General features: G+C 61.6%; 3 protein-coding genes and 1 pseudogene across 31 annotated transcripts; 1 reads left to right on the forward strand and 3 right to left on the reverse strand.

Moving 5' to 3' along the window:
* Positions 1 to 18,947: 18,947 nt before the first annotated feature.
* LOC122496113 lies at positions 18,948 to 19,672 on the reverse strand (annotated as a pseudogene).
* Positions 19,673 to 35,926: 16,254 nt separating this feature from the next.
* On the reverse strand, positions 35,927 to 92,004 carry PLEC (plectin). 29 transcript variants are annotated; one of them, XM_043602022.1, is made up of 35 exons: positions 91,905 to 92,004; positions 90,555 to 90,753; positions 59,638 to 59,699; positions 59,345 to 59,359; positions 59,139 to 59,228; positions 58,794 to 58,829; positions 58,238 to 58,315; positions 58,059 to 58,151; positions 57,007 to 57,173; positions 56,191 to 56,306; positions 56,004 to 56,110; positions 55,805 to 55,924; positions 55,632 to 55,727; positions 55,346 to 55,473; positions 55,003 to 55,096; positions 54,396 to 54,550; positions 53,989 to 54,298; positions 53,820 to 53,897; positions 53,568 to 53,729; positions 53,332 to 53,436; positions 53,129 to 53,224; positions 52,806 to 52,931; positions 51,527 to 51,679; positions 51,274 to 51,428; positions 51,063 to 51,189; positions 50,788 to 50,971; positions 50,553 to 50,710; positions 50,264 to 50,442; positions 48,943 to 49,081; positions 48,480 to 48,836; positions 48,313 to 48,396; positions 48,036 to 48,140; positions 47,837 to 47,935; positions 43,476 to 46,856; positions 35,927 to 43,359 (listed from the first exon to the last, which is right to left on the reverse strand). In XM_043602022.1, the coding sequence occupies exons 2-35, from the start codon at positions 90,745 to 90,747 to the stop codon at positions 37,141 to 37,143; spliced, it is 13,767 nt and encodes a 4,588-aa protein (XP_043457957.1). In that variant the 5' UTR covers positions 90,748 to 90,753; positions 91,905 to 92,004; the 3' UTR covers positions 35,927 to 37,140. The 29 variants fall into 29 exon arrangements, with proteins under 29 accessions (XP_043457957.1, XP_043457958.1, XP_043457968.1 ...); XM_043602023.1 differs by lacking the exon at positions 59,345 to 59,359; XM_043602033.1 differs by lacking the exons at positions 90,555 to 90,753; positions 91,905 to 92,004 and adding an exon at positions 88,881 to 89,022.
* A 601-nt stretch (positions 92,005 to 92,605) lies between these two features.
* Positions 92,606 to 99,029, reverse strand: PARP10 (poly(ADP-ribose) polymerase family member 10). The gene is given in 18 exon segments (XM_043602195.1): positions 92,606 to 92,793; positions 92,796 to 92,864; positions 92,867 to 92,957; positions 94,691 to 94,712; positions 96,288 to 96,492; positions 96,495 to 96,697; positions 96,859 to 96,898; positions 96,901 to 96,921; positions 97,042 to 97,163; positions 97,165 to 97,289; positions 97,403 to 97,569; positions 97,572 to 97,703; positions 97,706 to 97,779; positions 97,781 to 98,018; positions 98,095 to 98,207; positions 98,209 to 98,346; positions 98,431 to 98,804; positions 98,991 to 99,029. Coding segments are annotated over 18 exon segments (2,361 nt in total).
* A 2,278-nt stretch (positions 99,030 to 101,307) lies between these two features.
* GRINA (glutamate ionotropic receptor NMDA type subunit associated protein 1) lies at positions 101,308 to 105,090 on the forward strand. Its single transcript, XM_043602049.1, has 7 exons — positions 101,308 to 101,899; positions 102,877 to 103,234; positions 103,328 to 103,440; positions 103,509 to 103,709; positions 103,829 to 103,957; positions 104,126 to 104,269; positions 104,369 to 105,090. The coding sequence occupies exons 2-7, from the start codon at positions 102,901 to 102,903 to the stop codon at positions 104,516 to 104,518; spliced, it is 1,071 nt and encodes a 356-aa protein (XP_043457984.1). The 5' UTR covers positions 101,308 to 101,899; positions 102,877 to 102,900; the 3' UTR covers positions 104,519 to 105,090.
* Positions 105,091 to 113,592: the final 8,502 nt, after the last annotated feature.

Genomic DNA, 113,592 nt, shown 5'->3' on the forward strand with positions numbered 1-113,592 from the left:
GGAGAGCGGGCTGAACTTGGCGTGGGGACCTGAGGCTGCACACGAGAGGAGAGTCTGGAAATCGCCACGAAAAGCTTCTGGTCACGGCGCCTGCCCCGGCTTTTCTTCCTCCTCGTCTCTCGAGGGGGCGGGTCTCTTCCGAGGGCAGGCAGGGCCCCAGCGCGGAGCCCCCGGGTCGTCCAGCTGCTCTGGGGTCACCTCTGTCCTCCCCGGGCACCCTGCAGTGGGCTGTTCCCCAACCCCCCACCCCCACCCCCAGACTTCTATGGTACCTGCAAGGCTGAGGCCCGGCTGTTCTCAGGCCATAGCCCCGCCAGGTCTGCTCAGCCGGCCCCGTGTGCCCTCCAGCCCCGCGTCCTGCTCCTGAGGCTCTGACCAGTGCCCCCCACCCCCACCCAGAGGCTTCACCTCTACCTGGAACACAGCTCAGGAGAGAGAGGACCACCTGAGAGCCCGGCCTGGCTCCCTGCACGCCTGCCCCCGCCCCCACCAGCCCACCTGCTGGGCCTGGCCATGTGCCGTCTCTACAGCAGCCCCTGCAGAGCCTGGGATACCCAGTAGGAGGTATGGTTCTTGAACAGACCCCGGGTGCCACTGCCCGGCCAGGGGCCTCTGCCTGCTGTACTAGCAGCTCCAGCCGGGCGGTCCTCTGGGGGAGGAGAGCAGCGTTATCCCAGGCAGCCCCCACGCAGCACAAAACCTCCGGGTCACCCCACCGTCCCTCCGCCATAGCCAGAGGGGATAGGGCAGGTAGAGACCACCCCTTCGGCCCTCCCGGCCCGCCGGGGGGCAGCCAACGAGGGCACCACGCCCGCTCTTGCGTCTTGAGCTCATGGAGTTTGGAGGCTGCCCCCTCCGGCTCCAGCTGGCCTGCCAGGCTTACAGGGGCGAGGCTTCACGCAGCGCCCTCCCCAGTCAGCCTGGTCCTCTGCGGCTCGCGCCGGAGGCGGTGACGGGGCCAGGGATGTGGGCACCCAGAAGGACCTTAGACTGGAGGTTAGGACGTCAGCATGAAGACAATTCCCGGAGGCAGTAGGAGGAGGAACTGGGGGAGGGGCTTTTCTGGGAGCACCCAGCGACGGAGCACCGAGGACGCCACGGCTGACGGGCCAGCTTGTGGGCCCAGCCCTGCCCGTTCCACTCGGCGCCCAGGCTCAAGCAGCACCTCCAGCCTCCGGCGGCCCCCTCGCACACTCCCCGTGAGCGCTCGCACACCGAGCTCTGGGCAGCCCCCAGCCCCTGCCCCGGGCCCTGGGCCGTACCTGTGGGCGCTGCACCGACCCTTGGGCCCTCAGGCCCCAGCTGTCCGGGAGCTGCTTGAGGAGGGGCAGCTGCGCCGGGCAGGCTCCACACAGCCAGGTCGAGCGGCTCCAGGAGCCCCCACCTGGGGACAAGACGGTGGTCGGCATGGCCTTCCTGTGTTTGCACTGTCCCCGCCCCTACGGCCTCGCTTGGCCTCTGCCCGCTGCGCCGGGCCATCCCATGGGGCCTGGCGCTGCCCTGGGCTCCCTCCTCTTGCAGCCTCACTCACCCGGCAGTGCCCCCTTTGCCCTCCCCACAGGTGCCAGTGCAGCTGCCGGGCCTGGGGGCTTGGGGCACAGGCTGGCCTTCCTCCTAGCCCTCCCGACACTGCCCCTCCCCAGGGGGCCTCCGAGCCTGAGCTGCCGGCACTCCCTGCCACCTGGGGGAGGGTGTGCCGACCATCACCAGGAGCTGGTGGCTCGGCCTGGGCTGAGTGGCCCCCACCTGGCCCTGCCCCCCACGCCCTGTATCTCCTGCCCCCCTGAAGCTGGGCGGCAGCCACCATGGTGTTGGGGGTCAGGGCTCCCTGCAAGGCCCGCAGCCCCTCCACACCATCCAGCCAGCTGCCGGGTTGTCCAGGGTCCCCGGGGGCACCTGCGAGCAGGACACATTTCGGCCCCACTGGGGGAGCCCCAACATGACCCCCCCGACGCTAAGACTGCCGCCCTCCTGGTCGGCAGGACTCCACCTTCATGGCCTCCGTCGCTACCGTCTCCATGACCTTGTCACTCTGTCACCTCCACGGCTCAGGGACATCCCTGGTGGGAGCAGCCCCTTGGGCTCCCTGGACAGGCCAGGACGTGGCTCCTCCCCTCCACCGGGTAGCCCAGCCTGGAGACCGGTGTCCCCTGGTGCACGGGGCCTGGGGCAGCCTACGGCACGAGGGACTGGCAGTGGGGTTGGGGGGAACCACGTGGCCTGCCCAGCACCCCCATCCCTCTGTGCCTAAGGCTGGGCTCACGCTGTGGGCTCGCCGTCTGGGCGTCCCCGCTGCTGGTCGCGGCCCAAGCAGACCCAGGCTGCGGCCCCTGCCCTTAGCGGCCTGCGTGGGAGGCCCTGGAACTTCGGCCACATTTGTCCACGTGGACCTGCCGGCCTTCTCGGCACAGCTCCACCAGGCCCTGGAGCCAGGCCCAGCCCTCCCTGCTGAGCCGCGTCTCCCTGTTGCCCAGAAAGCAGCCTCAGGGCCTCAGCCGTGAGGGTGGGGGACAAGCGGCCGAAAGGGGATGCAGGGCTGGAGCCTCTGACCCCAGCTCGGTTCCCTGTGTGGTGGCAGGGGCGGAGGGCTCTCACCCCCAACCAGGCCCCATCCAGGCCACCTGCACAGCTGTGGGGCTGAGCAGGAGCCACTGCCGACGGATACCAAGCCTGCCTTGTATGTGACCTGGGGGGGGGAGGGGGGCGGGAGTGGAAGTGTGGGCAAGGCCCACACTTCGAGGAAACCACCTCCTCCACGGCCACGGAGACCCCTCCTGAGCCCGATCCTGGGCCCTCGCCGGCCTCTCCCTCCTCCCCTAGCTGCCCCACCCTGGGGCCTGGTCACCCCCACCCGAGACTTCCCGACACTCCTGGACTGGCTCTCGCTTCCGGGAACCCCACACCTTGGCCACACCCTCCCCCATCCAGTTCGGGGGGAAACCGGCCCCTCCAACCTGGAAGTCCTTTCTCCCAGGCCTGTTGCAACAGGGGCGAATCCCCCCCCAGAGGGGACGCTCCCAGGTCCTTGCCAGCCCATGGTGTTCCAATGTGCTTTTCGGTCCGGCGGTCAGGTGGGCCACCCCATGGGCCATTCACTCATTCGAGTGTCGATTCCTCCATCCGATGGCCGCTCCCCAAGCGTAGACACTGTGTCCAGCAGACAAGCCAGGGAAGCTTCGTGTCCACCGCCGTGCTGGCCCCCTGCCCTCCCAGGAGCACGCCTTGCCTGGGGAGGGGTGCCCGTGAAGGAGGGGAACCCCAGCCTTTGGGGGAGCTGGGGGCATCGACGGGCCCCCTCAGCGGCCTGGCCCTCCCCCCACCCCCCCACCCGACCTCGCGTCGGTAAGCCCTCAGGCCTGCCCTTGCCCGGGTACACCCTCTTCGTGGAATCTGTGCTGCCGCTACCCTGGGAACTTTCCATCGGAAAATGTTGGGTGGGGTGGGCGGGCGGACAGGCCGGGGCAGGCCGCAGACGCACTGTGGGTGGAGGGGCTCGCCCGTCCCACACCGCAGCACGGCCTCCCTGCCCTTCACATTCTGATCTCATCCTCTACCCTCAGGCCCGGACAGTGCCTGCTGTGTGGCACCCCCCGCGCCCCCCCCCCCCCCAGCGGCCAGGCTGTCCTCTCAGCGCCCAAGGAGTTTCCAGACCGGTTGCCCCCTCTGGCCCCTGGGCCACTTCCCTTCCCCCCACTCCTTCTCAGACCTCCTGGGGGGCGGGGGGAGGGGCTCTGGGTCCTCACACCCTATTCACGCATCTGCCTCCTGCCCAAGAGAGGGTGCCTCCGCAGAGCTAGCCAAAGGCTCATGGCTGAGGATGGGGAGGCCAGGGGCCCGGAAAGGCCTTGGAGCCGACTCAGGGCAGCCTCTGGCCCTTCCCAGGGGCACTTGGGGCCAGGGTCTGGGGCTGAGCCCGGCTCCTCCTGGGCAGGGACAGTAACAGCCACCCGGTGGGACTCCGAGATGGCCTCACCCCCCTGGTGGCAGCCTGGGCTGGCCAGGTGGCCTTCCTCCCACACAGAGTCCAGCCCTGACCTCCAGGCTGCATCACATCCCAGTCTGCCAACACGGCAGAAATTCGTAGCAAACCACGGCTGTGGGCACCGTCATTCTCAGGACCTGTCCTCAAGGCTGCCACTGGGTTCTGGCACAGGCTACGTCCTCTTCCAAGATGTCCCTTCTCCTTCTGCAGTTGAGCTGGTGCTCCCCGGGCACCCCTTCCTGAGGCCCCACCTGCCCTAGTGCCCCCACCCCACCCAGGCCACAGACAGGTCCAGTCCTGCCAGTGCTGGCTTCTGCCCCTCCAGCCACAGGCACCAGGGCACAGGTGGTGGCGGGCTGAGCCAGAGGGTAAATGCCGACGGAGCCAGACCGGGGCCTTCCGGAAGGAACGCAGTCAGCATGAAGTCTGCAGACGCAGCCCAGACTGGCCCCTCCGAGCCCCACGGCAACGACTCCCCGGCCTTTGTCGGGGTGACTCTAACTGGTGAACACGCTGTACACGCTGGGGCACGTCTGACGGGGGCAGTGAGCCCCGTGGGGCCGCGGTAGTCGGAGCCCATGTGGAGGAGCTGCCGTCAACAGGGCTTGATGCGGCCCGGAGTCCGGAGCAGCTCCCGGGTTTGAGGGGGGGGGGCGGCAAGTCTGCTGGGGTGAGGAGGCTGAGATGGCCCGAGGGGGTCAGGAGGGAAGGAGGGAGCCCTCGGGAGGGGCCTCAGCTGCGGCTGGGAGACCAGGCCTCGCGCGGCGGGGGGGGGGGGGGGGGGACAGCAGCTCGAAGGCCTGAGGTTCCGCCTCCCGCCCCCGCGGGGCTCCAGGTGCCAGGAGGAAGGGGCTGCCATGGGACGGGTTCGTCTCCCGGGGGAGCCCAACCGGGCACAGCCCCACTTATCTCCTCTTTGATTGGCAGCAGGTGTGTGTTAAAATAAGGGGAGAAGATGTGACAAGAGTCACCCTTTGTGTCACCGGTGCGTGTGTCTCTGTGAGAGAAGAGCCCAGAGTCTGGGGGAACCTGAGATCCAGGGCCCCGCACCCCTGTCCCAGCTGCCCCCCCCCCCCCCACTGAGCTGGAGGAGAAGGTGGCAGGCCCAGGCAGAGGCCCCCGCGGTCCCCTGGAGGGACGGGCACACCCTAGGCTTTTGTCAGTCACCAAAAGCCCAACCCCAACTGCCTACAGAAGGGAGCACGTCTTTCCTGAGCTGGCCGGGCCAGGCCGAGGAGCAAACACACACGTTCTCCGTCCATCCCAGGCTGCCTGACGCCCACCCGCCTTCCTCCTCCCGAGCACATCGAAAGGCACACTGCCCACAAGTCACAGCATGTCGTGCTCAAGCACCCCCCCGCCCCCTGCTGCAGGGTGGCCATGTGGCGTTCCAGCCGCTCACACGACCCTGCTCCCGAAGCCGTGCTCCCCGCCATCGAGTGGCCTGCTCCTCCTGTCCGGCGAGCGGTGGCCCGGAGCCGGGCAGGCGGCACTGAAGTCTCGGCACGGGGCACGGGCCGCGGCACAGCCTACATCCTGTCCGACAGAAGCAGCCAGGGCTCGTGTGCCCGGGACAGCCGGTGCCTCACGGGGACCGTCGCCTTGACCTGACACCGTGAGCCGAAGACGCCCCTTCTGGCGGCCGCTCGCGAGCCGACAACTCCAGCACGTGGCTCGCCCGGTAGGTGAGCAGCTCCCAGAACCTCTTTGCCAGCCTCAGGCCTCACTTCCGGTACCGTCCCCCTGAGAGCTGGGTGGGGCCGGCCCAGTGCAGCCTGTCACTCCAGGGCCACCACCAGCCAGAACTTTTTCCGGCCGTCCAGGCAGCCCACCGCCTCGGCCCAACCTCAGACGACTTGAAAGAGACACGGGCGGGAGACACAGTCACTTGCCCGGGCCTGGGCCGAGTTTATCACACCTTTCCTGAGCAGGGGAGGCCTCTGCGTCCCCCGCCCGACTTCATCTGGGGCCACGACTAGCAAAGCCCGTTCCTTCAGGCTGCAGGTGACAGAATCTCTCAGAGAGGGCAGTTCGGGCAGAAAAGGAGGTTGGCAGCTCCCGTGCATGAGACGCCAGGCAAGTGAGCCTTCAGGACCGGCTCGATCCCGTCCACCGGAGAGGGCCACGCTGTTTCCTCCCGCTCTGGTGGCTATCATTTCTGCCATTTGGCTGCCTTCTCAGGCTCTGTGAGGCACGGGTGATGGCCCTCGGTGCACCTCGTCATGACGGGAAGAAAGGAACCTACCTGCCTCGACCACAAATTCTAGAAACGGTCACACTGACTGCCACTGGGACCCCTGCTGTTCAGGGCTGAATTGTGTCTCCAAGAAAGATGTGGAAATCCTAACCCGGCACCTGTCAATCTGACCTTACTTGGAAGTGGGGTGTTTGCAGGTGACGTGACCAAGATGAGGTCATTAGGGTCCCTAATCCCGTGCGACTGGTGCCTCACAAGAGAACATGTGAACAGGACACGTGAAGGCAGAGACACAGGCGGGGAGGATGCAGTGTGGTGACAGACGCGGAGGCGAAGCGATGCGTCCCCGGGCCAAGGGTTGGAGGCAAGGCGCCAGCACCCGGGGACGCGGGCAGAGCCCAGCACACAGGCCGCAGCACCTGCGTTTTGGGCTTCGGCCTCCAGAACCGGTAGGGGACATGTTCTAATCCCAAGGCTCCCGGTTTGTGGCCCTCCGTCACGGCCGCCCCGGGAGACGGACACACGTGCGCACCTGAGACGCGATCGTGGTGGCCTGGCCTCCGTGCCACGCTGGAGCCGGGATCAGGTCATGCAGCCCGAAGGCGGAGAGGGTGCGGCTCCGGGAGCAAAACCCGAGGTGTGCTGACCAGGGAGGGCGGGGAGGGTGCCGCCGGGGCTGGGGCACATGGCCGAGACTTGGGCCTCGTCGGGCGGGCCTGGGGCTGCAGGTGGGCTGTGACCTCCAGGGCTGGCCGCTGGGCAGGGGTGACCCCATCTCAGCCGAGGCCAAAAGAGGGCCACTGTGATGGCGGCTCAGACGCAGGATCCCTTTCTGGGCTCCTGCCCGCCTTAGACCGCGTCCTGGAGAAAGCGGGAGCTGGCGGCTGAGCCCGAGGCTGGGGAGGCGCAGGGTTGGGGCGGGCGGGGGGGGGGGGGGACACAGGAAGACATGAGAGGAGCAGTGGCCGCAGACTCCACACTTGTGCTCTGAGGCTCTACTGGCTGGAGGAGGCTCCATGCGGCTCCAGAGAGCAGAGGGCAGCACGAGGAAGACGCTCTGAGCCCCCGACCCGCGGCCGAGAAAATCTGTCAGCAAGGGAGCCGATGCGCTTCCTCGTTGCCCTGAACCAGGCCTTCGTGGGCCAGCAGGGCTCGGCACCCCCCACACGTGCTCACGGCCTTCGCACACGCCGTTCCGTTCTCCGTTGTCCGTCCATCTCCACCTTCTGGATTGGGGGTGTCTGAACAGAGCTTCCGCGCTATCACCTGGTCCAGAGGACCAGCATGGAGCTCCGTGGTCCCAGACCACAGGGGACCTGTGGGCCTCGCTGGGACCGAGGGCGGGAGCGTGCTGCCCCGAGGCAGGGTGTAATGTGCATTCCGACCCATCCCAGTGGACGCAGACCACTCGGGCTTCTCTTCCTCCAAGCGTTCCAGGGCTCAGAGGGAGACTCGCCCACGCAGGATTCTGCAGGAGACGACCTCAAACCAAGGAGCCACCTGATGGCAAAGGAGGCGACACAGCAGGTTGGAGACGTGGGACCCTGTTGTCCTCCACACGGACACGGCCCCAGGGTGCTTGGAACCGCCTCTAGAATCAGCTGGTGAGGCCGGTGCTGTTCTCCGAGGCGGCTGTAGGTCTCGAACCCATAACCACGCTGCGTACAGGCGGGCTGTGTGCGTCTGGGCGTGACGGGGTGGATGCGGGCATGGCCCACTCGTCACCACTCCCGTGGCCCCTGGGAGCCGTGACTCTGTGCCTCCCATCCTGCCCTGCAGGTCCAGAGGTGCTGGTTCAGGGGGGTTTGCTTCCTCCGGGGGGACAGCGGGGTCACACTGCTCCTAAACCGCCACCTGGTTCCTTTGGGCTCCGCGTGCCAGTAGGCCAGCAGGCGGAGAAAGGAGCTACCATTCTGGAGAGGGTGGTGGCTGCTGCTGGCCGGGGCCGGGGAGTGTGTCCTGGGTCCGGAGCACGGAGGGGCCCCCTGCGACGCTACTGGCGACACGGGCTGGTCTTACCTACACGTGGCAAGTACCGCCACCTTGACTCAGCACCGGGCCAGCGAGGGAACAGGAAGACGGGCCTCTAGGGCGGAGGGGCGGAGAGTCAGCTGTGGCTTTGGGACCAGACCAAATGTGGCGCAGGTGCGCCAGCTCACCCGCCCGGCGGTTCTGGGGAGGAACCTTCCCTCCGTGTGGCAGCATCTGGCTGAAGTCTGTTTCCCTTGCTTCAAAAGCTCCAACAGAGGGACCCCCGGTTCAATCAATCGGCGGAGCGTCTGACTGTTGATTTCGGCTCAGGTCATGATCCAAGGGTTATGGGATCGAGCCCTGTGTTGGACTCTGTGCTGAGCATGGAGCCTACTTGGGATTCTCTCTCTCTCTCTCTCTCTCTCTCTCTCTCTCTCTCTCTCTCCCCATCCCGCCCTCTCTCTTAAAACAAACAAATGCTCCATGAGAAACCGGTGCAAGTCCCCGTGACTTATCATGGCACCAGGCACACAGCAGGGGCACAATTAATGTTGAGTTCATCAGTGAATCCAATTGGGTGTGGAGGCACCTGGGTTCCCGCCGGGGTACTGGGCAGGCACGTGTCTAGGATCACGGCCTGTGCTTTGCCCCCTCGGCGCCTGCCCCTGCCCACGGCTCTCCCCGCGGTGGACGAGCTCCCGTCTCCCGGCCCGGACTCCACCGTCGGCCCACGTAGTTCGGGCTTGGGCTGTCAGCCACACTCTCAGACCCTGGATGTGCAGGACGTGGTTCAAGTTGAGCAGATACACCAGACTGTTGGTGGCTGCGGCTACCGTGGTGGGTCCGTGGAGATCACTGCCTCCGACGTCTTCGGGCCACATCTGGTCCCCTTCTTCCTAGGGCCCCCCGTTATCCTTCCAATGCAGAGTCCCGGATTGCTTCCAGAGGGAACACAGCAGACAGCGAGCCGTCCTAAACAGAGTGGTCTTGGGGCTGACATGGGGTGCAGGGCAGTGGGGGCCCCTCACTCTCTGGGGGGAGACATCGCCTGCCTCCCAGGACCCAGGACAAGCTGGCTGGCTGGGTCGACCGAGTGCTGGGGCTCCAGGTGATGGTGAACCACACTCATCTCCTAACTTGGAAGCTGGTTAAGAAATAAGACACCGGCACAGAGAGGCAGAGATAGAAAGGCCCATTGCTGGCCACTGAATTGAGGCCACAGCTCCCATCGGCTCATTTTGCTGCCCTGAGCCCCTTCCCCAGCTGGAGGTGGCATAGCATCCCGGTGCCGCCCTCTCCCCAGCTGCGCTGGAAGGGAGGACAGTGCGTGTCCCGCGGACTGGTCTCCCTCACCCCCCCCCCGGGATGCCCCCTCTTCCCCAAGGTGGGAGCCCCCCTCTCAGAGGGTTGAGTGGAGTCCGCGGTGGAGTTCAGAGGCTGTGGGCCGGAGCTGTCTCTACAGCCCTGGACAGACGTCGCCCCTCCCTGGCCGGAGGCGTGGACTCAGGCTGAGAAAGTCACTAGACCCTGTGGGCGGATGATCACAACATTGACAAACGTCCCCAGGGGAGGCCAGCCCTTCCCTGAGGCTTTTCGCCCTAAGCAGCCTGTCAACACTGCTGATGAGCACCCCCTGAGCCAGGAAGGTTCTTCCGAAGCCAGGTGCCCTTATGCCGTCCCCAACGTCCCTGGGACCTCACCCTGAGCGCTCAGAGCCGCGTCAGACCCGGGAGGCTGAGGCAGCACCCACACCCACGTGACTTTTGGAATGAACTTGAGCAGCACTGTGGATCGCACGGGGGATGGGCTGGGGCGCCTGGCCACGCTCGGGTGTGAGTGGGTCCTGCACTGGGGGTGCTCCCACCCCGCCAAGGTGGTCCCTGCCTCCTAGGCACCCTGCTGGGACTCTACAAGCTGCTGGCTCTGGGACCCAGGCCCCTGCGTGGGGGGCGTCCCCTCCCTGAGGCTGTCAGACGGGGGCTGCTTGCTCTGGGGTCTGTGCTGTGCCGGCCTCATTTGTGGTCCCTGCCAGGCTCAGATGGGCCTCTCCCAGTGGCCACAGCCTTGCAGGGCCTCCGTCCCGGCCATCATCACCTATGACATGCAGATGGCACACCTGTTCCCAGCTTCCCCCGGCCACGCGGCTCCTCCCTACCAGGACTCGGGAGCAGCCTTGGTCGGGTCCTCGGAGGGGGCGGGTCCTCGGAGGGGGCGGGTCCTCGGAGGGGGCGGGTCCTCGGAGGGGGCGGGTCCTCGGAGGGGGCGGGTCCTCGGAGGGGGCGGGTCCTCGGAGGGGGCGGGTCCTCGGACGGGGCCAGTCACTTACGAAGAGGACTCATCTGCTGGGACCTGCCTTGCCAAGGGCACCGGAGGCTGCACGCAGGTCTCTCCTTGCAGGGACAGCAGGCGCCGTCCAAGCGGCTGTGTCCTAAGGCAGAGCCGGGACAGCCTGCACAGCCTGCTCCGAGGGGTCGGTCTGAGGGACCCCCAGAGAATGGCGATGGCCTCCGAAGAAATTCACCAAGCTCGCGCCTCCCAGGTTTGTGTGCGAGTCACCGTGGTGTTTATCCTCTGCTCTAAGATGAGTTTGCCCTCTAAGATGAGGGCACGTGAGACTGGCTGGCACTCGCTCCTCGGAGTCCTGTGAGGCTGGTGCTGTCCGTGTGTCTCACCCACCTCGCCTCGCCCTGGCGTCAGTCCTCACGGGGCGGGGCTCTTGTACCCACACGCTAGGCAGGAAGAAGAAAGAGTCCAGGGGCTGAATGAGACCCCTCCTCCCCCCCGTCCCAGCTTTGTGTCTCCCAAGATGCAGAATGGAATAACCCCCCGAGCGGAGACACAGCAGGTTGACCAAAGTCACAGGTGCACTCAGCTGCGGTCCCGGATGATCCTGGGGGTGTCCCTGCACCCACCTCTGCGCTCTTAAGCAGAGACTTGATTGAGGGTCTCTCTGCACTGTCGGGCTGGCGAGGGTGGAGGTTAGAGAGGGTGCAGACGTCATCAGAGGCCAGTTCAGGAGCCACTGCCCCTCCCCAGCACCAGGCGGCGAGCGGCTGTGGGAAGGAGGGGACGCTGGGCGGCACGTCGTGGGACCATCTCCAGGCTGCAGGCCCTGCATGCAAAGCGGGACAGGACAGTCACAGAATGCGGCTTTTCGCCTCGTTTCCCGAGGCTGCCGTCACGATGACCACAAAGAGCAGAAGTCACCCTCCCACCATCTGGGGACCAGACTCTGGACCCAGGTGTCAGGGCCGCGGTCCCCCGGATCGCTCAGGGGTGGGGGGACGCTGCCCGCCCCCTCCAGCTTCTGGGGCCCCAGTGTCCCTGGCTTGTGGCTGCATCCCTCAGTCTCTGCCTTGGTCTCCACGTGGCCTCTTTTTACCTCTGTGTGTCTCTCACAGTGACACCTGTCGTTGGATTTAAGGCCCACCTGGATAATCCAGGACGGGGTCACCTCGAGAGCCTCTGTCCACTTGCACCCCTGCTAAGACCTTCCTCCTACATTCACAGATAAGGGATCAGGGTGGAGGTGCATCGGGACCTCGGCTCTGCCCGGCGACGAGTGTGAGTGGGACCGGTGCCCAACTCTCGCCCGAGGCCCGGGCACTCCCCGTTACAGCCCCTCTGGGGGGTGGGGGTGGCAAAGGACTGAGGGGGCGTCCGCGGGCACCTTCCGCAGGGACCGGGCCGCGGTGCGGCTGCTCCTGCCAGTCTGTGGTTCTGATGCAAATCAGGGGGGCCCTAAGGGTTGCCCATTTATTTTAGTTCTGGGGGTTTATGGTTGAGGGGACAACCCTGGGGACCCTGGTGGGCCCTGAGGCCCGAGTCCTTCTTTCCTCTGGCCGCTGGGGTCCCACCACCCACACAGCAGCCAGAGAGCGGGAGGGGGAGGGGGCAGGGCGTGACCAACCTCAGTTACACACTCCCCGCCACCCGCAGATCTGCGCGGGGGACAGCCTGTGCGCGCTTCCAGCCCTAAACCACCTTCCGTCTCCGTCACACGCGCGTCCCACGGGTCGGGCTGCTCACCTGTGTCAGCAAGCCCTGTCCGCAGGGGCCGTGCCCCCTCCCGCAGAACCGGAGGAGCTCCTGGCGCAGGGAGGGGACCGTGGACTCCAGGCGCCCGCGTGAGGAGCCCTGGGGACGCGGGGGGTGTGGGGACGCACGGGTGAGCCCGGGGACTGGCCCAAAGCCGTGGTGCAGGCAGCTGGGCAGGGAAAGGAGACACAAATGCAAAAGGAAACGCCAGTGCAGTGGACGGGGGACTCCGGAAGGCGGGATGAACGGACCTGACAGTGTTGGGAGGAAGATGGAGCTCAGCTTGCAGAGTCAGGGGGGAAGGACAGAATCACAGAAGAGACGAGGAGAAGTGGGCCCGACACGCAACGGTGGGACTCAACGGTATCCAAGACAAGAGGAAGCTTCTACAGCCATTGGGAGAGGAAGACGAGGCCTCCGTGTCCGCCAGGCTCATGCGGGACGCTGGATGCCAGACAACAGTGTGTTGTTGTCACGCACGAAGCGGGGCGGTGGGGGGGGGTCTTTGGGCCTTAGATTTGCCCAAATCTATCCAGCCACTCAACTGTGGTCACAATGACGACATTCTCAGATGGCCCAGTCCTCCCATGGAGAGAGCATTTGGAGCTGACAGGAAGAAGGAAAGAAGGAAAGAAACCAATGGACGGGGACGATGGACTGAAGATAAGAGCACGGCCAGAAGAAGCCAGAGACAAGGCTCCGTGATGTTGCCCTTGAAGGTGAACACGGGGCCGGGAGGAGGCCAGCCGCCCTGCCCCGTGGGAGGACACGCACCCACAGACAAGGGAAATGAACAGGAGTGTGAATCTTTGTTTTAATACAATTTATTTTACTTTATATTAGAGAGAGAGAGAGCGGGCAGGGGAGAAGGGTGGAGGGAGAGAGAGAATCCCAAACAGGCTCCACGTTCAGCCCAGATCCCTGACCCTGGGATCATGACCTGGGCCGAAATCAAGAGTCAGATGCTCAACCGACTGAGCCGCCCAGGCGCCCCCGATATATTTCTTTTAGAAATCAGTGACATTAGATTTATTCAATAGGAAGCAGAGAAGTAAATAGAACAGATGTAATAAGATGGCAGAAATCAATCCGAATGTGCCAGCAGGTACACGACGCGGAGTGCGTTAGACTCACCATTAAGGGATTCTTGGATTGGACTTGAGAAAAAGCACCAACGAGATCCAACATGTGGTCTGCAAGGACCAACCTTGAAAAGCCATTTGAGCCAAAGAAAGCTGTCCTGATCTGTGACCCAGGCAGGGCCTTCTGGAAAGGAACGGGGCTGCTGTGTGTGCTGATAAACGGAGCAGCAGAACAGGGGGCGTCCAGCAGCCCCTCGGGATCTGTAAGAAACGCAGGGGCACCCACCAACGGCACACGTCTCGAAGGAACTGCTTGTTCAGAAAGACGAAAACTGAAGGCACATACTGGAGCCTCAGCGAAACAACTAAATAAGACTCGTCAGACAGATACGTCCTGTAGACAGAGCACGCCTGCTTTTTGAGTCCGTAGGGAACGTTTCTGCCCAAATATCAGGCCACAAAGAAGTCTTAGAACATCCCAAACAGTCAATAACTAAAGATTTAAGCAAGATTTCTTTAAAAATCAAGCCATTTGAATACCTAGATATGATGGACACATTCCTAGAGATATGTATCAAAATTGGAAAGTAAGAGAGACTGTCAGGGGTGCTGGGGTAGCTCAGTCGGTTAAGCATCTGACTCTTTTATTTTTAAGTATATTTATTGACTTTGAGAGAGAGAGAGAGAGAGAGAGAGCGCACAAGTTGGGGAGGGACAGAGAGAGAGGGAGAGAGAGAATCTCAAGCAGGCTCCAAGCTGTCAGTGCAGAGCCTGATGTGGGGCTTGAACTCCTGTACCCTGAGACCATGACCCGAGCCAAAGTTGGATGCTTCACTGACTGAGCCACCCAGGCGCCCCAAGCATCCGGCTCTTGATTTCAGCTCCAGTCATGATCTCACACGCCCTCAGATCTCCGAAGCCTTGATACCTTTAGTGTCTTTATCTGGAGCCAATTTGTTACCCGAGAAGATTTACCAGGTGCTCGCCTAACCCATCAGGGATCAAGTGTGGGTGCGCTGTGCTCCCCTGACTTAACCCTTGACTTAAGGCTGAGGTGTACAATAGGCTTCTGTCACCCGAGGTGCTCCTGTCCACGGCCGAGAAGCAGTTGTCTCTTGCAACTTTCTAAGTCCCTGAAAGCAGGCACTGGCTTCCTTTCCCTTTATCTTGCTCGCAAACCAGCCCGTGCTTGTCTGGGCATCTTGCTGTCTCTCTCAAGGTAGAATTCACTGTCACGAAAGTCACCCCTTTAAAAGCGTACAGTTGTTTTTTATTGTTTTTTTTTTAGCATATCCCAAGGTTCAGCGACCATCAGGACCAGCCAATTCCACAACATTCCGTCATTCCTCAAGAAACCCCATACACTTTAGCAGGGACTGTCGCCTATTTTCTGTCTCTGTGGACTGGCCTCCCCCGGGGCGCTTCCTGCGAATGGGCTCGGACAATATATGGTTTGCGTCTGACTTCTTTCACCCTCCCATCACGTCGCGAAGGTCCATCCCCGCGGTAGCAGGTGTCAGCACCCCTTCCTTTTTAAGGCTGACTAATATTCCGTTGTGTGGATCCACGACATTTTCTTTGTCCCGTCGTCACTTGGTGGACGGATTGTTCGCCCTTTTTAGGTGTTACGAATAAAGCGGCCATGAACGTTAGTGAGTTTTTGTAGGGACGTATGCTTTCAATCCTCTTAAGATTACTCCTCGATTCCTAGGAGTGGGACTCCTGGGTCCTATCGTCAGACTGTTTCCCCAAGTGGCCGCACCATTTCGCATTCCCACCAGCAGCGTACGAGGGTTCCCGCGTCTCCACATCCTCTCTAGCGCTTGCTCACTTGCTACCCTCTGTTCGTTTTAAGTTACGGCTGTCCTCGTAAAGTGGCATCGCACTGTGGTTTTGATTTGCATTTCCCTAACGACTGATGACATTGACGTCTTTGCCGTGCTTCTTAGGCATTTGTGTGTCTCCTTTGGAAAAATGTCCACTCAAATCCTTTGCCTTAAAAATCTTTTTTTGTCGAGTTGTAAGTGTTCTTCATGGATTCTAAATACAAGACTCTTATCAGACAGGCGATTTCCAAATATTTTCTCCCATTATGTGGGTTATCTTTTTGCTTTCTAGATGGTGTCCTTCAAGGCACAGGAAGTTTTCATTTTGATGAAATCGAATGTCTTTTTCCTATGCATTTTGCTTATGCATTTGGTGTCTTTGTAAGAAACCATTCTTTTTTAATTTTTAATTTTTATTTATTTGTTTGGGGGGGGGCATGAGCTGGGGAGGGACACAGAGAGAGAGAGGGCGGGGGAGGGGGGAGAGAGAGAATCCCAAGTGCGGAGCCTGCCAGTGCGGAGCCTGATGTGGGGCTCGAACTCACAAGCCATGAGATCGTGACCTGAGCTAAAATCTAAGCTGGGCGTTGAACCGACGGAGCCACCCAGGCGCCCTTGTAAGGAACCACTGTTAATTCCAGGTAACAAAAATGTATGTCTCTGTTTCTTCTAAGAGATTAATAGTTTGGCTCTTACATTTTGGTCCATTTTGAGCCCATTTTTGTATGTGATGTGAAGCAGATGTCTAGCTTTGTTCTTTTGCATGCGGACGTCCAGTTGTCCCGGCACCATTTGTTAAAAGATTACTCTCTCAAGTCTTGATTATTTTCCAGTAACCAATATGTCTGTCCTTAGGCCAGGATCACACTGTTGATTTGTAGCAGGTTATTGAATCTTTGTGGTAAACTGTGGTATGGAATTTGTAGTAAACTTTTAAATCGAGAAATGTGAGTCCTCCAATTTTGTCGTTTTTGAAGATTGTTTGGCCATTCTGAGTCTCCTACAGCTTCACAGGAATTTTAGGATTAGCTTATCCGTTGTTTTTAAATGTTTATTTATTTAATAAAGAGAGATAGGGAGTGAGCACACGTGGGGGAGGGGCAGAGGGAGAGAGAGAATCCCAAGCAGGCCCCCCCCCCCCCCCCCCCCCCCCCCCCCCCCGCCATCAGCACAGAGCCCAGTGCGGGGCTCAAACCCATGAACCGGAGACCATGTCTGGAGCCGAAATCAAGAATCAGATGCTCAACCAACCGAGCCACCCAGGCGCCCTAGCCTGTCCATTTTTGCCGAAAAGCACAGCTGGAAGTGTTGGAGATTGCATTGACTCTGCAGATGAACTTGGGGATCGGTGCCATCTAATGATGGGAAATCTCTGATCCGTGAACACAAGATGACTTTCCATTTATTTAGATCTTTTCTAATTTCTTTCAACAATACTTTATAGTTTTCAGTACACAATCACTTCTTTGGTTAAACTTATTACTAAATAATTTATTGTTTTTAATGCTCTTAATGGGATTTTTCTCAGTTTCATTTTGGATTGTTCCTTGTTAGTATGAAACACAGCCGAGTTTTGTATGTCGATCTCACATCTCAAGTCTCGCCAAACTCGCTTATTACAGCTACCAGTTTTCTGGCGTGCTTTCTAGTGTTTTCTATATTTAAGATCATGTCATCTACAAAGAGAAATACCTTTACTTCTTCCTTCCCAATCAGGATGACTTTGGATTCTTTTCTCACCTAATTGCCTGGCTGGCATCTCCTGCACAGGTTGAACAGGAGAGGTGAAAGTTGGTGCCCTTGTCTGGCTCCTGATCTTGGAAGGAAAGCTGTCCTCCCTCCACCATCAAGTATGATGTTACCTGTGGGTTTTTCCTAGATGCCCTTTATCGGCTGGAGAAACTTCCCTACTCTTTCTGCTTTGTTAAGTGTTTTGGTCATGGATAGATGCTATGTTTTGTCAAATGCTCTTATTCTATCTGTTGATGATCATGTGGTTTCCTCCCTTTATTTATTTAATATGGCGTGTTTCATTGATTAACTTTCATTTGTTGAACGCAACTTGCAATCCTGGGATATTTTCCAGTTGGTACTGGGAATAATCCTTTTTAAATGCTGGTGGGTTTGGGTTGCTAGTATTTTGTGGAGAATTTTTGCATCCATGTTCATAAGGGATATTGGTCTGTAGTTTTCTTGTGATGTCTTTGTCTGGTTTTGTTATCATGGTAATGCTGGCCTCTTAGAATGAGTTAGTGAGTCTTCCCTTTTTGAAAGCTTATGACAAACTGATGTTGATTCTTCATTAAACTTCTGGTGGACTTTGGTAGTAAAGTCATCTGGGCTTTTAATGAGGGAGGATTTTTAGATTGCTATCTCTCTTTACCTGTTTCAGGTCCACTGTAAGAGTAGAAATTTTCTATTTCTGGGCCACCTGGGGGGCTCAGTCGGTTAAGCACCCGACTTCGGCTCAGGTCATGATCTCATGGTCAGCGGGTTCGAGCCCCGCGTCGGGCTGTGTGCTGCTGACAGGTCAGAGTCTGGAGCCTGCTTCCGATTCTGTGTCTCCCTCTCTCTCTGTCCCTCCCCTGCTCATGCTCTCTCTTTCTCTCTCAAAAATAAATTAAAACATTTTTTAAAAATTTTAAAACAAAATTTCTATTTCTTCTTGAGCTAGTTTATATCTTTCTAGGAATTATTTCATTTCATCCAGATCATCTAATTTGTTGGCATACGGTTGTTCATAGTATTCCCTTATAATCATTTTTATTTCTGTAAGGTCAGTAGTAATGTCCCCTTTTTCATACATGATTTTAGTGATTTCAGTCTTCTCTTTTCTTCTTGGTCTGTCTAGCTAAAGCTTTTCTATTTTATTTATCTTTTCATTTAATGTTTATTTATTTTTGAGAGAGTGAAAGCAGGAGAGGCTCAGAGAGAGGGGGACAGAGGATCTGAAGTGGGCTCTGTGCTGACAGGCTGACAGCAGTGAGCCTGATGTGGGGCTCGAACTCACCAACCATAAGGTCATGACCTGGGCTGAAGTCGGACTCTCAACTGACTGACCCACACAGACGCACCTGTTTATATCTTTTTAAAGAACCAACTTTTGGTTTCATTGATTTTTTTTTTCCTACTGTTTTTCTATTCTCTGTTTCTGTTCTAATCTTTACTATTCCCATCCTTCTGCCTGCTTTGAGTTTAGTTTACTCTTCTCTACCTTCTTAAGGTGAAAGATTAGTCTATTAATTTGAGGTGTTTGTTATTTTCAGTGTAGGTGTTGAAAGATATCAATTTCTCTGAGCACTGCTTTTGCTGTATCCCATAAGTTTTGGTACGTTGTGTTTTTGTTTTTAGTCTTTTCAAAGTACTTTCTAATTTCCCTTGGAATTTCCTCTTTGACCATTAGTAATTTAGGAGTGTGTTGTTTAATTTCCACAGAATGTGAATTTTCCAAATTTCTTTCTTTCTGATGATTTGTAATTTCATTCTATTTTGGTCAGAGAATATTCTTTGCATGATTTCAATCCTTTTAAATTTACTGAGACCTATTTTATGGCCTAACATACGGTCTGTCCTGGAGAATGTTTCACGTACACTTGAGAAGATTGTGTATCCTTTTGTTGTCGGGTGGAAAGTTCTATTATGCCTGTTAGGTCTAGTTGGCCTGTAGTGGTTTTCATGTCTTCTCTTTCTTTGCTGATCTTCTATCTAATTGTTCTATCCATTATGAAAGTTGGGTATTAAAGCTTCCAACTATTATTGTGTTTTTTTTTTTTCCAACCGAAAGGTCTCACATATTTATTACTGAACCAACTCACTGGAGCAGAAGCTTAGCAACAGAGGAAATCATTTCCCTGGTAAAACATGTCTGTTATTCAGGTAGTAGGGATGTTACAGAGCCATCGGACAGGAACATGTGACGTTCATGCAGCATAAGTGTGTGTGCCGTCTCATGTGCGATCCCTTAGAGACCCAGCTTGGTTCTTTTCCAATGCCCCCTCTTGGAGTTCTGCCTGATTTAATTGCCAGTTTTCATCCAAATCCACTGGGCAATGAGCCCATTCTGCTTTTGTTTCTTGGCCGGGAATCGCTTAATCCTGAAAGTCTTGTGAGAAAACATGGCGAGGAACAGTCAACCGCACACACCACGACGGTGGGAAAAAGGCGAGAGCTCCGACTATTATTGTTAAATTGTAAGTTTCTCCCTTTAAAGGTTTTGTCAGCTTTTGCTTCATGTATTTTGAGGCTTTGTCGTTGGGTGCATATATGTTTATAAATATCGTGTCTTCTGGATTGAGTGACACTTATATCATTATAAGATGTTATAAGACAATTTCCATATGTTTTGTGAGCATCAACTTAGATTTGCATTGCTTCTGTAGCTGTCCTATAAGTCAGGGAGGAAAAAAAGCAGTTGTAAACAAAAACTACTCATATGCTGTCTTTTGTATTTATCTTTGCACATAGCTGTACTGGTGTTCTGAATTCCTTCATGTGAATCTGAATTATTGTCTAGTGTCTTTTTATTTCAGCCCGAAGGACTTGCTTTAGTATTCCCTGTAGGTCAGATCCACTAACAACAAACTCTCCCCTCTTTGGTTTATTATTATTAAGAATGTTTTAAGCTTTTCTTCATTTTTTAAGAATGATTTTGCTGGATATAGAATTCTTGGTTGACTTGTTTTCTTTTGATTACATCATTCTACTTTGGGTACGTCAGGTCTCTGAGATGCTGTTCATTTCTTAATTTATTTTTCTTTCTAAGACTAGATAATCTCAATTGATATATCTTCAAATTCAATGATTCTTTTTTCGGCTTGCTCAAATTTGATTTCGAATCCCTAGAGTGAATTTTTTTTTAATGTTTCTTTATTTTTGAGAGAGATAGAGACAGCGTGAGAGAGGAAGGGCCAGAGAGAGAGGGAGACCCAGAATCTGAAGCAGGCTCCAGGTTCCGAGCTGTCAACACAGAGCCCAATGCAGGGCTGGAACTCATAGACTGTGAGATCATGACTTAAGCCAAAGTCCGACACTTAACCGACTGAGCCACCCAGGCGTCCCTCTATTTGATTCTTTTTTTTTAAATGTTTTTTTTTTTAACGTTTACTTATTTTTGAGACAGAGAGAGAGACAGGGCATGAACGGGGGAAGAGCAGAGAGAGAGGGAGACACAGAATCGGAAGCAGGCTCCAGGCTCTGAGCCATCAGCCCAGAGCCCGACGCGGGGCTCGAACTCACGGACCGTGAGATCGCGAGATCCTGACCTGAGCTGAAGTTGGACGTTCAATGACTGAGCCACCCAGGCGCGCCTCTATTTGATTCTTTTAAAAAAATATTAGGACTTCCTGCCTGACTCAGTGAGAAGAGCATGTGACTCTTGATGTTAGGGTCATGAATTTGAGCCCCACATTGGGTATGGATATTACTTACGTGGATAAAACTTTAAAAAATTATTTTTAAAAATAAATAAAAAAATAAAAATTTTTATATTGTGCTAAAATATGTAAAACAAAATTTCCCATTTTAACCATTGTAAAGCATACGGTTCAGTGGCGTTGAGAACCTTCACGATGTCACACAGCTGTCGCCACCATTCGTCTCCACTTTTTGATCATCCCTCAATGCAATTCCGCATCTATTAAATAATAACTCCCATGTACCCCCCAACCCTAGCCTCCGATAGTCACTGTTCCACCTCTGCCTCTATGAATTTAACTATCTAGGCCTCTCGTATAAGTGGAATCCTACAGTCTTGTGTCTGGATTATTCCACATAGTATCAGGACTTTAAGGTTCATCCAAATTGTAGCATTTACCAGAATTTCATTCTTTTTAAAGGCTGAATAATATTCCCTTGTATGTACATACCAAATTTTGCTTATCCATTTATCCATCGATGGATACTTAGGGTGTTTCCCACTTCCTTTCTGTGAATTTAGTCTCGCTCATAATAAGTGAGTTGGCTGAGACTTCGCTCTGCCGTCTTCATTTCAGGACCCAGGTTGATGAAATGACCATTTTCTGGAATATTTCTGGTCTTCCGGGCTGAGGGAAAGAGAACTCTGGCAATTAAATGCTCTGGCATGAGGATGCCGCATGGCACTCCCTCTCATACCTCATTAGCCAACACCAGTCATATGGTCCCACCAGACCGCAAGGGGACCGGGCAGTGCAAACCCTGCACCGTCCCCCCAACCCCACGTTCCCGGGAGGGTGGAGCAGTTGATGAGTATTCACTTCAGTGAAAATCATCATACTTCTACTTATCCCATCTACCGTAATTTTAATTACTCAGTTTTGTAGTTTATCCTCTAAATAACGAGTAACATTGTTTGGTATTAGTGATTGTTTTCTGCATAAATGATCTGGCATCATGTTACCGAATTTTGCTGATTTCTGCAAAATAAAAAATATTCGCCTTGCCCCAGGTGAACAGTGGTTCAGATGGTCTTCTGAATCTAGACGTTGCCTCATCAAAAGCGGCACCTGATACAGGCGCAGCCCACAGGACAGCTACAAGGCGACATTCCTGACGTTGAAGACTTCCGGGCCTTTAATGCTTACACTTTTAGAGAATGTGGGTCTCTCAAATTTCTTTCTAGCAATACTTATACAGGAACACTTTATATTTATGTCCTCCCGAATGAGTAAAAGACCTTTACGAGAATAACGTGTGGGACAATCTTGAGTTCCATCTCAGAAACAATGGGTAGATGATTGTAGTCGTGTGAACGTGTTTTGCTCGAGGATAAACAGATGGGTGTGTGTGCGCTTGGGACACGGCTGGGGACACGGCAGAAACCACGTTCCTGCTGATGGGTTCGTTAACATCCTTGACCATCACTGTGTTTAGGAAGTGAAGTGTTTATTTAGCGTTTTACATTCAGTTATACGTAAGTAAGTGTGTTACTTACACGGAAGTATTCTGCCGGTTCTTAGTTATATTATAAAGTTGATTCTCAACTGACATTTTTGTGGAGAATGTCTGATTTTTAGGAATAGGTTTTTGACATTACGTGGAAGAGGACTGTGTATGAGCAGTTGATAGCAAATCACCTAAATATTCCTTTTAATGTTTCTTTCTTTATTTATTGAGAGAGTGTGCTTGAGCAGGGGGAGGCGCAGAGAGAGAGAGAGAGAGAGAGAGAATCCCAAGCAGGCTCCACACGGCCAATGCAGAGCCCGACACGGGGCTCAGTCTCACAAACTGTCGAGCTCGTGACCTGAGCCCAAATCAAGACTCGGACACCCAACCGACTGAGCCCCTCACCTAAATATTTTTTAATACAGTGTCTATTCCACAGCATAGACTCTTATTTTTTTGTTTTTCAAACTTTCAAACAAACCTCTAGCGGTGCCTGGGTGGCTCAGTCCGTCGAATGTCTGGCCCTCGGTTTCGGCTCAGGTCGTGATCTCATGGCTCACGGGATGGAGCTCTGCGAGGGGCTCTGCTGGCAGCGTGGAGCCTGCGTGGGATTCTCTCTCCCCCTCTCTCAGCTCCTCCCCGACTTGTGCTCGCACACGCTCTCTCTCTCTCTCTCTCTCAAAACAAATAAGTAAACTTAAAAACAAAGCTCTAATGCTCAATATCACCACCAACGTGCACGTGTGTCTTCGCCACGGCCACTAAGATACACCGTGTCCCCACCCTCACTCAGCCCCTGGTGGTTTTCACGCCCGAAGCGGAGATGAAAACGAAGCACCATCTCTCGAATGTTACATATAAGATAACAAGGTTCTAGGTGGCCCCCGGTTTCACCATTTGGAAGAGAATGTGTTCAGTAAGTTTCCCCCAACTCCCTGGTGTGGTGGCTGTCTTGGAGATCTGAAGTCTGTGTCTGAGCAGGGTCAGGGCCAAGGCCACCGCCTCTGCTTGATGTCCTCTAGGGCTCGCGCTGCTCGGCGCCCCGTCACGTGAGCGCCCACGTGTCGAGAAGCGCAGGTCGTTTGTGATGGTTTCAGGCCACGAACACCCTCCGGTTCTGGACCGTTTCTTCCTCGGGAGCCGCGTGCTGGCAGCCTCACAGAGGGACTCAGGTCAGAAAGCCGGACGGAGGCTGACTCTTGTTAGGACAAGACACTTTGCTGCCATCTGCTGGGAGATTCTCAGAGTAGATCCGGACCTTTGCCACAGACGTGGTCGGAGACCATGAAACCGTAATTAGAACACAGTGTAATGAAAATCAACAGTTGTCTACATCAAGAAGGACGTCCGTGACATGACGCTACCCCCTTAGAGGTCATGCTCTCACAGCCACTGTCCTCCTCCTGGCCTGGCCAGGGCAGGTCACAAAGACAAAGGAGTGGGACAGAAGAGGACCCGGTGGAGTGAAGTCCCCACAATGTGAGCCTTAGCTCAACCCTGATGTAGATTTTATGTTGGCTTCATTGCCCTCGTTCTCAAAGATGTACAATCTCAGTTTCTTTTTTTATTTTATTTTATTTTTTTTATGTTTATTTAGTTTTGAGAGAGACAGAGCACGGGCAGGGGCGGAGAGAAAGAAAGGGAGACAAGGAATCCGAAGCAGCTCCAGGCTCCGAGCTGTCAGCACAGGGCCCTATGCGGGGCTTGAACCCACAAACCGCGAGATCGTGACCCGAGCTGAAGTCGGACACTTAACCGACTGAGCCACCCAGGTGCCCCCATCCATTACTTTAAAAAATATATATATTTTAATGTTTATCCATTTTTGAGAGACAGAGACGGTGTGAGTGGGGAGGGGCAGAGAGAGAGGGAGACACAGAATCCCAAGCAGGCTCCAGGCTCCGAGCTGTCGGCACAGAGCCCGACGCGGGGCTCGAACTCATGAACCGTGAGATCATGACCTGAGCCGAAGCCGGATGCTTAACGGACTGAGCCCCCAGGCGCCCCGAGAATCTCGGTTTCCTGAGGGGACGGGAGGGGTGCACGGGTGAGTGGGACCAGCAGCTCAGCGCACAGAGGTGAAGGGCAGGCCCACGCTTCCGCCGGCCCGCAGTCCAGACCCACCAGAGAAGCCCCCTCTCCTCGGCAGGGTAAGGAGAGGAGGCTTCCCCCCACAGCCCGGCTTTTGTCCTCTCTCTCCACTTGGCTTATGGTTCCTTAAGCTAGCGTCCCCCAGGGTGTGGCCGCCCCCTTGGGGGTGGCGCTCAAGGCCGGCCGCCCTGCTCTAGCACCCACCACTGCCGCTCTGTGGCCCCCCCCCCCCCGGGGGTCCTGGTGGCCGTGAGGGTGGGCGTGGCTCCCCAGAAGGCCCTGAAATGTCTCATAACGAGACTTGGGTGAAGCCGGCTGGGGGGTTGACAAGTCTGCTGGCGGTCTGTGTGTGCGTCAGGAGGTTCACCGGGTCGACCTCTGTTCATCAGCGAGAGTATTTCTCTGGAGAGAAGCCCCCTCTCCCGCTGCGGTTGCCCGGAGATCTGGTCTGGGTAGGAAAAACAGGATACGCGCTTGACTCTTTTTTTCCTTCCGATCGCACGATTCTCGATTCTTGGATGTTTATCTTATTTCCGATTTGTTATAATTTATTCCCTTTTCCTTTCTTTGCTATTGTGGTAAAATACACATCACATAAAACCTATCGGGGTGCCCGGTGGCTCAGTCGGTTAAGCATCGACTCTTGATTTCGGCTCAGGATTTCGGTCACGATCTCGGGATTCACGGGTTCGAGCGCCACGTCGGGCTCTGTGCTGACAGTGGAGAGCCGGCTTGGATCCTCTCTCTCTCCCTCTCTCTCCTTCTCTCTCTGCCCCTCCACACACTCTCTCTCTCAAAATAAACATTTAAAAAAACCCATAAGAGTTACCATCTTAAGCATTTTTAAGCGTACGTTTCTGTGGCGTCACCTCCATGCGTAACGTGCAGGCTTCGCCCTGTCCTTCTCCAGAACTCTTTTCATCTTGTCCGACTGAAACAATACCCATCAAGGCCTAACTCCGAACTGTCACCTCCCCCGGCCCCCGGCCACCCCCTTCTACTTCCTGTCTGCAATTCTGACTATGCCCCTCACACAAGTGGATTTCATACAGTCTTCGTCTTTCACGGCCGGCTTATTTCACTCAGCGTCGTGTTTTCCGAGTCCGCCCGCGCGGCACACGTGTCAGAATCCCCTTCCTTTTGAAGGCTGGATCACGTTCCAGTGTAAGGACGGCCGGCGTTTTGCTTGTCCGTTCGCCCACGCTTCCTTCCGTGTTTTAGCTACCGTGAATGTTGCCGCCGCGAACGTGGCTGCACAAAAAATCTACTCGAGTCCTTGCTTTCAATTCTTTGGGGGACGTGCCCACAAGTACACCTGCGGGGTCATGTGGTAGTTATCAGTATCTCGAGGAAATGCCACGCTGTTTGGCACCGCAGTTGCATCGTGTCACGTGCCCACCAACAGCGCCCGAGGGGGGGCTCCAGTCACCCCACGTCCTCGCCGATGCTTGTTATTTTGTCTTTATTTTTTGATAGTGATCCTCCTCACGAGTGTGAGGCGGCGTCTTATCCTAGCTTTGATTTGCGCGCCCCTGATGCTTAGTGACGTCGAGCACCTTTTCCTGTGCTTATTGGCCATTTGCGTGTCTTCGGAGCAACGTCTGTTCCGTGTCCTACCCCCGTCACTGAACCAGGTTGTTGTTGTGGAAGTAAGTGCTCTACATATTCTGGATGGTAATCCTTCATCAGAGCTATGCTTGCAAATACTTTCTCTCATTCTGTGGCTAATGCCTTTTCTTACTCTGTGGCTAATGCCTTTTGATGGACAAAAATTTTTTAATCTTCATGGAGTCCGATTTGTTTCCTTTTTCTTTTTTTTTAAACATGTTTGCACACTTTTTTAAATTTTTTTTTAACATTTATTCATATTTTGAGAGACAGAGCGTGAGTGGGGGAAGGGCAGAGAGAGAGGGAGACACAGAATCTGAAGAAGGCTCCAGGCTCTGAGCTGACAGCCCAGAGCCCGACACAGGGCTTGAACTCACAGATCGTGAGATCATGACCTGAGCTGAAGTCGGACGCTTAACCGACTGAGCTACCCCGGGCCCCTGTTTATTTTTTCTTCTGTTGCCTCTGCTTTTGCTGTCACAACCAAGAAATCACTCCCAAATCCAAAGTCATGCATCTTTTGTCCTATGTTTCATTCTAAAAGCTTTATTGTTTTCTGTCTTTTTCTTTTTTGAGAGAGAGAGAGAGAGAGAGAGCACGTGCACGTGTGGTAGGGGGGAGAGAATGAGAATCCCAAGCAGGCTCCGTGCCCAGTGCAAAGCCCAACACGGGGGCTCGATCCCACGACCCTGGATCATGACCTGAGATGAAATCAAGGTGGGACACTCAACTGACTGAGCCACCCAGGTGCCCCTGTTGTTTTCAGTCTTAAAATTAACTCTCTGATCCAATTTGGTTTAATTCTTGTACGTGATGTGAGCTAAGGCTCCAACACCATTCTCCAGCATGTGGACGTCCAGTTTTCCAGCACCGTATGTTGAAAAGACTGTCCTTTCCCCACTGAATAGTCTTAGCTTCCTTGTCAAAAATCGCTTGTTCATATATCCGAGGCTCCATTTCTGGGTTCTCTATTCTGTCCCTTTGGTCTGTATACCTGACTTTATGCCAATAGCATGTCATCTCGATCACAGTAGGTCGGTTAGTATGTGTCGAAATCAGGAAGTGTGATCCTTCCAGCTTTGGTCTTCTTTTTCAAGATGGTTTTGGCTATTTGGGTCCCCTTGAGGTTTCATCTAATTTTAGGATGAGTTTTGTGTTTCTGCAAAAGTTGTCCGAAGGATTTTGACAGGGATTGCACTGAATCTGTAGATCACTTGGGTAGTATCGACATTTTCACGATATTAAGTCTTCCAACCCGTGAACGTGAATGTGTTTCCATTTGTTTGCACTGTCTCTAATTCTTTTACAAAAATTTCTAGTTTGCCTTGCTTTTCACCTCCTTGGTTAATTTCTGATTATTTTATTCTTTTTGATGCTGTGTAAATGAGATTGTTCTGTAATTTCTTTTTCAGATCGTTCATTACTAGTCTATAGAAACACAACTAATGTGTGTGTGTTGACCTCGTGTTCTGCTACTTTACTGAACGCATTTACCAGTTCTAACGGGGGTTTCTGTGCAACCATTAGGCTTTTCCGCATATGAGATCCTATCATCTGCAAATGGAGATAAGTTGAGTTCTTCCTTTCTAATCTGGATGCCTTTTCTTTCTTTTTCTTGTCTAATTGCTTTGGCTAGATGAAGAGAAATGATAAGAGCAGATATCTTTGCCTCATTCTGGTCTTAGAGGAAAAGCTTTCAGTATTTCACCATTGAGTATGATGTTTGCTATGGGTTTTTCAACTACGCCTTTTATTATGTTGAGATAGTTTTCTTTTATTCCCAGTGTGTTGAGAGTTTTTATCATGAAAGGGTGTTGATTTTTGTCTGACGCTCTCTTCTCTGCATCGGTTGAGATGATCACGTGTGTGTGAGGGAGGGGGGTCCTTTATTGTGTTAATGTGTCCCACAGAACTCCCTGGAGCTTTCAGGGCAGGTCTAGTGGTAAAGAATCACCTCAGTTTTTGTGTATCTGGGAATGTCTTCATTTCTCCCTCACTCTTGAAGGACCCTTTTGGTAGAAATGGGATTCGTGATTGGCAGGTTGTTTTTCCTTTTTAGCACTTTAGATATATAGGCCCACGGCCTTCCGGCTTCCAAAGTTTCTGGTGAGAAATCAGCTTGTTATCTCACTGAGCATCCCTTGGGTGAGATGAACTGCTTCTCTCCTGCTGCTTTCAAGTTTCTTTTTGTGTTTGGCTCTTGGAGTTTTGATTATGCTGTGTCTCAGCATGGGTCTCTTTGAGTTTCTCTTAAGTTGGAGGTCATTGAGCCTCTTGGATGCTTATATTCACGTCTTTCATCAAATTTGGGAAATTTTTTTTATTAAAAAATTTTTTAATGTTTTTATTTATTTTTTAGAGAGAGAGAGACAGAGTGAGTGGGAGAGGGCAGAGAGAGAGAGTGGGAGACACAGAATTCGAAGCAGGCTCCAGGCTCTGAGCTGTCAGCACAGAGCCAGACGTGGGGCTCAAACTCATGAGCCATGAGATCATGACCTGAGCCGAAGTCAGACGCTCAACCGACTGAGCCACCCAGGCACCCCAAATTTGGGAGATTTTAAGCCACAATTTATTCTATCTCTTTCCGCCTCTCTCTTCCTCTGGGACTCCCATAATGTGTATGCTGGTCTGCTTGGAGATGTCCCACAGGTCCCTCGGGCTCTGCTCACTGCAACCTATGTTTCTTTTTCTGTTCTTTAGACCCGATAATTTCTATTGTCCTGTCTTCATGTTTGCCGGTTCTTTCTTCTGCCTGCTCAAATTTGCCTTTGAATCCCTCTTGTGAATTTTTCATCTCCATTATTGCCCTTTTCAGCTCCAGAATTTCTTTTTGGTTTCTCTTTAGGTTTTCCATCCCTTTGTTGATATTTCCATTTTATTCATGCGTCATTTTCTTGACATTCTCCACATCTTCCTTAAGTCCTTTGGGCATATTTTAGACAATTGTTTTAAAGTCTTTGTCTAGTAGTTCTGCCATCAGGTCTTTTCCAGGGACAGTTTCTGTTGACTTTTTTCCTTTAAATGGGCCTTATATGTTCTTGTTCCTTTGTGTGCTTTGAGATTTTTCTGTTGAAAACTTGACATTGAATCTAATAATGTGGTAACTCTGGAAATCAGATTCTCCTCCTTCCCCAGGATTTGCTCTTGACCATCATCATAAGCAGCAGCAGCAGCAGCAGCAGCAGCAGTCTCTGTGCTAAGGATCAGTGCCAGGGGTAAACCTAAGGTCTTACTTGGTCTTTTCTGAGCCCGTTCCTTTCAGTGGGCATGCATGGCCCCTTTCTATGTTTCCTCTTATATGCAGTTGCTTTTGGATGTCCTAGTCTTTCAGGTTTGACTCCCAAAGGGGCAGAAAGAAGCAAATAAAGTTGGAGGAAAGGGTGCTGGCTCTTTAAATCCCCCCCACCCGGAAGTCTCTTCAACCAGAGAGGGAGGGGCTTGCCACAGTGAGGGAGGTGCGGCAATGGCCTCCCACATCTTTGTGTGCAGCTCTGTGATTAGAAGCAGCAATCGGTGATCAGAGCACAGACCCTCACTATTTGGAGGACGGGGCGTGTGTTGTCTGCCCACGCTCCTGCAGGCTGTGTCCACGATGCCCAGGACCACACGTGCCGCTGCCTGCCATGAGAGGGGTGTGGGGCGGGTATCTGCTACTGCACTCAGAGCTCACATTGACCTAAATTAACCACAATTTACCATCTGTGTCTTCCCCCTGGGAGTTACAAGCCTTCAGTAGACTCCAGATTCCCATAGTGGTTCGATGAGACAGATTCTGCCAGTGCGACTCTAAGTGGAGGGACCTGGTGCTTTGGACACTGCATCTCCCAATGTGTGACTCTCTTCTGTGGTTTCTTTTTTATTTTATTTATTTATTTTGAGGGGGGAGGGGCATAGAGAGAACCACAAGCAGGCTCTGCATTGTCAACGTGGAGCCTGATGTGGGGCTCGAACTCGCAAACTGTGGGAGGGTGACTTGAGCCAAAACCAGGAGCCAGATGTGTAACTGACTGAGCCACCCAGGCGCCCTGATTCTCTTCCATTATTTATCAGTTGTTTTAATTAACATTTATTATTGAGAGACAGAGAGAGGCAGAGCATGAGCGGGGGAGGGGCAGAGAGAGAGGGAGACACGGAATCGGAAGCAGGCTCCAGGCTCCGAGCTGTCAGCACAGAGCCCGACGCGGGGCTCGAACTCACAAATCATGGGATCATGACCTGAGTCCAAGTTGGACGTTTAACCGACTGAGCCACGCAGGCACCCCAGTCAATTTTAAAATATATATAATAAGTTAGTTCCCAGTATCCTCTGAAGTTGAGCAATTCGGGGTTTTTTTCTAATTTATGGATTCAAGCCGCTATTTGCTTGGCTGATACATGCATCATCCCATCTTCCAGACCTATTTCTAATATTGTAAAGTCTCACATCCCGAGACTAGAGCAAGAAGCCCCTTCTCGGCAGGTCACAGAAGTCCCACCCCTTCTGGGGACAAGCTTTGTGGAAGCCACTAAGATCGGCTGCCCTCCTCCTGGACGTGGGTGCCCAACGTGGCCTGCCACCCTGCCTAGCTTGGGTGCCGCTCCCTTGATTCACGTTGGGTCTTTAACAGGTGCCTCCTAGACGTGCTGTTGAGACAGGAGCTGATGCCGCTGGGGCCTGGAGCCCAAGGACAGGCTTCCCCGGGGACTCTGCCCTCTGCCCCAGGCAACCGCACCTGACAAGCCAATGGGCTCCCCGCCTGGAAGGACAGCTGGCAGCTAACCCCCTTCCAACCCCGGTCCGGGCTCACGGCGCGGCCAGTTACAGGGTGGGGACTGCGGGAGAGAGGGGACAGGCAGAACACAGGGGTCAGCTGGGATCCGCTGAGGCCCCAGCAAACGAGGACGGCTCAGTCATGCTGAGCGTGGGCACGGTGCCGTCCCCGGACCCCGGAGGGCGAACGGGAAGGGGTGAGAGTTTAGGGGAGAGGACACCTGGGTCCTTCCCGCCTGTGCACAAGTAGGGCACGCCAGTGCTGCCACCGAGGCCCCACCCACGTGTGCTGGAGCTGCCCGGGGAGACGCTCAGCCGGACCCCGTGGGCTCAGGGCGTGTGGAGCCGCCCCCGCCCACGGGCCTCCCCCCTCCATGCCAGGCCCTGCGCTGTCAGCTAGCACGGTCCCCACAGGGCCTCCCCCCATGACTGATGGGCTCCGCTCAGGCCAGGGGGCGCCGCACTGCCTCATTCCCTCCACCGTGACACCCAGACGTCCCGGGGACTCTGGGCCCTGTCCGGGCCCGCCTCCACCGTCCCTAGCACGGGGGAGAGTTACCTGCTCCCGGAGCCCAGTGGCGTGGGACAGCCTGACTGCCTGCCCGACCAGGCCGTGCCCGCCGGCAGCCTGTGTGAGGATCACTGGGCTTCCAGAACTTCCAGGCGACTGCACGTTCCCTGACGGGGGTCAGCTGTTTTGACCATGAATTTGTCATAGCGTCACCTGGGGACTTGATAGAACCAGGCAAATAACCAGCAGGAAAAACACTCTAGGAAACAGGGAAAGGAGACACTCGGTCTACGGAAACTGGCTTGGCGGTTTTCAGCCTGAGACAGCAGCTGCAAGCGCCGGCTGGCGGGTCAGAGGGGCTCCCCTTCCGTCTCCCCCACCCCCCGGCCCGCCTCCCGCCTCCCCTGCCCACATCTTTATAAAGGATCCCTTTGTTAAGCTCTTCTCACCCCGTCTCCTGTCAGGACTCCATCCGGCAGGCGCACTGTTTTCATTCTCTAAATTTTTTTAGTGTTTATTTATTTATTTGTTTGGAGAGAGAGAGAGAGAGAGAGAGAGCAAGCCAGGGAGGGGCAGAGAGGGAGGCGAGAGAGATTCCAAGCAGGCTCAGCGCTTCCGGCCCAGCCCGATGTGGGGCTTGAACTCCACAACTGCGCGATCATGACCTGAGCCCAAACCAAGAGTTGGACGCTTCACCGACCGAGCCACCCGGGTGCCCCTTGTTCTCTAAAGTTTGGATTGTGAGATCACGTCTGAAGGCCTGGGCTTTTCCCCTGGGCGTCCTGTGAGGCCCTGGGGGACGAGACCTCCAGAGAAGATTGTGTCGGCTCGTGCCAGGTATCAGCTCGTAACCCATCTGGGACCACGTTGACTTTGTTTCTCTGCGTGCGGTTCCCCCAAGTGTGCCGGGGGAGACCTGAACTCTAAATGCCCAGCGGAAAGGTTTCCTGCAGGGTCCAGGCAGAGTCGGTGGGTTTCCTTTCTGGCGCCGTCTGCCGGTGCGCAGGACTTCTCCGGCCTACGTTTCCACTTCGCGTGGCCCCCTGCGGACCCAGATCTCACACAGAGCCTCTGCTCAGGCAGGTCCACATCCTCGTTTCCTGCGCCGCGGACCCGTCCGAGCCCGAGGCGTTGGGCCAGCAAATGGCTCAGGTGCGCGGCGGCGGCGGCCGCGGGTTTCCTTTGCTGGGTCGTGACCCCGGTACCCGAGCAGGCACGTGTTGGGTTTGGCCCAGGAAATCTGTGGCGGGAGGGTCTTTCGGGGTATCTGGGTCTTTCACGCTGCTGCTGCTGCAAAACCGTCATTGTTACAGCAGATGCCGTCGGCGAGCCGCTCGACCCCCCTCTCGGGGGCCGGCGTGCCCCCCTCCAGGGCTGCAGACTCGCACAAGCCCCCTGAGCCGGAGGGCCGCCCCGGGCTGGCCAAGCTGCCGGCGCAGAGATGCCCGGGACCACCCGCCCCTCCCCGAGGGCAGCCCGCGGCCAACGGCTGGTGTGGGGGCAGCGGCTCAGACCCCTGTCGCTGGAGAAGGCACCTCTCTGGTGAAATCCGGACTCCTGGGCACCCCTGGGTATCAGACTATGGCCCGACTCGAGCTGAGCGCACCGCTTCCCCGGCTGCCTTCACACCCTCTCCCGACAGCAGGCTTCCAGACGCACGTGAGTCACCGTCACAGGCTCTGCTTCTGGGGAAGCGACCAGAGACGTGGTGCCAGGTGTGGTCGCAGGAGGCACACTCCACGGGTAGAGTGCCCACTGGCCGGCGGGCCACAGGACTCACTCTGCGGGCTGCCGGGTGGGTGTTCCCAGCCCCGGCGTCTCCGCAGCGCAGCTGGTGCACGGGGAGTGGGAGCAGACGGAGCAGGGAAGGGCGCGACGCACGGTCACGTGCTGGGCTGAACCGTGTCCCCAGAGCCACCTGCTGAGTCCCACCCCCAGGGCCGCAGGGTGACTGTACTCGGAGGCGGGCCTTTGTGGAGGTGACTGAGGTAAAGGAGGGCCCTGGGGCCCCCGATCCAGGCTGACTGGTGTCCCCACAAGAAGGGGTGACCAGGGGCACAGACGGGCACTGGGAGGGAGACCACGTGAAGACACGGGGAGGGGACGCCCCCCACACGCCAGGGAGAAGGCTCAGGATGACCGGCCCTGCCGACGGTTTGAGATGCCCGTGTGAGATGAACAATATGTGCGCTTTGCTCTGGACCACGTCAGCTTTGTGGCTCTGTCCCAGTGTAGACTGACCAATGCCCAGAAAAACACAACCGTCCGCTCGCTGATAACCTCCGCAGGCCTAATAAGCAGGAAGTGGCAAGTATTCTGAATGCCCTGGTAAGACACGTGCACTCAGGAGCGTCTGATGCATGTCTGGGTGCATGCAGGGACATCCTCTCCTGGGGTATGCTAAGACATTCTCTCCAAGGAATCTGGGGCATGCTGGGACGTCCTCTCCAAGGAGCCTGGGGCACACTGGGAGTTCATCTCTAGAGTCTGGGACACACTGGGACATTCTATTCCAAGGAGTCTGGGGCATGCTGGGACACCCTTTCCTTGGGCACGTTGGGACACTCTAAGGAATCTGGGGCATGCTGGGACACCCTCTCCTCGGGCACGTTGGGATACTGTAAGGAGCCTAGGGCATGCTGGGACATCCTCTCCAAGGAGCCTGGGGCATGCTGGGACATCCTCTCCAAAGAGTCTGGGACATGCTGGGACACCCTCTCCTGGGGCATTCTGGGATACCATCTCCAAGAAGTATGGGGCATGCTGGGACATCCTCTCCAAAGAGCCTGAGGCATGCTGGGACGCCCTCTCCAAGGAGCCTGGGGCATGTTGGGACATCCTCTCCTCAGGCATGTTGGGATACCCTAAGGAGCCTAGGTCATGCTGGGACATCCTCTCCAAGGAGCCTGGGGCATGCTGGGACGTCCTCTCCAAGGAGTCTGGGGCATGCTGGGACGTCCTCTCCAAGGAGCCTGGGGCATGCTGGGACGTCCTCTCCTCAGGCATGCTGGGACGCCCTCTCCAAGGAGCCTGGGGCATGTTGGGACATCCTCTCCTCAGGCATGTTGGGATACCCTAAGGAGCCTGGGTCATGCTGGGACGTCCTCTCCAAGGAGCCTGGGGCATGCTGGGACGTCCTCTCCAAGGAGTCTGGGGCATGCTGGGACGTCCTCTCCAAGGAGCCTGGGGCATGCTGGGACGTCCTCTCCAAGGAGCCTGGGACATGCTGGGATATCCTCTCCTCAGGCATGCTGGGACGCCCTCTCCAAGGCAACGGACAAAGTCTGAGCCTCCCCTTTCTTGCCTCTAAGGAAAAAGCCCTACACCCGGTCGGCCTCTGTGAATTTGAGATACCAGCTGACACACCAGGAACGTGACCTCGGTCGGCTTGTTGGCCTCACGGAGGCTCCCACCGGCGAGATGATGGAGGACAAAGCCCGGTCCTGGTTCGCGACGGCCGGTGTGGCACGTTGGGACGGACAGACCCCCTCACAGTGGCGGGGGGCGGGGGTGGGGGCACGGGGGCTCTCGGCCGGCGGCAGGATGGTGTGGCTGGCTGCTCGGGGCCTGAGGGGCCCAGGACGGGGGCGGGGGTTGCGGAAAGGAGGCGCTGGGGGACAAGGAGCGTGGTCTCGTGCCGCATGCTGGCGCCCACCGAGCCACCGGTGGGCAGGACAGCTTGGCAGGTGCTCACCGGCCACCGGGGCTCACACAGGCTCGCGACCCGATGCCCAGATGTGGAGATGGGCCCGGCACGGGCCGACGACACAGCTCCCCTCCCCGGCCAGCCCCGCTGCTCTCCCGTGTGCCGTGTGACACTGCACGTCAGCCCGGCGGCAGAGACCCCAGAGCCGGCCGGCCGGTGGGGGATCCGTCGCTTCCGACTCACGTTCCAGGTGCCACGCTCAGGCCTGCGGGGTGGACTTCGGCGGGACATCGCCACGGCGCTCAGGCCCCCTTACGGCAAGGGTGTGCGGCAGGGCCCGGGGCCGCAGGGGACGGCATGCCCGGCAGAGGCTGCCGGCCTGGCGGAACTGGGGTGCCATCCCCCAGGACACGGGCCTTACCCGGAGTCCGTGGGCCCCGCGGGTGGAGACAGGAGTCTGGGATCAAGGAGTAGGAGCAGTGGCCAGCCCACCATACTCCAGAGACCCACCGGGAGCGAGCCTGCCACGTTAGGGTGAGGAGCCGCCAGTCCCGGTCCCCAGGAGGAAGACCCCGCCACCTGGCCACGGAGACTCCTTGTTCCGGATCCCATCCCGGTGGGGATCCTGGTTATTTCTGCCGTACGCGGCAGCGGGCAAAGGAGCGGAGCCCGGTAAGGACACGATGGCCAGGATTCAGGCCCCAAAGACGAGGCTCTCGGTCAGCCGCCCCCACCCTGGGCAGAGCAGGCAGGTGGGCCTCCGTCGTGGCCTCAGGGCGAGTGGCTCAGCAGGGCTGCGGCCGGCCCCGCGCAGCCTCCTCTCGTGAGTTTCCCCAGAGAGAACCCGGGAGGCTGGACGAGCCCGATGCAAGGAGCCGTGTGTGGACTTGGGGCGACGGGGGCGGGAGGACCGCAGCAGAGACCCTGATGCCTCGCTCACCGTCCAGCCGCCGAGGCTCGCGACCACGGCCTTCCCTGCGGTGTTAACCTTTGCTGCCCGAACCAGCTGACCCGGGCTCCCTCCGAAGGATGGGCCGTGAGGGGCCCAGGCAACGTTGGCTGACGGGAGAGCACGGACCCCCCTCAGCAGCGCCGCCCGCGAACTGGGTGTGTGGGCCCGGCAGAGTGACAGGCCATCGGCGGGACGAGCGGCAGGGGCTGAGGACCGTAGGCGAGCAAGCCTCCGCCCTGCCCTCTGCTCGGTACTGGAAACACAGGCCTCGGGCCAGTCACGGAGGCCCTGCTCCCCTGCCCTTGGCCCAGATGCCCGGCCAAGCTCAGAGCCTGGGGCTGCAGCGTTGATCCACCCCGCCCCCGGCACACACCCGACCCGGGGATGAGAAAACAACGCAGGACCCACAGGAAGGTTGGAATTGCTTTTATTGGGGTGAGCGCTGCAGGCTCACCCGTGGTCGGGTTAGTGTTCTGCCCTCACGGAGGCAGCCGAAGCCTGGCGCCTCCACCCGCCGCCTGCCTGGGTTAGTGGAACATGCAAAGCTTCATCAGAGAGTGGAGGCAGGGGTGGAAGCCACCGAGGCCAGGGGCCGGATGGAACAAGAGGGGAGGGAACTGGGCTGGGCTGCCTGTGCCCGGGCCTGACAAGGAGGTGAGGCTGTCGCGGACAGACAGGCAGGAAGCACCCAGGGGGGACCCACGGGGGAGCAGAGTCCTGCAGAAGCCCCGGCCATACCCAGCCTGGCCCCGGGGCTGGCACGCCCGGGAGCTGGGCCGGTGGGGAGTCTGTCACCGGGAGGGTCTGTCTCCCACCCCAGGTCTGGGTCCTCGGGGCCTGGGGTGGAGGGAGGACACTGAAGGCACTTACTAAGGGACTGAGGCTGGAAGGCTGAAGCCGGACGCCTGGGGTCTCGGGACAGTGTCAGGGGCTAGGGGCTGGGGACGGCGCCTGCAGCTGGGCAGGGGCCAGGCGCGGGCCGGGCACGGGAGAGGCTTGGCCCGGGCCAGCTGGTTCTGTAGACTGGACCCTCATCTTCCCACGGGCAGGCTGGAAAAGAGATGACTAACCCCGGACCCCCTCCCTCCCCAGCAAGGCCCACCGAGCAAGGAAATCAGTCCTGGAAACAGGAAGAGAAGCTGGTTCTGAGGGCCCTGCTAGCGACAGGGCCGACCCCGCTCCCCCGGGCGGCTAGGATCAGTGGTTGGGTGTCAGTGAGCCCAGCGAGCAGGGCTGGGGCGGGGTGGCGGGTGGGGGGGGGGGGGCGGGGAACCTTGCCCAGACGATACCCTCTAGAGAGACGGGAGGGCTAGGAGGGCCGGGCTTGGGGCCGGGCCCGGGACCCTCCAAGGCACCTGGCTGTGGTGAGTGGCAGGTAGACAGGAGCAGGGAGGCCTGGGGGATGAGCTGGTCAGCGGGTCTGCACCAGCTCCCTCCCTGACCGCCTCCCTGGGACGCAGGCTGTCTGGACAGCAGATAGATCATTAATATATTAGTCTGCTCTTTTTGGTTAGACTTTAGGCACCGCTTGGGAGGAAGACACCTTTGAAACGTTAAAGACCCCAACGCCTGGGCAGGGAACCTGGCCACATGCAGAGCGGGAGGGCAGGGGTGCAGGCAGCGGGTCAGGCCGCCGCGGACTCGGGGCCCCCCAGGGAGGACGCGGGCCCTGAGGCGTAGCGGCGGCCGTAGCCCGAGGAAGAGTAGGAGGAGGAGGAGAAGGTCATGGAGAAGCCGGAACCCGTGGCGTCAAAGCTGCCGCGGCGGGAGCCAGCCCGGGAACCGGTGCGCGAGCCGGAGCGCGAGCCGGCCGCGGAGCCGGAGCCGCTGACGCTGTAGGGGCTGTAGTAGCCCTTGCTGGACTGGGCGGCGGCCTCCAGCAGCCGGAGCCCCGTGCCCTCCTCCACCATGCTGCGGTCCAACGCGTCCTTGTACGAGATCTTGAGCTTGGTCTTGGGGCAGGTGAGGTACTTGGAATACGCGCCGACGTCTCGCAGCTTCTGGGCGGTTCGGGCGTCCACCATGCCACGCTGCAGGGCCTCGTCGAGGGGCACACGGCCCGGCGCGTCGGGCTCGATCAGGCCCCCCGTCAGGTACTGCACCTCCAGGAAGCGCTGGCCTGCCTCGTAGTAGAGCCAGCCCTTCTTCAGGGCCTGAGCGGCCGACATCTTGGTCTTGGTGCGCGGGTCCTCGAAGCCACAGAAGGCTTTCTGGGCCAGGTTGATGCGGTCCACCATGATCTTATCCACCAGGCCCTTGTTGACGGCGTCGGTGACGGGGAAGCGCTCCCCGGTGCTGGGGTCGATGATGCCCCCCGTGCAGGCCTGGGCCTCCAGCAGCCGCTGCCCGGTGATGTTGTCCACCAGGTTGCGGTGCATGGCCTCCGTGATGGACACCTTCTCCAGCGTCTCCGTGTCCAGGATGCCGGCCACGGGGCCTGTCTCCTCGGTGGGGTCTGACCAGGAGGCCGCCTGGGTCCTGGAGGCGGCGGGGCTGATGGGGTAGGAGGAGGAGGAGCCCACGGAAGAAGAGCGGGAGCGGAAGCCACCAGCGTTGCCCGAGAGCATGTCGGCGAACTCGGTGATGGAGAGCGTGCCGGCGCGGTACTGGTCCAGCGCCGAGCGGTCGATGAGGCTCCTGGAGATGGCCTCGTCGATGTCGTACTGGCGGCCCGAGCGGCGGTCGATGATCATGGACTTGACCACGCCGTCGGAGGAGGAGATGGTGATCTCCTCCCACTCGCACTCCTGCTCGGACAGCTCCAGGTACGTCTGGTGGTCGATGAGGCCCTTGCGGTAGGCCTCGTACACGGACATCTCCTTGCCCGTCTCGGGGTCCACGATCACGACACGCCGCTTGCGCACCGAGGACTTGGAGGACGTCTTCCGCTCCCGTTTCTTCTCCTTCAGGGGCAGCAGGCGCAGGCCCGTCTGGGGGTCCGTGACGCAGCGCTCCATGAGCTGCAGGTACGTGAGGTTCTCCTCCGTGTTGGGGTCGAAGAAGCCCTTGGTGTCGTCCGAGGGGTCGGTCAGGATCTCGTTCATCTCCTCGTCAAAGAGGCCGCGCTTGTAGGCCACGTCCACGGGCAGCCGGTGGCTCTCCTCGGGGTCGATGATGCCGCCCGTGGCGATCTGGGCCTCCAGCAGGCGGATGCCGTGGTCCTTCAGGATGAGGCCCTTCTTCATGGCCTGGAAGAGAGAGATGAGCTTCCCCGAGTACGGGTCCTTGTAGCCGGTGACGGCGCGCTCGGCCGACAGCAGCTTGTCCTTGAACTCGGGGCCCACGATGCCCATGCGGACGGCCTCCTCCACAGTAAGCTTGAGCCCCTTGATGGGGTCGATGACGTAGCCGGTGGCCGCCTGCGCCTCCAGGAGCTCGAAGGCCGTGCCGGGGCGGATGATGCCCTTCTTCATGGCCTGATACACGGACAGCCGCTCCTTGGTGGCATCGACGAAGACACCGGCGATGCAGCTGGTGCCCTCGAGGAACTTCTGCAGGTTCTTGGAGACCTCCTCCACGGAGGTCAGGCCCTCCCGCAGCTGCAGCGCCGTGGCCTCGTCCATGACCTGCGAGCGCACCAGCTCCTCCACCGTGATCTGCTTGCGCAGGCCGCGGAAGGTCAGCTTGCGGGCGTCCGAAAGCGGCAGGAGCAGCTGGCCGCTGGTCTCGTGGCGACGGCACCTCCTGAGCAGCTGCATGTAGCTGAGGCGCTCGTCCGTGGAGGGATCCGGGTAGCTGCGCACCTCGCTGGGCTCCGACAGCTGGTCGTGCGTGTCCTTGTTGAGGTAGCCGCGCTGGTAGGCCACCTCCAGGGGGAGGTGGAAGCCCAGGCGCGGGTCCACGATGCCGCCCGTGGCCAGCTGGGCGTCCAGCAGCCGCAGGGCCTCCTCGGCAGGGATCAGGTCCTTCTTCATGGCCTGGAAGAGCGAGATCGTCTGCTCCGTGTAGGGGTCCCGGTAGCCGGTCACGGCCCGCTCGGCCGAGAGCAGCCGGTCGTGCAGTTCGGGGCCTACCAGGCCCTTCCGCACGGCTTCGTCCACGGTCAGCCGCTCGCCCTTCACGGGATCCAGGAGGAAGCCCGTGGCCGCCTGTGCCTCCAGCAGAAACCGGGCCACCTCGGCACTCAGCAGCCCCTTCTTCAGCGCCTGGTAGATGGTGAGCGTCTGCCGGGAGCCCGGCAGGTAGACGCCAGCCACGCAGCCCGTGCCGTACAGGTAGCGTGAGACCGACTCCGCCTCCAGCACCTCTCGGAGGCTCTTGGCGCCCTCCCGGAGGAGGCCGTAGGTCTCGCGGGAGATGATCCGGGCTTCGTAGAGGTCCTCGGCCGTGAGGCGGCGGCGGATGTAGTCGTAGGAAGCCAGGTTCTGCTGGCGCACGATCTCGGTCTTCTCGATGATCTCGATGATGATGATGATCATACGCTCCTTGGTCACCCGGCCGGCCCGGAAGTCCGCCATGAGCCGGGCTCGCTGCTCTTCTGGGATCAGGTCCGACTGCATCACCTCCCACAGGGACATGGTGGAGCCGCCGCGGTCGCCGCCGCCAGGGATGTCGATCTGCGTCTCCTCGAACGCCCTGCGGGTCTCCTCCTCCGTGTACACCTGCGTGCTCTCCACCACCTCCGTCTTCTCGGCTCCTTTCAAGGGCAGCAGGCGCAGGCCCGTCTCGGGGTCCTCCACGCAGCGCTCCAGCAGCTGCAGGTAGGTGAGGTTCTCGTGCGTGTTGGGGTCGAAGAAGCCCTTAGTGTCGTCGCTCGGGTCCGCCAGGACGCGGTTCATCTCCTCGTCGAAGTAGCCGCGCCGGTAGGCCACGTCCACGGGCAGGCGGTGGCTGTGCACCGGGTCGATGATGCCGCCCGTGGCGATCTGGGCCTCCAGCAGGCGGATGCCGTGCTCCCTAAGGACCAGGCCCTTCTTCATGGCCTGGAAGAGGGAGATGGTGTCGCCGGAGTAGGGGTCCGTGTAGCCGGTGACGGCCTTCTCGGCAGACAGCAGCTTCTCGTGCAGCTCGGGGCCCACGACGCCCGCCTTCACGGCCTCGTGGACGTACAAGCGCTGATTCCTCACAGGGTCCACCAGAAAGCCGGTGGCCGCTTGGGCCTCGAGCAGCAGAGTGGCCGTGCTGGGCCTGAGCAGGCCCCGCCGCATGGCCTCATAGATGGTCACCTTCTCCTTGGAGTCCTCCAGGTAGATGCCGGCCAGGCAGCCGCTACCCCGGAGAAGCGTCCGCACAGAGTCCACCTCTGACAGGTCCTTCACAGACGTTTTGCCGTCCTTGAGCTGTTCGAACTGGGCCCTGCTGAGGACGCCGGCAGCCACGAGCTCACTGGCCGGCACCGGGGCGCGGAGGCCGCTGAAAGACAGCCTTTCCTGGCGCACGGTCTCCACCTCCTCCACGATGGTGATGACGATCTTGATGATCTTCTCCACGGTGACGGTGCCCGTGCGGAACTGCCGCACCAGCTCCTGTCTCTGCTCCGCCGTGAAGTACTCAGAACTGAGGAGCTCCCACACGGTCACCGTCTTGCCCTTAAAGCTGCCCACGGGGACCTCAACGGCAGTCTTCTGAAAGGTCTCGCGAGCCTGCAGCTCGGAGCAGAGTCCCTCCCGCCGGGCCCGGGCCTCCTTCTCTGAGAGCGGCAGCAGGCTCAGCCCTGTCAGCGGGTCGGGCCGGCACTGTCGCTGCAGCTGGCCGTAAGTGACCGGCTCCTGCGTGCCGGGGTCGCAGTAGGTCTTGGCTTCATCCTTGGGCGCCGACAGGGCTCGGCTGGTCTCCTCGTCCAGGTAGCCCCGGGCACAGGCAACGTCTACGGGCACACGGTGGCTCTTGCTCGGGTCCACGATGCCACCTGTGGACAACTGGGCATCCAGCAGGCGCCAGCCCTGCTCCCTGGGGATGAGGCCCTTCTTCAGGGCCTGGAACAGGGAGACGCTCTGCCCTGAGTAGGGGTCCTTGTAGCCGGTCACGGCCTTCTCAGCCGACAGCAGCTTCTCGTGCAGCTCAGGCCCCACTAGGCCGGCCCGCACCGCCTCGTCCACGGTGAGCCGGGCGCTCGTGGCGGGGTCGATGATGTGCCCGGTACCGGCCTGGGCCTCCAGGAGGGCCACCGCCGCCTCTGGCTGCAGTAGGTCCTTCTTCAGGGCCTCGTAGACGCTCAGCCTCTGTCCCGCCTCCTCCAGCCACACACCAGCAATGACGTTGCTGCCCCGCAGGGCCCGCCGCACGGCATCCACCTCGGCCACCTCTCGCACCGAACGCTCGCCCTGCTGCAGCTGGCGGTAGAGATCGCGGTCGATGACCCCGCTCTCGAACAGCTCGGCGGCAGGGACCAGGGCGCGCAGGCCCTCGAAGCAAAGCTGCCCTTTCTGCTCGTGCTCCTCGACCACCGTGATGACGATCTTGATGATCTTCTCCACGGTGACCTTGCCCGTGCGGAACTGCCGCACCAGGTCCCGCCGCTGCTCTGCCGTGAAGTACTCTGAGTTGATGAGCTCCCAGATGGTCACCGTCTTGCCCCGGAACTTACCAAATGGTGCGGACACGGTGGCTTTCTCGAACACGTCCCGGGCCTCCGAGTCAGTGTAGACCAGCTCCCTACCCTTGGCAGCCTGATCCGTGAGGGGCAGCAGGCGCAGGCCCGTCTCGGGGTCCTCCACGCAGCGCTCCAGCAGCTGCAGGTAGGTGAGGTTCTCGTGCGTGTTGGGGTCGAAGAAGCCCTTGGTGTCGTCGCTCGGGTCCGCCAGGACGCGGTTCATCTCCTCGTCGAAGTAGCCGCGCCGGTAGGCCACGTCCACGGGCAGGCGGTGGCTGTGCACCGGGTCGATGATGCCGCCCGTGGCGATCTGGGCCTCCAGCAGGCGGATGCCGTGCTCCCGCACGATGAGGTCCTTCTTCATGGCCTGGAAGAGGGAGATCTGCTCCCCGGTGTAGGGATCCTTGTAGCCGGTGACGGCGCGCTCGGCCGACAGCAGCTTGTGGTGCAGCTCTGGGCCCACGACGCCCTCCTTCACGGCCTCGTTGACGGTCAGCCGTCGGTTCCGCACAGGGTCCAGGAGGAAGCCCGAGGCAGCCTGGGCCTCCAGCAGGATGAGAGCCGTGCCCGGGCTCAGCAGCTGCCTCCGTAGGGCCGCGTACACACTCAGCTTCTCGTTGCTGGGCGTCAGCAGCAGCCCGGCAACGCCACTGCGGCCGTGCAGGTAGCCGCGCACGTCATCCCGCTGAGCGAGCTCGGCCACGGTTGTGCGGCCCTGGACCAGCCGCTGCAGCTCCTCGGCGCTCAGGACGCCGACCTCCTGCAGCCACTGGGCCGGCACCTTCCGCCGAAGGCCGTCGAAGGCGTGGTCGGGCTCCACCTCGGGCGCCGGGCCGTCGGGGGCGACCCGGCCGTTTGGCAGGGCTTTGGCAGCCGCGGCGTGCGAGGCGGCAACCTCCTCCGAGTGCGCCAGCGCGGCCCGGTGCTCCTCCTCCAGGCGCTGCAGCCGCTCGCGCAGCCGCTGGTTCTCCTCCTCCAGCAGCTTCTCCTGCTGCTGCCGCTGCCGTTCCAGCAGCTGCAGCTCCTCCTGCTTGCGCCGCACGCCCTCCTCGGCCTCACGCTGGCGCTGCCGGGCCTCCTCCATGCTGGCCACCAGCCGCTGCCTCTCCTCCTCCATCTGCCGCTGCTGCCGCTGCTGCTCCTCCCGTAGCTTCTGTGCCTTGGCCACCTCGTCCTGGAAGAGCTGCTCCAGCTTGGCCTTCTCCTGCTCGATGAAGTGCTCCCGCTGCAGCAGGCTGTCCTTCTCCGACAGGAAGGTCTGCTGGAGGGCCCGCGTCTCCTGCACCAGCTGCTCCTGCTGCACCGCCTGCATCTGCAAGGGGGGGGGAGGGGGAGGGGAGGGCACAGTCAGGGAGGCCGGCGAGCCGGCCGCAGAGCAGGCCCCCACCCGGGGCCCGCCCACGTGCGCCCGTGGGGCGGGGCCGGTACCTCCTCGGACTTCAGCTGTAGCAGCCTGGCCTCCTCCTTGAGCTTCTCCTTCTCGCGCTCCAGCTCTGCGATGGCGGCCCGCAGGCGCTCGGCGTCGCGGTCACTCTGCTGCCGCTGGATCTCCAGCGTCTGCACCAGCGTCACCTTCTCCTGTGTGGCGAGCTCGGTGCGGTGTAGCTTCTCCCCGATGTCCTCGGCCTGCCTGCGGAAGCGCTGGGCGTCCTCCTCGGCGCGGGCCTGGGCCCGGCTCATCTCGGCCACGCGCAGCTTGAGGCGCTCGGCCTCGGCGCTCATCTCCAGCTGCCGCTGCCGTTCCGCCTCCAGGGTCCGCTGGAAGCCCTGCGTCTCCTCGGCCAGCTGCTGGGCCATCTGCTCCTTGTCCTCCTGCAGCTGCCGGGCCTGCTCCTGCGCCAGCTCCTTCTGCCGCTGCAGCAGCTCGGCCTCGGCCTTGAGGCGGGTGGCCTCCTGCACCGCCTGCATCTTCTCCTTGAGCATCTTCTCGGCCAGGGCGCGCTGCTGCGCCAGGTCCTCCTCCGCCAGCTGCCGCAGCCGGGCCGCCTCCTGGGCCGCCACGCTCAGCCGGGCGGCCTCCTCCGCCACCTGCTTCATTTTCTCAGCCTCCTCCTGCAGGAAGCGCTGCGTGTTGTCCTTGTCACGCAGGATGAGCGCGCGGTTCTCCGCCTCGATGCGCGCCTTCAGCTTGCCGAGCTCCTCCATCTGCACGCGCACGGAGAAGAGCTCCTCCTCCACCTGGCTGCGCTGGCGGGCGGCCTCCGTCACCTCCGCCTTCAGCCGCTGCAGCTCCTCGTCCAGGATGCTTTTCTGGTGGTCCGTCTCCTCCAGCTGCAGCCGCAGCGCGGTCAGCTCCTGCTCCACCTGCGCCTTCTGCCGCAGAGTCTGCTCGGCGAACTTCTTGTGCTTCTCCATCTCGGCGTCGGCCACCTGCTTCTGCCGCAGGGCGGCCTGCTCCGCCTGCGCCCGCCGTGCCGCCTCCTGCTCCGCCTCCTTGCGCAGCTTCTCCGCGGCGGCCTGCGCCTGCGCGCGCGCCTGCGCCTGCTCCTCGGCCAACTGCTTCAGCCGCTCGGCCTCCTCCACCTGCCGCCGGGACTGCGCCGCCTCCCGCTCGGCCCGCTCCCGCGCCTCCTCCGCGTCCTCGGCCGCCCGCCGCGCCGCCTCCGCCTCGCCCCGCAGCCGCTCCAGCACACTCTGCTCTTGCTGGAGCGTCTGCTGCAGCTCCTGCTCCTTCTGCTGCACGGCAAAAGCGTGCGCCTTCTCCTCCGCCTGCAGCCGCTTCTGCGCGGCCTCCTGCGCCAGCTGCAGCTGCCGAGCCGACTCCTGCTCCGCGCGCTCGCGCAGGCGCCGCGCCTCCTCCACTTTGGCCTTGAGCCGCTCCACCTCCTCCAGGGCGGACTTGCGCTGCCGCGCAGCCTCCTCCTCCGCCGCGAGGCTCTTCTGCACACGCTCTTCCGCCTCGCGGCGCCGCTGTTCCTCCTCGGCCGCCAGCTGCCGCTGCCGCGTGGCCTCCTGCTCCGCCTGCTCCTTGCTGCGCAGCGTGTCCTCGGCACTGCTGCGGATGCGCCCCAGCTCCAGCTCGAGCTCCGCCTTGCCGGCGGCCGCCTTTTCAAAGCTCGCCTTGAGCGCCAGGATCTCCTCCTCCACCTGCCGCCGCTGCCGCAGTGTGTCCTCCACCAGCCCCTTCTGCCGCTCCAGCTCGCTCTCCGACGCCTTGCGCAGCTGCGCCAGCCGCTCTTCGATATCCGCCTTGTGCTGGGCGGCCTGCTCCTCCAGCCGCCGCCGCTGGAAGGCTTCGTCCTCGGCCAGCCGCCGCAGGCGCTCGTTCTCCGCCTCCTTCTCCTTGAGCGCAATCTCCGCCTCGGTCTTAAGCCGCGTGGCCTCGCCGATGGCGGCCAGCTTCTCGGCGAGCACCCTCTCCGCCTCCGCTCGCTGCTGCGCCGCATCCTCCTCTGCCAGCTGCCGTTGCCGCTTGGCCTCCTCGGCCAGGGCACGCAGGCGGGCGGCCTCCTCCGCCAGCTCCCGGAAGCGGCTGGCCTCGGCCTCCAGCCTCTGCTTGGACTTCTCGCTGGTGGAACGGGACTCCTCCTCGGCCCGCGCCTTGCTGGCCAGCAGCACCTCCATCTCGGCCCGCACCTTGGCCAGCTCCGCCTCCAGCTCCTGGCGCTTCTGGGTGGCCGCCCCCGCTTCCCGCTGCAACCGGGCCAGCTCCTCTTCCAGCAGCTGCCGCTGCTGCTCCCCCTGCTCCGTCTCAGCCCGCAGCCGGATCAGCTCCTGTTCCGCCACCAGGCGCTGCTGGGCAGTGCCCTCCGCCAGCTGCCGCTGCTTCTCCAGTTCCTGCTCGGCCAGCTCCCGCTGCCGCACGGCCTGCTCTTCTGCCTTGCCGCGGCGCCGAGCCTCGCGCTCGGCCTCCTCCTTCTGCTTCTCCGCCTCCGCCTGCGCCAGGCTCTTCTGCTGGGCCACCTCCTCCGCCTGCAGCCGCAGCCGCAGCGCCTCATTGGCTTTCAGCCGCCAGCGCTCCAGCTCCTGCTCCGCCTCCTCGCGGGCCCGCTCGGCCTCTGCCTGCTGCTGCGCCCGCCGCTCCGCCTCCTCCCGCAGCTGCGCGACGGCCACGTGCTCTTCCTGCAGCGTGCGCTCCAGCTGCGCCGTCTTCTCCGCGAAGGAGGCGCGCTTGCTCTGCAGCTCCGCCTCCGCGCTGCGCTGCGCCGTCTCCAGGGCCACCTGCACCTGGCGGGCCCGCTCGGCCTCGGCCTGCCGCAGGCGCCGCTCCGCCTCCTCGGCCTGGAGCCGCAGTTCCTCGAGCGCCTGCAGGGCCCGCTGCTTTTCTCGAGCCGCCTCGGCCTCCGCCTTCACGCGCAGGGCCAGCTCCGCCTCCGCCTGCCGCTTGCGCTGGCTCTCGTCCTGCACCTGCCGCCGCAAGCGCTCCGCCTCCTCCTGCGCCTGTCGCTTCTGCGCCTCGGCCTCCTCCGCGCGTGCGCGCAGCGCCTGCAGCTCGCCCTCGGCCCCACCCCGCTGGCGCTCGGTCGCCTCCAGCTGCAGGCGCACCACGCGAATCTCCTCCTCGATGCGCAGCCGGCTGCGTTCCGCGGCTTCCGCCTGCCGGGCCTTAGCCTGGATCTCCGCTTCCGAGCTCTGCCGCAAGTGCTGCAGCTCTTCCTGGATGCTTCGCTTCTGCTGCTGCGCGTCCACCGCCGCCTCTTCCCGCCGCGCCACCTCCTCCTGCATGCGCCGCTGCAGCTCCTGGGCCTCCTGCTCTGCCTGCGCCTTCGCCTGGGCGTGCGCCTCGGCCAGCTGCCGTTGCTTCTCCAGCGCGGCCTCCACCTCGGCTAGCCGCTCCCGCTCCTCTGCCCGCTGCTGCTCAGCCAGCCTCTGTGGCCGCGGCAGAGAGAGGGAGAGAACCAGAGAGAGCGGTGAGCACAGAGTGGGCCGCCAGGCACTCACATGACACGGCACCACCACAGTTCACTCCGACAGCGCGGTGCGGGGGTTGGGGGGGGGGGTCGAGGGAAGACAGAGATCACAGCCCGGCGGAGGGAGACAGCGTGCACCCGCCCAGGGCACTCAAGGCAGCGAGCGCAGCCTGGCCCCACCGTGCTCACCAGCCTGGGGAAGGAGGCCCAGGCGTCCTCCCCTCTTCCCGCAGACAGGCGATGGAGACAGATGGATAGGGGGGGAGAGAGAGAGAGAGAGAGAGAGAGCAAAGCAGGAAGTTCGCAGGGCGTGCGAGCCGCACCCACCACACAGCCCTGCCTGAGCCCCGCCGAACACCTGCCCGCCTGGCTCTGGCTGCAGGGTCCCTCTCTCTGGACCTGGGCCCGTTCCTGCCGCCCAGCGGGGTGGAACAGGATACAACGGCCAGTGTGAAACAGCAGAGCAGATCTGAGGGCCTTGCAAGCCAGACGGCGAGTCTACCCAGGAAGCAGGAGGAACAGGACAGGTAGCCACCCTGGCCCACCGAGACACGCCAGAACCCCCCCTCCCTAGCCCCGGTGATCTGACACGCCCCAGCTCTTCCGGAGCAAGTGGCCAAGTGCAGAGGCCACGTGGAATCCCAAGGAGGAACACACACATGAGCGCCGGTAGGACGCCTGGTCGGGGGCACGTGCCAACAGAGGAGAAAGAGGAGGCGCCAGCCACCACGGGGAGAGCAGTGCAGCGCCAGGCCAAGGTGGGGCAGGCCACGGGTGCAGGGAGCCTGGGGGCAGGCCGTGCTGCAAGGAGAGGGTGCTGGTGGCCCCAGGCAGGAGGGCGGGAGGGAGCTGTACCACGTGGTCTTATACAGGTTCCCAGGGGCAGCATCTGGGCGGGGCGGGTGGGAAGACGGCACCCCCACCCCCAGCAGGCCATACCTCCTCCTCCTCCATGCGCCGCAGGGTCTCACTGATGAACTTGATGTACTGGCTCGTGAGCGTGGTCAGCTCGCTGTACCTTGTCCGCAGGTCTACGTACTGGGGAGCAGGAGGAAGGATGCGGCCAGAGTCAGCCCTGCCATGAGCCACAGGGCCCATGCAGCCCACCCGGCCCCACCAGCCCCATCCTTGGCCCTACCTCCTGGATGACGCTCTCAGACCCAGACTGGACCTTGGGCTTCTTGGCTGGGGAGGCCACTGGCTCAAGCTGCGCCTTGTACGTGACCAGCTGGAGCTCATAGTCCTGTGAGGACACGCTGGTCAGCTGTTAGCTTCGCTTTCTCTCACCCTGCCCCTGAACCCGCCCGAGGCTTTCACCAGTGTGGCCTGGGTTCAGGGTGCCCCCTGAGGGCCCAGCGAGACTTCCTTGACATGCCGGGCCTCCGTGAGGGTCGCAGGAAGCCAGGGAGCCTCACCTTAATGGCGTTGATATACTGCTTCGCAAGCTCCTGGCACTCCTCCACCTTCTCCCCGTGCTGCTCGATTTCCTCCAGCAGCGCCTGGCGGGCGGGGGGCGGGGCGGTCAGCGGCCGCGGGGCGCGCGCTCCGGCCCCACCCCCGGCCACGCCCGACCCGCACCCACCTTCTCCTGCCGCAGCTGCTCCCGCACGGCCTGGCTGTCGGCCAGCGGCACGGCCTGGATCTTCTCCTGCCGCTGCTTGGCGTCCTGCAGCCAGGCGCCCAGCGGCTCTGCGCTCTCCCGGTAGTACCGGAGCTGGCGGCCCAGCTGTTCGAGCTCACGCTGCCTCACGTCCGTCTGGGCCAGCACGGCCTGCCAGCGCTCCAGCAGCGGGGCCACGCGCTCGCGCCAGCGCTCCACCTCCACGTCCCGCTCGCCGTGCTGCCGCTGCAGCCGCTCGCCCACCTCCTGCGCCCCCCGCAGCTCGTCCCGCAGGGCATCGAACACCGGCTGCTGCGCTTCGGCCTGGGCCCGCAGCTTCTGTTGGGGGCCAGAGAGGTGGGCGTGGTTTCAGCCCCAGGGCCCCGCCTCCCCCCGCCCCCTCCCCCCCCACCCCGGGGGCAAGGCCCAGGCCCAGCGGCCACACCTTCAGCGCGGCCTTAGTGGCCTCAAGCTCTGGGAGGGTGGCAGGCACAGCCTGGGCCTCCTTGAGCTGCTCCTCGTGTGCCCTGAGCACCTCCTCGGCCCCCTGCGTGCTGCGGATCACCAGGCTGATGGTCTTGAGCCTGCGGGCAGAACGAAGCTCAGCTCGGGGCTGGCGGGTGCAGGTGTATGGCAAATCTGACGCAGCAGAACCAGAGTCCTGGTGGTCAGCTGACCCCTGGGGTCACAGAGTTCGGAGAGAACAGGGGCCTCGGGGAGAGGGTGGTGGTTGGAGACCTCTGGGACACAGGGACACTTCAGCTGTGGACTGAGTCCCGAAGACAGGTTGTGCTGTCCAGGAGACAGAAAGCTCCAACATCTTGAAGCAGAAGAGACCCCCCCGGTCTGCTGCCCTGGGGCCTGGGAGAAGCTCTCAGCCTTCTGGCCCCAAGACTGGGTAAGGGGCAATACCACGTGCCGTTCGGGGACCTTCCTCTGAAACACCGTATTTGCCTTCACGGTGAAACAACAGCCAACGGTGAGAGATGTTGTTTACTCTCGTGGCGTTGTAAGACGTTACAGACACCGGGCCCTTTGAGCCCAGTCAGCGGTGAGACTGAGGGAGGGAGGTGGACGGCTGCACACCCAAAAGAGAGCCTGAGCTTTGTGAACACGTGTGCCGAAGTGAATAGCAAAGGAGGAAAGACGTGCCTTTGGGGGGGGGGGGGTGGGGGGGGTGGCGAGGGGCCAGTGGAGGAAGGTGCCTGATAAGGACTGCATCTCCCTGGGGGGCAGCCAGCACAGATCATGGGGAGGGGAGTGGGGAGACCAAGAGGGAAACACAGGCCCCTCACAAAGACCTTGGCATCTAGCCCACTCACCCACCAGCCCCCAATCCCCCGCTTGCCCTCTGCGGTTCCTCTCCCCACCCTCCGACTAGAAGTGCCCCCCCCACCCCTGGCTGAGCCCCTGTCTGAACCTAACTGGCCATGGGCCAGCCCCATTTCTCCACTTCCTCGCTCGGCTTCTCCTTGGTCTCCTCCCTGCGCCTGCACGCCCCTAGGCCCTGGTGTCCCACAGCCCCACGCCCCAGTGAGGCACAGCTGAGCCCTCTCCCCACGTTGGGTCCCCAGGAGTCCCATCTTCAGGGCACGTCCACAACCACCACCCTGGTCTGTGCCCACCCCCCTTTAACCAGATCTGTCAGTAGATCTTTCCTCCTTGACCCTGTCCCCTACCCACCAGCCAGGGCACAGCACTCAGGCACACTTAGGACCCTCCCCCCCCCCCCCCCCCCCCCCCCGGCCCCGCACAGGTGCACTCACTTCTCTAGGTAAATGGCGGACAGGCTGCGGACCTGCTCCAGCTTGCCCAGGGTCAGTTCCAGCTCTGAGCGCAAAGTGGGGGCAGCGGGTGACGGCTCGGGCAGGGCCAGGACCTTCTCGGCCTCGGCAGAGAGTCGGGCGACCCCCTTGCCCAGCCCCTCCACCTCAGCCTGGGCTTTCTGAGGAGAAAGCGGGCAGGAGACAAGCTGACTCTGGGAGCCCCGCACCCACAGCCCTAGGGAGGGGCGGGGAGGGGGGGCGGGGGGGGCAGGGACGGGCAGGTGCCTGCCTGCTGCTCGGCGATGCGCTGGGCACACTCCCGGGCCGGTTCTTTGTCCAGCGGCAGCCGCAGGCGGTGCACGGTGCGCGTCTCACAGGCCTCGAGCTGCAGCCGGATGTCCTTGAGCTCCGAGATGCAGCGCTGGCAGCGGGACTCCTCCTGCTCGCCTGGGGATGCATCGGGCTCAGGCGGCGGCCCGGCCCGCCGCCCACCACCCGCCCGCCGGGGCCTGCCCGCCGCCTACCCTGCTCCGCGCTCTGCAGGAGCTGCTGGTAATGGCGGCTGCAGGAGCCGTACTCGCGCTCGGCCTGCAGCCGGTCCTCAGGCCCGAAGCCGCCGGCGTCCTGACTGTCCCGCAGGAAGGCCTGGTAGTGAAGCTCCAGGCTGCGCAGGGCCTGCCGCTGCTCCTCCGGCTTCATTGTTCGGAACTGCGGGCGGCACTGGGGGCTGAGCGGGGGGGCCCCGGGAGAGGCCACCCCTCACCCCCCGTCCTGAGTGCGGCCCGTGGGGAAGTCCTACCGTGACCAGGGACCAGGAGCGGATGAGCTGCACGTCACGGCTGAGGTTCTGCCACGCCAGCAGGCTCTTCAAGTCCACGTGCAGCTGGTGCCACAGTGTCACTAGAGCCTGGAGCTGGGCGTCCAGCCTGGTGGGTCGGGAGCACGGTCAGAGGCCTCTGGGCCCCGGCCCGCGGCCGCCCACCGCACCTGCCAGGCCCCGGGCCACCCACCTGGTGACGGCTTCCTGGGCCTCCTGGTTGGGCGGGGGCACGAGGAAGCACACGGAGGGCACGGCGGCCTCACTGCCGGAGCTGCTGAGCACCTTCCAGTGGGACGGCTGAGCGGGACCCACCAGCTGGCACTCATCACCCTTGTGCACAGTCACCTGTGGGGAGCCAGAGCCGTCACAGCGTGACCAGGCCCCCCCCCCCCGCCCCCGGCAGGCCCCACCCAGTGCGCGAGTCCGCTCAGCCGGGCCCTCACCTCCACCTGCTTGTAGTCACACACGGCCAGAAGGGGCACACGACCCCGCACGGGGTGGGCTTGGCTTCGGGGCTTCAGCTGCACGATGGCCTTGGCCCGCTTGGCCAGGCCTGAGAGGTGTGCCCTGTACTCGCCAAGCTGGTCCTTCTCATCCTGCCAGGGAGGGGACACTCAGACACCACGGTCCAGCGCCCGGACACCACGTGCCTAGATGACGTTCCGTGAAGACCCACACGCCTGCCCCAGGCAACGAGCAAGCCCTTCTGGTACCCCACCGCTGTGCCCTGCTGCTGGTCCTGGGGTACAATGGGGCCGGGCACATGAGAGCAGGAGGCAGGGCCAGGGCGGCGACCCAGAGCTTGGCCCCCCACAGACCCCACAGCTCGTCCTTCCTTCCTGGCCAGAAGTAAGTGCCCCCTGCCCCCAGGTCACACACCGTGTCCTCCAGGAGAGCAGCCCCACTGCACTCTGGCCGCACTCGACCTCTCCCCCTCGCAATGTAGGTCATCCGCCTCCTCCCGTGCAGCCTCTCCAAGGGGCTAAACCCCACGAAGGACTGTTCGGGGGCTGCGGTCAGAGTCCACCTTGAAAGTGCCCGTGTCACTCCTGTCTGTCCCAGGATGATTTCCCAGCCTTCACTGACCCCGACTCCTGGCCACGGGAGTCCCCAGCCAGCAGGGCCTCCCCATCTCCTCTGCATCTGTCACTCCCCGCCAAGCTCCCCAGGGGGGCCCAGCACCCCTCCCCAGCCCCAGGGCACACGGGCACCATGCCCAGCTGCCCCTCCGCCCTACACAGCCCTTCAGACCTGGCCTGCCCAGACATCGGGCCCACGACGCTGGTGGGCTGTGTCCGCTGACCGCCAACACAGTGTGGCTGAGCCAGGCCTCTGCTGCTCTGGGCGCTCCAGGGGCTCAGGCAGTGGAGGACCTCACAGCGGCTCGGGCAGCCACCTGCCACTACTCCACGACCCTGCCACTAAGCCCTCCGGTTCCCCAACCCCCATCCCGCTGCGTTGACCAACCTCTGTCACGTCTTCCCCCCCCCCCCCCCACGCCCCTGCCCTTCTCGTCACCATGCCTCCACCTCTAGAGACCTTCACTGAGCGCCCATGCGGCTCAGATGCCAGCCTGTCCCCTCCGGCTCCCCCCGCCACCTGCCCCTGCCTGTGCCATTGCCCCCCCTGCTGACGGCTGCCTGCCCTCGTCCCTCGGGGCCTCAGCACCCACCTCTCTGCAGGAGAGCCCTGAGCCAGCAGGCGCCGAGGCCGTCAGCTCACCTGGGCATCCTGCAATAGGTCCTCCAGACGCGTGACGGTGACGGAGCGGCCACAGGCGTACTTCCTGCGCAGCGTCTCCTGTAGCTTCCGTAGCTGCTCCTCGGTGTCCCGCACGTCCGAGAAGAACTAGGATACAAGAAGGGGTCAGGCGGGGCCAGTGGGGCCACAGGCTGCTGAGTGTCTGACACAAGCTCCGCGGGGCGGCGCCGTGACCCGTTAACTGCATGCTAACGGATGCGGACAGGGGCCTGGAGTCCCCCGTAGTGGTCTGGGGCTCTGTGGGGATGCTGCCACTGAGGCAGGGGGGAGGGCCCGCTTCTCACCTGGAAATAGGCCGTGTTCTCCTTCAGGTGTGCCTCGATACAACAGCACAGCTGTAGCATCCAGCTCCACTGGGTCTGCAGGGCGGCCTGGAAGGACTGGCACCCGCCCAGGCACCGGGTCAGGCCCCCTGCCGGCCCATGGGGTCCCCACGGCCGGCCCCCGCCCCCAGCTGGCCCTGGGGGTCCCCACGGCCCGCCCCCACCTCCACTGTAGGCCGAGCAGGGTGCCCCTCCCGCAGCAGCCGGTCCCCGGTGCTCTGAATCTCCTTGACTTTCTTTTCCTTCAGCTCCAGCTCACGCATCAGGGCCTGACACACAGACAGCGGGTCTCAGGGAGGGTGCCAGGGCCACACCAGGGTCCACCGGTGGAACACCAGCCGGCATCCTGGGACCCAACTGGGGCAGGGCAGTCACGGAAGGCTCTAGAAAGCGACCTCACCGAGTAGCTCTCCTTCTTGGCAGCCATGTTGGAGTTGTGCTCCCCCCAGTCGAAGCCCACCTCTTCCTCTTCCTTCTCACTGAGCCACATCAGCTCTTTGGTGGCAGCCGCCACGAAGCCGTGCAGGCCCTCCAGGGCACGGAGCCGGGCCTTGGAGGAGTTCTGCAGGTAGACGAGAGCGGGGTCAGCAGGCCACAGCGCCCGCCCCCGTGCCCCCCGCCCCCCTCCTCTCCCCCCAGCCCCCCAACTCACCAGCAGCTTGGCGTACTGCAGGTCTAGCCGGCCCAGGCAGTCCCGGTAGGCGCTCCGGGGGCCTGGGGAAAGCTGCCCCTGCGGGAGGCACAAGTGGTGAACCTTCCGGCGGCCAGGGTCCGCCGCCGCGCCCCCCGCACTGCCCACCCCACCCCGGGGTCCTGCACACCTCGTCAGCTCGCGCCCGCTCAATCTTGGCCCGGAACTCCTCGATGGACTGGTGCAGGCCACGGTGGCTGCCCAGCTGCGCCTCCACACTGGGCAGGTCCCCACCCCACTCGGCACCGTCCACCCGACGCTGGTTCTCCTCCACCCAGGCCAGCAGGTCCTGTAGGTAGCGCAGGGAGGCGTCCTCGAGCTCGGGCCGCCTCTGCGTGCTCTGCACCGTCACCTGGGTCACGGGGGCAGCTACGCCTGCCTTCAGCCGGAGGTTGTACTCGGTACGGATGGCCACCAGGCGCTCGTGCAGGCGGTACACCCTGGGGACGGTGGGGACAGTTGGAGGGCTGAGCTGAGGCCAGGCTGCGCCGAGACCCCACCCCCCACCCCCCACCCCCAGCACGGGGCATGGCCCACCTGCGGTACATCTGCTCCCCCTGCGGGTGACGCCCATCCTTGAGGGTCTGCACGTCGTTGAACAGCAGCCGGATCATGCCGTCGGCCTTGTCCAGGTCTCGTTCTACCTCGGCGGCCCGCTGCGGGGCCTTGTTTGCGGCCAGCAGGCGGACATCCTGCAGGCGGCACCCACAGCTGCCTCCGGGGCCCTGACCCATCCTTTCCCCTCCACCACCCAGCCCTGCACTTGCCGCTAACAGGCACCTCTGGCCGGATTGCCAGCCCCTGGCTCCGCCGGGTCCGAGGGGCTGGACCTCCTCCTCCCGTGCCCCAGCCTCTCCCTCCACAAACTCCCGCCCGAGCTCCCAGCCCTGCCCCTGCTGGGCCCTGTGGGTCTGGAGCCCTCTCCACCACCTCCTCCCACCGGCACGCCTCTCAGGCCTGGAACGGAGGACGGCGGCCTCTTCTACATCAGCTCTGCCCAAAGCGAGCCGTCAGAGTTGGCGGCACAGCAGGAGACGAGCTGGGGCCTGCTCTCCGCCCACTGGCCACAGGGCGTGGCAGGCTCTGGGCCACCAGCCTCCCTCCGGCCTCCCCCCCCCCCGCCACAGCCGGCCCCTCCCCTCACCGACTGAAGCAGGATGTCGGCCTGCTTCAGCTGCTCCTCGCACAGCACGGCCTCCATCTGCAGTTTGCTCACGATGCGCTGAAGACACTCCAGCCTGCAGCCCACAGCACCCACGGGAGCCGGCGTGAGTGCGGTCCTCCCGCCCGGCTCCCGGCCACAGACCGCGCCCCTCCCGCTGCGGGCCTCCCTGCCAGCCCTGCGGCTCACAGCAGAGCCGGCCCCAGTGTGGGATTCCCAGCCTAGGGGGGTTGGTTTCCTCCTCAGGCAGTGACTCACCCTCGGGTGGCTTCCCGCCCCGCCACAGGGCCCCACCCGCCCGTGCCTCCCCCACCCCCACACCCACCTCTCATACTCTGCCCGGAGCTGCTTCTCTCGCTCCAGGATGGCCACGTGCAGCTTGCCCCATTCCTTCTCCACATCCAGCGGGTGGTACCCAGGGGGCACCTTAAGCTGTCCGGCTTGCACCGCACCCTGTGGGCAGGGGCCAAGCTCGGAGGGATGCCCGGCACCCCCCGGCCTGCCCCACCCGGCACAGCCCGGGTGCCAGAAGCCCAGCAATGAGGCCGTGCCCCGGGGTCCGGGCCTGTGGACGGCACCCCCCCACACCGCCCTCCAGGACCCCCACTCACCTCCAGGAACTGGTAGATGCCCTTGGACCGGTTCTTGTCGGCCTCCTTGGCCGGAAGCTCCGTCTCCTTAAACTTCAAGAACTGGCACCACAAAATCTGTGGGGAACAGGGTGTCAGCGGCCAAGCTGGGGCCCCGCAGGGGGCGCGGGAGCCGGTGCGGAGGACGGGCCCACCTCGATCTCCTCAAAGCTGGACGGGAACCTGCGCTCCTCGAAGGCAGCGGTGTGGTGTCGAACCCACTGCAGCAGCAGCAGCACGAGCTCCTGGTACTCCTGCCAGCGCAGCTGCAGCTCCTGGAGGCGAGGGGGAGGCCGTGAGGGGCCGCCCACCTGCCCCCCGCCCGCCCCGCCCCACCCCTCCCCTCCCACTCACGTTGGCCTTCACCCCGTCCTGCACATCGGGCACCCGGGGCATGGCATCGTACAGGGAAGACACGTAAGTGATGATGGACTTCTCGTCGGGCTGAGGGACGTCCACGTCTGTGGGAGAAGGGCAGGCGTCAGAGGGAGCGCGGCGAACGGGCACGCAGGGCCGAGGGAGAAGGGGCGGTGGCACGCACCCTCAGGGTCCAGGAGACGGGTCACTCCCAAGTCCCGCTCCGCCACGGAGAAGGCCTGGTCCAGATTCTCAAGATTGGTCTGACGATACACCTTGTTCATGTCGATGAGCATGGGCCTGGGGACACAGGGGCAGGTGTGACAGTGAGGGCCACGGGGCGGGTCGGCACATAGACAGGGATGCGGAGAACCAGCTTCCCCCGCCACGTCCCTGCAAGCACACAACCCCAACCCCACACTCACCCCAAAAAATACACCACCCGCCCCACTAGTGGCCCCATACTGTCCACCTGTGTGGCCCTGCATGCAGACACTGTGCACTTCAGGCCTCGCCCCCTGGAGCTCAAGGGGCCTCCGGTGGGCATAGGTGCAGGGTGGGATACCGAGTGAGGGTAAAGGTCAGCCTAGAATTCCTGCAGCTGCCCTGCCCACCAGGCCCCAGGTCCTACGGCGGCGGGGGGGGGGGGGGGGGGGGGGCAGGGGTCCACCGAGAACCGTTCCCACCGTGGTCTGGCTACCCTGGCCCCTTCTGGGGCATCCATGTGGGGCTGACACTGGGCCCCTGACCTCGAGGCAGTCAGCAGAGCCTCTGGAAAGGCCCTGGGAGGAGGAGGAAGGGGTGTGGGTGGGGGCGAGCCTGCCTGCACCCTTCCAGAGGGGTGGGCTGGCACTGGGACTCAGCCGCCCGAGGCTGCAGGTTCCTGTCGGTGGCAGGCACCCCTCCCGCCACCATCCCTGCCCCAACTTGTTTGAAGTTGCCCAGCTGAGGTGCTCCGGGGAGCTCCAGCCAACAGCCCCTGTGGCCCCAGGCCACCTACTTGTGCCGATGAATGATGGCATTGAAGAGGCGGCCGTCACGCCAGCTGGAAGTGAAGTTGTCACAGTGCAGGCCCTGGTAGCCCTCCACCATGCGCTGCGACCACAGCAGCAGCTTCTCTTTGGCCGTCATGTCCTCCGACTGCCCGCTCACCTGGATGTCCGAGATCTGCCCCACACAGCGGGCAGGAGGCAGGACCTCAGCCACATACCCCGCCTGGCACCCGTGACCTCTCGTCCGAACACATGGGAACCACCGGGCCAGCTGAGGCACAGCGAAGCCTCCGGGGGTCCCTCCCACATCAGGGGAGCCACTGGGACCCCCATACCTCAGTGCCACAGGCCTAGGCCGCTCCAGCCAGTGGCTGCCACAGAAGTGAGAGCACCCAGGCCCCACTGCCATCACATGGCGGGGACCTTGGGCACCTCCCTGGGTTGATGGAGGCTGGGCCCAAGGAGAGCCGCTGCCCAGGAGCCCCAGGCCTAGAAAAGGCTGTCACCGCCAGGGTGGGGGCTGGATCAGCCCCCTCTCCTGCTGCAGGCTCAGGGGAGGGTCCTGGGTCTCAGGGGGTATGGCTGGCCTCCAGGCCCACACTTAATCCAGCCCTTCCAGCCCTTCCAGCCCAGGTCTGCCAGCCTGTCTGTCTGTACACCCGCCTGCCTGTCCCCACTGTCTGTCTGTCTGTCTGTCTGTCGGCCTGCCAATCTATGTGACTCAGCTGCTGTGCCAGCCAGCCTGCTCAGCTCTCAGATTTGCGGCTTCCTGTGCGGCCGGGGCAGGCAGGGGTGAGTCAGCCAGCACAGCAGCGGATGCTTCTCCAAAACCCTCCCCGGGGCAGGGGCTGCATGCACAGAACGCATTCCTCTGCAGGGAGGCTCTGCGGGCCCTGCCCAGCTGGGGCCAGAGGGCACAGTACAGGCAGGCCTCGCAGAGAGGCCTGGCCCTCAGGCCATGGCGCAAGGACTGGGCCGGGGCGCGGTGCAAGGCTGGGAGGCTCGGGGGGCCAGGACACCAAGGGCCCAGGCCCCCAGGCCACAGCCCCAGAGACTCCACCTGGAAGTGCAGGATGATGGTCCAGATCAGGCCGAGGGTCAGCTTGGGGTTGCCGTCGGCGATGTCATCGTTCCTGATGTTCACCAACTTCACCTGCGAGCAAGCTGCCCTCAGTCACACCTACCTACGGGCCGCCGGGGAAGGAGGACGGCAGCCAGTGGCCGGGTGGGCAGCCTCACCTGGCGGTGTCGGAGGTAGTCCAGGGCGATCTGAACGTTCTGCAGCTTGTGGAAACGCATCCTCCCCTTCTCCCGGGGCTGTGGGAAGAGGCGTGGCCGGTCAGCGCCCACAGAGCCCGCCACGGCCCCCATCTGCCCACGGCACCCCCAGGCGTCCGTGGTAACTGCGCCGAGGTCTTCCCCAGTGGGGCAGCAGCCCTTCCCACGTCCCCGCGCACCCTCCCCAGCTGGAAAAGGGAGGCCAGGCCCAGGCTGTGGGAAGGAAGGAAGGGGTGGGAGGAGACAATAGCCAGGAAGCCGAGGGTGGAGGGCAGTGGCACACGGGGAGGCGTCCTCCCGGCCCCGGCCGGGGTGGCAGCCCGCCCCCCACCGTGGGCCCCAGGCCCGGCCCCGGGCAATGCAGCAGGCAGGACACGAGGCAGCTGGATGCACAGCCATCTGCCCCGCCAAGCGCCAGGCACAGGTCAGGCCAGATGGGCCACCAGCCCCAGGTGAGCTGGGCTCCCAGCTTTGGGGAGCCCACGCGCTGCCTTAGCCAGCAGGCACGACCACTCACCAGGCGTGAGCTCCTGATTACGTCCCGCTCTCTTGGCTGCCCGGCCAGAGCAGGGCATAGGGTAAAGGGCAGAGGCCAAAGTTCACAGTCCAAGCAGCAGAGAAACCGAAGCAGAGCAGAGCGTGAGGTTATGGGTCGGGGCTCCGACACGGAGACCAGCGGGGCCGTGAACCCGCAGCACAGGGATCGGGGCCTCTCCCAGGCTGGGAGACACAGCAGGGGCCGCGGCCGGGCTGGACACGGACTGGGTACGTGGGAAAGGCCCCAAGGAAGGAAGGCAGGCAGGGGTATCTGGGTGAAAGGCAGGCGGGGCTCCAGAGGGGGCAGGTGGGCGGGCGCACGCACCAGGCTGTCCCCCGAGAGGACCTCCAGCAGGGAGATGAGGTTGTGGCCATCACGGAGGTCTTCGTACAGGTCACTGATGTGTCTCTGGGCCTGTGGGGACAGAGGAACCGGGCTGGCTGCACCTTCCCCACAGCCACCAGCAAGGCCCCAGCGGGGGAGACAGGCAATGACCCCCACACATGCCCCGCCCCCACAGAGGCACCTACCTCTGCCCTCCAGTGCTACAGGGAGAGCAGGAGAGCCCGGAGAAGAAGGAGGAAGAGGAGAGGGAGAGAGACAGGAGGCAGGAGCAGCGTGGGGGAAGGCAGGGAGAGGACAGAAAATAACAGGTTTCAGAGATGAAAAGATGAGCTCCCAGGCCGACAGTGGGGGCAGCCCTTGTTCTGGCAGGAGGGCCAGGGGCACCCTCCGTCACCCCCACCCTCCATGTCCCCTGCCCCACGGCCACGTGTGCGCGCGCGCACACACATGCACAAGTGTGCACGCACATGCCACCAACCTTGATGAGGTGCTTGTTGACCCACTTGGTGAAGGTTTTCTTCTGCACCCGGTCCCGTTCATCTGGAAGAGACAAGACCAGGTCCCCTGAGGCTTGGGAGAAGCCACGGGAGCCCCCGGGAGGGGACCACCATGCAGACACAGTGGGTGGCACCCCAAGAGGGCCTCAGGATCATACGCGGAGACCCAACCCCACCCCCCACGTGGACTGGCAGACACTCAGGTGCCCAGGCCCCCCGCCCACCCTGCCCACGCAGTGGGGGGCTGGGGGTGCTAGGCACACGGAGAGCCTGCCGCTGCTCAATCCCCCTATTGTCTCCCTCTGGGGATGGGAGGGTCCAGAGCTGGCAGCCACACCCAAAGCCCACAGAGTAAGTCTGGCCGGCCCCACCCCCACATGCTGCCTCTGCAGACCTGAGCAGAAACTTCTCCCTGCTAGGACCTAGGACCGGTCAGGGGCGTGGTGAGGGGGAAGCCGTACCTTCCCAACAGGGCAGCGGACTTCACCAGGCCGCAGAGAGCCCCCACCCACCACGGCCCTATACTCCAGATCCAGAGGCCACTGCCCGCCCTGCCAGCACGGGCCGGCCCTCTCCCCGCACGGGTGGCTACCTGCCCCCCTCCCGGCCCCCGCAGCCCTGCACCTGCGCCAGGACTCGAGGCACACCCACAGCCCAGCCCAGCCCACACTCTGCCCGACCGTTCAGACCCTCTCGGAGAGGGGCCCCGCCCCCACCCGGTGCCAGGCTTCCTGCAGCAGGAAGTGGGCCCTTCCTGCCCAGTGGGGAGCGCCCACTACCTTTCTTGCCCTCTGAGGCCCTGAGCACGGCCAGGTAGAGGTTGTCCTCCGAGCTGGTTCTCTTGTGCCCCAGGCTCTCGGGCTCAGGCACACGGAGCCGGTGCTGAGACATGGTGGCGCCCGCCCCTTCGGCGCTCGGTCCCGAGGCCCCAGGTGCTGAGCTCCGGCTCTCGTGGCACACGGGCGGCCCTAGGCTGGCGCCCCACCGGACTCACAGGCTAGCGCAGCGCCAAGCAGAGTCGGTGTGGCCACTCCCTGCCCGCTGTACTCCCTCTCAGGGCTGGCCCCGCCCCGGGAGCCCCACCCCGCCCTGCCCACCCCCCGGGGAGGAGGGAAGGAGGAAGGTGGCCCCTCCCCCCCAGCCACACCCTTGGCCTCACAGACACAGGAAACCCAGGGGTTTCCTCACCCACCCGGCCAGCCACAGTCGGGGGGGGCGGGGGGGGGCACCCAGGGGTTCGAGGGGCACCCCCTGGTGCCAGGACCACACACCATGCCCTGGACCACCCCACCACAGGGAGCGGTGCCTGAGTGGGGCTTGGCCCCCGGTGCCCCACAGCCCACACCTCCCTTCTGAGCTTAAATCCAGGACCACCCCTCGGCCTGCCCACCTTGCTGGCTAGGACCCCAAACTGAGACACGGCGGGCTGCGGGGCCAGCTGCCCGTCCTTTTCTCGAGGCCCGTAAGTCATCCCTCCTCATAGACCTACGCACCCTGGGCCTGTGGCCCCTGCCCCCTGCTAGGCTCCACTACAGTCCCGTGCGGGGCCTGGCCCTTTCCGAGCTGCCCACCAGGCACATCCTGGAGCGGTGCCCCCGTTGGGAAGCAGAGCGCACGGCGGGGCAGGAGCGGGCACATAGCTGAGCGTTGACTCATCAGGCAGGACCGCCCAGCCCCAATCTGCAGGAACTCTGCCCCAAGTTGGGGGGAGGAGGGTATGCAGGGGGCTGTGGGGAGCATGAGGGAGGGGGGCCGCCAGTGAGTCAGGGCTGGGGAGGGGGCCCCAAGTTCGGTGACTCACGGGAAAGGAAGCCACACCTGGGGGCTGTTTGCAGTCGGGCGGGGTTCACAGATAGCAGCTATTAAGGATCGTAAAGGTGGGAGGCAGAGCAAAGGGTGCAGGGTGCTGCCTGGCTCCCTCCGCTCTCGGACAGATCCGCCTATGGCCGGCACCGGGGCTGCCCTGGGGCCGCCGAACCAGCCACAAGAATTTTCCAGTCGGAGCATCCGGCTTGATGTGATCCAGCTGTGAGCCGCTGCCCCCCTACCCTGAGCCTCCCAGCCAGTGTTCCGGGAAAAGCTCACCCCACCCCCGACCGTGCTGCCCCGCTGTGGCCACCGGAGGGCGCCCAAACACCAAGGGGCAAGGGGTACTCAATCACAAGGAGCTGGTTACAATCCTGCCCCTCCACATCTGTGACACAGCCAGACCCCCAGGGCTCTGTCCCGTCCCAGGTCTGGAGAGAGTCCCTCAGGCTTGGAGCCCGGATTTGGAACCTGGCTTGAGGTCCGGCACTACGCACCCCACACCCTCAACCGGGCAGGGCTTGGGGAGGTAAGGCCACCTGGGGAGGCTTGGCTCAGCTTGGCTCGGCAGCCCCCACAACCCCACCACACACCAGCTCTTGACCCTCCAAAATCCCAAATCTGATCCCCCCCACACCCTCCCGGCCCCTCCCCAGGTTTGGAGCCTGGAGAAAGGCCTCTTCAGAGGACCCCCCGGCCCTAGCAGGGAACCCGAGTTCAGGCCCCTCCTGAACACCCGCAATATGCAGTCTCTAGGCTGGTAACAGCGGAGCGGGGTCCCTTCTGGCAAGGGTGTCACTCTGGTGAGGGGCGGAGACACCTCAGGTCCCTGGTATGGGTCAGGAGATGGGAGCAGGGAATTCTAGGACAAGCAGGAACCAGGAGTCAGGGCTTAAAGTCCGAGACTTGTGTGAGCCCCCAGCCCAAGTCCCTTCTCCAGCTTTCTACCACTCGGGGTCTGCAAGGATGCTGGGAGTGGGGGCAGCTCCCACACCGGTTCTGCAGGAAGCTCTCCCGGTTCCGCTGCGTCCTTCCTCTAGACTCCTCCTCTCCCAACAGCTCCAAAGCCCTTTTCTCCCGCCTCCTCCCTTCTCCCTCCCCTCCACCCCTCCCACCCCCTTGACCCTGGCTGTGGTGAGAGGCTCCCTCCCCTGTCCTTTACATTCAGACCTTCAAACCAATAGGCACTCTCTTCCAGCCGGGCCACAGCGGCCTCCGACACTGCAGAGGACCTCAGTCTGCACTCCCCAGGAAAACACCCCCCCACCGCGGCACTGGTGCTCCCGTACAACCGCTTGACCCTAGTACTGTAGCGGGCCACAGATTTTCTGGCACCAGCCAAGGTCCCCTAGAGCTGCCCATGACCCTCTGCGAGGTATCGTCGCCCCCTTTTACAGATGTGGAGACTGAGGCTGGAGGTCCCACAGCTCGTGAAGACGCTCCTGGGTTGGAAAACCTACAGGCCGAAGAGAGCCCCGCCCTCCCTCCCTCCCTCCTCCTGCGTCCGGACAGTCTACGGCCTGGTGCCCGAGGCAAAAAGAAATCAGGGCCGGAGCCCAAGCCGGCCCCGCCCACCTTCCCATCCCCCTTCTCCAGAGGAGGAACAAATCAGGCCAAGGGGACCTCGCCGCCTTCCTTCCCAGGTGTTTCCGGAGCAGAGCGTGGGGGCGGGGCTGCACCTGGGCTGGGCTCCGCCCCTTCCCGGTCCGGGAGACGGTGCCCCCCCCCCGCACCTCCCACCCCTCGCAGCCTCACCCACCTACGCAGCACAGCTGCCCGTAGAGGTAGCCCCTGCGGGCCTGCTCGCAGCCCCCGTCCAGCCAGCACGGCCGTTCCAGCACCACCTCCTTCCGCAGGGCGAAGGCGCCGCCCGCCCGCCCGGTGCCGGCCGCAGCCATGAGCGCGGGCGCCCTGGGGTCGCCCACAGCGAAGCGAGGAGGACGGCGCGCAGCCTCTGCTTCACAGCCCACGCCGCGAGGAGGCCGGCAGCGGGCGCACCGCCCAGACCCGAAGAACCTGCCCCTAGCGGGGCGCCCCGCCCAGCGCGCCGGGAAGCCGCGCCCCTACTTGGAAGGAGAGGACCCCGCTAGGCCTGGGGGGCCGGGGGCAGAGGGAGGCTGCCCGATAGAACAAAGGGGCATGGGAACTCGAGGGCCGCCCAGGTTCCCGCGGAGGGGAGCCTCGGGGGACGCCCAGGCGCCGGGAAACTCCCCTAGGCTGACGCCCACGGGACTACGTTCCCGGAGGCGGGCGGTTGGGGACCGCGCAGGGAGCAGCGTCTGAGAACGGCCGCGAGCAGAACAGAGGCAGCAAAGCCCCGAGGGAGCACTGCAGGGCAGGATCCAGGGTGGCGACGGCAGAGAAGCCCCTTCCCCACGTGGGGGCAGGGAACAAAGTGGGCCGAGGGAGGGAGGAAAGGTCACTTCTAGGGAGGAGAAGCCCTGACCCGGCGCATTTTACTGGACGCCCCTGCAGCTGAGTCACCAGCCGCTCCCCAGTCCCCAAAGCCACGCCTAGAAGCCCCATCCTGACTCAGGCCTCCGGTCTAGCGGCTCTGGCACCCAGGCTGAGACTGGGCAGACCCTCCAGGGGCAGCTCTGGACGCCCTCACCGCAGGCCGAACCCCGCACCCTGTCCACCCAGCCACAGACCAGAACACAACTCCAAATCCCGGTTAGCACAGGCCCGAAGCCCAAGCCCCAGGGCCCCGCCCACCCGGCTCCATTCACTGGAGGCGGGCCCCACCCCATCCTGTGCCGGGCAGTCCTGGCTGCTGCTGCTGCTGCTGCGGGCTGTAGCCCAGGGCGGGTGACTTTGAGCAGGGGGAGGGCAGAGCGCAGCCTGGCTGCCTGCCCTTGGCAGTCCTGGACCCTGACCGAGGGCGCTCAGACACCTGCCTCACCTCGGAGGCTCTGCGCAGGCCCAGCCCCACCTCAGTGCTGGGCAGGAGCCTCTCCCAGGCCCTTGCCCTAGGACACTAGCCCTGCACCTGCCCTACACCTGCCAGCTGTGCAGAGGCCTCCCTGGCAGTGCGGGCGCTCCTCTCCTGCTCACGGCCCCAGTCTGGAGCCTCCCCAAACTCCTCCTCTCCCACCAGGACAGGGCTCCAGACTGACAGAGCCTCTGAACCCTGGCTCCACCCCAGGAAAGCAGGCAGGGTCTTCAAAGCAGCAGAAGAGATGGAGGGGAGGGGTGCGGGATGGGGCGGGGGGACTCCGCTCTCCCACCGTGTGCAGTGCTGGGGCGTAGCTCAGGGACAGGAAGGGGAGGGCACAGGGAAATACAGGGGTTGGAGGGAGGCGGCCCCTCACCCTGCCCCGCCTCCAGCCCCCAGGGCAGGGGCGGTGGCCGGAGCCCGCTGCCCAGGCGCGGCCCAGACGGTAGCTGCCAGAGGCGCTTACCTTGCACTTCCTGCCCCCGCCAACGCCCCCTGCGCCAGTGCCACACGGCGGCGAGGGTAACGACGTGGCCCACGACCACCAGTGACGGGAACAGGCTGCCCGAGGGCTCCATGGCTCTGGGGCTGCACGGCTGTGGGCAGAGCGGGCGGAGCCTCCCTTCTCTGCCTGGAAGACGGTGGGGGGGGGGGGGCGCCCGGGGCCTGTGACCGCCCTGCCTGCAAGACCGCCCTACTGTACCGTCTGCCTGGCGCCCCAGAGACGAGTGCCGTCCACAGCACCAACTGTGCTCCCGCCCGCCTCCTCTGCCTCCTCCCTCCCGGCCACTCGGAGGTCCCCACCCACCTCCCACAGCGCCCGGCTCAGCTGTCCCTACGCACAGCTATCACGCTCAAGGTTAGCTGGAGCCTTAACCCCTGCTTACCCACAGCCACACCCGCCCGGAGGAGGGGCCTGTAGTGACGCACAGCGCCCCCCCCCCCCCCAGCACAGCCCAGCCAGCCTCTGCACAACCCCCCAATTCCTCCCCAGGAGGGTGAGGGCAGTGTCTGAGCACCCCACTCTGCCTCCAAGGGTGCCCTCTGGTGACAGCTGCCAGGAGCCCACCAGGGGGACAGGCGCCCATCAGGGGGAGGCATGCCAGCACCCCAGGCCCCGCTGGCCCCCCAGGCTTGCAGCTGACCCAACCACCCTCAATGACAAACACCCCCACAGAGCCCCAACGCCCCCAGGTGGGCCTGCGAACAGGGTCTAAGGGAGGACCGGGGTGATGGCCTGGGAGGGCAGGTCGTGTGCGGGGGGGGGGGGGGGGGGGGGGGAGTAAGATCGGAGCCTCCCCCCAGTGCCCCCAGGGACTCCTGCTGGGCTCTCACAAAGCTTTCAAAGGCTGCCCACCTACCCGGCACGATCTTCATTAGGGACAGCGGCAGGAGCCCACGGGGCAGACCGGGAGTGGGAGCAGGCTGTGGAGAGGGTCACAGACCCCTCTGAGGCGGCCGCGAGCCCCGCGGTGGCGGTGGCGGTGGGAGGAGGGCACGGCTGGCCGAGCCGCTGTCAGCAGCACTGCCTGTGTCCATGGGGGGAGGGGAGGGGTGGGCAGGGGGCCGGAGGGGGGGTGTGGGGGGATATAAATATCTGAGGAGAGCAAGCGAGGCCGTCATTCGTCCAGACTTAGAACATGACGTCCGACGCTAGGGCACTGGGGCCCAGGCCTTCACCCGAGTCCAGTCTGGCCGGCGGCACCACCCCACACTCACCCCCCAGGCTCCTGCCCGTGATTCTAATAATAAGAAGCCACCTGGCGTCAGGATCTGCCTCAGAACAAGGCCTAGCACGGGCATTCAAAGCCTGAGGGGCTCATGTCGCCTGGGAGGAGACGCAGTCCCTGCCCTGCCCAACCCCGCCAGCCTTTTGGGGTGCCGGAAGTAGCGGGGTGCACTCGGGGAAGGCAGGGAGACACCGATCCCTTTCTCCCAGAGGGTCCCACCACACAACTCACTCCACACAACACCAGGTCCGGGAGAGACAGGACAGCCTCCCCAAGGTCACACCCCCGGCCAGACACCCAGCTGGCCCCAAACTAGGCTGGGCCACAGGAAGCTGGCCAGCCCCCTCCCCTCCCCAGGCTGCCCCTAATGCTGCCCTGGCCTTACCCCAGAACCCTCGGCAGCCTCCCGTGTGCAGAAGCCTGGGGCCGGAGGTCCCTGTCAGCAGGCATGCCCAAGCCACATCCTGGACTGACCGGGACCTCAGCGTCGGGGGGGGGGGGGAACAGGACATGGGGGTCACCCTCCTACCATTCCCCTCCCAGGTGCCCTTGGGCCCTGGCAGATGAAGGGTTAAGGGTCGGATGGAAGGGTTTGCATCCTATTTTGTAGCATTTCCTGTGTGTCAGGCACCATTCGATTTCAATTCTCAGAGAACCCCACAATGGAAGTCTCATGCCGTTACCGCATCGTACAAACGAGGAAACTGAGGCACAGAAAAGCGAAGAGCTTGCCCTTGGTCACACAAGGCTGTGCTTTGAGCCCAGGCAGTGTCTGCTATGTGTGGTCCCTCTGCAGCAAAGGGCAGCGAACCACCCTCGGCCTCCGACCGCTGGGGTACAGGCACTGTGGTCCATCTGGGGAGGACCAGGAGCTCTGAGGAATGGGCGCTGGGCCCCCAAGCCTCCTGGGGACCGAACCTGCATTTCAGAAGCTCAGCAGGCAGCTGAGGGAAGCCTCAGAGGAGCCCGGCGGGGGGGGGGGGGGGGGGGGGTCCACAGACATTGGGAGGACCGGCCCCTGAAGGCCGGAGTGGGCGGCCTCCTGCACCAGACACGCTCCCAGGCAGCTCTGAGAGGGAGGCTGGCTCATCCCTGAGCCTCCTAGCTCTGAGGTCCCAGGCAAGGCCAGCAGCCTCGAGCCCCCAGGGCCCCAGCCACAGGCTGCCTAGGAGATCCCCGTCCAGCCCTGCTGGAGCCCACGTGCCCATGGCCCCCCACCCGGGCCCTGCTCTACCTTGGCCGAGCTGAATCAGCTCCTCCATGCTGTACCTGTCCATGGCGGCCGAGCTCGGGCCAAGCCGCGGAGGCAGCAGAGAGGAAAGGCAGGGGTGGCAGGAAGGAGGGAAGGGTGGGAGGCGGAGGGAGGGCTCACTCCGGCCCCGGCCTCCCCACCCAGCTCTGGGAGCGGTGACTCCTCCTCACAGCCACCCCTTAGTCAGTGACTGGAGCAGAGCTGAAACCAGCAAGGCCCAAGCCCAGTGGACCAACGGGTCCAACCAGCCCAGGTGGGACAGTGGACGGGCCTGCCCGAAATCCCGGAGCCTCAGTGCAGCCGACAGGGCCCGCCAGTCTTGCCCGCTAATGCCCGCCTGGGCATCCCCCTGCCCCCCAGCCTCCACAGGCCCACTGGCCCTGCACTTCCCCACCCTCCTCAACACCCTCATTCTCCCAGGCCCCAAGGCTAGCCCCATCCTCCTCCGCAGGCCCCACAAGCAGCTCAGTCCCAGCCCCCCTGGTCTCCAGCCTAGGCAAATGCCACACGTGTCCCTGCCTCTCCATTCCCACGAGCTGAGCAAGACCCAGGGAAAAGCCCATCTAATCCTGCCATAACTCTGCTTTCAAAACCCACTGGAGTTCTACAGATGCCGCAGCAAACGTGCACAGACAGGGACCCAAAGCCAGCGGCTGCTGCAAAAACCTGTCCCACCACGTGGCGCCACACGGCCATGAAGAGAGCAAGTCAGTGGTGTGTAGAGTGCGGTCTCCCTCTGGGACAGGAGTGCCGCGGGGGAAAGCCAGGGTGCGCTGGGGGTGGGCAGAAGCAGTGCCGTCAAAGGCCGCTCGCTTCCACTGTCGGAAACGGCTCCAGAGCTGCGCTGAGCTGCTCGTGTGGAATTCTGAGCTGGGCCAAGCGTTACTATTTGAAATGTCAGTGAAATTCGGATACCAAAGCCCACGGCCCCCACTCTCCACCACACAAGGGAAGCTCAAACTCCTGCTCCCACCCCGCCCACCCTCCTGCGGGGACCACCTTCCTACGGGACTGCTCTTGCTTGGAGTAGGAGCTCCCCAGCAGTCAGGCGCAGCTCAGCACACCTCCTCAGGGGGATCTTCCCTGATTGCTCCTAGAGCTACCTCCCCCTGGCTCATTCCTCATCCAGTCCATCCCCAGATGCTGGGGGCTTGGTTTGGGTCTGGCCGATATGTGGCCGAACGAGCAGTGGATGCCTTCCCACGAGGATGAGCAGACCACCAGGGCTCCCAGGTGGGGACAGAGGTGCAGCAGGGCACATGTGACTGCCCGCGGCGTCCACGGCTCCTTGGCCAAGGCTGGGCAGGCAGAGGCGGCCCACTGGCCGAGGCCACTCTGGTGGTCGGTGCAGCGGGCCCCACACACCCCTGCCTTCCCCTCCTACCAGCTGACTGGAGAGGACAGAGCCAGCGAGGAAGGGGTCCGTGTGCTCGTTATTGTGAACTCTGAAAAGCTGGCAATTCCAGGTGCAGCCTGAGCGCGGAGCCGTCACAACCCCACAGACGAGGATGTACCCGCACCACGGCCAGCATGCAGCATGCCCGAGGTGCCCCCGGCCAAGGGTGGCCCTCAGGTCCGGTGCTCGGCCCTGGGGGAGCCCACACCCGCAGGCCTGACTCAGCCTGGAGCTGGAGTTCATTTCCTGTTGGAAACTCTGAGCTGCCGCCTGTGGCCGCGGCCGGGAGGCAACACTGAGTCACCTCCACCAGGGCTGGGGGTGCCCTCCTCTCTGCCCGCTGCAGCCACACCCAGTCCCCCATCCTGGCCCCGCTACCATCTGCCCGCCCAGCCTGGCCACAGACAAGGAAGGAAGGGGAGAAAGGAAGGAGGAGCCTATACTCAACACACCCACGACCCAAGACAGGGACAGCTCAGGGGCTCCGCGGCAGGGATGAAAGGACCCTGGGCTGGGACTTGGCCACTGAAGGCCAGTCAGTGCTGACCACGCACCCCGCCAAGCACTCGTCTCCTTGTGGGGGACGCTGTGACCCCACCGACAAGAGTTTGGAGAGGCCGCGCGACTTGTCCAAGGCCGTGGGGAAAGCCCAGAGACCATCCCTCTATCCCACCACCTCATGATCCTCCCGGATGAGCTCCCAAGGCACGGCTCTAGCAGGACCAACCCACACCAGAGCAGAACTGGGTCCCGCTCAGCACCTTGGACCTGCACCTCGATCCCTTGACCCCCATTCACCTGGCAAACTCTTGCCCACCCCGCTAGCCTCAGGCCAGGCCCCTTTCCCAGCCCCTTCCACACCAGGTTCCTCCCCAGGTGAGAAGACACAAAGAAGGAAGCAGGAGCCAAGCCTGCCTTCTGCTGGGGCACCAGGGCCACCCCAAATCAGCACCAAGGCCAGTGAGCTCTGAAAGTACCTGTGTGAGCCTCACGCTCCGTGGGACACTAGTCATCTGCCTACCTGGGTCCTGCCAACGCAGGTGCTTAGGGACAGAGGATGACACAGAGGAAGGACCCCTGGGGCCCTAAGACCTGTTCCGTCCTCTGTGACCCGGCTTCCACCGGAAAGGGTCTGGGCCCGGTGCCGCCACACCCTGGCCACTGGCTTGCCAGGCAGTGCGTCTGCCAGCTGTCTCCTCCTCTCCCCCAACCCAGAGCTGCCCCCTCGGCCCTCACCAACTCCAAGCCGGCCAGGCTCCCAGGAACAATACCGCATCACGAAACCATATGGGCCACAAAACCATGGGGGCAGATGTCACCCCCCCCAAGACAGACTCAAGGCTCAGAAAGGTCAGCCAGTTCACCTGGGCCACGCTGCTGGAGAGCAGTGCCCCCCGCATTATTCCGGCTCCTCCCTGCAAGCTACCACCTCCAGCAGAGAGGGCCTAGGGGCAGACAGGAGTGAGCGGGGCACAGGCACAGGGCAGTGCTGGGGAGAGAGGCTAGCTGGTGTGGGGCAGGGCTGTGCCAACAGCTGGTCCTGCCAGTCCAGGCTTTGCGAGCCCCACCCCTAGCCCGAAGGGGAGCCTGGGGCTGGGCTGGCAGTGGCCCACCCACCCCAAGGTCCTCAAGCCGGGAGGAGGAGCAACGTGGGTCCGGCACCCTCGGGCAGAGACAGCACCACCTGCTGGTGTGAGCGAAGCTCCCCCACGTGCACTGCCACCCCCAGCCCACCAGGGCTGCGCCCGGGCACCCCCTTCCCATCCCCCAGGGCTGGGGGCAGGACGCAGCTGACCTGTGGCTGGGGCAGGCTCCGGGCCAGGCCTCACCAGGTTCCCCGGGGCGGTGGCGGGCACCACGGGGGGCTCGGGTGCCCCCTCCTCAGGCTCCTTCCGACGGTAGACCCGCCGCTCCTCCCGGGCAGGGTCCTCAGCGGGCAGCGGCCCCCACTTTGGCGGGCAGCCCAGGGGCCCCTGCACAGACTGCACATGGGGGGCGCGTCGCGCAGGCATCACCATGGCGACAGGGCGGCGCACGCGCTGCAGAGAGGCGGGCACGATCTCCGGCGGCAGGTGCAGGTACTGGCGCAGGTGGGCGATGCCCTCATTGGTGAGGTACCAGTAAAAGTGGCGCCAGGCAAAGGTCTCCCGCACCAGGCCCCGGGCCCGCAGCGAGGCCATGGCGCACATGACCTGCAGATTGGTGACGCCGGGGACGTGAGGGTGCAGGCTGCGGGGCCTCCGATCCTTCTTGGCCACCATCACGCCTTCACGGAAGAGCACCTCGTAAATGGCCCGCAGCTGGTCCAGCGGCATGAGCATACCCGCCACCATGGCTGCCAGAGCCCCAGAGGCGAGGGTGACGGGCGGGGCACAGGGAGGAGGTCCACAAGGCACCTCGGGCCCGGGCGAGACGGAGGCTGGCAGGCGGGCTGGGCTCGAGGGCACGGGCTCCACGGCTTGTGGCTGTCGAGCCGGGCTCCCTGGCTCGCTGAGATTCCGGCCGGCACTGCCGCCTGCCCACCGCCTGCGCGAGCCTCCCGCCGGCCCGCCCTCCCTCCGGGACGCCCAGGCCGGCCCCCTCTGACTCAGCAGCATGGGCGGCCCCTCCCACCCACAGCCCCCGGGGCCCCTCTCAAAGCGGGGGGCCCCCTCGCAGAGTGGGGGGCACCTTGCCATGGCAGCCCCCCCCCCCGCAGGCCCCCCCTTTCCAGGCCCCACAGCACCGGCGTCAGAAATTACGTCAGTTTCTAAACACTTCCTTCAAGGTTTCTTAGACTAGGGGGAGGGGGTACCACAGTGGCTTCGGACCTGGAATCTACAATGGTGGCAGAATAGGCTGGGGGGGGGGGGGGGATAACAGGGGAGGGGGGGCTCAGGCTGGGGACCCAATTCAGGGTTGTGGTCTCAGGTTTCTCGGACTCAGGAGGATCTGAAGGCAGGATCTGAAGGCGGGTACCGGGCTGTCTGGGCCTGGCGGGGCACTAGAGGTCTGAGGGGAGAGCTGGGGTCTTGGGGGGCAGAAATCTGGATGGAAAGCTGGGGTCTTGGGGAGCAGAGGTCAGAGGGGGGACCGCAGTGGCATGTGGACAGGCGGGCTTTGGACCACTGGCCGCTGTCCATCACACAGGCAAAGGGACAGAGCCCCCACCTCCAAATGCCAGGCCCAAGACCGTAGCCACCCTCTTTAACACTTCCCATGCCAGGCCAGATCAAAGGGGACCCCGAAACACTCTGAGCAGGGCACAGGGTAGGGGTGTCTGAGCAGCCCCAGGCCAGCTGTTGGAAGCCAGAAACTTCTCAGCTGCCACAGGAAATCAAAGTCACCAAATCCCTGCCACCCCAGGCAGGCCTGGTGCCCCCTACTGCCACACAGACGCCCCGCCCTGGGTGGCCTGAGTGCCCCCGCCCGTGGACCAGCGGGGCAGGACCAGGGGGAGCAGCGCCACACCAGAAGCCGGTCAGGGGCCCAAGTCAAAGGGGGACCAACAGCAGGGTCCAGGAGCTGCCCGGTGGGGCCCTGGAGCCGGATCCGGCCACACCCATCAGTCACTTCCAGGCTCCCACAGCTGAGGACCCAGCCGTGGGTGTCCTGTGCCTCCCCCATTCCACCCAGTACCGCACTCTTCCACGCCTTGCTGCCCGGACCCGCACCCAGCCACGCTCTCCCCTTCCCCCAAGCCGACACACCCATTCCCACCAAGCGCAGCTAACCCGGGAACTGATTATAAATAGGGCCAACAGGGCGGGGGTGGGGGATCCCGAGGTGGGAGGCGCCCGTGGGCAGGCGGCCAACTGGCAACGGGTGGGGGCGGGTTTATGGGGCGGTTGCCATGGCACCGCAGAGCCGGGTCCAAACAGCACCGCCCCCCCCCCCGCACTCATGCACACATATACATTCACACATACATGCACACGCACACTCATTAGACACACACACGCGTGCGCCCAGTCCTGGCGGACGCGGCGGTGGAAACTGAAGACGCAGCCAACCGTCCGGTCCGCATGGCCCCGCCCGCCAGCTCACTGCGGCGCCCTCCCCCCTCCCCCCGCCATCCGCCAGTCCCCAGCAGCCAGCCGGGCAGGAAGCCGGCCAGCCCACACGGAGACCGGCTCCGGGAGGACGCACCGCTAGCGCGGCGGTGGACACGTCCACGCCCCTTCAGCCCAGGGGCGCCTGCGGGCCCTCGCGGCCACCCGGGCTGGGGCTTCGAGAACCAGCGGCAGCTGTGGTTCGGGACAGCAGTCCGCCAGCGCTCCCCCAGCCGTGTGTGCGAAGAGCTGGTCCACTCTCCTGGCCTGTCCCTCGGCCCTGCCCCACAGACCTCCTGCTCTCCCCTGCCCACGCATAGCTCCTCACTCACCTCCTGCTCTCCCCCCATGCCTACCCCCTGCCATCTTCCTGGTTTGATTTCCCGACATCATCCCCCCAAATCCCCAAGCCGTCCCCCAAGCCAACCCATGCCCCCCCCCCTCCCAAAATGACTCCAAGCCACCCCAAGGACTCCCAAGCACTTGGACCTAAGGTCTCTCCTCCTACACGGGCCTGCACGAGGTGGCAGCCACGTGGGGCTCCGCAGAAAGGGGGCGGGGCATGGTAGGGAATCCCCCTCCCTCCCAGCAGCCCGGGCGCCCCCAGCGGCCGAGGGGAGCAGCAGGTAGGAGCCTGGAGCAAGATGTTCGCGGCAGCTTCCGCTGCTCCGCCACACCGCACCCCCCCCCCCCGCTCGCCCCTCTCCGCGCCTGGGTGGGGGCGCCCCCCACAAAGTCCCAGAGCTGGAAGGATGCCCCCTTTCTGCCCCGCCCCCACCCTGCAGAACCGCAGCCGCAGCGGCTGATTCGGCGCCGGGAGGGCCAAGGCGGGTAGGCAGGGCGGCCTCCTCCCCTCGCACTCCGGGCCCTCCAGGTTTCCAGGGCAACCAGTCGGAGCCCTCCGGCAGCCCCCGGCCCCCCCACCCCGGAACAAAGAGCCGCAGTGTGGACTTGCCCGGGGCCAGCCCGCCTGGCGCCTCCCCGCAGTGATACCCACTGCCCTGGCCTGTCCCCTCGGACGCTGGGCTTGCAGGGCGGCAGCGGGGCGGGGGCTCCGCAGAGTCCGGGAGGAAAAGGGGCGGACCCGCAGCCCAAGCCAGAGCTCACCTCCGACCCGCCTCCGCCGCTGCAGCAGCCCGCCCCGCCCCCCGACGCTCGCTGCAGGGCCGCAGGGCTGCGGCAAGAGTAGCCCCCGGCCAACCCCCGGCGGACCCCGACCAGCTGGAGCCCCGGCGGTGCACGGGCCTGGGGGCTCCTGCGGCCCCAGCTCCCCATCCCCAAGGCTACTCCAGGGGCAGCAGACCTTGACCGCGGCCCTGCGCGGGGCTGCACGCAGCTGGAGGTCACTGCCTGGTCCTCGCCCCCTGGCTCGGGCCCCGGCCCCGGCCCGCACCTTTGAGGGAGCTGATCTCCTGCTGGATGGCTCTCGAGGGGTCCATGTCTCCGTCGGGACTGAGGGCGGCGCGGCTGCCGCCACGCAGAGTCCAGCCCCGCAACGCACTGCCCCGGCCAGAGCCGCAGCCTGGGGGAGGAGCCGAGAGGCCCGGGGCGGAGCTTGCCAGTCAGGGGCGGGGCTTGGGCTGATCGATGCGCTTGGCACGGCAGCCCTGGCGCGAGCCCCCGCGGCGCGCCGCCCCCACCCTCCAGCCCCCACCTCGTGCGGCCAGACCCCGCTAACTCCAGCCAGACTGCGGGGCCCTAGGTGCGCTCCGACGGCCCACCCCCGGCCACCGCACAGTCCCTCACAGTGCCCTCTGGCTCGTTCGTGCACGGCCACTCACTCCTTGCAGGAGATACCCACAGGTCTGAGCCGCCCCGCGACCTCCTGGACCAGCACCCTGGTTGCGGCGGGTAGGTGGATCCCACCAGGGCAGGAGCCGGAGGCCTGCCCGCAGTGGTACCCCAGGACCCTAAATCAGCCCCTTCACCACCTTTCACGCGGCAGCGGCTCTGCCTGTGCCCACCCACCCCCCTCTCCCCCGGAGGCCAAGCCCTCCACAGCCCCCCATTCTCCTCTGGGCCACCTCACTCAGTCCTATGACTCAAGATGTTCTCTCTACTCTGACTGCTAGGGTTTCATGTCCAGCAGGACTCCACACTGCACCCCAGCCTCTAGCTCTCCACTCAGCAGATCCCAATCAAGCTTGTCTTGGGATGCCCTCGTCCCCCCAGCTCCAGGTGCACCTCTATCCACCGTCCACAGTGCAGGCCACCCCCCTGGGGCTACTGTGCAAGCGCACATCCCTGCACGGCCAGCCCCACAGGTCCTGGGGCTCTACCTTCCAGCCTGTCCACCACTGCCACCATCAGTCCAGGCCCCGGCACATCTCCCGGCTCCCCCCACCCCTACTGTCGCTGTCACTGCCGAGGGGGTCAGTCTCCTAAGCCACAGCAGAAGACCGTCACTGCCAGCCTCTGGGGCAGAATGCGGGCATTGGCACTGGCAGGGCGGGGCCAGGGTGGAGTCTATATCATCGCACCTCACAAAGCCATAAAGCAGGAGCCGTGCCCACACCTAAGCTGTCAGCCCCAGGTGCACCCTGCCTTCCCACGCTGGTCGTGTCCTGTTGCCACAAGATGTGGCCAGCCTGCCTCAGTCTCCTTCCAGGCCGGGCCACCTCCTCCAAGCAGCCACCCTTATTGCCCGCAGGCCCGCTCGTCAGGTCAACCAGAGGAGTGTCCCAGACCTTTCACTGGTCCCCTCACATGGGGCTGCCCACCTGTAAGTGGTCACTGCAGTCCCCTGCGCTACGTGCAACCGGGGGCTTCCAGGAAAGTGGCGGCAGCCGGAAAATCCAGTGAAGAGGTGTCTTCAGCCTGCTGCTGCCGAACGTGCCCCAAACAGCAGCCGCAGTGTGGCCTCCGAAGTGGGGAGCAGCCACACGGACCCTGGAAAGGCTCCACAGGACACACTGGGCCTGTTCTTTGGTCCCTTCTCAGAGCAGGCTTCCCAGAGGAAGGGGCAGTGACGTCAGAGCCAAAAGACAGGCTGCCCCTAGCAAGCAAAGGAAGACAGACCACTCGTGCAAAGGCCCAGAGAAAGAGGAGAAGGGTCCGGTCAGCCCCAAAGACTAGAGACGGCCAGAGCAGGGAGAAAGGGGCTGGAAACAGCTGTCGGTGGGTTTCACCAAGCTAGGGAGGTCCCTCAAGCTACCTTGGACAAGGGCCCCGGGGGCAAGAGATATGGGCAGTGAGGAGGAAAGGGCGCAGGTTATCCAGGTCCCATGGGAGAGACGGGAAGGTTCTGTCCCCCCCCTACATCCTCAGCCTTTACCGACCTCGCTGCCCAGGAGGCCTCATCTCCAGGTCCTCAACAGGGCAGATGGCCTGACCCAGCAGCATGGCTCTCTCATGCCCAACTAGGGCCCTAGCAGGTCACCCGGGCCACGGACTCTCACCCCGAACGAGGCCAAACCCTCTTGAAGCTTTCTGCAAATTCCAGGAGGCAGCACACGCCCTCGGGATCCCTGGGACCTGAGCTGAGCCCTAACACCACAACCAGGTGCTCCCTCCTTCCCAGCACCCCCATCTGGAACAAAGCCCTCCTCACGAGTCGCGGAAGATGCCGACAGGCCGAGTCATGGGCCAGGGCCAAGGAAGCACCCCTGCCCCTGCCCCCACGCAACCTCATCTGCCATCTGGATAGTCCTACTGCTCCCAAGACCCCACCCGCCCTCAGCCTGGCACTCCTCCCTACGGTTCCCCAGCTTCAAACCTGCCCCCCACCGCCCCACGGCAGCCTGCCCTGCGGGGGGGGGGGGGGCCCAGCAGGGGATCCAGGCGGTCCCACACAGGTCGTGCCAGCAGAGACCTTCCACTTAGGGTCCCCGACAATCACCCGGCGAAGGCCTGGCCCAGTGAAACCCCACAGACTGTGCCCCGCAAGTGTGAGCACGGGGGCCGTCTCGCCCCACAGCCACGGCCCAGCGTCTGCCTACACCTCGGGAAGCTTCGGGCCGGGGCAGGAGCCAAACGTCCCGCCTGGGAAGCCGCCCCTTGCAGGATGATGACAGCAGGAAGCCAGCCAGGCCAGCCGCTCTGGGAGGCCCCGGGGAAGTCTAGGCCCACTGCAGCAGCAGGCTGGGTGCCCGCCAGGGCTCCCGGACACCCTGGCGAAGGCTTTCGCCTTGGGCCCCGTCCAGCTGTCTCCGTGCAGCCCCGCTCAAGAACAGCATGGTTACCAGGCATCTGCCAGAGACGGCTGTGGGATGCCGGCTCCCACCCCCACGTCCCCCGCTCCGTCATTCTGCCCTCGAATATCTTCCAACGCCGTCCTCGTTCCCACCCCCAGCGCCTCCACCGCTGCACGGGGCCAGGCGAGCACCTCTCTCACCTCTCGGTGGCCCACGCTGCCCCACTTCCAGGACTCTGCCATAGCAGCCAGGCCACTTCTGCACACGGGCCAGGTCCCTCCACAATCCTGCTGCCCACCCCCCCCCCCCACCACCACCTGGGCACCTGGGCGGCTCAGTTGGTTAAGCGTCTGACTTTGGCCCAGGTCATGACCTCACGGCTGGTGGGTTCGAGCCCCGGGTCGGGCTCTGCTGACAGCTCGGAGCCCGGAGCCTGCTTTGGATTCTGTGTCTCCCTCTCTCTCTCTCTATCCCTCCCCCGCTCTCACTCTGTCTCTGTCTCTCAAAAATGAATAAAAAACATTAAAAAAAATTTTTTTAATGTAATAGAAAAAAACCCTTCATTAGCAATGCTAGATATAAACCCCTCTAGAATGAGACAAAAATCAGAACTGAAGCGCAGAACGGCCCCCCAGGCATAAAAACTGGGGCCCACGAAGGGGGGACTCATGCTCCCCCAGCTCACCCCTGCATTCATGCTAACTCCAGATCTCATCACCCCTCCCGCTGGGACAGCCACCTCAGCCCCTCACTCACGGAGCATCAAGGTTCCGTGGTCTGCCTGAAGCCCTACCGTGGCTGCTGGGTGGGGGGAGGGAGGGGCTCTACCGTGGGTGCCGTGGGTGCCATGGGTGCCGTGGGTGACGGGCAGGGAGAGGAGGGAGTCCCCAGGGACTGCAGCAGACTCAAGTGCAGGACCCAGCAAACATCTCAGAAACCCCTTAAACGCTGTGTTAGAACAGAAAACGCCCACCTGCTGCTCCAGCAGGGCAAGCACGTGAGAAGTCTTCCTAGCTTGTCCCCTCCCACCCACACGCAGCCTGGGAGTCACCGTTGCTGGCTTCCTGTTTATTCCTCTCCAGTTTCTTTATGGAAAATCAAGCAAATACAAACACGATTCTTGATTTTTCTCCTTTTAACACAAAAAGTGACACCTCCCGTGTCCTGTCTGATCCTCGGTTTTCCATCAGTCCCCCACCCCACCCCCGGAGGCCTGTCACCCGGGAGGCCCCTCGGGAGCATGGTTCCCAGCGGTGCTCGATCTGATCAGATTGGATGGGATGTGCACCGTCACTGGCTTGGCTCCCACAGCTTTACCAATACAATCCAGAAATCCAAGTTTTTGGATTTTTTGCCAATCTGATAGGTAAAAACTTGTATCTTGGTGCAGACAAGGCTTACATTTTACACACCACTGACCCAGAAATTCTATTTCAAACGAATGTCATAGATACACCCGACAACCCAGCTCCAAAGCCACTTCTTGCAGCAAAAAGCAAAAAATTAAAACAACCGAAAAACCAAAAATAACCCGAATGTTCTCTTAGAGGGCATTAGTTTAAATAGGATGTGGTTACCCTACAAAGGAATATTATGTTACGTGATATTTGTAAATAGATGTTATAGAAAGATGTTCCTGTTGTGACATTAAGTAAAAGAGAAGTTACGTGTGTCTAAAAATACTCTATAATACCAAATTATAAAATCATAAACTAAACCGTACTACAAAATGCTATGCATTTTTTTTTTAAACAACAAGCACAAAATAAAGAGATGTGAAAGTTTTACGATACATCAACCAACACCGGAGGGACACTTGGGGGGAGAGCTTGGAGTGGCGACCCTGAAAAAGGACCTTTTCACGTCTGAACCCCTGGTGCCTACAACCGACTGTGACCTTATTTGGAAATTGGGTCTTTGCAGATGTTACTAAGTGAAGGGTCTCAAGATGAGATCACCCTGGATCACGTGGGTGGGCCCTCGACCCAGTAGCAGGCGTCCTTAAGAGAGACAGAAGAGACCCTAGGAGGAAAAGCCCCAGAAACCAGGCAATGCCAGCAGCCACCAGAAGCTGGAAGAGGTGAGGAAGTCCTCTAGAGCCTCCCAAGAAAGTGTGGCCAACACGCTGACTTTGGACTTCTAACCTCCAGAACAGAGTCGATACATTTCTGGTTCTTAGACCACGTGTTTGTGGTAATTTGCTACGGCAGACACAGGAGACCGGTCAAGGTTTCGTTACGGGGCACGGTGAGCAACACCTAAGAGTGTGGACGAGGCTTCGGAATCGGGCAGTGGACTGAAGAACATGCCGGAAAAAGCCCGGGCTGCGGTGAGCCGCTGGTGGAAACCCAGATGCTGGAGGCGATGCTGGTGGGGACTCAGAAGGAGGAAAGGGACGCGCACTGGAAAGCGGACGAAGGAGACCGCTATGGAACAGCGGCGGGAAACGCGACTGGACGCTGTCCTGCTGCTAGGTGGAGGCCGAACTTGCGAGTGGTGAACTTGGGCCTTTAGCCGAGGAGATTCCCGGGGGAAGCGGGAGGGGTGACCCACCTCCTCTTGCAGCGCATGGGAAAGATCAGAAAGATAGAGAGGAAAGACACAAGTTGTGGAAGGGGCTGTTACGCAAAAAGGGAACCGGCACTGGTGACCCAGGAAGGTCACAACCTGTTCAGGTGGCAGAACGTGTACCTGGTGGGAAGGCGGGCCCTGGAGAGAGTGCCAAGGCCGCGACCACACAGCCCCTGCCGACCAGGTTAGTCGTCTGGCCCCCTGGTCCAGTCAACCGTCTCCGCAGAAGCCGGGAACGGAGAGAGGTCACCCAGAAAAGTCCCGTGGAGAACCCTCTTGTCCGGAGCCACGGATCCCTGTGACACACAAGGTCTGTGAGAATGTTGTAGGAGCAGAAACACCACCAGCTGGGACGGAAGGGGGCAGAGGCAGGATGCAAGGACGGAAGGTGGTTAGCATTCTCATGTGCTCGCAGGTTAGCTCGTGGGCTGCCCCGCAAGGACAAGGAGTAGGGGACCCCAGAGCAGAGGCCAGGGGCGGAGGCCGGACAGCAGAGCATCAAGCCAGAGAGGAGTTTTCTCAGGAATTTGCCCTGTGGGTTCAAACTTGCTGGGGACTGGTCAGCCCTCTATCCCTTTCTATTTCCCCCCTTTTGGAGTGGGGGTGTCTATTCTATGCCAGTCCCACCACTGTCTTCTGGAAGCGTTAAGACTGGCTGGCTAGTTTCACAAATCCACAGACAGACAGACAGGAGTTTTGCCCCAGGGACCATGTCCAGACCCTCACCGATATCGGATCAGATGAATGTAGTCTGTTCGTGACAGACGTGGAATTGGGGGGGGCGGGGGGCACTGGTTTCAATGGTGGTCCCCAAAATACATGTCTACCTCCAAATCCCTAGAGCCCACGAATGTTATCTTACTTGGAAAAGGGGGGGTCTTTGCAGTTATAATTAAGGATCTTGAAATAAGATCGTCCTGGATTACCCAGGGAGGCCCCAAGTGCAAGGACACGTATGCCTACAAGAGGCAGAGGCAGGACACAGGGGAAGGCCATGTTGAAGACGGAGGCAGGTACTGGACAGAGGCCATCACAAGCCAGGGAACGCCAACGGCCACCAGGGTCTGCCCCAGAGCCTCCGAGGGAGCACGGCCCTGCCGATACCTGGATTCTGGACTTGTGGCCTCCAAAGGGTGGGAGAGCAAAGTTCTGTTGTTTCGGGCCACCGGCCACCGGATGCTGGCAACTTACTCCAGCAGCCGCAGGAACCTACCACAGGGCTGTCTGTCCTCGTAAGCAGGCGCGAGTTGCTAAGGAGACAACAGCAAAGCCCACCCACGTCCCTCAGGGCCACCTCGGTGCCTATTCTATAAGCTTTCCCTGCCGCCTTTCGCCTAATAAGGAAGGGGGAAAGGATACGTTTCAAAAGTTCAAAATACACACTCACTTGAAAAACCAAAGAACGGAAAAAAGACATAAGAGACACCTCTTTCTGGTTTCCCACAGCTGCCTCACACCTGCACCCCGCACCCTCCGGGGGGTCCCCCCTAACCCCACCGTCCTGGCCACCAGCCCGTCTGAACCCAGACCCCAGACCAGCTACAGCAGACACCTTCTAGAGTCTTCCTTTCCTGCAGAATTGGTTCCGGATCTGTCCCCGGCCCCGAAGCCACAGCGGGCAGCAGAGCATCCCTCCCATCCTGTCCTTGGCCCCACAACCCCTCTGCCTCAGGACGGCAGTAAAGGTCCCTGCCGAGAGCTGACCACCTGGACAGGACAACCCTTCTGCAGCTAAGCCTGGCCCCAAGCTGTCCTGGAGCAGAAGAGGGGAGGAGAGGAGAGAGAGCAGGCCCCACAGCCTCCTGTCCCACATCTTCTGAGTGGGCATCCTCCTCCCTGCTCACCCCACATGGCCCTCAATGGCAAGGGGTGATCACATTCAGCCCCACACGTGTGGACGGGCCCAGCACCCCACGGTGCCCATGACGCCGAAGGCCACAGATGCCCCTCCGGGCCAAGGCCTCCCCTGCCCCAGGGACCTCAGGCCAGTGCTCGGCCTGCCTCCTCTCTGTCCTGGAGGACGTCCTCCCTCCCACACCGCTGGACATCTTACAGCCCCACATGACCCTTCTTACCCCTCGGCACCTCCAGCCCGATGACATCCCCAAACGGATCTCACCAAGGCCCCCAGTGTCCCTTATCATCAAGTGTTGGGCACTCTTCGGGCCTCATCCTGCTCGAGACCCCTCGCCCAGGCAGCCTTCTGGCTTGTCACCTCTTCCCCGGGGCCCCCAGTATAAGGCTCTGCCCCTGCCCCAGCCCCCGGCTCTGCTTGTCCAGCCCATGCCCCGGGCTCGGAGCATGGGCCTCTTCTCCTCCTTGTGGGGGCCCTGGGGTGCTGTCCCCAGCCTGGCGTCTGCCTCCCAGGGTCCCCGCGTGCTCACTCACCTGCAGCCCGGACGCCCTCGTCCACGCTCCCGTTGTCCCGCCCTCTGGACCTCCGCCCACCAGCACCCCGCCTGCCGCCACCTCAGCACCTCCGCGCCTCTCCTCAGCCACTTGTCTGGGGGCACCCAGGAGTCACCATGCCACCAGGACCCCCACAGGGCTCCGGCTGGGGGCCCGCCTTTTCCTCCCCTCCGTCCCCTCACTTTTAAGCCACGCTTGTCACATAACACAGGTGCAGCAGGACACAGACCTGGCCCTCAGAAAGCTGTCTGGTGGGAAAGGAGATATTTAAAGTCCTCTCTGTCACCCACCAACCCAAGTCCGGACCCTGAGCGTGACACCCCGAGACTCCAGCCCACCTCTCAGCCCAGAGCAAATGCCGACGGATTCAAGAGGTTTCGTTAGAAAACAAAAACAAGGGGCGCCTGGGTGGCTCAGTCGGTTAAGCGGCTGACTTCGGCTCAGGTCGTGATCTCGCGGTCCGTGAGCTCGAGCCCCGCGTCCGGCTCTGTGCTGACAGCTCAGGGCCTGGAGCCTGTTTCGGATTCTGTGTCTCCCTCTCTCTGCCCCTCCCCCGTTCATGCTCTGTCTCTCTCTGTCTCAAAAATAAATAAATGTTAAAAAATAATTTTTTTTAAATAAAAAAATTTTTAAAAAAGAAAACAAAAACAAGCATCAGAACTGGAAGAAACTCTCAACAAATGTTTATGGTTTGTTTGGTTTTTATTTTTTAGAGAGACAGAGCACAAGCAGGGGAGAGGCGCAGAGGGAGAGACAGAAGCCCAAGAAGGCTCCACGCTCAGGGCAGAGCCCGACATGGGGTCGATCCCACGACCCCGGGATCAGGACCTGAGCCAAATCAAGAGTTGGACTCTCAATCAATTGAGCCACCCAGAAACCCTCAGCAAATATATACTTTTTAGTGTTTGTTTATCTTTGAGAGAGAGAAAGAGACAGAGTGTGTGGGGCGGGGGGTGGCGAGAGAGAGGGAGACACAGAATCGGAAGCAGGCTCCCGGCTCCGAGCTGTCAGCACAGGGCCCGACGGGGGGCTCGAACCCACGAACTGTGAGATCATGACCTGAGCCGAAGTCGGATGCTTAACCGACTGAGCTGCCCAGGCGCCCCAAGACTGGTAAGTTTTTAAAGCTGATACGGCTAAAGATACCACAGACAGGATTAAGTAACAATCAACCAAAAATGGTCATGGTGTGAGTTGTCAGGACAGCAACTGGGGGCACCAGGGGGACTTTTAAGAGGCTAACAAGTTGTTTCGTCATGTGCGTGCTGGTCACAAGGCAACTTTGAAATTTAAGTAAGCTTTGTGTGTAAAATTTGCTCGCTTTTCTGCAGGAATGTTACACTTCAATAAAAAGTTTACTTTAAAAACATAACAAACTGGTGAAAAGATTGAAACGTTTAAAAAAAACAAGGAAGTTAATATTCATAATGTGCGAAGAGCTTTTGTAATTCAAAAAGAAACATAAGATCTTACAGAGAAATGAACAATGCTCTTTTTTTCTTTTTTAAACCCTGGATCCCTACCTGCCTCCCTCCTAGATCTGAACAACGGTTTTGAATGGGTGAATAGGTGACTCGTAAAAGAAAAAAAGTGAAAATAGCCAGTAACTAGGAAACAAAACTCACTTTATTTAAGAATCAAAGAATGTGGGGCTCCTGGGTGGCTCAGTCGGTTAAGAGGCCGACTTCGGCTCAGGTCACGATCTCGCTGTCCGTGAGTTCAAGCCCCGCGTCGGGCTCTGTGCTGGCAGCTCAGAGCCTGGAGACTGTTTCAGATTCTGTGTCTCCCTCTCTCTCTGACCCTCCCCCATTCATGCTCTGTCTCTCTCTGTCTCAAAAATAAATAAACGTTAAAAAAAAATTAAAAAAAAAAAAGAATCAAAGAATGCAAATTAAAACAGTTAGGATTTTCTCATCAATCAACTGGCAAGGAATCGGAGGACTAGTTTGTCTTATATCCTGCATTCACCTATGTCAGAGGGCAATCCAGAAATATAATGATTTTTAACGATGAGCCCAAATGTCCACGTAAAGGGACCCGGTAAATAAACTGTGGTATTTCCATGTAATGGAATATTTAGTATCCATTACATTTTTTTAAAAGGGGGGTGGGGCGTTGGGATGGCTCAGTTGGTGAAACCTCCCACTCTTGACTTTGGCTCAGGTTGTCATGTCACGGTTGTTGCGATCGAGCCCCGAGTAGGACTCCTTCACTGAGCACAGAGCCTGCTTGGGATTGTCTCTCCCCCCACCCCTGCCCATCCCTCACTCACTCTTGCCTGTGTGCTCTCTCTCCCTTGCTCTCTGTCACTCTCTCTCTCAAAAATAAACACCAAAAAAAGAAAGAGAAAGCAAGCAAGCAAGCAAGCAAGCAAGCAAGCAAGCATGAGGGGCCAAGACCATTGAATGGAAAAAGAGCAATCTTTTCAACAAATGGTGCTGGGACAACTGGAATCCCCATGTAAAAGATCAAGGTTGGATCTTCACGTCATGCCGTACTCAAAAAGGAATTCAAAACAGACCAAAGACCTAAATGTAAGGGCTAAAATGATCAAAATCTTGAAAGAACACATAGGCATAAATCTTCATGACTTGGGAATACGCAAGAATTTCTTAGAAATGATACCAAAAAGACAAGCGCTAAGAAAAAAATAGGTTAACTAGACTTGCCAGAATTAAAAACTTTTGTGCTTCAAAGGACAAGCACAGGAAAGTCAAAAGATAACCCATAGAATCACACAAGTTTGCAAATCATCTATCCGGGAAGGGACATGTATATAGAATACATAAAGAACACTTACAACTGAACAGTAAAAAGACAAAAACCCAATTTAAAAATGGACAAAGGATCTGGATAGACACGTCTCAAAAGAAGGGACACAAATCACCACTAAGCACAAGAGAAGGGGCTCAACATTATTAGCCACCGGAAAACGTAAATCCCAACCACAACGAGATATCACTTCCACCCGCTACGATCGAATGTCTATAATCTGAGAGGCAGATAATAGTAAGTGTCGGCGAGGACGTGAAGAAATTGGAGACCTCACACGCCGCTCAGGGGGATGCAGAAGGGTACAGCTGGGTTGAAAACAGTCTGGCAGCCCTTCTACCAGTTAAACATAGAATGACCACATGACCCAGCAAGCTCACTCCTTGGGACCTACCCAAGGCAGATGAAAGCATAGGCGTGCACCAACACTTGCACACAAGCGTTCAGGGCAGCATCACTCATAATAACCGACGGTGAAAACAACCCAAACGTCCACCGACTGATGCACAGATAAACAAGGTCTGAGGGGTCCACGCCATTCGGTATCACTCCGCCGAAAAAGGAATGAAGTCCCCTGACATGCTATGACATAGGCGGACCTTGAAAACATGAGGCTAAGTAAAAGAAGCCAGGTGCAAAATGGTTTGATTCCATTTATATGAAATGGCCAACAGAGGCCAATCCATAGATACGGCAAGTGGAGCAGGGTTTGCCAGGGGCTGAGGTGTGAATGTAAGTGTTCTGGAATTGACTATAGTGGTGGTCTCATGAGCCTATTAACACGCTACAAACCATTGATCTCTCTCTCTCTCTCTCTCTCTCTCTCTCTCTCTCTCTCACACACACACACACACACACACACACACACACAGTGAGACTGGGGCCAGACATGTGACTTTAACTGTTTCTCTGTGTACTTCCATAGTGCTTGCTTGTTTTCTTTTCTTTTCTTTCTTTTTCTTTCTTTGTTTTCTTTTCTTTCTTTACTTTTGACAGTGAACACACACCAAAAGTGCTCTCCAAAGCCCAAATAACTGCTAGCCTCCACTCCCTCCAGCTGAGCTCTGGCCCCCAAAGATGCCACCCCATGCTATCACCCCCTCACCCATCCAGCACCCTGCAAATGCTGGCTGAGGGCCCGGGGCTGGTGCCAGGGACACACATAACCCAGCTCAGAGTCCAGGACCGGAAAAGGTGAGACATGTGAGGAAGGTGCCGGGCGTGACGGCAGCCCTGCCAGGGAGCTGGGGAAGCCCCTCCAGCTGAGTCTTAAGAAAGCACAAGACAGGCATTGGGCACGTGGCGCCCCCCTCCCAGTGACCTTCCAGAGCCACCTTCTCCAACCCCCTGCCTGGAGGCCCTGCCCCCATGCTACCCTACGCTCTCCATGCCCTGCCCCTCCCGGGACCGTCACAGCAGCTTTATCGACACCCCAAGGCACCCCAAGTGTCACCCACGCTTGGACCCACGCTGACTCTGTTACCGCCCTGCCCCCAGCCTGACGGGACAAGCCTGAAGTCTCCACCCTGGCTGCCTGGGCCCTCCTGGCTAGCCCCACTCCCCACTCCTTGCCCTGACCCCATGGCCCCCGACCCCCGCACACGCCACTACTGGGGGACTTGGGCCGCTCCTTTACAAACACCCTTACCCCAATCACCTGACCCACCTGGATTCTCCTGCACCCCAAACCGTTCCCACACCCAGCCTCTGAATTGCGGCAGGCCAGGCTGTGGGGAGCTGGGGGTCGGGACCCCTCCACACAGCCCCTCAGCACAGGAGGCTCTCCCATAGGGCCCCCAGAGCTTTCCGGCCATGGGCCCAGCCACTCCTGCCCCACACGGAATCTGCCTCAGACAGAAGGCAGGGAGGATGGGGAGGGGCAAGGGCTCAGGCGGACAGGAAATTGAGAATGTTCTGGGAGGGGCAATGACCATGCAGGGTCACTGCCGGGGATTTCCAGGGGGAGAGCCCAGGAATGAGTGACACGTCCAGGGTAGCGCCTGGGGTGTTGTGGGACTGGGGAGGGAGACTATCCCTGAGGGGAGGGGCTGAGTGGCCACACTCTGGAGGGGCAGATGGGGAAGGAGCAGGGCAGGGGTGGGGCTGGGGAGTGAGTGCCAGCTTGGGGTAGAAATCAGGAGGCAGAAAGAAGCCAGAGCCCTCCCTGGGCCCAGCAGGGACCAGGAGTGCCCGGGCAGGGCTGGGTGGCAGTCCCCCAGGCAGAGACAGCTGGTGCTGTGCCAGGCCCCAGGAGAGGAGGGCTCTGGCCCCCGCCCCACCCACACGTTGGCTGACATCAGGCGCCATGCCTTCCTTCCCTCACTGGGGGAAGCCCTCCACCTCCAGGGACAGGATGGGCCTCAGTCCTCCGTGGTCCAAGGGGCTCACAATGGTCAGGCCTGCGGCCATGGCCCAGCCACCTCTGGCTTCCTCTAGGCTGCTCCTGGCCTTGGCGGTGGCCCTGGCCTGGCCACGGGCATCCCCCTGTCCCTCACCCAGAGGGGCTAAGGAGTCACAGGGGTGCCTCGTATGACGCAGAAGTTCTCCTGACTCCCAGACCTGCACGGACGCCCCCCCGACCCCCGCCTTGCTACCCTACTTTAGCAGTGCTCAGCCCCATGGCACTGGCAGGTCTGCTTCGGGAAGGTGCCCCTGCGCCCACAGGCAAGAGCCAGGCGAGAGTTGCCCTCTGCCCTCTTCACCTCTGTCCACCACATCCAGGATGCGGACACAGACTGAGACAGCCCCGTGTGTCTGACACCAAGCCTGGCGTCCAGGGAGCACGGGCGCTGAGATGGGACCCCCAGGGATCTGTCAGTGCTCACTCCTGGGAGGCAGGCCTCCACCCCAGGGAGCAGAGGGGACACGGCTACTCAGCCCAGGATGCCGCAGACTGATGCCCGGGACAGGCTCTGGAACCGCACGCACCTCTGCGACCTGATCATATCAAGGAAGGTTCTGGAACGGGCCACTATTTATTCTGTGTAGGCATCCTCACCGGAGTGTCCAGTTCATAAACAGTCTGTCCCAGGGTATGCCAGAGAGCTGTGGCCCACGCGGGCCGCTGCTTCCTTGCCCGGGACCTATCCAGGGGGACCCCACCCCCAGCCCAAGGCTAGGCCAGCTGTGGAAGGTGAGAGCAGCGGCCGGCCGGCCCTCTGGGTAACTACCCCCCTCCCTCAGGAGCCCACTGTCACAGGATCACCTCTACCGGCACCAGGCAGACGAGCTGGAGAACCACACAGCACATCCACCTTGCCAGAGATCAAGCAAAGGCCGTGAGGGGAGGGTGGCTGGGCAGGGGTGAGCCCTAGGCCCTGTGAGACCTCTCTCCCTGCCTGGGTGAGGGCAGTGGGTAGAGAGCGAGGCCCTAGCAGGACCTCTCTCCCTGAGCTGCCCTTGGGGTCAGAGCCAGCAAAACCAGCCACGTGGAGCTGGAAACAGCTCTGGTCAGCTCTGCCCACGGCCCCCACCTCGACCCTCTCCAGCCACTCACTCTCAGGGCCCTAAGCCTCTGTGGGCCAGGAGCCAGGGCCACGTTGGTGCCTGCTAGAGCTACCCAGGCAGCTGACCGCAGTGAGGCCCCGGGCAGGTCCAGAGACCCTGGGGAGGGGGGAGGGGGGAGGGGGAGGGGGGAGGGGTTCTGTCAAAGCCACAGAGCCAGTTTCTCTGAGGAGGAAGAGAGGGTTGCTCTGTCTTCCCCAGCCCCCAGCTGCCCCCCGCCCCAGGGGACAGAGAAAGGCTGTGAGGAGCTCCTTGCCAGGGGAGGGTGTCAGCCTAGGTGCTGGCCAGTTTGGGGAGGTGAGGAGAGGCCACAAGTATGTGACCCACTGCCAGGTGTGACGGCCGCCCCCACCCCACGCGGGGGCGGTGCCCTGCCGAGGGGCAGCGGACAGCTCAGCCTGGGCCCACGTGTCTGCTGGCCTCGGACCGGGGACACTGGACACCGGCCCCGCGAGCCCCCGCCCCGGCGCGGCCCACCCCACCGCCCGCGCCGCGAGATGCCCTATTAAGGGCATGACGGCGGGGGCTCCGCCGGGCGCCGCAGCCTGCCTGCGGGTGTCGGGCGGGCCGGGCTCCGGCTGGGCGGCGACCGGACCGGCGGCCGCGGACAAGGGGTCAGAGGCCGGAGGACCCTCCGGGGCCCCGGCCGGACAGCAGGTCGCCCGCGGGGCGCGCGGGGCCCTACCTTTGTACTTCTCCCGCACCTCCTCGTAGGCCTGGATGAAGTCCAGCTCGTCGGGCGGCGGGCCGGGCGGCAGCCGGGCGGCCATCCCCGGGCGCGGGACGCGGCGGCGCAGAGCGGCCTCCAGCCCCGGCGGCCACTGTCCCCGCGGCCGCGCGCCGCTCAAAGGGGCGGCCCCGCCCCGCCCCCGCACCCAGGATGCCCCACGGGCGGGGCGGGGCCGGGCGAGGGGCCCTGGGGCCCGGGCCGCGCCGGGCAGGCTCGGGACCGCGGGGCCACGCGCGTCCCGGGGCGCACGCCCCTCCCCGCCCCCGGCCGGGTCCCGGGCCCCGCGGCCCCTCCCCGCCGGCGACCTCACCTGGCCGCCCGCCCCCCCCCCTCCGGCGCGCCCCTCCCCTCCGCCCTCCCGCCGCGAGGCTGAGGACTTGGTGTCTTCGAGGTAAAAAGAGCCCCCAGGACGAAACATGTAAGTATGAAAGGGCTGAAATAGGCGATTTGCGGAGGAAAGAAAACAAAACGTTTGGTAAAAACAGAAGACAAATTCTTTCCCGCCCCTGAAATGGGCACAGACCCGGTCGCCCGGGGGGACAACGGTCCGGGTGGGGCGCCCCTGGCAGTCCTGCACCCCAGCCTTCAGGGCTGCTACCCCGTGACCAGAATCGGTCACGGTGATCCGTCCTAGCACAAAGGTCGTGCGCGAGGGTCGCGCCCTGCGGCCCTGACGGCAGCACAGCTCCTGGCAGGGACTGCTGAAGTCCCCCCCTCCCCCAGGGCAGGGCTGACCCGGAGGAAGGTCCAGGCCTGAGAAGGACATCCACGATTTGCTGTCCAGTGGGGAAAAATCCTTCAAATCCGTATGTGACGCTTGAAGCCTGGCGGGTCCTGCGCCCGCACCCACTGTCCTGGGGCATCTCCCTGACCTCTGGCCTGTGTCTCCACCCACAACCCCTCACGGCCCCCAGTCCCATCCTTGCCCCACGGATGGCCTTCCAGGCCTGTCCCCACCGGCCTCAGGGTGCCCTCCGGGCCTCCTGCAGGGGCCAGCCGTCCCATCCAGGTGCCTTCATCATCGTTCTGTCCGCAAAGAGGAAGGGGGTCAGAGCTGCAGCCACTGTCGGGGAGACCCTCAGCTGGCTCCTCCCTCTCCCAGCACATCCTGCCTGATGGCCGCCAGCCCTGGGTCACCCACTCCCCAGCCGCCCGCCCGCACTCTCAGGGGCCTCGACTGGGCCTTTCCCACCCGCCTGCCCCGAGCAGCAGCTGCTGGAGGGCGAGGCAGGACCCCGAATCCCCCCGGGGGGCTGCAACGCTAGCCAACCGGGCGGCCCCTCCTCTCCCGCTCCTGTGTGCTTCCACGCACCGCCAGCGGTAGCAGACCAAGGGGCCCGGAAGATGGCTCTGCCCGCAGGAGCCCAAGAAGGTGTCAGGGCATCCGGGCCCTGGCTCCTTGCGAGGCCAATGATGGCACCCCTGCGGCGGTCGCCACCTCAGGCCTCCTGCAGCTGACAAGAGGGTGCCAGCAGGTGGCGCTGTGCTGCCCGCGATCACCTGCCACAGACCGGGGGCCCTCGGACCAGCTCCCCCTCTCTCAGCGCCCGCAGGTAGCGCGCGGCAACAGCTCAGTCAACAAGCCAGGGTTAATGTCCGAATCGGACGGACGAGGCCGCTCGGCGTTACCTGCAATGCGGATGACTGCCCGCTCAGCAGGGTCCAAGACACTCCCATTGCCCCCGGAGCCACCTCCACCTCGCCGGGTCCTCTGCGTTTTCCCCAGGTTCCAGGGCAGTGTGTCCCCGGGGCTGGGCGAGCTGCTGCTGCCTCCGCTGGCATCCTCGGCCACTGCCCGCACCTCGTGGTCCTCGGCCGACATGGCCTCCTGGAGAGGGAGCGGGAGGGGTCACCCTCTGTGTTTAGGCGGATACCGCACACTAACCGGCCGCTCCGTTAACCTAGACATTGACCGCACCCTTTCCACCCTCACTCCTCCTTGTCCCGCTTCACCCACATACTGACCGCCCCCCTCATCCCAGACATTGACAACTCTCTGCTCCCACCCACAACTGGCCTCCATCCGACCAGCTCACCTCTGGGACACCCACACAAAGACACCCCTCCTCCAACACTGACCTCACTCCCTTGTCTCTCACCAGGACACTGGCACCTACACACTGTCACCCAGGGGCTCATCCCACCACTCAGACACTAGCGTCCACTGGCTCCCACCCGAACCTGGAAGTCCCCTCTACACCTCCGATCAGCAGGCAAGCCGGACCATCAGGACCGCACTCCCTTCCCTCTGCCAGCCGTCAGGGAAGGACCCCGGCCCCGGCCCCTGGTCGCTGGCGCTGTACCTCCAAGCTCCAAGCTTCAGCCTCCAGCACCCCCATCGTCCTTCCCCGCCCCCAGCCCCGTGCCGTCCCACCTCGGTCTCCGCAGTGAAGGCCTATAAATATCTGGAGCCGCAGCGGCGTGGGCCGCAGGAGCCCGGCCTCCCCTCCGGCAGCCCGCCCAGCGCCTCATGCACGCCCGCACCGCCGGCTGCCGGAGCACACGCACACCCACGCGTGCCCGCTGCTCTGCTCCCGGTCCCCGGAGCGCTGGCGTGCGGGAGGTGAATGGGGCTCTGTCCCGGAGGGTGGAGTGCAGTGGGGGCACAATGTGGGCTCTGTGCCTCCGCCCTTGGGCTCAGGGCTGGGGAGGAGACGGCGGGCACCGAGCTGGGGGCCACCCGCCCCGCCCCCCACAGGCTGCTCTCCGGCACCTCTGCCGCTCCCCCTACCCCACCCCGCCGCCCCGGCCCCCCGCTGCCGGCCGCGCCTCCCCGGCAGCCTTTCCTGCCCACACTCGGGGCACCGCCCGTCCAGTTCCGCAGTCTGGGGCGCGCAGAGGTGGTGTCACCCCGAGGGAGGATGGGCCGCGACGCAGCCCCAGTTCCGCGACGCCTGCTCCCGCAGAGCACCCCCCCAATCCCACCCCGCAGCTCCCGCACCCTGCGCGCCTCTCCATCCCGGCCCCGGTCCTACGTGCCTGGTGGCTCAGCTCGGCTAGGCTCGGCCGCCGCAGCCCGACTGCTGGGCCAGGAGAGCCGCGGAGGCTGTGCGGGCGGGGCGAGCCCGGAGCCCCGCCCCGGTCCCTGCCGAGCGCCGCCCGTGCGGTGGCAGCGCCCGAGCGCGCTCGGGGCCGGGGCCTCACCGAGGCTGGGACGCGCGTCCGGCTCGGAGGGCAGCGCCGGAGCAGCGCTCGCCCCTCCCTCCAGGCGCAGCCCTCCCCGTGCGTACTGGGCGGGCCGGTCGGCAAGGAGACGTTGTTGGAGAGCGTGCGTGACACTAAGGCGACGTGGGGTCGCAGGGGTGCGAGCCGGGTCGCGCCTTGGCCCGTCGCCCAGGGCCGCCTCGAAGGAGCCACGGACGCTGCCCCTCGGCCCTCGCCTCCAGCCGCGCCGAGGTCCCTCGCCCCCCCAAGCGGGGGGCGGGGGTGACCTGGAGCTCCCGAAGGCCCCGCCGCCTGGTTTCACAAACACGTTTATTCAAACAACGGAGTTGCGTTCGGCCTAGGTCGGGCCGGGGTGGGCGGTGTCGAGCTGGCCCACCCTCCTCCCGGGCTCTGCTGACCCCTGGCGGCTGGGTCGGCCTCAAGCGGGGACACAGCCCTGGCCCTCCGTGCCGGCACCCACCTGTCCACGCACAGCAGCCGGAGGCAGGGGCGCCCCCAGGGGCAGCGGAGGCAGCCTAGGGGCCAGCAGGGCTGTGCGCCGCGGGGAGCCGGGCGCCAGGGACTGCTGGGCCGAGCGAGGAGGGGGCCCTAGGGTTAGGTGGCTGGAGAGTGGCCCAAGAGCCCAGCCGGGTCCCCTGGGGGAGCCTGGTGTGAAAGGTGACCAAGATCCCGGGCCGGTGGAGGCAGCCCAGGAGCAAGTGCCAGGGGCCCGCAGAGGGGGCACCCGCAGGCCTCAACGGCCCTGCCTGTCGTCACCTGCCAGCAAGAGTGCCCGAATCCCACCTTGTGGCCGTCGGCGTTGGGGGGCCAGTAGCCGTCCTGAAGCGGCAGGGAGGGGCACCCTGCTCCCCTGCCCAAAGAGCGTGCCTGTGAGAGGAGGGGGGGACAGCTGAGGGCCAGGGTCGCCAGGCATCAGCAGAGCCCGCGTCCCCGCTGCCCTGTCTCACTGTCTCACTGTCGAGGCTGCAGTAGCTACAGCCTGAGCACAGATGTCAGCTCAAGGACTGCCCACGCCATGTGACAGGTACAGGACCCGCTCAACCGGCCGCCTCTCACAGACCGCCGCAGCCGGTGCCACACGCGCTCCACCTGCTGGGAAGCCAGTCAGAGCCAGGCTCTCCGGAGAGCCTCCTGCCCTACCTGCTGGGCCACCCCAACAAAAGTGGAGAAATCAAGAGCCTTCTCTTGGTGGAGCCAGGGTCGAGGGAGACCACGCGGCTCCAATCATGCTGTGTCCGGCTGCGGAGGCCAGGCAGACATTGGCTGCCCGGGTGGGGCCCCGAGGCCTGCGGGTGGGCAAACCCAAGCACCCACCAGAACCCGGCACCCACATCCGGGCCCCCTGCAGAGAAAAGCTAGGCTAGGCGCCCACTGCTCACAGGATTTCCCTTGGAACACCGAGGCCTGTCCTGGACCTCTCGGCACTGGGAAGACCGCTGTCCGCCATGGGGGGCCAGTTCAGGGGCCCAGACAGAGCTTCTGAAGAAATTCTGACTCACCTCTTCAGGGGGGTGCAAAAGAATATCACATCCGTGAAACAAGACTGACTTCTGTGAAAAGGAAATAGTCTGAAAACACGGAGAATGGAATGTCTGAGTTGAGTCCAGGGGGGAGACCGGGTGACGAGATCAGGAAGTAGAGTCGGGGGGCGTGACTCGGAGCCAGCGGTGGGGGCCCCGTGGGGACAGGGCGGCCCGCACAGGGGTCTAAGGCCTGCACAACCGGGCCTCTGCGAGAAAACGGGGCACAGGTGGCGGCCAGCAAGTGAGGGCATGCGGGGAGGAGTTTCCCTATGCTGAAGGCGGCGTCTGCCGGTGGAGAGGATCCACGAAGGGCCGAGAAAGACACATCCCCGGCACCTACCTGCTGGGGAACCTTCAACTTTTTTTTTTTTTTTGCAAGTCACACTTTGTCTTTTTTTTTTTAATGTTTATTTATTTTAGACAGAGACAGACAGAGTGCTAGTGGGGGAGGGGGGGAGAGAGAGAGAGAGAGAGAGAGAGAGAGAGAATCCGAAGGAGGCTCCAGGATCTGAGCGGTCAGCACAGAGCCCGACACGGGGCTCGATCTCACGAACCATGAGATCATGACCTGAGCCAAAGTCAGACGCTTAACCGACTGAGTCACCCAGGCGCCCCGACTTTCAAAGCAAAAGAAAACTTCGCCAGTCTCCAGACACACACACACCCAAAGTCTACATGCAAACGGGACAAAAATCTTGGGAAAAAATCCACATCCTTGTCACAAAACTGCTTGATGCTAAGAGACCACAAGTGGATTTTTGTTTAGCTTTCCAAAAAACAAACTGTTTAAGAGCAAAGAAAAAGAGTACTGTCTTTCAAAGATCTGAAGGAAACACTTTGACCCTGAATGCCATAGCCAGCGATGCTACAGACGGCGGGAGGGAACGAACACAGTTTCGGGTACACGAGAACTCGCGGCACATACTCAACTTCACAGGAAGGTCTCAAACACCCGGCAACTGTCATTTGTGGGGGGAGTTATTCCAATATCAACTGATAGATGCAAATGACCTGTAACGGTAAAAGGCAAAATAGATTTAAGAGTCTAGGATATTTACTACCCATCCAAGGAGTTACCTCTACTAAGCAGGTGAAGAATCTGCAGGAAGGGAACAAGGGGGTGCCAGGCAGCCGAACACAACCCAGAAAACAGGAAGAAAGTAAAAAAAAAAAAAAAAATTAAGTGCCGCGAGTCCTTGAGCCCTAGAGTTATTCTTTCATGCAACACAGCTGTAACAACTAGAATTTCAGTTCCCTGTTGCCCCTGTGGTTTAACGGTGAATATTTTTTCATTATCGCTCTCTGTCCATCACCGTACGGCCCAAACACAGAGCCTCGTGATGGCTGTAGACAGAAGATGACGCCGGTCAGCCTTGGTGACATCATAAAAGTAACGTACCTGACCAGATTGTGATGGAAGAGGCAAGGGGAGACCCGGGAGGGGAAGGAAGCCCACTGTCCTCGTCCTCCGTGGAGGAAGTTCGAGTGTACCATGTAAAGTCACAGAGGCGCTCCCTGGCAGAGTCATGTGCGTGTGAGGAACTGAACCCACAGAGGAGGAAGGGGTGAGGGCAGCGGGGCCTCCGCTTTTAGAGTGCTAAGTCCAGACCTGGAGGGAAAGCACTTCACCCAGTTACAGTGCTCACCTGCAGGAGAGCGGTGGGGCCGGCGGTGGCGCGTGTCTGGGCCACGTCGGGGGAGGGCCACAGCTTTGTGCCTCAGTGACGAGCCGGGCTCCACAGTCCCCTCCCGCGTGCCTGTCTGCGGGCCGTGAGCGCTCGACCTGCCCGTCCCTGCCCTCACCTTGCGGCCACCCTTCGTCCTGCTGCTTGTCAGCTCGGGGCGCTGGTTCCCCACCGGTGGCTCCCGGTCTTTGAGGCACACCCACGCTCAGAGTTTCCACATCTAGGCAAGTAAAAATACTGCAGCGAGCCCTGTTTTTGCTGGGGCAGACGCTGTGGCAGGCAGAAGATCCCAGAACGGCGCCGGGCACGTTGTCTGTGAGATGAGCAATCCTCACGGTAGCCGCGAGATGGCGTCACCACCCCATGCTTCAGACCAGGAACCCGGCAGGGAGAGGCCTGTCCTTCACCTTCGGCTGTAATCAGCAAAATGGGTCCCCGGGCTCAGGCCTGTCAGATCCTGCCCCCCCACCCCCCCACCTAGACTGTGAAAACCTTCTGGGCAGGAACCAGGGCTCAGGAGCCCCATGCTGCCTCGTCCCCCAACCCCGACACAGGCAAGAGTGTCAGCCCGCAGGCTCTGCCAGGCTAAAGTGGTGGCCATGACCCAGGAGGTCACGAGGCCGGCCAGACGGAGCGTGGACCTGACCAGTCGACGCGCACCCTGCCATGAGCAGCATCCGGGGGGCAGGGAAGACACTCCAGCCCGTCCAAGGGCCCCTTCAGCCTCTGCTGTGGTGCTGACGCCCGGAAAGGAAGGGGTTCCGGGCCACGGCTAGAGCACTGGACCCTGATGGCCGGCCCACCCCACCCTCCCCCATCCGGGGCACAGCCTCACGGCGGGGGGGGGCCCGAAGCTGTCAAGAGGAAGGCCAAACCCTGACTGCAGGCCAGCCCGCAGCGCTGTGTCCCAATACCATGGAGGACGGCGCGGTCACCGTCAAGGGCAGTGCTCACACCACGGCACCGCTCCAGACGGGGTCTAGCTCTACAGGCGACATGCCCCCCAGGACCCCGCCATCTCCTCCCGGAGGCATACCTCTAACGCCCCTAGTGCTCCCTCCGGCTTACCCACATCCTGCTCAAAGGCCACACGCGCCACCAGCCAGGCCTGGCCACCAGTGCCCCCCACCTGGGAGCCCATCTTCTGCCTCCAACACAGGGGATCCAGCAAGGAGAGGGCCAGGGCCCACTGCGGCACACGGCGTCCTCCTGCTGGGCCGCCCGGCCTCGAAGCTCCAGGGACCGCTCGCGGCCAGCACGCCTCCGCTGGCAGCCGCGAAGGCCCCTCCCGGCCCTGGGTGCAGACTCCCCCTCAGGCTTCTCTGTCCCCAGCTCTGGAGGCGGCCAGCCCTCCCCATCGGGGTCCTCCAGGGTGGCCATCAGCCCTCGGACCTCCTCTGGGTCAGTGGCCAAGCCCAGCCAGGGTGCGGCTGCAGGAAAGGATAATTCAAGTGAAAGGTGGAGAGAACGTTGCGGGCGCAGGGCCACAAAACGGGTGCGGGCGTAGGGCAAGGTAGATGGTGAGGTCGACAAAGGGCCATGGGATGTGCTGGGGTCCCCAGTGTCATGCTCCCCCAGTCACTGCCTGTACTGTCTGGGGCCACAGGGTGTGGGAGTGGCCAGAGGGGGCCTGGAAACTGGGTCCACCTTTCAGGAGGGAATGTCAGGGCCCAAAGGCACCCACCCCGCCCAGGCCCCTGAGCAAGAGTGGGGGAGACACCTGGGGCTGTGATGAAGGAGAGGGGAGGGGCAGGGTGGCCTCTGTCTCTACCTCTTCGGGGTCTGTGTCCAGGGCAGCCCTGGCCAGACGCTCTGTCCCAAAGACACATTGGAACTGAGCCCCCGGCCCGGAAGCGCTGCTCTGGGTCTGGGCCACCCAGGAGCCTGGCCCTGCTCTGGGCCTTCAGGCTCAGCACGTGACAGACACTGCCCCCTAGCGGACTTTGCAGAAACTACTCCGCCCCCTGGCATGGGGCCAGGGCTCCCCAGAGCTGTAGGACCATGGTAGGAGGGGAGCGGTTTGCAGGCTCAGGGCACCGGAAAGGTATCCGGAGCCTCCAGTGGGAGGAGAGCCAAAGGTGAGGAATGCTCCTAGGACACTCACCCGAAAGCCCATCAGATCTGGCCCTCCCACCGGGAAGACAGCAACACGTCCCAGGCCGGCAAGAAGGTCCTCGTGGTCAAGTTGTATGAAAGGCATGGTTCCTGGCTCCAGGGACAGCGCCATACCCACCAGCACCCCCACTCCGGTGGCCCCGCAGGCCTCAGGCTCACCCACCCCACATGCTCCAGAGACCCTGGGGCAATCTCCATGGGGCCCGCTGGGCCTGGAGACCCCACAGACCCCGGGCTCATCAGCCCTGCCTCCTCTGAAGAGCCCACTGGCCCCAGGCTCACCAGCCCCCATGTCCCAGTGACCCCACGAGCCCTGAGCTGACTGGCCCAGCCTTTCCAAGAGACCCTATAGGACCTGTCTGCAGAAAGGCTCCTTCCTACCTGTGCTGGTGCCTCCTCAGAGCCCAGGGTCACCGTCCCTGCACCCTTCAGTGCCCTTGCTGGCCCTCTGGCCTCCAGGACAGCATGCTCAGTGGCCCCAGGCTCCAACTCGACCGGGCAGTCCCCTCCACTGGTGTCCTTGGCAAGATTCTCAGGCTCATGGGGGAGGAGGCTCAGCTCTGATTCCTGCAGCCAGTGGTCCTGGTGTAGAACCGCTTGGGCCACTTGGGGGAAAGGCGAGGACAGAGGGCCATCGCGGTGTGAGGGATAGGGAGGGGTAGGCCACTCAGTCTACCTAGCCCCACTCCCCCTGCCAGTGCTGGAAGGAGACAGTGGTGTCCAGGAGCCCCCTGCCACCGCAACACACACTTTCCAGGTACAGCTCCAGCAGCAGCAGGTGCGGGGAGGATGCCCCCTCACACACACACAGCTCAGGCCTGGGGCACCCAGGCCAGGGACAGACACCTCAGCCCCCTAAGGCCTGGGGCCCGGGCCGGGGTCCGGGCCTGTTCCCCCAGGACGCGGACCTCTATGGGGGAGGGTGCAAGTCGGCTCAGAGCATCTCCCCAACAGGCACCCCCACCCCAGTCCTGCCTCTCCCCTCCCCCCGCCCCCCCCCCCCCCCCCCCGAAGGGCAGGAGCAGTTGGGCCAGGACCCGGTCTGGTCCGGGGCTGTCCAGGGCATGAAAGGGATGCTCTGGGTGCCCCGTGGCACGCAGCAGGGTCTGGCTCTGCGGCTCCAGGTGCTGGGGTGCACAGCAGAGGGCAAGGGAACACGGCGGCACCACGGAGCATGCGCCCCTCCTAGGCCCAGACCCTCGCTGCATCCTCGCTGGGGCGGAGAGGGGCGTCGGGCCGGCAGCCCGCAGCCGGCAGAGGGCGCTCAGGCTGCCCCTTCCGCCTGCCCCCTCACCTGCCGGCTCCTGAAAAGTGCCAAAGCCCCCTCGGCCGGGTCTCCGCCAGCTCCGCACAGGGGTCCCCCCCGTCCCCCACCCCCAGCATCGGCTTCTCTAAGCAGAGCACGAGCGCGTCGGCCGCGATATCAGGGGGCAGCCCGCGGAGCTCCGCTGCTGCCCGCCACCCCTCCCCCCACCCCTCCCCTCCCTGTGACCACCACTGCCTCCCCCCACCCCACCCCTGTCCCCGCATCCCTGGGGCCTGACCCGGCGGGAAGGGCAGTGGCGCCACAGTCCCACCCTGCTCCTTCCAGCCCCTTCCAGGACCCTCAGCAGCATTGTCTGGCGTGCCCCCGCCCCCTGTCACGTTGTGTGTTTGAAGCGGGGAATCTCACACTCCCCAGCCCCTGAGCTGCCCCAGCCCCTGCCTTCAGACAGGACTCCTGAGTCTGCTCTGCAGGCAGAAGGCCTGGGGCAGGAAAACAAAAGTGAAACTGCCGGAGAGAAGGGAGAGGGGGCTGGGGACCGCCTCCCAGGTGTTTCTCTTCCTCCAGGCAGGCCCCTCCTGTAGGACCCTTCCCCCCAGCTCCTGTGCCTGCAAAGAGCCCCTGGCTGACCAGGAGGTGTGGCCAGGTCTGACCCCTCAGCTCAGCCCACTAGCCCCATCTGTCCCAACGCAGCTCACAGGCTGGTGGGGCGTGGGGAGTGGCCCCTGGGGGTCCTCTACTCCCACTGGCCTCTCCCTGTGAACCTCAAAATGGCCAATCACTCTCCCTACTCAGTGCAACTGGGGGTCTTGAGTCATTGCCTCCCACTCAGGGACCTCAAGCTCAGTGTCACTTTCCCCTTGGGTGGCCAGGCCTGCTCCTGGCTGAGGCTGGCTGGCACCTCTCTCCAGAAATCTTCGCAGACCCCACTGCTCAGCCCTCAGACCTAGCAGGTGACTAGGCCTCACGCCTCAGGAGTGGAGGCGAGCGGCTCCTGTCCTCGGCCGCAAGTCCTCTGCCCCTCCCAGCACAGCCACGCTCTGCGTCCTCTGCTCGCCTTCCTGTGGCTCTCCCGTCTGTGCACCTGCCGGTCCTCCCATCCGACTCCATCACTGCCCTCGTCGTCATCATGGCTAACCTAGAAGGGGCAGGCGCTTTGCTGACACGGCTGGCTGCAGGGGAAATGGAGGGACAGACAGGGCCCAAGGCAGTGCCGGGCCTCACCCAGGCTGCACCCTTAGATCCACACCCACTCTTGCCCCCACCCCCACCCCCGGCCCATCTGCTTTCAGCCTCTCAGAGTTGTTCCCATGACTGCTCTCCATCTCCTACCTCCCGTCTACCCCTCAGCACCTGCTACTCCCCCAGGGGGCTGAGGACCTGCCCAGCCTGCACCTCAAGTTGCACACCGAGCGTCCCTGGCCTGTGCCTCCATCGTCGCTTCCCCAGATCCCTGCCCTAACCTCTTAATCTCCCTCTGCCACTCCTGCACGCCCCACTATCCATCCCCGACAGAGAGGGCAGGGTGAGCCTCGTAAAGCGGCACAACAGCCGCCACGGCTTGAGTCACTCACAGCAAAAGCCGAAGTCCAGGCCCTGCCTGACCAGGCCCCAGTGCCCCCTCTGTCGCCATCCCCCATCCTCTTCTTCCAAGGCAGCAGATCACGCCTACCTCAGCACCCATGCACGGGCCCTGCCCTCTGCCTGGATGGGCCTCTCCCACCCGACCCCCACCCCCATGACTCCCCTACCCCACCCTTATTGTTAGATTTAACCTGAACCTCAAGTCTCTAAGGACCTCTGACTTGCATAGGCCCCATCCAAGGCCCTGACTTCAACTTCATATGGGTCATTTTTTAATTCTTTTTCTCAGATTGGGCCCCTCAAATTGTATGAGCTTCTGGTTCTACAGAACCTGAATCTATCCCTGCCTGCTCTATATTTTCCCTTCTCGTAGAACTCATCACCTCCTAACGTACCATGTAACCTACCTACTACACGAGTCCCTGACGGAGAGGGTCTGCCACTGGCAGCAATGTACTGGGGTAGCTCAGATCATTACGCTTTCAGGAATTCTTGTGAACAAGCTGATAAACCGGTGGTAGCTTGGAATCAACCGTGATGGGTGTGTTTGTGACATTAGCACGTGCAAAAGTTTGAGATCAGGGCTTCCCCTGCTAGCTGCGGGTCTCAAACTTTGAACCAGCACACCATGCGTACAGGAGAGAACATCTTCCGGGCCATTGCGGGTCTGGGAGAGGCCAACCGTGGTACAGGAAGGTCCCCAGGCACTGCTGCAGAAATCGTCCATGGCTGTGGCAGTCAGCACATCGTCAAGAGGACCGCTGAAGCTAAGGGAAGACGCTGACTTGGCCTCCAGTCCTGGCAATGAAGCAGAGCTAAGAATGCCACCTTTACAACCTAAAGACGTGATGAAGACAGGAAGGATAAAAGGCGCAGGACCCCACTGGAAATAGTACTCAATGGTTGCTAGAGAGGATGGAGCAGTTAAGCCATCAGGCCTCTGGGTTTGGGATAGACTCGGACGAAAGGGCAAGGGAAAAGAGAAAGCGATGTTTTAAGACCAAGGAGGCATAGAGAGTCCTTGGCAGACTCTGCATATGCCAGATTTAGGAGGACATTTCCCAACTCCCTGAGCCGAATCGGCCAGACCAGGCCTTTGTCTGTAGGGTCTCAGCCCTCACGGCCCAAGCCTACCCTTAGGAGGGACGCAGGGCGCAGGCCTTGGGACCCGGAAAGGAGCCAGTAAGGCGGCCACAGTGGGTAGGATCCAACCGGGAAAAGCCCGGCCCTCCCTGCAGAGCGCCGCCCGCAGCCCGGCTCCACCGCCCCCAGGCCCCGCCCCGGCCTGAGGCCCCGCCCTGTCGCGAGGCTCCGAAGCACCTCCCGAGCCGCAGGCCCCGCCCCGCGCGCCCGACCCCGCCCCGTCACAAAGCCCGGCGATCTTCCAAGCCGCAGACCCCGCCCCGTCACAAGGCCCCGCAGCTGCGTCTCCGGGCCGCAGGCTCCGCCCCGCACCCTCGGCCCCACCCCCGGCCCCGCCCCGTCACAAGGCCCCGCAGCGTCTCCCGAGTCGCAGGCGCAGGCCCAGCCGAGCCGGCCGCCGAGCGGGTGCTGGTGTGGGTGCGGGCGCAGCCGCCATCGACCGCGCGGTCGCGCACCGGACACCGTGCGCACCGTTCCGGAGGCGCCCCGCGAGTGGTGAGTCCCTGGCCCGAGCGCGGCGGAGTGGCTACCCTCTCGGCCGCCGGGCCGGCCGCCCCCGCGCGGGCCCTGCGCAGCCGAGCGGCGCCGCCGAGGGTCAGTCGGTAGGTCCCGCCGGGGCGCACGGCCCGCTCGGGCCGGGCGCGGCGGCGGCGGCGGCGGCGGGCGGCAGGGGGCGGGGGCGGCAGCGACGGGACCCCGCGTCCCGAGCGCACCCCCACCCCCGACCGGGCCGCCGGGCCCACCCGCCCTGGGTGCGGGCTCCGAGGCCGCCGCCCCCACCCGCCTAGCCGTCTCGCCTGCTTTGTTCCCCCGCACGCCCTCTGGTCGCTTCCATCCCCCACACACCCCCGCACCCCGCTGTTCCTGGCGTACCCTCCTGGCAGGCACCCCGGCAAGCGGATCCGGGCCTGCTGCCCCCACCTGGGGAGCGAGGGACGGTCGGGCCTGCCTTTGGACAAGGGTCAGGGCTCTCGCTGCTCACAGATGGCCTGGGGATTTCCTGGGATAGAAATAGCCGCCGGCTCTGGCCCCTTAAAGCTGCTTAAGGGGCGGGTTGCGAAGGGGAGGGTCCGGGCACACCCCCACACGTCCCTGACCGCGCCCCCAGCCCCGACCCGGGCTGAGCTCTGACCCAGGAGACGCGAGCAGCGGTGATAAACCTCCTCCAGTTGCTTCTAAGAAACAACCGAAGCCAAAAATCCCGAAGCCGACGAAGTCATCATCTTATCTGTCCCCTCCTCCACTTTTGGGGTCGTCTCAGAGCGGCCCCTGTGAGGCCCCGCGCCCAGCTGCCCAGTCCCCACTGGCTCTCCAGATCCTTCTGCTCAGGCTGGGCTGCCAGTGGCCCTGGGGGCAAAAGTCATGAGTGCCCCCCTTTGTGTCCTGGTTCCCTGCAGCAGGTGGGGCGGGGCGGCGGTGGCTGGTTCCGGGGACTTGTCACCGCAGGGCTGACTTCTCTCTCTCTCCTCTAGGGGGAGACCACAGAACCTGAGGCCATGCCCCATGAAAAGAGTTTCTTGGTGTCTGGGGACAGCTATCCTCCCCCCAATCCTGGATATCCTGGGGGACCCCAGCCCTCCATGCCTCCCTACCCGGGGGCCCCTTACCCACAGCCCCCTTTCCAGCCTTCCCCATATGGCCAGCCAGGGTATCCCCAGGGCCCCAGCCCCTACCCTCAAGGGGGCTACCCTCAGGGCCCCTACCCCCAAGGAGGCTACCCTCAGGGCCCCTACCCTCAAGGGGGCTACCCGCAGGGGCCATATCCGCAGAGCCCCTTTCCCCCCAACCCCTACGGACAACCACAGGCCTTCCCGGCACAGGACCCTGGCTGTGAGTAGTGGGGCGGAAGCCGGGGGGGGGGGGGGGAGGCAGGGGCTCCAGGTGCCCTCCAGTGGCACTGACCCAGCCCATCCTGGTCCTCAGCACCTCAGCGTGGAAACTATCATGAAGAGGGTCCCCCGTCCTACTACGACAACCAGGACTTTCCTGCCACCAACTGGGATGACAAGAGCATCCGCCAGGCCTTCATCCGGAAGGTGGGCAGAAGAGGCCGGGGAGGGCGGGGGCCGCGCTGGGCGGGGCTCTGAGCTGGCTCCCTCCCCAGGTGTTCCTGGTGCTGACCCTGCAGCTGTCCGTGACGCTGTCCACTGTGGCCGTGTTCACCTTTGTCGGGGAGGTGAAGGGCTTCGTCCGGGAGAACGTGTGGACGTACTATGTGTCCTATGCAGTCTTCTTCGTCTCCCTCATCGTCCTCAGCTGCTGCGGAGACTTCCGGCGGAAGCACCCCTGGAACCTGGTTGCACTGGTAACCCCGCCCCTGCCCCGCCCCCACGTTCTGGGGTGGGGGTGGGGGCTCCCGCCAGAGGAGGATGGGGGTGGGGGGTTGGAAGCGGCTCCCCAACCCAAGGCTCCCTGTCCCCACAGTCCATCCTGACCGTCAGCCTGTCCTACATGGTGGGGATGATCGCCAGCTTCTACAACACTGAGGCGGTCATCATGGCCGTGGGCATCACGACAACCGTCTGCTTCACGGTGGTCATCTTCTCCATGCAGGTGAGGGGCCCCCCGAAGGCAGGGCTGCGGAGGGCCCAGAGGCCTCCCAGGGGCCCCGGCACCCAGAGCCTCGCCCCCCACCCCACCCCACCCCGGCCCGCAGACCCGCTAGGACTTCGCCTCGCGCATGGGCGTGCACCCAGAGCCCCCCCTCCCCCCTGCCCGCAGACCCGCTACGACTTCACCTCGTGCATGGGCGTGCTCCTGGTGAGCATGGTGGTGCTGGTCATCTTTGCCATCCTCTGCATTTTCATCCGGAACCGCATCCTGGAGATCGTGTACGCCTCGCTGGGCGCCCTGCTCTTCACCTGCGTGAGTCGAGGCGGTGGGCGGCCCCCGGGAGGGGGGGCTGGGGGGGTTGCGCAGCGTGCAGGCTTGTCCCTCAACAGCACCCGTTGCCGTCGCCTGCAGTTCCTGGCAGTGGACACCCAGCTGCTGCTGGGGAACAAGCAGCTGTCCCTGAGCCCGGAGGAGTACGTGTTTGCCGCGCTGAACCTGTACACGGACATCATCAACATCTTCCTGTACATCCTCACCATCATCGGCCGCGCCAAGGAGTAGCCCGCGCCGGGGCCCCGCTCAGGTGGCCTGGATGGCCTGGACCCTGCCCCTGGTATGGCAGTGCCATCATACCTCCCCTCTCTCTCTCTGGGCACCGCCTGGGAGTGAGGGGCCCCCCCTCCGACCCTCCTGTGTGTATACTGCAGATACTTCTGTCTGGACCCACCGTGGCCAGCATGGCCCCTTCTAGCCCTCCGGCCCGCCACAGGGCAGCGGGGCCAGGTCTCCATGCCTCCTCCTGCCCACTCACTGTTGCATGAGCCCTGTCTGCCAGCCCACCCCAGGGTCTGGGGGCGACACCAGGTCCCAGGGGAGAGGGGTGAAGCCAGGAGGTGCGGGTGCACGTCTCCCCTCCGGTTCCAGCCCCCCCCCCCCATGCCTGGCATAGAGAACCCTCTCCCTCCCCTCCCCTCCCCCGCCCCGGAGCGCTGCCCTCTGGGGGCCTGAGGGCTGAGGATCTTGTCCCTGTGCTGAGCCCTGAGGGCAGAGAGATTGAGAGTATTTCAGGGGAGGAGGGCGCCTTCCTCTCGTCTTGCTGTCTTTAAAATTCCAATAAACGGGACCTTCTGCTCTCTGCCTTCCTGTCACTGGCACGGCCGCCTCTGTGGGTGGCAGAAGCTCTCAGCATCACCAGGGAGAGGGAGGAGCAGGTCGGCCTGCTGGGAGGGGAGGTCAAGGACAGAACAGCAGCCAACCCTTCTCCACCTGCACCCCACCCACCACCTCCCCAGCCGCATCATAAGGTCTAGGCCTAAGACTCGCACGGGAAACTGAAGGCCTCTTGAGGTTAAGCATGGGGCCAGGGGATGGTGACTTTGCCCTGCACTCCTGGGAACCGCACAACAGACGAAGGGCTTGCGAGACCCTCACCATCCAGCCCTGAGCCCGGGAGCAGCACAGGCCACTGACAGAGCAGGCCCATGGTGCCCCTCACAGTCCGGCTCTGCCAGGCCCCAGCGTGCCCACCAGTGCCCGGGCCTGCCTCAGTCAGAGGCCGTGCACCTCCCCATGCCGTCCCCATGAGACACCTGCAGCCCGGAGCCCCTGGCGGAAAGCTGGACAAAGACTAGGGGCTTGGCCAGTGGGGTCCCTCGGCCTGCCTCTTGCACCTTCTTCTGGCCTCGCCTCAGTCCCAGCTTGTTCTGGGTACCCCACCCCCACTCTTGCTCCCTCACTTCCGGGCCCTCGCCCACCCTAGCTCCAGGCTGCGCATCCAGAGGCCGGACAGCTGTCCCTGTCCTCACGCCCCGAAAGAGGGGCTCCTGCACGGCCCAGGGCCCGGCTCCCTCAGAGGAGCCCCCTGCCCTGAGATCACCACGGCCTTCCCCCTGCAGGGCCCTCCCATCCAGCCTGGCTTGAGAACCCTCTCCTGGGGCCCCTCCGCCCGCCAGCCCCCCGCCCATTAACCCAGTCCTTTAACCGGCCCAGCAGCCCAGCGTCTGTGAAGGGACCCCCGCACCGCAAGGTGTCTGCAGGCACCTCGACTGGGGCCTGAACCGAGTACGTTCTCCCCGCCAACCTGCTGCTGTGTCGTCGTTGCCAATGGTCTCCACCCCGGCCACCCAGGCCAGAGCCACAGCTGCCCTCTGTCCTCTCCCTACCCACCTTCCCCTGCCAGGGAAGGCCTCCCCATGCTTACCTGTGGGCTCACACCCACCAGCCCTCTGCCGGCCAGGTGTATTTCCAAAACCCCCGATCGTACCGCCTGCCTGCTTGAAACCCTCTGATGGTCACCAGTGGGATGAGGTGCACCCTCCTTGCCCAGCACACAGGCCCTGCCATCTGCCCGCTGGCTGCCCAGCTGGCCTCCCCGTCCCCTCGCCGCCGCTCAACCCCCAGGCCTGACCTTGCACGGCCTAAGCCCCAGGCAGGCCCCGCTTCCCCGGGGCAAGGCTGTGCACCGCGGGGCCCCTCCTGGAGTCCACGGCGGCTTCATGTGACACCGTGCTCCTCTGTCACTCTGCCAGGCAGGCAGCACGGCTCCCCTCTGTCGCCTCCCCTCGGCTGCGGGCTCCTTGAGCAGGTGCCCCGCCCTACCCGGGGCTCTAAGCATGCAGGGACCCGCTCAGTGCTCGCTCACAGACCCATCAGGGATTCGTGCCGAGGAAGAAACACAGGGTGCTCACATGGTGAAGGAGAATATCGGTTGAGGTGAACGAAAGTCCGGAATAATGGCCAAGCGTAACATGCAGGGACAGTGTTTTCTCAAGGAGCTGGAGGAGCACACGCCCGGCTCCCCCAGGACGGCCAGGGTTTGGAGGTGCGGGGCCGGACGAGGGCCAGCAGCAAGTCCCTGCTTCCTTACGCCCTCCCCACGTCACCCAGAAGGGCCAGCCCCCCTCATAGGTCCTTTCTAGCACCACTCCTGTGACCCCGCAGCTACCTGGGGTCTGAGGTCCCCTCGCCGCACTGAGCCATAAGCTGGGCCTGTGCACGTGCAGCCGTGTCCAGTGAGCTTCCACCCAAGGGCACGGTCATGGCCAACTATACTAAGGCCAAAGAAGGCTAATTTATTCTCCAACCGAAATGTCTATTTACGCAGGTCAGCGTTAAATCCATTCTCGTTCCAGAGATGAACAGACACAGTGCGCGCCTCCGTCACGCTCCTCGCCGAGCAACACGGCCAGTGGCCGTGCAGAGCCTCGCGGAGAGGCCGACATAGGACCCCGGCTCTCTAACGCCCGGGGCCAGCACCCGGTGCAGGCCCAGGCACACCACAGGCGTCAGCCGTAGGATGAATGCATGAACTTTACGTGGCGCTGGCCGCCCCAGGACCGGGGACAGAGACAGACTTGGCTTTCAGGACTTTGGCTCAGCTTCAGCGTCAGTGGGAAGGCTTTTCAGGAGGGCAGATGGCAAAACTGACAGCCCGCAAGAACGCACTGAGGCACATCTGGGACGACCGCATGGAAGAAAGGGGGGAGCGTGCAGAGTCACGGGTGGTCAGGGCCAGGTGCGGACAACCGAGGAAAGAAGGCTCTGGAGTCTGGAGTCTACCCTGTGGGCGGCGAGGAAGCACTTCCTCCAGTGAAGGGGCCGGCAGCGGTTTGAGTGGAGGCAGGACGCTGAGTGCGGGCCCGCGGGGAAGGCGCAGGGCGGGGGCAGAGGAGGCACTGAGGGGAGGCCCGACCCGAGAAGCTTGGCCTCTTCCGCCTGCAGAACATTCTGTCTCTTGACTGTTTTCGCTCGGTCTCGGGCGTGTGGGGCCCTGGAGACCTTCTAGCGTGTCCAAAATGCAGATCCCTCTCCCTACGACTTCTCAGCTCCCGCCTTCAGCCCTGAAGGCGCCTGTTCCCCCAGGGGTCTTCACCCCTCCGACCCCCTTTGTGACACCATCCACATCCTCCGAAATGGCAACCTCCGCGCCCTTAGGTCCTCGTGTGGCAATGTCTCCTTCCAGTCTGTGCTCCTTCACCCCGCCCTGGCCTGCGTTCCTGTGGCCCGGCCAGCTCCCGGTCCGGGGAGGACGCTAGCATGGGTTCAAATCCTCTCCACCCTGGGGCGTCTGGGTGGCTCAGTCGGTTACGTGTCCGACTTCGGCTCAGGTCATGATCTCGTGGTTCGTGGGTTCGAGCCCCGCATCGGGCTCTGTGCTGGCAGCTCGGAGCCTGGAGCCTGCTTCGGATTCTGTCTCTCTCTCTCTCTCTCATAAATAAACATTAAAAAAATTTAAAAAAAATCCTCTCCACCCCCATTGCCGTCACGACCCGTGGCATTTCTCCTATCTCCACCCTTCTCCCGAGTTGAGGCCACAACCCCACCCGTCTTTAGCACTGCAGACGGTGATAAGCCCCCTTACATGCCTTCAAGGGACTTCCAGTCCAGATCTGGGGTCTCAACTCCCACTCTTAACACACAGGACTACTGGATAAAATACTTTTATAGTTTTAAGTACACATCGCTGAACAGCAATGCAAGAAACAAATGTGAGGAGAGACCACCTCAGCTGTGAGGGAAGAGTTACAGCCACGGGACTTGGAGAGGTCGTGCTAAAAAATATAAGACTTAGCATCCAGGACCCACGAGGGAAAGAGGCTTGGTGAGACCCCAGGCTTTTGACCGAAAGCCTGGAGGGTTCCAGCTGGGGGACTAAAGCACAGACCCTTAACCAGAACCACACCCAGGCTGGATTCAGCTCTGTCCCTAGTGGTTGAAAGTAATCAGCTCCATTCTGTCTGCCTGGTAAGGAGATGACATCATCCGGAGCCTCTACAGGGTTTTTTTTTTTTTTTAACACACAAAGGCTGTCATTTAATTAAAAATTACTAGGCGTTTCAAAAGACCACATGACTATTTTTCCAAGAGGAAAAATAAGATACAGAAATAGACCTGGGGGTGACTCAAAGATGGGAGGTAGGAAAAAAGGGGGAGCTTTCAAATAAATATGATTAATACGTTAAGAAAAATTGGAGGGGGCAGTAGAGAAACACGGACGAGAATATGGAGAATTGGAATCTATGTAAAGAATCAAACTGAACGGAGGACTACAATTAGGTGAAACTAAAAATTCAGTAGCTGCATTTAAGACCAGATGAGACAAGTCAGAAGAAAGGATTACTGAGCCCAGAGGTCAATAGAAGACATCCCAACTCCCAAAGAGAGAGAAGGGGCGGACAGAGAAAATGTAGACATGTGCTTCTGCTATGGGGCAGGAGGCTGCAAGGTAGGTGCGGTTCTGGAAGGAAAAGAGAGAGCGGAAAAGGGACGTCTGAAGAGATAATGCCTGAAAAACTTCCAAAACCAGTGACACATCAACCTGCAATCTACCAAAACTGACACAAAAGCGTTATGCTGACCTCGTAAAGTTCCCCAGGTTCTGTTAGGAGCCCATGATCATGCGCTGAAACGCGTCTTTCCAAAACTCACACGTTGAAGTCTAAGCCCGAGCGCTCGCTGTGTGTTCTTGTCTGGAAATCCCGTCACAGCAGGTGGAATGAGTTAGGACAAGGTCACACCGGAGTAAGGCGGGCCCCTAATCCAGTGTGCTTGCCGCCCTTATGAAAAGGGGAAACTTGGGCACAGGGGCCTTCTCCTTCTCTGGCCCCTGCCTGAGAGGAGCTGTCACTGTGTCTGCCCATCTGCCACAAGCGACAGCGGGACTGCCCCAGCTTCCTGACTGGGAGACACAGGCAGACGCTCAGGGCCAAACCCCAGAATCTGAAGGCTGAAACCCCTTGTGCTACAGGACTGTGAGCGTGGGGCCAGGGCCGATGGCCAAGGTGTCCCGGTGCTCGGGAGGCAGAGATCTAGCCGGCGGGGCCAGCCACCTCTCGCGTGCAGCCCACCGTCACAAGAATCCCGGACCACCTCAGCAGCGGCTGGCACACAATCTACGAGTGTCACTGATTTGTGGTGGACGCCACCTTAGGAGCACCGCCACCCCAGGGCCACCGCCACCCCAGGGCCACCGCCACCCCAGGGCCGTCTCCACTCTGTGCAGCCAGAGGCCTGTGATGGTAAAGAGTTCCTGGCACCCCTACCCAAAACAATAAAGATGTCAGGTGACTTCTCAAAAACAAAAACAAAAATATCATACTGAAGGCTCTAGCAAGTATGATAAGGCAAGAAAAAAGGGCACGTTTATTTATTGCAGCACGACCACGTAAACAGGAAATCCTCTGAAATCTACCAAAAAGACGACTAGAACAAACAAATGAGTTTGACGAGATCATAGTACACAAGGTCAACAATAAAAGAGTCACGCGGGGCTCCTGGGGGGCTCAGTCAGTGAAGCGTCTGAGTCTTGATTTTGGCTGAGGTCATGATCTCGCGGTTCGTGGGCTCTGTGCTGACAGTGTGGAGTCTGCTTGGGATTCTCTCTCTCCCTCTGTCTCTGCCTCTCTAAATTAATTACCTAAAAGTCATATACGTATTAGGACCACAAGCCAAGGAAGGCATGTGGCCTCCAGAACCAGCAAAGAACAAGGAAACAAATTCTCCCGAGATCCTCTGAAAACAAACACGGTGCTACCTACACCTGGTTTTTAACCCATCGAGACTTATCAGACTTCTCGTCTACGGAACCGTAAGATAGTAAAGGTGTGTCGTATAAATAAATTCTCATATTGCTCAAAACGTTATGTAATTGTTCACTGCTATGAACGTGAAATTGTAAAACTCTATATACGTATGTGTTAACTATATATACATTTAAAAAATCCATCAAGTGCTTAGGGACTATGGCAGAGGCTCCCTAAGACCACTCTCAGGTTTGTTGATTCGCTAGGACTCACAGGACTTAGCATCTACTCCAACTCACCATTAGGATTTATTAAAGAGAAGTACTACAAAGCAAAATCAGCAAGGAAAAGAACTCATGTGGCAAAATCTGAAGGAAGTCAAGTGCAAGCGTTCAAGGGTCTCCTCCCTGCGGAGTCACACAAGGTGAACCTAATTCGTTGACCAAGGAGCTGTGATCACATGTGTGAAATGTCATCGATCAAGGATGCTCACTGCAGACTCAGCGCCCAAGGTTTTTATAGGGGCTGATCACATAGGCCCCCTCTGCCCGTGTTCTGTAGCAACCCCCAGACTCTCAGAAGGAAACCAGACGCTCGGCAGAAGCCATGTCGTTTGAACGAACAGCTCAGGCACAGTTCCTTCAGCCTATCGGTTCTGGGAATTGTGGGAATCCTCCTGACATCAAGCTGCTAGATGAGAAGCAAGGGCCAGCTTTGCAGAAAGACCTTTCTCTGGGGTGTGGTCTCAGGTCTTTTCTACACAGTAATACATTTTAAAAGATACGTGCAATCCACGTCCACTGAAAACGGCAAACATTGCTGAGAGGTATTTTTACAGACCTAAACAGAGAAATTTACATTCATAGATCAGAAGACTTAGGGTGTCAAGAGGTCAATTCTCTACAGATTGATATAGAAATCCAACACAATCAAAATCAAAATCAAAATCCCAGGGGGTTTTATTGTAGAAATTGACAAACGTCTTAAGAGTTAAATGGAGATGCAAAAGATGCAGAAAAGTCAAAACAGTTTTGAAAAAAGAACAAAGTTGGAGAAGCTATTCCACCTGGTTTCGTGACTTACTGTGAAGTGACAATAATCATAAGGAGGACACAGGTGAGTGGAACAGAATAGAGGATCCAGAAAGAGACGTACACGTATTTTTTTAAACAAATGGTTCCATCTGATGGAACCAGCAGATACCACTAGGAAAGAATCTCGATCCTTACCTTACATCACACACAAAACTTAACTTGAAATGGCTCGTAGACCCAAATATAAAAGCTAAATTTATATATTAAAAAAACCCTTCTAGATGAAAACACAGGTGAATCTCTTCACGACCCTAGAATAAGCAAATTTCTTAGATTTAAGACGCAAAAAGCATGAACCACTAAAAAAATCTTTGCTAAAAGCTTTTACTCTCTAAAAGACACTGCTGAGGAGGGGCACTGGACGGCTCGGTCAGATAAACGTCCGACTTCGGCTCAGGTCATGATCTCACGGTTCGTGGGTTCGAGCCCCGCATCAGGCTCTGTGCCGACAGCTCAGAGCCTGGATCCTGCTTCGGATTCTGTGTCTCCCTCTCTCTCTGCCCCTCCCCTGCTCACGCTCCGTCTCTCTGTGTCTCTCAAAAACGAATAAATGTTAAAAAAAATTTGTAAAAGACACTGCTGAGGAAATGAAAAGACAAGCCACGACTTGGAGAAAATACGTGCAATGCACGTGTTTGACAAAGGTTTATATCTGGACCACATAGGTGCTTCTGCGATTTCAGAATCAGAAGGCGCGCGACCTAATTTTCAAAAATGGTCAAAAGACTTTAGGAACCTCATAAAAGAAGATACACAAAGGGCCAACAAACACACGCAAATATTTTCAACATCGTTAGGCATCAAGGAAATGCAAGTTAAGCCACAACGAGACACCGGTCCACACCGACCGGTACACCGAAAACAGAAAGATTTACAATAACAAACATCGGCAACGCGGAACGACAAGGGCTGTCATGTGCTGGTGGCAGAAACGTGGAAGGTACGGCCACTTTGGAAAACAATTTGGCGGTTTCTTACCACGCTAAACAGCTATTTACCATACGATCTGGCAACGTCGCTCCTAGGTTTTTACCCAAAGATGTATACACAAATGTTCACGGTGGGCTTCATCCATGAGAGCCAAAAATGGAAATGACTGAAATGTCCATCAAAGGTGAGTGGATAAATTGTGACACAGTCATGTGATGAAACACCACCGAGCCATAAAGAGCAGCGAGCCAGTAATACTAACACAGCCCCGTGAGTGGATCTCAAGATCAGAACGCTGAGCAAGAGACGCCAGACGCAAAAGAATACGCACTGTCTGATTAAAAGACTGTTAGGGGGGCGCCTGGGTGGCTCAGTCGGTTAAGCGTCCGACTTCGGCTCAGGTCATGATCTCACGGTCCGTGAGGTCGAGCCCCGCGTCGGGCTCTGTGCTGACCGCTCAGAGCCTGGAGCCCGTCTCGGATTCTGTGTCTCCCTCTCTCTCTGACCCTGCCCCGTTCATGTTCTGTCTCTCTCTCTCTCTCTCAAAAATAAATCAACGTTTAAAAAAATAAAAAATAATAAAAAAAGAGAAAAGACTGTTAGGGCCAGGGGTTGGAGGCGGGACTTGCCAGGGAAGGGCGCACAAGGGAACTGTTGGCGTCACAGAAATGTTTTATCCCTCGTTGTAGTGGGGGTCACTTGGTACATACACTTGTCAAAACTCATCAGATTGTTTGCTTAAAATGGGTACATGTTATTGCATAAGAATTATACCTCAATAAAGGTGATTTTTCAAATAGGAACGTGGGGGCTCCTGGGTGGCTTAAGTCGGTTGAGCGTCCGACGCTCGGTCTTGGCTCAAGTCACGGTCCCAGGGTCACGGGATCGATCCCCCCCTTAAGATTCTCTCTCTCTCCCTCTGCCCCTCACCCGCCTGTTCTCTCCCTCTGTCTCTCAAATTAAAATATGAACGTGAAAAAAATAAAAAATAAAGTGTGAATGTGGGCAAAAGATTAACAACACCCTTTCCTCTTCGGCTTGACAGTGTGACCTTCGGTGAACTCCCTGCGCACCCCCGGTAATCAGGTAG

This window comes from Prionailurus bengalensis, chromosome F2, assembly GCF_016509475.1.
Source record: "Prionailurus bengalensis isolate Pbe53 chromosome F2, Fcat_Pben_1.1_paternal_pri, whole genome shotgun sequence".
NCBI lineage: Eukaryota > Metazoa > Chordata > Mammalia > Carnivora > Felidae > Prionailurus > Prionailurus bengalensis.

Excerpts from the sequence above, each read along its gene's own strand:
- PLEC (XM_043602018.1), bottom strand. The coding sequence starts at position 71,372 with ATGCTGCTGAGTCAGAGGGGGCCGGCCTGGGCGTCCCGGAGGGAGGGC. Across the intron at positions 55,474-55,631 it reads GCATCTACCAGTTCCTGGAG|GGTGCGGTGCAAGCCGGACA; the intron begins GTGAGTGGGGGT and ends CCCTGCCCACAG. Across the intron at positions 51,680-52,805 it reads ACCTATTGCAGGATGCCCAG|GATGAGAAGGACCAGCTTGG; the intron begins GTGAGCTGACGG and ends CCTCCCTGGCAG.
- GRINA (XM_043602049.1), top strand. The coding sequence starts at position 102,901 with ATGCCCCATGAAAAGAGTTTCTTGGTGTCTGGGGACAGCTATCCTCCC. Across the intron at positions 103,958-104,125 it reads TGGTCATCTTCTCCATGCAG|ACCCGCTACGACTTCACCTC; the intron begins GTGAGGGGCCCC and ends CCCTGCCCGCAG. Across the intron at positions 104,270-104,368 it reads GCGCCCTGCTCTTCACCTGC|TTCCTGGCAGTGGACACCCA; the intron begins GTGAGTCGAGGC and ends CGTCGCCTGCAG.